The sequence below is a fragment of the Hylobates moloch genome, unplaced genomic scaffold (assembly GCF_009828535.3).
Source record: "Hylobates moloch isolate HMO894 unplaced genomic scaffold, HMol_V3 SCAFFOLD_11, whole genome shotgun sequence".
Lineage (NCBI taxonomy): Eukaryota > Metazoa > Chordata > Mammalia > Primates > Hylobatidae > Hylobates > Hylobates moloch.
Window position 1 is genome coordinate 107,077,848 of NW_026652286.1, and position 133,438 is coordinate 107,211,285.

A 133,438-nucleotide genomic window follows, 5' to 3' on the forward strand; every position below is an offset into this window, starting at 1 on the left:
CAAGAATGCAGTGAGGCCTTAAACTATCTCATATGCTCCAAACTAAAGCTAATCCCTTCACTTGGTCACCTTGTCCCTACACTTTACCTCCTCAAGGGTTTCACAACAGAAATTCTCTACGGTCTGTCCTGCCTCACCAGTTTTGTCTGCTGATCAAGATCACTATCAGCATACAAGCATGCTGTAGTAGAAATGAAAATAGAACCCGGCTCTTGATTCAGTTCCCTCTTCTGCCCCAGTTACCATCCCATTTATGTATTCCCTTTCTTATTTATTTATTTTTGAGATGAAGTTTTGCTCTTGTTGCCCAGGCTATAGTGCAGTAGTGTGATCTCTGCTCACTGCAACCTCTGCCTTCCTGGTTCAAGTGATTCTCCTGCCTCAGCCTCCCAAGTAGCTGGGATTACAGGCACCTGCCACCACGCCTAGCTAATTTTTGTATTTTTAGTAGAGATGGGGTTTCACCATGTTGGCCAGGCTGGTCTTGAACTCCTGACCTCAGGTGATCCACCCGCCTCGGTCTCCTAAATTGCTGGGATTGAAGGTGTAAACTACCGCACCCAGCCTATGTGTCCCCTTTCTAGCCTGTGTTCTGGAATGAGTCGTCTACATTAACGGTCTTAGATTTCTCTTCACCCTCCCTTCCCGATCCCATTCCAGTTGGCTTCCCAAATCCCATGACTCCCAACTCCACTCAAGCTGCCTGTGTCCAGTCACCAACTTTTACCACATACTAAATCCGGGGGTCGATCCTCAGTGTTGCTTTAACCTCACCTGTTGGTGGCGTGGTTCCTCGTCTTGACTCAGTGTTCGGTGTTCCAGAGCTTATCCTCATCCCCTTTCTCGGTCTGCACTTTGTTAATTGCTGCAGGTTCTTGCCTTTAAATACCAACTCTCTGTCAACTCCTAAATTTGTATCTCCATCCCAAACCTCTTTCTGGACCATCAGGATTGATACTCAGCAGCCTGCGGGGTGTCTCCACTCCACTGCAATGCAGCAGGTCCAAGCTGAGCTACTGATGTCCCCCAGAAACTTGCCCCATGACCTTTCCCATCTCAGGTCACAGCGACCAGCACTTCTTGTTTCTCAGGCCCAGCCTGTGGGGGACATTCTTAAACCCCCTTTATTTCTCTCCCCCTACAAACAATCCACGAATTGCAGCCAACCCTCTCGTGTCTGCTTCCCGAATACTTCCAGAAATTCAACACTTCTCACTACCTCCACCACTGTCCCTTGAGCCAGCATTGTCTCCCATATGGATTACTGCATGGCACCAGTGATCCTTCTAAGTTATCATCACCGTGATGTTCAAACGTTCAAACCATGCAGTGGCTCCCATTTCATTCAGAGTCAAAGCCTTGCTCTTAAAGGCCCTGCATGATCAGGCCCCTGTATCTCTCTGTCCTCATCTCCTGCCTTCTTGCCATCACCTCCCACGCTGTCCTCCTAGCCTTTCCTTGGACACCAGGGACACCGGTTCATGCTCCTTCCTGAGGGCCTTGGTACGAGCTGTTCTCTCTGCTTGGACAGTGCTTCCTCCAGGTTCTATCTTGTTCGCTTGCGTGGAGAACTCCCACCGTGTTCCGCTCTTTGTTCAGCTGATGTCTTTCCAGGGAGATCTCCTCTCTGCAGGCCCCTCCCCACTGCATTCCCAGGCCTCCTTCCCTTATTACTTTCTTTTTTCTTTTGAGATGGAGTCTCACTCTGTTGCCCAGGCTGGAGTGCAGTGGAATGATCTTGGCTCACTGCAACTTCCATTTTCAGGGTTCAAGCAATTTCTGGCTAATTTTTGTATTTTTAGTAGAGACGGGGTTTCACCATGTTGGCCAGGCTGGTCTTGAACTCCTGACCTCAAGTGATCTGCCTGTCTCGGCCTCTCAAAGTGCTAGGATTACAGGCGTGAATCACTGGGCCTGGCCCCCTTATTACTTTTTAAATTTTTGCAATGGAGTTTATTGCCTTTGAATATACTCTACAGTTTACTTATTCATTCTGTTAATTTTTGTTGTCTTTCTTCCCTAGCTGGAACAGAAATTTCAAAGAGAAGAGATCTTTGTTTTGTCCACTGATACATCCCAAGCATGTGAAACAGTGTTCAGCATGTTGTTTATGGTCATTACAATTTGTCATTTACTTTTTAATAAATGCAATGTTGCAGAATTAGATCTTTGGCTATTAGGCCTTCAAAGGCTGAGCCTGAAAAATGATAGTTTAGGCCTCCTAAGGCTAAAGATCAAGTTCTGTGCATCCCTATCGGATGTGCACAGGCCCCTTCCACTCCCACTCACATATCTCTGGGGCTGAAAAGCTTTGTCTACTTCCTTTAACTTAAATCTGACTTCTCTTTTCTTTTTCCTAGGCCAAATATCCATTCCAGGACTTTCTATTTTGTTTTGGCTAGGATTGAAATGGCCCTCATTTATTCCCAGGAATTCCCCTTTGCTCTTAATTTCTTTGTTCAAGACCCCTGGCAACTTGACATCATAACTGGACTTTGCTCCTCCTGAGAGGAGGGTGGATGGGGGTTGCTGGACAGAGGTGTCTGTCCATAAGGAGGAGGTGAGGAGGAGAGGGCTATATCTTGATCCAGGGGCCCAAGTGGCTGTACTATCATAGAAGCCACATTTTTCATCTTATTCTCATGACTAAAAGAAATTTTGCCAATGTTTTCCTAAAATTCAGATATACTGTATTTAAAGCGTTAGCAGAGTGCCCTCAAAAATGAGTTACGTGAATGAATAACTGATCTGTAAACCTGTTACTGATTAAAAATAAAAAGTGAAACAGCAAATGAGACTAGTTTGATATGATCGCTTTTTCCCACGTGACTTCACTGTACTGATTCTGAGCGAGCCTGGCTTTTATTCTCCTGTGTGTGCATTTTGTATGTGTTTCTGTTTCCCACTGACTATCTGTGATACAGGAATTTTCAAGGAAGCAACTGTGCCTTCTGGGTCTGTTGGAGCTCTGACTCAGAGCAATGGACATGGCACACCAACAAGATTTAATTTTTTTAAAAAGCATTTCTTATATTTTCTAAACCCTGGACACTAGAAAGAAGGCCTGGGAAGAGGATGATTCCTGTGTACCAGGGATTCATTACCAAGCCAAGCACCTTGCCAGACCACTTTGTTACACCACTCTTATGCCAGTTCATTGTAACTGTAGCTTTTGTTCCCAGGGATTTGAGTATTTTCACTGTCTGCTTTGGGTTAAGATGACTGAACATTCTGGAAAGGAGACACTGAAGGAGTATCTTGCTAATGTTTTAAAAAAAGTCTCAGGCCAGAAATAGTGGCTGACGCCTGTAATCCCAGCACTTTAGGAGGCCGAGGCTGGCGGATTACTTGAGGTCAGGAGTTTGAGACCAGCTTGGCCAACATGGTGAAACCCTGTCTCTACTAAAAATACAAAAATTAGCCGGGCATGGTGGTGGGTGCCTGTAGTCCCAGCTACTCGGGATACTGAGGCAGGAGAATGGCTTGAGTCCTGGGAGGCAGAGGTTTCAGTGAGCTGAGATTGCACCACTGCACTCCAGCCTGGGTAACAGAGTGAGACTCTGTCTCAAAAAAAAAAAAAAAAAAAGTCTCAGCCTATCAGCAAGGCACATCTGGGGTTAGTGCTAACTTCGTAGCATTCTGTGGGATCATTAAACCCAGATGAAGTAAAATTGTTCCTAGACTGCCACCAGTGTGTGTCTCTAGTTCTCAACTTCCCACAAGGTTAAGGGGAAAAAAACACTCAGTTATGTATATTTTTCTCACACAAATAAAAACGAAGGATACAAGGGTGGGCCAAGGAGTTCGTGGTTTTTACAACCCATGTTTTTGCTAACATTTGAAGAAAAATGGAGATGCTGGTATTGCTTAAACCATTTGGGAATTCCCTTATGTTTGATAGATTCTGCTACTGCTCAACATGACCAGAAGTGAGAGGATGAATGTAGGGTGCATGTCTTTCGGATGGTCCCCTGCAGGCAAAGGGGCTAGCCTTCGACAATTTCTCCACACGCTTAGGGGCTAGCTGGTATTCCAATTAAACCAACATGTTTTCATCACAGACTTCATAGCCATCAAGCAATCATAGCCTTACCAAATGGAGAAAAGGAGCGTGCTTGGAGCGCGTCCACGGGAGCGCGCCTCCCTCTGCGCGCCTCTGGGAATGTTTGCGGTGCTGAAGTCAGACCCGGATTGCACCAAGCCCAGCTTATCCTCCCCAGTTCTGCCAGGGTTTTTTTTTCCTCTTCTTTGTTCGTTTCTTTTTCCCTCTCTTTGATTTAACTTTTGCTCCTTGACTAAATATGTGCTTAATGCTAGACAAAGGACACTTCATACCCAAGTCTGTGTCTTTGTTCCAAGATCTGCAATTTCATTTGGTTCCTGTCGGCTTTACAAGTTCAAAACTATGCCCCCGTTTAGGAAATGAATTCAAAGCATGCGGCAAGGGAGACATTCGACAAACCCGGATGCTCTGGAAAACATTGCCCTTCCTCGAGTTTCTTTCAGTAAAATCTGAATTTTGTTCCCGGGAGGAGTTGGGTTTGTGATTCCTGCAGCGTAAGTTGCACCGAAATACTACATCGTGTTCTTTGGGACATACATTCTGTTTCAGAATAAGAATGATATTCTTCCTTTCCTAAAATGTGAGGGTTTTATATGGACCTTTTTAAAATAAAAAATTGGAAGCCCTTGGAGTCAAGGCCAGAGGGAGACTCGCGGAAACCAAAGACAGAAAATATTTGGGCCCCTCGTACTCAGACATGAACCACACTGAAATGTGTCCAGATACAATTCTTCAAAATCCTGGCTTTTCACAGGATGATTATTGAAAAAGTTGTTTGCTTCAGAATCTGAATTGTTTTAAACGATTCTGTTGGTTGCCCCTGCTTTGCAGACGCCTTTTGTACGTTCTTCCTGATACAGCGCTGCGAGGGGCGACTTTACCTCGGCGTTTGACAGGTACGCAGCATTCCCGCACCCGCCTGCGCCTCGCGAGCAGAAAGACGGCGAACTCTGCACCGCTCCACCACACTGGGGACCCGCCCCGGCCAGACCCCTCCCCTACCGAGACCTTGTCCCCGCCCACCAGCCCCGCCCCGCCCCCGGCAGAGGCCCCGCCCCGGCCCCGGCCAGCCCCGCCCCTGCTTGCGCGAGGCCTAGGGCTGAGGGCGCGGAGCCGCGAGCCCCAGCCAATGAGCGCCGGCGGGCCGGTTGCCCAGGCGACCAGCGCGCGGCTCCGCCCCCCGCGCCGAGGCTCCCGCGCGCGGCTGAGTGCGGAGACTGGAGTGGGAACCCGGGTCCCCGCGCTGAGAGAACACGCGATGACCACGTGGAGCCTCCGGCGGAGGCCGGGCCGCACGCTGGGACTCCTGCTGCTGGTCGTCTTGGGCTTCCTGGTGCTCCGCAGGTGAGAGAGAGCTTCGCGCAGCACCTGCCGGACCCCACATTCCCCAGCCCTCCGCACCTCGGGTTCTCTCCTCCCGCGACCCGCGAATCCCGAGTTCCCGGGGGGAGCAGCCCCAGCTGCTTCTTTCTGGGAGCTCCCCAATACCCCCGAGTTCCCCTGCGGCTCCAGGCGCTCTACTCCTGCCTGGCGATCCAGGCCTCTGGGCGACACCTGGCGTGCCCTCGGGACCCGGCGTCTGTGCCCCGAGCCGCCCACCCCGCCGCGCCTGTGATGCCGGGCTCTGCCCCTCGTGGACGCCCGCTGCCCTCCAGGCGTCAGAGCCCTCTCAGACGCACCCCATCGCGGCCCCGTCCCCACTGCTCCGCGGAGAGCTCCCTCTGCTCTCCCCCCAGGCCCCCCTTTTCCTCCCAAGCCTCTGGGAGGCGCCTTATTCCGCAGAGGCCGGCGCTTCAGCCTGGCAGCTATGGTCTAGCCAGCTCGCCTGGCAAGGTCATAAGAACAATGTCCGTGGGCCTCCAAGATCCCGGGCCATGATTTAGTTGCACAGTTCTAGGACGGATAGGTCGTCTCTCTCCACTTTCCCACCATTCACCTGTTACCAGCTCACCCTTTCCTCTCCCCCTTTTACAAAATGTTGTTTATGGCAAATGAGTGGCTTCAGTGATACTGTGATTTACCCACAGCCTGTGAAAAAGTTTTTTTGGTGCCCTAGCTCAGCATTTTTCTAAACTGTCCCTGTTTTAAGGATTCGACAGCCCTGACCCTATCTTTCAGGTCAGCACTTTCCATATTCAAAACCTCCAGTGGGAAGCCGACCGGCAGTATCGAATGAACTGAACGGTTGGAACTGGGGGCAGGCCCTACACCGCTCAGCTTTGTCATTCGCTTCTTTTTTATCCCCCTTCTTAGTTTCTCTGAACTTCCCCTGGGAGATAGGGAAGTTTTTGATGGAGATAAATATCTGGAAGTCTTTTGTGGGCACAAGAACACATTGACAAACTCTATGTTTACATCTTGTCAAGACTTGATTCTTGTTTCTGAGATAGTGGGGACGTCATAATATTGTTTGGGAGCAGGACGGATTTTCTTCTCATTCTGGGGCCCAGAAAACTTCAGGCATTTAATTTCTCCAGTTGTTCCCAAGATGTTTTCTGCCCTGCCTAAGATCTCTCAGCCATTCCTCTCTGAAGATTGGCCCTGGCTCCTGTGGGATGCTCAGCTTTCCTCCCTGTGCAAGGCTTATGCAAACCTCAGAAGAATTACTCAGGGCAGCGGCAGCAGATCCTCCTGCACACAGCAGGGTAGCAAGGCGCCCAAGCTGCCAAGAGAAAGGCTAGCGGCTGCAGGCCTGTTGTTGATCAGGGATACAGGAGTCCGTGCAGGGGACCCAGGCAGGTCACTATTTGGGGCAGCACTGTGGGCTTGAGATGGGCCGAGTGGCACACCCAAAAAGTCCCCAGGAAAAGGTATGCGAAGGAGGCTGAGGGTTTGCTATTGTTTGGTGGGACAGAGGTGAGGTGTCAGGGAGCTGACCTAGCTGGGAAGAAGCCTGAGCTTCCTTGAGGTGAGAGGTAACCGTGTCCCCACCTAGGTGGGGTGGCCACACTGGGAGTCAGTCTTGGGCCATTGGAGCGGTGTGGAATGGCAACAGAGAATAAACAGCTGCGACCAAAGCCTGTGAAAACAGTTTGACATGCCTGGGAAAGATGTTTTTCTTGCCTCTCCATCCTTCTAGCAGGTAGGACAGAAGCTCAAGGAGCTCTGAACCAAGTCCAGGACCGTCTCTTCGGATCCTGCGGAATACGTGTCTTTTTGGCGTCTTTTTGATTTTTTCACCCTCATGGGTACCTTCTGCCAGTTCCTCCTGTCTGACTTGGGCTGGACACCAATGATTATGAGTTGCTGTAATATCTCTGGAGGCAGGAGGAGAACATCCTCTTTGTCTTTCCCTCTTCCTGTCTTGCCCCCGCTTTGACTGGGTCATTAACTGAGTGGGAGGTGGGGCCTCTCCCAGCTGTTACTGGGGAGTGTTGAGGTGGCAGGTGGAATATAGGTCACGTGGAAACTGGCCATCAAGTTCACTCTTTGTGGAGCCGAGCTGTCAGGAGCAGCCCCTTTCCTGTAGCAGAAGGCAGGTATTTGGACAGTGGCTGGCATGGGCTGGGGGATGTTTGGCTGTAGCTTTTCTTTTTTTTTCATCAACTTTTCCTTGGCTGGTTCATGGTCAGTCATAGCTGGTGGGTTACATCATATCAAAAAACTAGGATGACAAGGTTGACTTTTGCGGGGGATTTCAGTCTTAGAATTTTTATTTTTATTTTTATTTTTTTTAAGCTTAAACAGTGGTCTTTCTTAAAAATTACCTTTATTGGAGTTTAATTGTTATGCAACAAACTGCGCATAGTTAACACGTACAATTTGATACGCTTTGACATATACCTAAATCCAGCTGTGAATCTATCACCACAGTTAAGATTGTGAAAACAGCCATCAGCCCCCAAAGTTTCCATGTACCTCTCTGTCATCCCTCCCTCCTACTCCTCCCTGCTCCCCAGCCCCAAGCAACCACTGATCTGTTGCTTTCCAACACGATATATTGGTTTGCATTTTCTAGTGTTTTATAGAATTGTAATCTTAAAGCATGTTCTCTTTTTTGGTCTGGCTTCTTTCACTCAGCGTATTATTTTGAGGTCTGCGATGCATGTATCAGTGTGAACCGTGCCTTTGAGCCAGTTGCCTTTCATTCTCTTTCCTATTCCCACTCCATGAACACAAGAATGCCTGCTTGATATTATCTAAAGGCATGGTTCTCATTCATGATTTTTTCCTTTATATAAATGAATCACCGAGCAAAAATACAGTCAACGCTGCATCTCTCATACCTGAAATTTTAGCTGGGAAAGTTGGGAGAGGGGAAAGCGTTCAGGGGGGCAGCCAGCATCATGCTTCTAAGAGGTAAGTTCATTTCTTCTCTGAGGTCCGTCTCACACACTGCCCTGCCCTGCTGTTTTCTTTACTCCAGACCCCAAATTCTTCCTATAGAAAGGAAAAGGAGGAGATGTATCAAACTCCTTCTCCTGAGCAAGGTGACTAACTTAGCAATGCAGGTTGCCTTTGTTTTGATGTGAATCATGGCCAGTGCTGTCTTCCAAGGGTATGTGGCCAAATCATGCCTCTCCTTGAGCTTCTGGGAGGTAATTGATTTTATGGGCCTTGCCTATTCTAGACTCTTCTCTGCTTAGGGCCTGAGTCATATTTCATGGAATGTTCAAACTCTTTCAACAGTGTTCGTTTCATCTTGTAGTAGTAAAGTTTTCAGCATCGGGGAAGTGTCTCTTTCAGCAGGTGATCAACTGTTGGATACAGGTGGTGAGGGATGTCTGAGCCACCCTGTGCTAGGAAGATCGAGTTGGCTCTGGGATTCTTACAGGACCGTGCTAGCCAGCAGCAGAAGGAGACCAGAGTTGTCTTGGAGCAGCCATAGTATCGGTATAGGTGCGATTCAAGGGAGGGACTGGGCTACCAAGAAGACTGGGGACAAAGAGCCTTGGCTGCAGAAATAGCAGAAAGTTGACCAAAGGGTTCTTCCCACCTTAAGGTAAGGAAGTGGCAAGTGAAATAAAAGCATGTAGTCCTTGATGACGTGATGCAGAGTTCCACGAGGTCATGTCAGACGCCCTTCTGGGAAGAATTCAGGAGATGCTGCAGCTTGCGGAGAAAGATTGAGAACATTTGGACCTGAAAAGGACTCTGGGGACTAGGCACGTCCTCCCTCCCTCCCTCACCACTATCACACAGCAGGGGCAGGGTTTTTTGGTGTCAATGTTGGGATATTTGCTGCTTCCTCTCCACGCAGTTTTAGCTTTTGCTTAATCTATTGCCCTGGGTATTAAAGACCGTATTGAAAAAGAGTTCTCATGGTGTGGATGTCTCCTGGGATAGAAAGGCAGCAGGTGTTTTTAGAGGCTCCTGCTAATGAGGTAGATGTTTCTTGACTGGTGTCTGCCTGTTAGAGACTCCGTGTTGATACAGCTTCTGTTCTTTGACACTCAGCAAAACAGTTAGTGGGCTTGTTCCTTTCAAGCACAGATTGTATTTTTTTCCCTTAAGAAGTTATTTTGTGAGTAGGTAATTTATGAACACGGTAAGTATTCAGAGTGTGAAGGGGAGTACAGTGAAAAGAAACTGCCACTCCTGGCCCCTAGGCTAGGCACCCTTCCCTATCCCCTCTTCATATCAGCCGTTATTACTGATAATGGCTTCTTTCAGAGATATTCTATGCATATACAAGAAGAGAGCTGCACATATTATCCCACGTGTCCATTAGACACATAATTTATTTAAACAGTCTTCTATTGATGGACATCGATTGTTTGCAATCTTTTAGCTACTGTAATCAAAGTTGCTGCAGATACCTGTTGGATGTGTTTCTATAAGTAGAACTGCTGACCGTAGGACAGATTCATTTTAAATCTTGATAGGCATTTCCAAAACAGTGCATTTCATTTCTGTTGGATCAGTGCAAAGGAGATTCTGAGCCTAACTCGACAGGGCCGAGTCGGTGCATCTCTGGTATATCTTCGTAGATAAGTCCTATGTGGTGGATTAAAAAAAAATTTAACACAGTTATGTTTTTCCGTATTTGTGAGATCATTTCATTTAGAGTCTACAAGCATCTCGAAGATCAGGGGCTTGTTGTCAAGAGTAGAGGCCTTGCGTTATCTAACAGAGCTTTCACTTCTCTCTGGGTGAGACACAGTCCTTTTCCTCTTTATGATGCTGTCCACGGTTCCAAACTACTGCAAAAGTACAGAGTCACATAACGTTAGAACACTTTTTGTTGTTGTTGTTGTTGTTATGTGGTTGATTAGAGTGAGGGGTTTTTGTTACTTTACTATTGGATCTCAGGCCGGGCGCGGTGGCTCACGCTTGTAATCCCAGCACTTTGGGAGGCCGAGGCAGGCGGATCATGAGGTCAGGAGATCGAGACCACGGTGAAACCCCGTCTCTACTAAAAATACACACAAAAAAATTAGCCGGGCGTGGTGGCGGGCGCTTGTAGTCCCAGCTACTCGGAGAGGCTGAGGCAGGAGAATGGCGTGAACCCGGGAGGCGGAGCTTGCAGTGAGCCGAGATCGCGCCACTGCACTCCAGCCTGGGCGACAGAGCGAGACTCCGTCTCAAAAAAAAAAAAAAGAAAAAGTACTATTGGATCTCAAGGTTTTGGTCTAGTAAACTCTTCTTCATGTGCTCGCTTCCTACAGTCTTTAGGAAATACTGCTCTCTGAACCACCAATGTTGCTTCTGGGTCAGAGCCTGGATGTGAGGGTTCCTGGCCTACCTGGGAGCCTTTTCAGAGGAAAAAGCAGAGAAGCTAGGATTGCAGGAGTGCTGTGGGCCTCTTGCTGGGGCCGTCACATCTCTGCAAAATGCATATACTTGCCTTGGGAGTGGCAGGCCCAAGCCCTCGGGCGTATTTAATGCCTCTCCCGGCAAACAGGAGTCCAACACCTTGGGCCCAGACCAAGGAGCACATATAGAAAGCTGGGCCAGAAACAGGGACCGACTTCCATTTCCCTGAGGCTGAAGTTCTTGGAGCCCGGGGATTGGTCCAGGAGGCAATATTTTGGAGTAGAGGTGTTAAGGGCACTATCTGGGCCAAAGAGTGAATAGTTCCTTCTTCAGGCCCTCAAATTCTTTTGCCAAGGGTGGAGAGAACATGGCTGAAGGCTGCTGGGACCACAATATCCCCAAACAGACAGTTTAGGGCAGCAGGATGTCCAAGGAATTTGAGCCTCACGGGAGCCTAGAACTGAACCAGAATCTTGAGAGTGATGAATAGAAGTCTGCACTGAAGACAGATCCAAGTGAGGAATTCCCATGTGTTTGATGTCTTTGTGGGCAGCTGAACACACCGTCAGATGGTGGTCTCTGGCATGGCCACTTGGAGGAGGGTGGAGGTGAGTGTTTCCTTGGTCAGGATCTTCATAGGATGCCCTGAATTTGGATTCAGTTGAACCTCTGTTTAGGGAGGCCCTAATAGGGCCACAGTGCACCTAAAAATTGAATTTGTAAGCTGTCATCTCAGATGAACAAGTATGTGAACACGTTATGTTATAGTGTCAAAATAACCACCCTTTGGGGCCGGCAAGGACTTATGTTCTGGGAATTGAAGGACAATGATTGCAGTTTCTGACTCAGATACTAGCTTGCGTATGCCGGTGGCCAGCCTCGGACCGCGTGAGTGCTGCCTGGTCTCTGCCGGCGGTCATTGTACTCCGGATGTTCACGGCGCTGTCTCTACTGTGCCCAGTTGCATGGATCCTGGCCCATCTGTGTGTGGTCATACTCTGCATGGCAGACCAGAAAGAGATGACTGTGACCCCAGTGAGGCCTCCCAGCCCTACCATGACCCCGGTTCCTGATGAGTGTTTGCAGGGATGCAGGGATGCCCGCTGGCATGGCAGGATGCATTTCAAGCCTGGCACACCTCACTCAAGGAGCTCGTTTCTGGTGGTGACAGTATCTGGCTCACCTCCCACCCAGCCACCCTGCAAGATCCCCTCTGAAACTTGACAGCCAGTCCCATTCCAAGAAACAGGTGGTGACCTTGCCACCTGCTCATCTGCCCTCTTCCATCCACTCACGTCCGCGAGCACTTTTTGCTACACCCGGAATCTCCTGCCTGCTGGGGCCTGCCCTGTACCCTTCATCCTCAGGACCCACCTCACCAGTCGACGAGAAATTACTCCAGAGGGCTCTACCTCCCCCTGCTTCCTCACCACGGGGCACAGCAGAACTTGGTACCTATGTCCTCTGCTTCAGGTTTCCATTGCAACCAATGTTTGTGTCTGCAGCTTGCACAGCCTTCAGCACGAATAGTGCGTGCCCCTTTTCCACGTGCCAAAAGGGAATTGGTGAGGATGGCCTGTAGAGGTCTTGTTAGGTTGTGGGAGGCCCCTTCACAAGTCCTGATGTGCCTGCCTTCCTCCAGGAACCTCGCCTTGGACCATGACCACGGCCACCCTCTCCGTCCAGGTGGAGGAGCAGAGCCTGACTCTGAGCAGAGCAGACCGGGGCACTGAGCACTGAATTCAGGCCGGTTGCCAGGGTCTGCTGTCCAGACTCTTCTAAGGCGGAAAAATCACTGTGGATAAATGAAACCAAGATACACAGACAACAGAAATTCTAGGAGAAGATGTTAACATAAGCTCCAGTTCAAAAGAAGGCAGGTGTTCCTGGTTTCATCAAATAAAGATCCATCATGGATGAACTGCTCCCCAAGAAAAGTGACAGAAACACACTGGGCTTCCTCAGGATTTGGTTAGCTGCTTGGTATCAAGCCTAATTTAGGAGTAAAGTCTTGCTGACCTTTAAACCAAGCAACTCTAACCACAGTATTTCCTTTATTTTATTATTACCGAGTTACTCAGGAAATCATGGGGTTATTCTCCATCTTATGATTATTAGTATTAATGATCATTATTAGTGTTAATAACCATTTACATGATGCTTCATTGTTTATGACGCTCTAACTCGCATGATCTCATTTAATTCCTTGGGGGAACCCAACACTTATCATCCTCATTTTCTTGGTGAATTCATCCCTTTTAATAATGTGTTGACAACTTCTCTAGTAACCTACCAGAAAATTCCCATGGAGAAACAGTTGAATTCTCCAGAATTTGGAATTGGATAACAGCTAGATTGTTTTTTGTTCTTGTTGTTTATCTCATTCCTCTTGATATGCACTGAGAAGATGTTTTATTCTAAAAATATAGAAAATGGTGTGTTATAAAGACACTAGCAAAGACAAGCTCTGTCCAGGGAGGGAGTCTACTTAGTGTCCAAGGAGAAGACGCAGATTGGGCTTCTCAAGCTGTAACCTTGGGATTGGTTAGAATGCAGATTTTGATTCAGTAGGTCTCAAGGAAGGCTTCAGGTTTATGCATTTCTGACAAGCTGTGGATGAAGACCTGGAAATCTGGTTGGTGGGTAGAAGTTGTTGAATTGTGATGCCTCTTTCCAGGTGTCTGCACTTTGAGTTGTTGAATTGGGATGCCTCTTTCCAGGTGTCTGCACTTTCCAGGCGGCTGTGACCCTGAGGGAGTTCAGAAGTGTGGTTGTCTGCAGACCACACCTGGAGAAGTCAGCCTAGAGGGAGGTTTCCTGATCCTTAATCATCAACTAATCAAGGGGAGAGGTTAAAGGTGTTGGCTACTAGCAGGAACTGTGTTGGAATGTCGGTCAGAGAGGCTTCTCCAACCCTGCCTACACCTCTGCATTTAGCAGGGTGGGGAGTGGAGGCTCTCGCACCCATAAATAGACGTTAGGATAAGTAACGTGTGCTTTAATAAGAATTGGAGATTGTGCTTTTGAAGTCTGGCTGGAGAGTAAGGTTTGGTTCCTGGTGGAGTGATTGCTAAGTTGTATTGTCACTGTCTTTAAAAACAGTGATATTTTTGTGTGTGTGCATGTGCATGTGTGTGTGTGTATTTTCACCACCAGATTGTCACAATGCCCCTGTTTTTAAGAAAATAATCTGTCCATCCAGTTCTTCCTCATTCTGGCCTGGGGTGAGCCCTGCATGTGCCTCTGAGGGAACCAGGGGGAGAACCTGTGTTGCCGAGGGCAGGTGAGTCTGGTGAGTACCTGAGGCAGGGAGGGCTGAGCAGGTGGCAGGGTGTGTGCTTTGGAGCAGGTGTGGCCTGAGCAGTTGTGAGCCTGTAGCCAAAGCAAAGTGCCTGGTGAGCAGAGCAGGCGGCACCGAAGGAAGGCCCGGACGGTGGCCCAGAGGGGCCGAGGCCTTGTCTTAGCAGTCCAGGGCTTCATCTGCAAGGATGTGGGCCAGCAGAGTTTCTGAGAGAGGGCGGATCACACATATTTTCAGCTTTGCAGGCCACGCAGTCTCTATTGCAAGTACTCAACTGAAAAAGCAGCCGTCGGTAGATGGTGTGGCTGTGTGCCAATACAACGATTTATGAACACTGAAGTTCATATAATTTTTTATGGGTCCCAAAATATTATGCTTTTGATTTTTTTTTCAACCATTTAAAAAGGTGAAAGCTATCCTCAGCTTGCAGGCTCCACAAAGACAGACGGCAGGCTGGATTTGACCTGAGGCCCAAGTTGGCCCACCTCTGGCCTACAGGCTGTGTTGGTCTAATAGGATCTCAGGGTACAGAATCTTTCATTGTCAAATTTTAGAAATTGTCATAAGATGGCTTGGCACAAAGTCTAGCACATAAACTATATACCACCATGGGGAGAATGGAGAAGTTGGGGTTATTCCACATTAGGGACATAAAACCCACCTGTGGCTATTCTCGCTAAAGCTTTCTCTTTGGAGAAAAAAGTGTGGTGAACAGGTTCCCATAGCTCTCTAATATGCAAACACATGCTACAATAAATTGATTTCAGACAGAGATAAGACTCACAGCAGAGAGTGTTGCATTTCTCTGGGACCCTCACAGCAGCCTTTCCGAGCAGTTGGGACAGGCATTAGCCCCGTTTTATAGAGGAAGAAGCCCCTGCCCACAGAACTGGTGTCACTAACTCAAGGCGACAGTTCTACCAAGCTGGGGGCCGGGTTCACATCCGGATCTTCCTATTCCGGCTAGCGTTTTTGTTGTCACTCTCTCATACAGTCTTTTGGAAGAACTGTGTCCTAAAATGTCATTTGCAAGCCATTTACCAGAACCTGGAAGTTTTCTCTTTAGAGAAGGGAAAATGTGGTGAAGAGATTCCCACGTTGCCCAAGATGAGATGACCCTTTCATCTGTAACACAGCAGAACTGTAGTCCTGGAGCTTCAGTGTGAGTTCTAAGGCCCTGGGGCTGTGAGAAGTAGGAAGGAGTAGGTAAAAAAGCAAATTTCTTTGCCTGAGAGTGGCCCCAGACAAAATTCCCAAGAGGCTGGCGATGTCCGAGCTGTTTTCTGTCCTGTGGGCACCCTGCCCCCTCCCCGTCTCTGGCCATCTGGGCCCTCTCTCCCTTGCTCCGTGCCTCAGTGACACTCAGCTGAGGGGGCGTCTCGTGCAGTGGGGCCCGGCTGGCCACCGCCTGCTGGTGTCAGGGCAGGAGCCAGCGCCGGTGAGGACCAAGGCACAGCCAGCACCGGCTCCTGCCCCAGACTCCGCCACGCTCTTGTTTCATGCCTGCAACTTTCATGAACCTCTTGACTTGAACTGTGGGTCTCCCCAGCTTCTCCCACGGCTCTCGGGAGACAGGGTGGGAGGGAGACCCACACCCAGCAGCACCGAGTCGCTGGGACCCAGCCCAGGGGCTCCGTGGGGCCGACCCCGAGAGATGCCGAGCGGAGCTTTCTCACGCACCGAAGCCTTCGACAGCCTTCCCGTGGGGGACTCTGCTCTAGCTGGGTCACCTCTTGGCGGGGGCGCGATCTTCAGAAAATAATTAAGACCCGGAATCGGGCGGATGGATGGACGCCGCTAACGCAGACCCTCTTTCCAGGTCTCTGCTCCTCGAGTCGGGCGGCTGCGACCGTGCCGGGGCTCGGAGGTACTGCGTGAAGTCGCTGCCGCTGTCGCGTTTAGCCGGTGGCCGCAGAGCCGGCCGTGGTGAAGCCCGTGCAGCGCCCGCCCCGCCCCGGCCCCAGCAGCAGCCTCTGCCGTGTCCTCTGTCCTTAGCCCGCGAGCCTTCGTGCCGAGTGCTGTGTGTGTCTTGCTCCTGGCTGCAGCCTCGGCTTGCCCTTCCCCTGCCGCGGGGCCCCGTGCTGGAGACAGACCCCTTCCAAGGTTTGGCGGAGGCGGAGGGGAGCTTTCCCAGCCACCTGCACGCAGGCCCTCTTTAGCAAGAAATGCCGAGGACCCGCGAAGGGGCGAGGAAGCCGATCTCTCTGCACCCTGGGCCCCGCGGCCCGGAGCCTCTAGGCTCCAGAATGCCTGTGTCTTTCCAGGTTGGACTGGAGTACCCTGGTCCCTCTGTGGCTCCGCCATCGACAGCTGGGGCTGCAGGCCAAGGGCTGGAACTTCATGCTGGAGGATTCCACCTTCTGGATCTTCGGGGGCTCCATCCACTATTTCCGTGTGCCCAGGGAGTACTGGAGGGACCGCCTGCTGAAGATGAAGGCCTGTGGCTTGAACACCCTCACCACGTAGGTGCTGCCCCTGTCCCCACGGAGCCTGGTTCCTAAGTAGGGCGCCTGGTGTCTGCATGCGAAAAAATATGAGAGGAACCAGCCCAGGTGCTCTGCCCGGGGCGAGAGAGCCAGGGTCTCCCTCCTCCTCCCCACCACAGAGCTCCTGACTCACGGGCGTGAAGGGACATGAAATGGATGTAGGGTCTAGAGGAAGTGAAGTGGCAATGTCGCACAAGAGAGTCTAGTGAAGGAGGTGAGTGCAGATTGAGGCGGTGATTCAGTGCTAGCGAATCTTTTTGTGTAACAAGCGGTCTTCCCGCTTCCAGTTTACACAGCCAGTGAACGCAGCCTTCTCGAAAAGAGCTGCCGAGAGGCTCTCTGGCCCCAGTTTTCAGCACTCCTCTTGGGCAGTGCTCTTAGAATGCTGTGGTGCCATCCCAGCCTCTTGTGATGACTGGCACATGGTAGGCACGCAATAAAATGCTGAATTTGCAAATCATTTATAAAATGTGCTCAGTTGTGAATAACCTGGATCTTTTCATGGGTTCCCCCCAAATTGCCAACCGATACTTGACTCTAAGTCTATGAAGTGAAGGGGTTGATCAGGCTGGACTATTTCATGTTTAGGCAAAAATATGTGATTACAAATCAAGGAGATGGCTTTTCATGGGTGGTTTATGAACTGATTTTGAAGACAGTTCCTTGAAGACTTACAGAAACGTGCTGAGCCTTGACAACTTCCCAGAAAGGACTCCTGAAGGCTGTGAGGGCACTGCGGGCTCAGCACTCTGACCCGCAGAAGCAGCACCAATGATAACTTGCTGAAAGGCAGAACTCGTGTGTCTGAGTTGGAAGCCAGGCAGTCTCTCCTCCTTCACCTGGGAACATTCTTTGTAGTGGACAGAGGCTCTGCTAAAGCCAGCGATGGGGTGGGGTCGGGAGAAGAGCAGCTGTCATCGCTGTGTCATCCATGGGTTGTCCCTTCCGCCTCTCGAGTTGAGCCTGTCCATGAGCCTGCTCCGTCCCTTGTCCTGTCTTTAGAGTTGGAAGCTTCATTCTGTTGCATGTTTTGGAATTCTGGGGCTTCAGTAAATATAGGATGATCACCGAGCTTTCCTCTTACTCCTTGTAGCTGTTTTTCTGATAAAGTTACATTTTCTTCTCCAGTGGGGCCTGGGCATGGTAAGCTAACTGGGGTCAGAGCACCTGACCTTTTACTCAGCCTGTCTTATGCTTCATCCAAATCTTGTTGATGCAGAGGGAAGAGGGCTTGCCCTCGATTCTGGTCCAGAGATCAGTTCACTTAGTTCTTGGTTCCAGTCCTAAAATCATGAAGAAACATATCTTTAGCCATCATATTGGATTTTTGGGCTAAAGAAGGTAATGTGGGAGGTGAAGTGGAATGAATGACGCGCTCTAGCCTGTAATTATCATTTCTGTTGCAGCTATGTTCCGTGGAACCTGCATGAGCCAGAAAGAGGCAAATTTGACTTCTCTGGGAACCTGGACCTGGAGTACGTGGTGTTGCTGCTTGTGTGACCTGGCCAGGGACAGGGGCAGAGAGGTGGCTACTGGGGGTAGATTAGCAGCCAAAGAGAACCAGGGAGGGACCTGGGTCTGGAGCCCGGTTCTAGGACTGCGAGAGGCCCTGCACCCAGGACCCAGACACTCCCCGCCCATGACCTGTCACCCAGAGGGGCTGCGCCTGCATCCTCTGGGCTCCACCTCTCCATTGCAGCCCAGAGGGGCAGAAGACCCCGGGAGCCGCCCGACTCTGCATGGGGTCCGGCCGCCTGGGCTGGGGCAGGGCGGCCCCTCTAGGCTAGCAAGGCTATTGGGTCAGGTTCACTGTTAAGACCCCTGTGCCCTGGCTATTACCCTTCCTCCTCAGGCCCCCAATGGGGCTGTGCAGAGGCTCTGAGGCTGGGGGCAGCTCAGGCCACCGACCTGGTGTGGGAGTCCCCGCTCTTTGGGGGTGGGGCCGAGTCATCCCTTCACCCCACTGGGCAGCTCCTCCACCCTGTGATGTGTGTGGCCCCCACCCGGCCTCATCCTCGGCCGTCGTGGGAGGGGCTGACGATGTGGACCTCCCTAGGGCCTTCGTCCTGATGGCTGCGGAGATCGGGCTGTGGGTGATTCTGCGTCCAGGCCCCTACATCTGCAGTGAGCTGGACCTCGGGGGCTTGCCCAGGTAAGCGGGGTTGTGAAGGGTCCTGTGTGCTGTTGCAGAAAGCTCACAGACGTAGGTCTAGTTTTGCTTCTGTGTTCCAGTTCCCATTCTGTACTGAATTTCCTTTTTAGGAAAAGCAGCACCCAGAGGGGATTGCTTTCAGTGATGCTGCAGTGAGTGCCCTCACGGAGCCCTGTGTGGGCTGCTTGTGTGACAGGCAGCAGCAGGGCTGGCCCTCCTGGCATGTCATGCTTCAGAACTCTGCTGTGGAGCTGGGAGCCCTGGCAGGTCATTCACCTGCATGTCTGCAGTATGGGAAAAATCAGACCTTCCCTGTCTGTTTCTTTTTTCTGAGACAGAGTCTTGCTCTGGCACCCAGGCTGGAGTGCAGTGGTGTGATCTCGGCTCACTGCAACCTTCGCCTCCCGGGTTCAAGCGATTCTCCTGCCTCAGCCTCCCGAGTAGCTAGGGTTACAAGTGTGTGCCACCACGCCCAGCTAATTTTTGTATTTTTAGTAGAGACAGGGTTTCACCATGTTGGCCAGGCTGGTCTGGAACTCCTGACCTCGTGATCTGCCCACCTCGGCCTCCCAAAGTGCTGGGATTACAGGCGTGAGCCACCGCGCCCGGCCTTCCCTGTCTCTCTTAGGAATGTTACCAAGCATATTTTGAAAAGTCCAAGTATTTTGATAAAGTATAAGAGAAACGAATTCTTGTTACGGTTTTGTCTTCCTATCTCGGCCCACGTGTGTCATCTTCCCAGTGCTAGTCTTGGCTGAGGGTGGTGCTCTGTGGTTGGAGTGGAAATCTGGACAGGAATCAGCTGGGACTTCATTCACTCCTCATCCTCAACACTGTGGCCTTTAAGATGTTCTTGTTAACTGGCGTAACCTTTCTCAGCCTCCCAGTGTACCAGGTGGTTAGGCCCAGACTGCCTCAGGGAAGAGGCTGATCCTTGTCTCCAAGCCCTCTCCCCTCCCCCGGTCTCCCGGTGAGCCCTGGGCTTGTTTTCCTCCTGGTTTCCAGCATGACCTACCCTTCCCTTGGGGGCATAGCTTCTGTCTCCACTACCCAGGGTCACTTCTCAGGCACTGATCCATTCAGCCTGGTAGGCTCGCCCTTGTCACGAACACAGCCGGGGCAGCCTCTCCAGTCCCTGCGGATTAGAAAGCTGTGTGCCACCGTCAGCGATTTCCTCAGCTCAGCCGGGGCCGGGCACAGGAGGACGAAGGGTTTAACAGTCCTAACTTAGAAGCAGTGGGGAGACTCCCCCTTCTCACCCCGCCCCTGTGGCACCTGGCCCATGCATGAGAGGGGCATGTGGGCACACCTGCGGAGGGGGAGTCCGGGCGGGAGTGAGAAAGCTAACCTGTCAGGTGGGGTTAGAATGTGGGGGTGTCGGTCTAGAGGAATCTGCTCTCTCCTCGCCCCTTGTTTTACCCACAGAAATGGGGTGATTTCCTGACCCTGTTTAGGACTTCCAGACCAGGGCAAGAGGAGCCTTAGGGCCTTTTGTTAGAAAATATGTGTCTTCTCAGAACCTGAAGTGAGAAGGAAGAGCCCTGACTCCAGCTTTGGAACCAATCCATGCTGCTGTGTTCCTCTGGGGAGCTTGGGATCACAGCAGCAGGGTGGAGGGAGAATCCAACTCTTACCTGCTGCTCTGGGCTGAGCTCTGCACAGCCTACACCACTGATGCCCAGGCGTTAGCCATGTTGGCAAAGATGGGGGCTGCCCCCGCTCAGTCCCTCGCAGTCTCTGTCAGGCTTGTTTTTTGGGGTGATGCTAGAAGGTTGTGTCTCCTCCTTCCGCAGCCTCAGCGATTCCTAACCCTGTTGGCTTCACTCTTTGTAATGGGATCGTAGAGCAAGTTCTTGAAAACTAGGCCGGGAGTCCTGTGAAAGCCTTTCTCACTGCTGGCAGCCAGGCCCTGCAGCTGTGGAGCTGGAAATGAACTTCCGCCAGGCTGTGTCCTTGGGGAGGGAAGCTGCAGGAGTGTGGGTGGGTGCTCGCCCCAGAATCGGTTTGCATAGTCTCCCCACTTCTGGGCTGAGTGGGGTGGAGGAGGGCACAGGTCATTCTGGAGCGCTGTGGGGACTTCCCTTCTTACGCATCAACAGCCTGCTCACAGCAAACCCACTGTGACACTAACATCCTTCCTTCCCCCCTGTATACTTCAAGCTGGCTACTCCAAGACCCTGGCATGAGGCTGAGGACAACGTACAAGGGCTTCACCGAAGCAGTGGACCTTTATTTTGACCACCTGATGTCCAGGGTGGTGCCGCTCCAGGTACAAGCAAATGGGGTCTTCTTTGATCTTGGCCTGTCTTCCTCTAGGTAGTGGATCATTCTTGGTTAGTTCTCAGACCAAGGGTCCTCCAGTGTTTTTGAACACAGGAACAGGCTCTTCCCCACTGCTTGAGACTGATAACTGAGGGGCTTGCAATAGTTGTCTTTTGAAAGATCTGTGCATTTCAGTGTTGTCTCACTTGGGTGCGTTACTAAAAGGACAGACAGATGTAAGGGCTCACATAGCCACATACGGCACTGGAGAGACAGGGACGCCGTGATAGCCAGGAACACCCATCCATGGGCGCCTCCGTGGTGCCAGAGAGACAGGGATGAGGTGATAGCCGGGAACACCCATCCACTGGCGTCTCCATGGTGCCAGAGAGACAGGGATGAGGTGATAGCCGGGAACACCCATCTACTGGCGCCTCCGTGGTGCCAGAGAGACAGGGATGCCATGATAGCCGGGAAATACCCATCCACTGGTGTCTCTGTGGTGCCAGAGAGACAGGGATGCCATGATAGCTAGGAACACTCATCCACTGGACCCATCTATCTACCAGTGTCCCAGTAGCACTGTGGCTCAGTTCTGCACAGGGTGGAGCACATATGGATTAACCTTTGCCTATAAGACTGCAGGACTTTTTATAAATTATGAAATTCCTGTCACTGACTTTACGAGATACTTCCCTCTGCTACCAAAAAGGTGCTGCATGGTACACACTTACTGTTTAAAACATGCATTAAAGTAAATTTTGGGGGAAGAAGTATCTTAATATTTTATATAATAATTGGAAGCTGTGGAAAGCAGGAATGGGAAAAATCAACCAGTTGCTGTGTAAAACCAGAAAGAATGACACTGAGAAATTAGTACATCAATAAAAAATTAGTTCAAGTCAGTGGTATGGAATACTCACCACACACATAAATCAAAGGGAACTGCCAGATGAAACACAGGATGCTCAGTTATATTTGAGTTTCAGATAAGCAAGGAATAATGTTTTAGTGTAAATAGATTCCAAATATTGCATGGGTCATACTTACACTAAAAAATTATTTGTTGTGAATTCAAATTTAACTTTATGTCCGGTACTTTTGTTTACTAAATCTGGCAGCCTTAACCATGACAGAAGCAAGAACTAGGAAGCCATTCGCCTAGATCTTGCTGGGAAGCTGGGGATCAGCAGGTTGTGGGAGTCGGCTGGGCATCAGGAAGGCGACCGTGGGAGCAGGCTCAGAGGCACTTGCAGACATGCAGTGGGTCACCAACGCATCTTTTTCAAATAAATGATAACATAATTATTCTTATTTAGCATATTTAAATAATGACATAGTTATTTGATTTTTGTGATGATGGTATAGTACACGTAGCGTAAACTTTGCCATTTTTACCATCTTTAGATGTACAGGTCAGAGGCATTGAGCCCACCCACACTGTTGTGTGCTCATCTCCACAGCCTTCGTTCAGGCTGCCACAACCTAACACCTAGACCGAGTGGCTGACAGACAACAGAGATTCATTTCTCCCAGTTTTGGAGAGTGGGAAGTCCAAGATCAAAGCACTGGCAGATTCGGCGTCTGGAAGGGCCCCCTTCCAGGGCATATACGGCCGTCTTCTTGTTGCAGCCTGACATGGCAGAGAGCGTCAGAGAGCTCTCTAGGTCCCTCTTATAAGAGCACTAGCCCTGTTCGCAAGGACTCTACGCTCATGACTAATCACCGCCCAAAAGTCCCACCTCTGAATATGTCACAGTGGGGGTTAGGATTTCAACCTATAAATTCTGGGGGAAGACAGTCTATTGCAACCACAGTCTATCTCCAGACCTTTTCTGTTTTCCCCAACGTAAACTCTGCTGTTAAACCCTCCATTCTTCCCTCTCTCAGCTCCTGACAACCATTCTACTGTCTGTCTCCATGCATTTGATCATTTTAGCTACCAAATATAAGTGAAATCACATAGTACTGTGACTGGATTATTTCACTTAACAGCGCCCTCAAGGTTCATCTGTGTCATAGTGTGCGTTAGAATTTCTTTCCTTTTTAAGACTGAATTATGTTCCACTGCATGTATATAACACGTTTGTTTATCCTTCATCCACTGATGAACGTTTGAGTTGCTTCTGCCTTTTGGCCACTATAAATAAAGCTGCTGTGAGCATGGGTGTACAAGTACCTTTCTGAGCCCCTGCTTTCGCTTCTTTTGGGTATATACCTAGAAGTGAAATAGCTGGATCAACTTGTCATTCTACATTCAGTTTTTTAAGGAATTGCCATACTGTTTTCCACAGAAACGGCACCAAATCACATTCCCACCAGCAACACACGAGCATTCCAATTTCAGCCCAGCCTTGCCAACACTTGTTATCCTGTTTATGTGGTGAGAGCCATCAGTGGGTGTGAGGTGGTCTCTCATGGTGGTTTTGATTTGCATTTCCCTGGTAACGCTGGGCATCTTTTCATGTGCTGATTGGTCATTTGCATATCTTGGAAGAAATGTTTATTCAAGTCTTCCGCTCATGTTTGAATCTAGTTGTTTGTTTTTATGTTGTTGATTATAGGAATTCTTTTTACTTTCTGGATATCAATTCCTTAACAGGACCTGCCAGGACTGGGTCCTTCCCTTCAAGGCAGCAGGTTCCCTTTCGGCTCAGGGTGTGTCTGGAAGTGTCTGGAAGCTACGGCCTGGAACGGGAGCCTCTTGACTCGGCTGGTGCCCTTTCCTACTGTGGCTGAGCTGGATCCAAGATGCAAGACAAAGTCCTCTTTACTCTTTGCTCTCCTCTCCTTAAGCAGAAGGAGGAGGCCACGTTTGCTGCTGTGAGCTGCACTACCTGGGCTTGGGGGAGGGATGTGCAAGAACTCCCTTAGCCATGCCAGCTGGTGGCTCCTTAGGCCATGTGCCATGCTAGTACGCTGGGCAGTTCCTCTCTGGCTAGGGCTGGTCCAAATGCTCCCTCTACATGGATGCCGGCTGAGCCCAGCACGGCTTTATTCTGTGCTGTGATAAGGCAGCACTGAGCTCAATGTAAAGTTCCCCAGTCACTGTGCTCTCCCTTCCGCAAATGCACAAATCCTCTCTCCTCACCACTTGGCTGCCGCTGGGAGATGGGAGAGGGTGGCGTTGGTGGTGTAAGGCTGTCTCTCTTGCCTGCCTTAATGCGTCTTTTGGTGATATGAAGTTAAAACCAGGTACTGTGACTGGTGGCTTGAGTTTCGGTTTTTGTGATGGTGCTTTTCTGTGTGCAGATCATTGTTAAAATTTCGTGTTCCAGCAGGACGGATGAACGGTGCAGGCTTCTATTCCTCCATCTTGCTCCACTGTCTTTTATTTTTAGTTTTTTTTTTTTTTTGTAATGTACAATCAGTGTACAAATATTTCACCTCCTTGATTAAATGTATTCCCAAGTATTTTGTTGTTTTTGATGGTGTCGTAAATGGAATTGTCCCCTGATAGTGGATAAAAACAACGGATTTTTGCGCATTGATTTTTTTTATCCTGCAAGCTTACTGAATTATTAGCTGGATAGTGTTTTTAGGGGTGTGGGGATCTGTACTGTTTTCTGCATTTAAGGTCATGTTGTCTGTGAACAGAGATAACTTCTTCCTTTCCGACTTGGATGCCTTTATTTTTTTCTTGACTAATTGCTCTGGCAGGACTTCTAGTACTATGTTGAATAGAAGTGCTGAAAGCACGAATGCTTGGTTTGTTCCTGATTGTAGAGGAAAAGTTTTCAGTCTTTCACCAGTGAATATGATGTTGACTGGGGGCTTTCTGTATGGCGCCTTTATTATGTTGAGGTAGTTTCCTTCTGTTCCTAGTTGACTGAGTGTTTTTTATCATGAAAGAATGTTGACTTTTGTCACTTTTTTTCTGCATCAATTGAGATCATCATGTGGTTTTTCCTCTTAATTTTGTTAATGTGGCATATTACATTGATTGTTTTTTTCTCTCTCTTTTTTTTTTTTTTTTTGAGATGGAGTTTCCCTCTTGTTGCCCAGGCTGGAGAGCAATGGCGCTATCTCAGCTCACTGCAACCTCCTCCTCCCAGGTTCAAGTGATTCTCCTGCCTCAGCCTCCTGAGTAGCTGGGATTACAAGCACCCACCACCATGCCCAGCTAATTTTGTATTTTCAGTAGAGATGGGGTTTTACCCTGTTGATCAGGTTGGTCTCAAACTTCTGACCTCAGGTGATCCACCTGCCTCAGCCTCCCAAAGTGCTGGGATTATAGACGTGAGCCACCACGCCTGGCCTACACTGATTGCTTTTCACATGGCAAATCATCCTTGCATTACAGGAATAAATCCCATTTGATCATGGTTTATAATTCTTTTAATATGCTGCTGAATTAAGTTGGCTAACATGTTGTTGAGGGTTTTGGCATCAGTATTCATCAGGACTGTTAGTCTGTGTTTTCTTTTCGTATAGTGTCTTTTGTTTGTAATAAAAGAAAAAAGTGTCAACTTTTTTTTGACACTTCTATATCCAGTAAAACTCAAAAATGAGGGAAAAATTAAGAAATTCCCAAAGAAAAGTGAAAAGAGTTTATTACTGTATTCTACCTTATAGAATAAGGTAGGAAGTGTTCCTTCCCTTTCAATTTTTGGGAAGGGTTTGAGGAAGATTGGTGTTAATTTTTCTTTAAATATTTGGTAGAATTCACCAGTGAAGCCATCTGGTCCTGGACTTTTCTTTGTTGGGAGGTTTTTAGTTACTGATTCAGTGTCCTTACTAGTTATAGGTCTGTTCAGATTTTATATTTCTTCATGATTTAGTTTTGGCATATTATATATTTCTAGGAATTTGTGTATTTCATCTAGGTTATTTAATATTTAATTTGTTGGTGTACAATTTGTTCATATTCTTCTGTAATTGTTTTTATTTCTGTAAAATCAACAGTAATAGCCTCATGTTGTTTCTGACTTTAGTTGAGTCATATCTTTTTTGCTTAGTTTAGCTGCAGTTTATCAGTTTTGTCGATCTTTTCAAATAACCAGCTCTTGGTTTCATTAATTTTTATTGTTTTTCTATTCTCTCATTGTCTATCTCTGCTCTAATCTTTATTATTTCCTTCCTTCTGCTGCCTTTTAGTTTGTTTCTCTTTTTCTGGTTCCTTAAGGTATAAAGTTAGGTTGTTGGTTTGAGACCTTTTGTCTTTTAAATGTATTTATAGCTATAAAATTTCCCTCTTTGCACTGCTTTCACTGTAATTCATCATTTTATTTCCATTTTCATTTTTCTCAATATGTTTTCTAATTTCTCTTGTGATCTCCTCTTTGGACTATTGGTGAAGGTTTTACTTCCACACACTTGAATTTTTCAGGATTGTTTTTGGCTGTTGATGTCCAGTTTCATTCCATTGTGATTGGGAAAAATAAAACTTCGTAAGATTTCAATTTTTTAAATTTATTAAAGCTTGAGGCTGGGCGTGGTGGCTCATGCCTGTAATGCTAGCACTTTGGGAGGCCGAGGCAAGTGGAACACTTGAGGTCAGGAGTTAGAGACCAGCTTGGCCAACATGTTGAAACCTGTTCTCTACTAAAAAATATAAAAATTAGCCAGGCTTGGTGACAGGCACCTGTAATCCCAGCTATTTGGGAGGCTGAGGCACAAGAATCACTTGAACCTGGGAGATGGAGGTTGCAGTGAGCCAAGATTGTGCCACTGCACTCCAGCCTGGGTGACAGAGCAAGACTTTTTTTTAAAAAGAAAAATGTATTAAGGCTTGCTTTTTGGCTTACTATATGGTTTATCCTGGAGAGTGTTTTATGTGCCCGTGGGAAAAATGTGTATTGTGCTACTTTTGGATGGAATGTTGTGTATATATATGTTTGGTCCAACTGGTCCATAATATTGTCCAAGTCCTCTATTTGGTTACTAATTTTCTGTCTGGTTATTCTATCCATTATTGATATTCAGATATTGAGTCTCCTACTGTTGTCTTAGAGCTGTCTATTTTTCCCTTTAATTTTGCCAGTGTTTGGCTCATATACTTCGGAATTCTGGCATTCGGTGCATATATGTTTATAATTGTTATATCCTTTTGGTGAACTGACCCTTTTATCATTATATATATTTTATCATGTCTTTCTTTGTCTCTTGTAACAGTTTTTGATATAAAGTCTATTTTGTTTGATGTTAGTAAAGCCACCCCTGCTCTTTTGATTACTGTTTGCATAAAATATCTTTTTCCAGCCTTTCACTTTCAACCAATATATATCCTTAGATCTAAAGTGAGTATCTTGTAGACAGTATAGTTGGATATTGGTTTCTTAAAAATCCATTCTGCCAATGTATGTCTTTTGATTGGGGAGTTTAATATGTTTACATTCAAAGTAATTACTGATAGAGAATCACTTGCTTTTGCCATTTTGTTGTTTTCTGTATGTCTTACAGCTTTTTGTCCCTCATTTCCTTTATGACTCTGCTTCACTTTGTATCTAGTTGATTTTTTATAGTGACACTTTTTTATAGCGATTCCCTTTACCTTGGGATAAGGTAAAGGATATATAATATCCTAAAGTTGTGACATTCTATTTTAAATTGATACCAACCTGACTTCAACTGCACACAAAAACTCTATTCCTTTACAGTTCCACCCCTCCACTTTATTTTGTTGATGTCACAAATTATGTCTTTATATTGGGTGTACCCATTAACTTAGATTTATAATTATTTTATGTCTTTTAAAATCTTGTAGAAAATAAAAAGCCACATTGTAAAGAAAAATTATAATAATATTTTTATTTTTTTTTTGCGTGTCTATCTTTGCTGGAGAACTTTATGTTTTCATATAGCTTCAAATTACTCCCTAGCATTCTTTTTTTTTTTTTTTTTTTTTTGAGACGGAGTCTCACTCTGTCGCCCAGGCTGGAGTGCAGTGGCGCAATCTCGGGTCACTGCAAGCTCCGCCTCCCGGGTTCACGCCATTCTCCTGCCTCAGCCTCTCCAAGTAGCTGGGACTACAGGCGCCCGCCACCACGCCCGGCTAATTTTTTTTTTGTATTTTTAGTAGAGACGGGGTTTCACCGTGGTCTCCATCTCCTGACCTCGTGATCCGCCCGCCTCGGCCTCCCAAAGTGCTGGGATTACAAGCGTGAGCCACCGCGCCCGGCCTCCCTAGCATTTTTTCATTTCAATTTTAAGTGTTTTTTTTTTCTAGGAAAGGTCTAGTGGTAATGAACTCTCTTAGCTTTTCTTTGGGAATTTCTTAATTTTTCCCTCATTTTTGAGTTTTGCTGGATATAGAAGTGTCAAAAAAAAAGTTGACACTTTTTTCTTTCAGCACTTTGACTATATCGTCTCATTGCCTTCTGGCCTGAAAAGTTTCTGGCTGAGGTATCCTTTATAGTCGTATTGAGGATCCCTTGTATGTGACCAAAACTTTTTCTGGCATTCAAGAATCTCTCTTTGTCTTCAATGGTTTGATTATAGTGTGTCCCTGTGTGGTTCTCTGGAATTTTTTGAGCTCCTTGGATTTACATAATCATGTCTTTTCTCAAACTGGAGACGTTTTCAGCTATTATTTTGTAAAAATAATCTCCCTGCCCTTTTATCTCTCTTTTTCTTCCAAGAATCCCATAATTCATATATTATTCTGCGTGAAGATGTTGTGTAAGTCCCTTAGGCTCTGTTCACTTTTCTTTATTCTTTTATCTCCTCTGATAACCTGTGTTTAAGTTTGCTTTTCTTTCTTCTACCTCTTTGAATCTGCTGTTGAACTCCTCTAGTGAATTTTTCAATTTGTATATGGTATATTTCAGCCCCAGAAGTTCCTTTGGTTCTTTTAAAAATAATCTGTTTCTTTGTTGATATTCTCTTTTTCTTCATATATCACTTGCCTGGTTTCCTTTAGCTCCTTGAGCATATTTACAACAGCTGTTACAGATCTCGCTGTACTGAGTCTGGTGTGTGTGTTTCTTCAGATGCTGCTTTTGGAGATTTATTTTGTTCCTTTGATGAGTCATACTTCCCTGTTTCTTTTTATGTTTGTGTTTTTTTGGTTGAACATTGGGCGTTTGAAAAAGCCACACCTATTTCAGTTTTTGCATGTTTTCAGGGGAACCCTCACTAATTAGTGGGCCCGTGAGCCTGGAGATCAGCCCAGCATGAAGACTTAAGAGCTGATCCTTTCTGGGCATGTGTTCTGTCTGTATGTGTGTGTGTGCTTCCCTCCCTCCTCCCTGATCACTTTCGAGTGTCTTTAATTCCCAGAGTCTCACCCCAGCTTCTTCTTGTGGCCTTAGATGCTCTTCATTTTCTTTTGCTGTAATTCCTTTCCCCCAGGCATCCAAGGGTTTATAGTCCTCTGGCAGTTTTCATATGCTGCAGAACCTGCCACTGCCATCTTTAGCTTCCAGCCTGAAGTCCAAACTATGCTGACGATTCCTGTTTGAGCTCCATGTCAGACAAGACAGAAACCAGTACGTTGGGCAGAACAAGTTAGAACACTGTAAACAAGTTAGAACATTATCAACAAGTTCCGTTTTGCTTCTTTCCCATGAGGGACCTGGGAGTTGGGATGCGTCCTCCTGACCACACCACGCTACACTGGGGTGGGGCAAGAACTTGTGAAAACATCATCCAATTTTGTACCATTTTGCGTTTGACTTTTTGTTTTGATTTGGTGGTTGCTTGTTTGGTTAGACACTTGAATGGTTTCCAGAGCTCCTAGTAAGTTATTTTAGTCAGGCTGGAGTTGTTTTTTGATGTTTTCATGGGAGAACAAGGGCCTAGTGCTTCCTCCACTGTCTTATTGATACTAATCTTTTGAGATACTAGTTTTCAAATGGGATATTTTGCTAGTCACTGGTGATGGGCGTGGCAGGGTTGGATACTACGGTTCCCCTGCACACTCAGCTCCTGGTTGTCTGTCTTTTCTCCCCAGTACAAGCGTGGGGGACCTATCATCGCCGTGCAGGTGGAGAATGAATATGGTTCCTATAATAAAGACCCCGCATACATGCCCTACGTCAAGAAGGTAAGAGTCCTCTCGGTGCGTTTCTTTAGATTCCTTCCTCTGGAGTATGCTATGGGCTGTGGTGTGACATGTGGGTCTAATATTTTTCTCATATTAATATATCCTCCAACATCATGTATTAGTGAATTTTCTCTGTTGTTTATTTCAACAGGGTTGTCGCTTATTTACCCTTGACTGAGTTTCGTCTGGAAATTTCAGTACACAGCTGGCATTGCACAAGCTGGGAATAAAGGAATTGGCTTAATTGTGTGGTGATGATTAGGAAGCCTTCCTGGAGAGGCGGCTCCAATTCTAAAGTCTAAAGCAGTGGTTCCCAGCCCAGGCTGCACACTGGCTCTGTCTGGGGAGTTTTAAGAAATCCCTGCACCCAGGCCATGTACCAAGCAAATAAGAATCCTTGGGGTTCTCAGACATCTGGTTTCAGTGTGTAGGGAAGGCTGACAGCCACTGACTCAATGCATGACTGACCAGGGAAGGGCAGAGCCACACTTAAAATAACAGGCTACATTCAGATCTGCTTTCTGTCCCTTAGTAGCTGAGACCTCGAACAAATGCCTTGAGTTTTTTCTAAACCTCCTTTTTCTCTTCTATAAAGTGTGACTAATAAGAGTATTTACCTCTCCAGCTTGTGAGTATGATGTGATATCCCACAGCTCAGTACTGTTCTAGTAAGCTGTCAATAAATGAGACCTTGACGGAATCATTGGCATTTGTTGTGGAGTACCTTGGAGGTCGGCGGTGGTGTGAGCTGAGGAAGTGTAAGTGGCCGCACTGACTCCACCCACCTGAGGGCCGGACGGCTTTGGGCCCTGATGTCTGGGCAGCATCCCTTCTGCTGTGATGTGCAGAGCATTTTCCGTCTGAAAATTAATTCAGTCCCTCCACATGGGAGACCGAGGCTCAAACCCTTCAGCTTGTGGGTTCTTGCGTACTCTTCCTCCTTCTCACCTGCAGAAAGCCCTCTTAGGAGGAAGCAAGGCCGTGTCCAGGAAGGGTGGCACTCCTCAAGCTGGAAAGGGGCAAGGTCCATCCTGATGGCCATGCCCAGCCATGGCCGGGAGTAGGGCACTCCTTCAGCTTCCTACAGAAAGATCCCATCCTGGCACAGGACTTGAAGCGTCTCCTGCTATACCCCATTCCTGCAGACTGTCTCTTGGCCCTGGGGCCTCTCAGCGGTTGTTGACTTAGTTACTCAGCTGCAGAGAAGGAGAGCCCCACAAGAGGAGAGTGCAGCTCCCTCAGGGACGTCCCGCTGCACTCATGCTTCCCTGGTGTCTGGGCGGAGATGCCCATGTGTGACTCAGGTGGGCAAAGAGAAGCAGCAGCGTCCAGCCTCTGTGGTCCTGAAGCTCTTGGGAGAATTCCCCAGCCTCTCTCTGAGGCTGCTGGGAGAGTGGTGTGAGAGCAGGTGCCTGCCCCAGCCTAGCTCTGCGGATCTCTGGTGCCCAGGAAGAAGCAATTCTCCCCTCTGGGGTGGAGTCGGTAAATGAATGCCCAGGAGATGTTAAGTGTGCGTGTATGTGGTAGGGACCTAAGTAAGCGCTTGCTAAATATCCGTGAGTGACAGTGTGAGGTGGTAGATATCGGACTCTTGATAAGTCCCACCTGGGCTCACGGATGGAACTCTGCAGCTCCCTTGTGCCTGAGACAAGAGCCCCCTCTGCTCTTTCCTTCCCAGTGTGTGGGACTGGACATGAGCCTTATTCGCCCAGCAGATGATCTCGCTGCCTATCCACTTCCAAAAGATTTCAGCAGAAATAAACAGTCTTGGCATAATATCTGCAGGGAAGATTACAAGAAGACCCCGCTGCTGGGGTTTCTGATCCAAAAGATCTTAGTGCCTCAGCACAGGGCCTTTGGCTCTGGGTTCAGGCCCGTGTTGCCGTGGGCCCTGTAGCCTGCGATGCTTGCTTCACCCCTCCGAGGCGCGTTTGTACCGTGAAGACATTAACTGCAAGGCCCGCACAGGACAGTCTGTGTATGAGCGGAAGGCCTGGCGCGGCAGTGACTGCTCCGTGGATGTCAGGGGATGCTCTGAGTGGTTATTGTCGTCACTGCCCCACAAGCACAGCGTTTCTTCCACTTCACTCTCTGCTTCACAGCTGGGAGGATGCTTCCTGCTGTTCTGGGCATGGGCAGTGCACCATGGGCACGCGGCGGCATGGTGGGCCCTCCTGGGCCTTGCCATCCCCCAAACCCACGCCGGCCAGTGTGGGGAAGGGACAGGCCTGCTGCTTGTGGTGTGAGTGAAGAGAAGGGTGTAGGTGTCATCCTGGAGGCCTGACCTACTCGCTGGAGCCCAGCAGGCAGTGGCGGGTGACACGCGGCAGCAGGCTTCCCTGAGCCGGCCTCAGTGTGGACTCGCCTAGGCATGCTAGCTGGCCCACCGGGCACCTTCCAGATCCGGAGCAACCCGGGCTGCCCCAGCTTGCCAGCCCTGCCCCTGCTATGATGGAAATTCATGCTGATCAGAGCTGTGCTGAGCATGGCCGCTGCAGATGGCAGGAGACTTTCTGTTTTTGGCAGAGAAATAAACACTTTATTTGGCATCTCTCCCTCCAGCTCTTTGGGCTACCCAACTGCAGCTGTGTGTCACTGCAGAAGCTCTGAGGAGCCAGGGCAGACGAGCGCTGATCTCATTTCCCCCACAGGCACTGGAGGACCGTGGCATCGTGGAACTGCTCCTGACTTCAGACAACAAGGATGGGCTGAGCAAGGGCGTCGTCCAGGGAGGTAACTGCACTTGCGGTGGGCGTGGGGGCTGGCGGCGGCCCTGGGCTGGCTGTGCACGTGCCCCCTGCAGGACTGCAACCCAAGTAGGAGTTTATCTGGTGCCTGTTATTCTCCTGTGCATATGGCACTGGGCTGCAGACACCTTGGGTTCCATGAGTGGGGAGGGTCTGTGTGAGAGACCGTGGTGCGTGGCTGGCTGGGTGGCTGTTCTCCCGCCCTGCTGGGCACTCGGGCTCCAAGGGCACTCTGCAGATGACTGCCTCATGTGCGGGCTTCCTGTTTTCAGAACATCGCAGCTCCATTTTTCCCAGCTGCATGGGCCCCGAACCTGGTAGTGACTGTGAGCTCCTCTCCAGTCCACCTGGCACCTGAACCATTGTTTGCTTTATCTCCCAGTGCTCCTGGAATCCCTACAGGCCTCAGCAGTTGCCTGCTAGCAGCACCCCTGGCCTGCATTGCTGCAGTAGCATTTTCACTGTTGACTCCATAAGGTGTTCTCAGCATATCAGCCTCTGCGTGCCTCTGAAAATGTCATCCAGATTACCCTAACCTGCTGAACGCCAGGCGTCCCTGTCTCACTCAGAGTGAAGTGCAGGTTCTGGGAATGACCTTGAAAGGCCTCTCCACTTGGCCTCCAGGACCCAGCTGAGCTCACCTCCCGCTCCTTCCCTTTGCTCACACCGTTTCACCCTCTTTACTGTTCCTCCAACATCTGGACCCCCAGCACTGGGGGCTTTGCTCTTCCAGAGAGCTACACGGCTGTTCTCCAAAGTTAGCGAGGCTTTCTGTAGCACCACACTTGAAATGGAACTTCCTCCTTCGTGGGGCTCACTCAATCCTTCTCCTGGCTTTCTTTTCACCCTCTCACCTTCGGGGTAGTTTGTTTATGTCACTGATCTGTTTCACCCAGCAGTACTCTTGGCGGGGCTTGGGCTTTGGCTGGTTCAGGCTGTGCTCAAGGGCCCAGGCGTGGTTTTTGCCTTGGTGAGCATAGCGCCCTCCCATCGTTGCAGCGGGGCCCTTCCTGTGGCCTCCTGCACCCGTGCTTGTGTCTGCTCTGGCACATTCCGCGCTTTCTTTTCTTTCTTTTGCATTTCCCTCCACAGACCGAGCTGCTGGAAGATCTCTCTATATCCCTGCAGCAGCGCCTGGCTGGCACCCAGGGAATGAAGGTCCGTGAATGGGGAGGAAAAGGCTTTTGTCCCCAGGCAGAGTGAGTTAGTCAAGGACCCAGACCTTGTGTCTCCGGCATGGGGAGGACCAGCGGTGATTCCCACGGTTTCCACGCGGTGGCACTGTCTCCCCACGGCTGCTTCCAAGGCTGCTCCAGGCTGCGGAGGGCTGTGGCTGTGTAGGGAGATTCCTTTTGATGCTGGAGCACATTTTAGCGCTTGGCAGTCTCCCGGTTTTAGGCCTTGCAAGGAAGCCCGGGAGTCTCCACTGCTTTTCCCTGTGGCCCTGCCACCTCCAGGCACCCACCTGCGTGCCCCTGTTGCCACCTGCTGCCTGGAATAACCTTTTTTTTTTAAGTTAAAAAAATTAAATGGTTTAAAAGTAAAATAATCGAAAATGTTGGCAGAGAAATACAGTGTTGCCTACTCTTCATTACATTCTCCAGAAATGACCATTTTCAACTCTTTGACTTTTTCTTTGGATATTTTCCTTCTTATTTCTAAATACTGTGAACATAGAGCCCTGCATCATTTGCTTTAAAAATTCTGCCTATTGGCCAGGTGCGGTGGCTCAGGCCTATAATCCCTGCACTTTGGGAGGCCAAGGCGGGCAGATCACCTGAGGTCAGGAGTTCGAGACCAGCCGACCGAACATGGCGAACCCATGTCTCTACTAAAAATACAACACATTAGCCGAGGCCGGGCGCGGTGGCTCACGCCTGTAATCCCAGCACTTTGGGAGGCCGAGGCAGGCGGATCATGAGGTCAGGAGATCGAGACCATCCTGGCTAACACGGTGAAACCCTGTCTCTACTGAAAATACAAAAAAATTAGCAGGGCATGGTGGCTGGCGCCTGTAGTCCCAGCTACTTGGGAGGCTGAGGCAGGAGAATGGTGTGAACCCGGGAGGCAGAGTTTGCAGTGAGCCCAGATCACGCTACTGCACTCCAGCCTGGGCGACAGAGTGAGACTCTGTCTCAAAAAGAAAAAGAAAACATTAGCCGAGTGTTGTGGCGGGTGCCTGTAATCCCAGCTACTTGGGAGGCTGAGGCAGGAGAATCGCTTGAATCCCGAGAGGCAGAGGTTGCAGTGAGCCCAGATCGTACCACTGCACTCCAGCCTGGGTGACAAGAGCAAAACTCCATTAAAAAAAAAAAAAATTCTGCCTATTGACTTCTTGTTCCAGTAGGTGATGAGTGTTCTTTCCTGCCAACATGGCTGGTCAGCCCTGATAGGCGCCAGCGTGGGCCTCCGGATGTGTATGACAACGGTTCACTGCAGGCACCTGCCACGTGGGTGATGCCCTGCACAGTATCTGTGAATTCTCAGGGTGCCAGCCGGCTCTCTTTGCAGTGTGCTTAGTTTTCAGTATAATTATTCTGTTTGTTTTTCTTTTCATTTCAATTCTCTTTCCTCCCCTCAACTCCCCTGGTGCTGCTTTCTCTTTTAAACAAATGCTTTGCCAGAGATGTCCCAGATGCCTGTGGCTGGTGTTTCTCAGGTCCTGTACCTGTCCGATTCTGCCTGGGTCTGATACGGCTTGTCTGGAGGCCTCGCTCTCATTGTTCTGGCCTGCATGGTGGGGGGTCTGCTGCTTGGCTGCATCCCGCGTGGAATCCTGCTTCCTGGAGTTCCAGGAAACAGGATGTTTCTTGTTGCTCCATGGCTTCCCCGCACCCGCTGTTGCTGCTTCGGCACAGGACACTCCGGCTTCCCAGCGTTTCCTGGGTCTTCTTCCTCTTTGACCCCTGCCGTGTGTCTCAGGGAGACCGCCCTCCCCTTCACATGCTGCTGTGCATCCTGCGAGCTGGCACAGTTACGCCCACCGTGGTGGGCCGTGTGGGTTTTGCGTGTCTTTGATGTTGTTCCACCCTCTTGTCCTCGGGTCATTCGGGCGTTTGTGTATTGGGTGCCCCTATTGATTGTCTACGTCTTACTATTCTTTATCTCTTTGCCTTTCAGTTCTTCTTTCTGGGTGACTTCCTGAACTTTCATCTTCCAGTCCTCCCGTCATTTCCTGGGTCACATTTTTCTTGAATGTATTTCTCTTCTCATAGCATACTTTAAAACGGATACTGCCTTTCTTATTTCTCTCCGAGGGTAGTTTGCTTTTTACAGAAGCGCTGCTTGTGTTCCCTTCACCAGCGCTGCCCGCGTTCCTTCCCCCCACGCAGCCCGCGTTCCTTCCCCCGCGCTGCCCGCGTTCCTTCCCCGGCGCTGCCCGCGTTCCTTCCCCGGCGCTGCCCGCGTTCCTTCCCCGGCGCTGCCCGCGTTCCTTCCCCCCACGCTGTTCCTTCCCCGGCGCTGCCCGCGTTCCTTTCCCGGCGCTGCCCGCGTTCCCTTCCCCCCACGCTGTTCCTTCCCCGGCGCTGCCCGCGTTCCTTTCCCGGCGCTGCCTGCCTTTTCTTCTGCGGGCTGTTCCCCTCCATCTCCTGCGCGAGGGCATGCTCTGGATCAGCCGCTTCCCAGCAGCTCAGGAAAGAGGCTCTCGGCTGCCACTCCGAGCGCTGGGTGTGGGAGAGGCTGTTGACAGGAGTTCTTCCCCCTGGGATCACTGGGCCGTGGTGGCTTTTTCAAGAAGGGACACCCACTTGTCGGAGTTTGGGGCTATGTCTGCCACTGTTGAGTGTTTCTGGAGAAGCCCTGTGTTCTTGCCGCGGCTGTTCTGGGCCAGGCTGGTGGTGGACAGGAATGTGCTGTGGAGACTGCCTGCCTTCCTCTTCCCGCCCTCCCCTCCACCTGCCACACACACCCAATCCCGCAGCAGCTCGGGCCCAGCTTTCTCAGGCAGGATGGCCCCCGAGGAGGGGATGGGCCCAGGTGGGAATGAGGCTGCAGGCTGAGGACAGGGCATCCTCCCATCTCATGGTGATCAGGGCCTGGGGCTGGGGGTGGGGTGAGGCCTTGGGCTGGAGCTGGAGCCGACTGTCACCCCTTCTGCACTCCTAGACCATTTACCGTCCCTGTGTCCTGCTTCTCAGTGTTGCAGGATTTGCCAATGTCTCTTCTTGTTGCTGTTCCTCGTAGCCGTCTACTGTCCACCCTCCTCTTGTATTTGTGAGAGGTGTCAGGAAGGACAGGACAGAGATGCTTGTGTTCACTTAGCCGTGTGCATCCTGTGGACTTTGAGTTCAGCCTGCTCAGTTTCAGACTGACCTGTCTTCAAAGGGCTTCTGGCTTGAGGGGAGGGGTCTGGGTGGAGGGTCCCACCCAGTGGGCTGCTGGAGGGCAGAGACAGGGCAGGGCTATGGGGTGGTGTCAGGGAGACCCAGGTGTGCAACCCCGCTCTGCCGCTACCTGAGGCCAATTATTGTGACCTAGAGGCAAGTTATTTCACCTCCCCAGAGCCCCAGCTGCCGCTTGCATTTCTTCACTGGCAATCAGAGGCTTTCGTCCTGCAGCAGAGTGTCAGGGTGGCCCGGCTTGCCAGGCTGCCTCAGCCTCTCTTGTGTGTGCCTAGGCGGTGCCTGTGAGCTGACTGTTAGGCAGGCAGGTGAGGGCCCCAGGGTAAGGCTGTGCCACTGGGGTGGGCGCCGGCATCCCGCGTGTCAGCCAAACAGAGCGCACCTTTCATGAGCATATGTTTCACTGATAGAAAGCCACTGAAAATAGCGTTTTAAATTTTAAAAGGAAGACGTTATGGGGTAGAATCCAGAATTAGCCCTTATCAAGAAATCAGAGAGGAATCTTTGTTTACATCATTACCTTGGACCGGATGCTTGGGGTGCCAAGGAAGGATCAGGCTCTGGTTCCTACAAAAGAACAAGGAACAGAGTGCATGCTTGGCTTGTAGAAGTCACAGTTGATCGAGATCAGGTGCCCAGCGAGTGACTGCCTCTCAGCTCTGTGCTGCTGTGCCGGAGTCTCCAAGACAACAAGATAAGTCTCCTGGCGTCCTGGCTGACTTATTTATTTATTTATTTATTTTTGTGAGACACAGTCTCACTCTGTCGCCCAGGCTAGGGTGCAATGGCACAATCTCAGCTCACTGCAACTTCTGCCTCCTGGGTTCAAGTGATCCTCCCACCTCAGCCTCCCAAGTAGTTGGGATTACAGGCATGCACCACCAACCCTGGCAAATTTTTTTGTGTATTTTAGTAGAGAGGGGGTTTCGCCATGCTGGCCAGGCTGGTCTCGGACTCCTGGCCTCAAGTGATCCACCCGCCTTAGCCTCCCAAAGTGTTGGGGTTACAGGTGTGAGCCACCGCGCCTGACTGTGGCTGACTTCTAACTGGAGGTGTGAAATGGTGTCAGGGCCGGTTACTTTATCGTGCTGGTGGATTGAGAAGGGTCTGGGGTCACCTAGAAGGTCCCTGGCTTTGAGACAGTGCTTTGTCTCTCTCTCTCCTCTTCCCTTGAACAGTGTTGGCCACCATCAACTTGCAGTCAACACATGAGCTGCAGCTACTGACCACCTTTCTCTTCAACGTCCAGGTAAGTCCAGTCCCAGGGAAGCTGCGGCCCGCCCTGCTCAGTGGCCCATGGGAATTCCGAATGCCTGTCAGCGTGCTCAGCTTCCTTCCCCAGCGCAGGGAGCTGGACTCAGGGCTATTGGCCTCTCGGCCCCCAGCCCATGCCACTGTGTGCCTGCAAGGCCTGCTGCCCAGAAACAGCTCTGAGGGCTGCTGTGTAGGCTGATGCAGTGTGGATGTCACCCACTGCCCTGAGAGGGGCGCCCTTTTGGTGCACTCCTAGAGGACTCGACTTTTGTGGCCTCAACTAGCTGCAGACTTGCTCCCAGGGATTGAGGGGGGAAGAAAAAACTTCCCTGTCCTATACTACACAGGTATCTGACCTTAACCTGTGAGGCCCCTGCAATCCTAGAAAGATTATTGTCATCAGCAAGGCAGGAAGCCTGGTCCACTCCAGGTGCGGAGAGAGGGAGGAGTTTCCAGATGTCCCTCAGTATCTGTCAAACTGATGGGCATTTACGCCGCACTGCAGTTCTGACTGACCTCTTTCTCGAGCTCGCGTGCCCCTCCAATGCAGGTGGATGGACAGGGCCATGCTGCCGCCCCCTGCAGACCTGAGAGGCCCCAGCTGTCCCCTGGCTCACTGAGGGGCGTGAATGCTCCAGACTGCCCCCGTGCTGCATGGTCACACTGGTCCTGGGCCCAGAGTGGAGCTGTGTTTGGATGGACAGGCATGGATGCCTGTGGAGATGCTGGGCTGCTTTCCATTCCGGCTGATGGTCTTTCAGAGCAGGGGCTGTGTCCTCAGGCACATCTGCGTGGAGCCACCACAGCCGTGTGGGGCTGTGTGTGTGTTTGATGTGACCAGAGTAGGCGAGGAGGCTCCCAAGAGGAGATGGGGGGACTGGCCCCGCTCCCAGGCAGGCTTCTGTGAGGCAGATCAGGCGCGATCCAGCTGGGTCTCTGCCTTCTTTTCTCAGCATTTCCTGAGTGCCTGCCCTTGTGTGCAGTGGAGTGGGGGGTGCCTCTCATTGTTGTGACTGAGATGACAGGGTCTCCTGCCTTGTGCTGTGTGACCTTCGGCAAGTTACTTAACCTCTCTGTGCATCTCTTTCTTCTTCTAAGTGGGGATGATGAGAGTACGTTGCCTTATGGTGTCAACTCACAGGGTTGTTTGAAGATTAAATGAGGTAATATTTGGAAAGTGCCTAGCACAGCAGCTGATACAGCAGAATGCCTTATGTTTAGCCTTCAAGGCCATCCTTAGAGAGGTAGCCATGCCCGAGCTTTCCCCGGCCAGCTGCCCTGCTAACAGAATGGTCCTGCTGAAGGGCTTTATGCGCGCAGCCCAGAGATGTCTGTTTTCCTGAAGGAAGGGGACTTGGACACCTCCCTGTTTAAATCAAGGGCTCTCTGAATGCACAGCACAGGCCCCAGGTGTGCTCCTCGTGGCAACGTCCGATAGCACCTCATTCGTCCTCTGTGTCCATGACCCGTGATGGACAGAGCTATGCAAGTGTTTCTTGAGCACCTCCTACCTGCCAGGGACAGTGTGCTAAGGGTGTTATGTGCACTCTCTCATTTAATTCTCCCAATAGTCATAGGAGCCAGTGAAGGAGACAGCTGTAGAGTGTATAAGGCACCCTGTAAGTAGTGGCTTGGGAACTGCAGCACAGTCTCACTGCAGAGCTCCAGCTCTTAGCCAGCTGTGCAGTGCAGTGTCCTGGCCCATGGGTGGACACCCACTTCCTCAGCTCTGGTACCCCCAAGCCAACAACCTTGCTTCTGGCATGGGAGAGTTCTGACTTGAGAGACTTTGAATCTGCTTCTCCCTTTTTAGTGATTTAAACGTGGTATGTGGTATGTGGTATGTCTCCTTGGAAGGGAGGTGGCTTGTAAAGAAAACCAGCCACCAGTCCTCCTAGAACAATTCTTGTAACTACTTTGGCTTTAACCTGGGTATGGCTGGTACCTTCTACTCAATGGACTGTAAGTTTGTCCCATCCCCCTGGGTCAGATTTTGTTGCTGTGTATGCGGTAACCCTCTAAACATAAGGCCATCGCTGACCTAGAGATACTTGACAAGCTGTCACTGAATGAGTGAGGAAGGCTCGCTCACACAGAGCCTGAAATACTAGCGTATTAGTCTTTACACCTCCCCCAGGCGCTCTGGGCTTCTGCAAACATGGCAGAGTGGAGCATGGTCCCAGGAATGATCTTGACCTCCTTGGGGCAGTCCTATGCCAAAGTCAGGATTCAGAAAGAAGATTTAAGATTTGTTGAGTGGCCCAGCCAAGGTATAAATCCAAACTGTCCGTGCAGAACCTGCACCATGAATAGCTGTGTTATAAGACCCTGATTTTCTGGTTCAGAAAATGCTGCAAACTGCTGTTTAAACTGAGTTGGACCTTGAAGAAGGCCCACTCTGCAGCGTCTGATTATTCTGCTAATGGAGCCAGCACCTGGGGGGTCTGCATCCACAGCATCCCTCTCAGATATGGAGTTGTCCTGGGTAGAACATCCCCCTTCCCTGGGAAAGGACAGGCAAAGCTTGGCTTGATCCAGAACCAGTGTCTTCTTGCTAACACATATGCAACATTAAAACCATCAGGGTTTGCTGTATCGACTCTGGGAGCTTTATCTGCTCTATACCTGCAGGTGTGGAGTCCACATGTGGCAGGAGAACTGGTGTGCAGGCGAATTTGGCCCTCACCTATGCCCCACCTCCAAAGACCTCTAAGGCAGTGGGTATGCAGCCAGGGAAGAGTAGAGAGGGCAGAGATCCTGGGGCTCCCCTCCACGAAGGGCTTCCCTCTTTTTTGGCCAGCCTGCTTGTCTAACTCTCATTTTGTGGTGTCCAGGGGACTCAGCCCAAGATGGTGATGGAGTACTGGACGGGGTGGTTTGACTCGTGGGGAGGCCCTCACAATATCTTGGATTCTTCTGGTGAGTGCTTGCAGTTACTATATCCAGCATGTGTGCTACTTAAGAAGTGAGGATGAGTTTCAGTCACCTGCTAACTAATGTAAGTCAGCCATAGGGGGTGCAAGGCTGCTGGGATTATCTGTGTGCAGAACTTGGCTCTGGATATTCCTGAGTCATTTTTCTTGACACTTTGACGAATGGGAGGGCTTTTAACATTGCTTGTTCGTGTTTTTGTAATTAGAAGGGTAATGCATGCCTATTGCAAACATCCAGAAAATACAGAAAAAGTATAGAGAAGAAATAAAATTCCCAGAGCCCAGATAAAACATTTAGATGTATACCATGCAGGCAGTTCTCTATGTATCTCTGACAGCTCTATACGCACACACAGATAGAGACAGATGCAGTCACACTCTGCTGCATGTCACCTGCTTGTGCCAGTTAATGCACATACGGACAGCTTTCTGTATGACCAAATACAGATTTACATGACTGTTTTTGAGAATGTGAAGAGCCCCATTCTAAACCACACTTTGTGGACACAGTCTCTGGGGTTGTTTCTGGTGGTTCTGTTACGCGCACGCCATCTCGGTGGGCATCCCGGAGCCTGCGCTCTGCGCACCTGGCTTTCCCTGCGATGAGCGGCACAGCTGCTCCTCAGCACCGTGTAGATGCGCGTGCTCACTGCTAAGCCCCCGAAAGACGGCAGCTTCAACCACCGCTGAATGGGTGCACCCATTTCCCACAGACTCAGCAACATTGAGTATTAAAATAACTTTCAGTGTTCGTCTACTCAGTACATCATTGTTTAGTCTGCATTTCTTTGATTTATATTAATAAAGTATATATTTATTAACCGTTTGTTTTTCTCCTTTGCTATGATCTTGTTATGTCGTGGTTCATTTCCTAACAAAGGTAGAAGAGGGGAGGTGTCAGAGTTTTCTCTCTAAGGATGCATCCCATCTTTGTGCATTTGATACACCTGGTCAGGCAGACTCACATGGAGACTGTGCTGGCTGGAAGGCCATGGCCGACCTGGGCTGCAGGTGGTCCACATGGAGCCCAGAGACTTGACCAGGATTTACAGACAACTGGAGGCTCGAGCTCTGGGGCCGTGATTCTGGCCCACACTTTCTCCTCCACCCCTAATCTTCTGTGATTGGGGTTTTAGTGAGAGCTAGAAGGACAGAGTGACAAAGTTGGCCTTGAGATGGGACTGGGAAAGAGGAGAGTCGTGAAGGGACCGGCTCATCTCAGACTTTAACTCACTCTGCACATCCCCTTTCTCCCTCCTCCGGCAGAGGTTTTAAAAACCGTGTCTGCCATTGTGGACGCCGGCTCCTCCATCAACCTCTACATGTTCCACGGAGGCACCAACTTTGGCTTCATGAATGGAGCCATGCACTTCCATGACTACAAGTCAGATGTCACCAGCTATGGCAAGTATTCGTCAGCACTGCTCTCCCTGGTCTGCCCTGCATGGGCGTGGCTGGGGCTTGCTATGGAGAGGCCCTCAGGGTCAACTTCTGGCACCTTCAGTATCTTTGGCAATAGAGTACTTGGAGAAGGTGGGGCTTCGCCTGGAGGGTCATGTTACACCCCCAAAGGAGGGGAGCCTCAAGGCAGGTGGTGTGCCTGTGAGCTGGTCACTCTGCAGAGAGGCCTCTTTGGCAGAGGTTGGCCAGAGGAAGTGGAAGGAGACCGCCCTAGGGGGACAGGGAGGGACGGCGGCCTCCCCTCCCTGCCCAGGCCCTTGAGGAGGTGTAATCCTGCCTCCTTTAGGTTGAGAGTCTCAGAAAGTAGAAATTACACCTGCAGCTAGAAATTTAGGGCCATGCTATGATCATGGACAGTTTGTGTTTTTTTGAATTTGTGAGAGAGTATCACTCTGTCACCCAGGCTGGAGTGCAGTAGTGTGATCATAGCTCACTGCAGTCTCAAATACCTGGGCTCAAGTGATCCTCCTGCTTCGGCCTCCTGAGTAGCTGGGACTACAGGTGTGCACCCCCACCCCTGGCTAATTTTTAAAATTTTTTGTAGAGGTGGGGTCTTGCTATGTTGCCCAGCCTGGTCTGGAACTCCGGCCTCAAGCGATCCTCCTGCCTTGGCCTCCCAAAGTGCTGGGATTGCAGGTGTGAGCCGCTGCACCCGGCCTCATGGACAGTTGTTGTAGTTGCATGGCCTTTCATGTTTACAGCATTTTGACTGAATTCAAAAGTGTCTTGCCTCCCCAATGGCTGAGATGAAGACCTGCGGCCCTTCCGAGCTTCTCCCTCTTCTTCGTGCTGCCACATGTGCTGTGGTGGGGACGGGAATGACCATGACAGGGCCCGGTGTCTTGCAGACTATGACGCTGTGCTGACAGAAGCCGGAGATTACACGGCCAAGTACATGAAGCTTCGAGACTTCTTCGGCTCCATCTCAGGTACCCAGCAGACAGCAGACTCAAGTTCCAACTCAGGCCCTCGCTTCTGCTCTCAGACCCCTAAAGAGTTACTTCCCGACTGTCCCACCTCGACCCCGGTTGATCTGTGTGCAAAAATGTCCTAGACAAGGACAGGGAGGTGTGTGAGGCTGTTTCCGTCTTGTAGCTTCACCTGTTACAGGTGTTAAGGCTCCTTATCTCCCATGGAGGACGGGAGAACGCCCCTGGCTTTCCCCCAGGCCTGGCCTTCCTCCCCTGGCCTCAGCAGGTGCTGAGAGCTGGCCTGTTGTTCCTCTTGGCGTTGGGACGCGGGAGCACATTGGGTCTGCGGATGGGAGCCGGGTGGGGAGCACCAGCAGGCAGTGACATTTGGGTCCGTTGGGGATGACCCTGTTTTCTGTGTGTTGCAGGCATCCCTCTCCCTCCCCCACCTGACCTTCTTCCCAAGATGTCATATGAGCCCATAACACCAGTCTTGTACCTGTCTCTGTGGGACGCCCTCAAGTACATGGGGGAGGTGAGTGCTGGGGGCAATCGTCGGGGCAGCAGGGCCTGGAACCCCTCCAGATAGGGGTGTGGGGGGAGGCAGGCCAGTGCCTGGTGGCTCTGGGGTCTGCTCTCCGGCCTTGGAGCTCAGAGGGACGAGGACAAACTCCTGCTGGAGTGTGAAGGGGGAGAAACAAAGGCCCTGAGGAACAGCAGGTGGCCCCGTGGGCCTTTCCTTCCTCCAGCCTCAGAGAGGAGAGTGAGGGGCAGAGGAACAGGCCGTCCCCCCCCCACGAAGGGGGTGCCTCCTCCAGCGGACCGAGGCTGTGATGTGTGTCCCCTGCCTGCGGACTGCTCTCTGCTGGTGCACACCCATTTGTCCCACCCCTCTTCCCCGTCACCCTGGAGAGTTGTATGTTTAGTGCAATGAGAAGTCAAAACAGAAAACACCCGCCAAACCTCCGCTTCCACCCCACGTGCCAGCCCCCAGGCAGAGTCTGTCTGTGACCCCGCTCCTCCTCAGCCCGCCCGCCCCTCCGTCTCTTCTGTACGCAGCCGATCAAGTCTGAAAAGCCCATCAACATGGAGAACCTGCCGGTCAGCGGGGGAAGTGGGCAGTCCTTCGGGTACATCCTCTATGAGACCAGCATCACCTCGTCTGGCGTCCTCAGTGGCCACGTGCACGATCGGGGGCAGGTAGGAGCTTCTCTTCTAAATTCCCGTGACTTTCTGGTGAGCAGCTCTGCAGCAGGCGTCTCATGCCCTCCCCTGAGAATCAGCTATTACCAGTGTGTGAAAATGGCCCCTTCCGAGTCAACTCTGTGAGCCTTCGTCGGGGCATCATGTCTGCTCTGCCCACTGGCCCCTCATCTGCCCACAGGCACGCAGCGCTGCCCTTCGTGGCCTAGTGGAGGCCCCGCTTACCCTCCTCCTGTTGGTCATGGATGTTCCTGTCTGTTCCCTTTGGCAGGTGTTTGTGAACACGGTATCCATAGGATTCTTGGACTACAAGACAACGAAGATCACTGTCCCCCTGATCCAGGTTCGTTGTTTTTGGGAGCTGGGTGACAGCCCCCGCTGCTTCGAGGAAGTCTGGGGGGAGTCACGGAGGAAGACTGGGAGACCCGTGGCTCCTCACCCACAAGCTGTAGGTGGAGAGGGCGAGCGTGGCTTTCTGCCCAGCTGGGATGTGCACTCCCAACCCCAGAGCGTAGGGAAGAACTGGGGTCCAGAAGCAAATTCTGAGGGGCAGCTGTGGCCTTCTGACGGCCCTGTGTTCCCGGCAGGGTTACACTGTGCTGAGGATCTTGGTGGAGAATCGTGGGCGAGTGAACTATGGGGAGAATATTGATGACCAGCGCAAAGGTGGGTCCCAGAATGTGTGGGAAGGAGAGTGGCCGTGCTGGACACTAGGTGACTACTGCTTCTCTATGCTAGCAGGCCTCTTGCAGGGAGGTGGAGGCTGGTTGTCCCAAACATGAGGCCAGTTCTGAGCGGGCCAGAGAAGCTCCACTGGGCTGTGGCCCCTGTCCCGTTAGCACTGCACGTGTGCGTCGTCTGCGTGCTGGTGATAAACACTGTGAACGCTGAGCTGGCCTCTTGTCTCCCCTGGGCTGCAGTCGGCTTCTGCAAGGATGTCTGCTTGGGGGACGGCAGTGAGGAGCAATGAATGGGATTTCCAGGGATCCAAGGAAAGGCACCTGCCTTCTTGGGCCTCCACACTGAATTTCTCTTCTTGATCCATCTTGGGAAACCCACAGCTTATCTCAGATGTCGGGGGAGGAGGATGGGGGACATACAGCAAACAAAACACCTCTTGACAGCGCACCCCTCTGGGAATAGGCTGCCAGTTTGCTTTGTTTCCTGGCCTACTAAATCTTTTATGCTTTAATTTAGCCCTTTCTTTTTTTTTTTGAGACGGAGTCTTGCTCTGTCACCCAGGCCGGACTGCAGTGGCGCTATCTCAGCTCACTGCAAGCTCCACCTCCCGGGTTCACGCCATTCTCCTGCCTCAGCCTCCCAAGTAGCTGGGACCACAGGCGCCCGCCACCACGCCCAAATTTAGCCCTTCCTTTAAAAAAAAATCTAGCTAAATGTGGGTGGTTTCAGGTAAGTTATAAAAGAAGAACTCAGAAAAAAATGAATGCGACTGTGGTGAGCAACACTGGTGACCTCCCAGCTCTCTCACGGTGTCCGCGTTTGTGATGGAGGAAACTTGAAGGACTCTTACTGGTCCACATTTCATCCGAGAGCCGTCTGGTAGCCTGCCGGGAAAGCGACACTGAGGCCTGGATGCTGCGGATCAGGGCCCTTCTAGATGGGCCTCAAGAGCAGCATCTAGCACCACCCAGGCCCACACTCCTTTACCCTAAACAGCTCCCTCTCTGGGTCTGTCCTCACTTCCGTTGTTCTCCTGGGAGTTGGAAGCAGCACTAGCCTGACCATTGTTCCTAACTTTGCTTCCCTGAGCCCTTGTTGAGGGTCCCCTGGGCCCCATACTGTGGAGTCCTGTCCTCTGGATCACAGTTCAATGTTTATAAGTCACAGACCTCCCTTGAGAAATGTGTGTGCCCACATACACCTGCACCTGCCATTTCAAAGTCTGTAGGCCCCTCGAAGCCTCTCCACAGTCCCTGGCCTCCAACTTCCCAAGCTGGCCACTCAGCAGCTCTGCAATCTGAGACTGGCAGGGCTGGCCCAGCCCCGGGACACTGATGAGTGGCTCCTCAAGGGGACACAGCTCTTCCCTGTTGGATGCCCGAGGGAGTGTGCCATCTGCTCACAGTCCAAACACTCCTAATGCACAGCTTTAACCCGAGGTGGCAGAGGTGACTCTGGCTGAGTTGTTAGGTCTGTGAAACTGGCCCTGCAGCTAGGCCGGAACCCTCTCGGTCATCTGGAACTTCCTTTGGAGAGAGGCCAGAGGCTGTTCTCGCCCTGTAACGCCTCAGCTCTATGTCCTTCCCATGGCAAATCTTAGGGTCTTCCTCCTTCCCATCCCCCATAGAGTTGCTAGGGAGCCTTGCTTGCAAGCGAACAGCTTTTCAGGGAGCGTACACTTCAGCACTCCTCACCCCAGCTTCCTAGAGCTTCCCCTCATGGCCCTGGCCCAGCCGACTCGGCCCCTGCCTTTGGGCTACCCACGTGTCCTGCCTCCCTTCCACAGGCTTAATTGGAAATCTCTATCTGAATGATTCACCCCTGAAAAAATTCAGAATCTACAGCCTGGATATGAAGAAGAGCTTCTTTCAGAGGTGGGTCCCTGCCCAGCACCAGCGCGTGCACTCACAAGTATGGTGCTGTGCGGCGGGGCCCTGGGGTCCTGGTGCACCATGGCCTGGCCCGCACCCAAGTGTGAATGTCCCCAGGGGCCAGATCGGCTGGCCGAGGTGAGGGGTGGCACCCGCACTAGAAGCCACATTTGCAGACTAGGAATTCCCAGCATCCTACCGTGCCGCCATTCTGTGTCCTGGTTAAGAGGTGGGGGGCTCGGATGGGGAATTAGCTGCAGGACTGGGAACAGATCTGAGGAAGGGCCTCCTCCCTCTCCTGCCCTGTGTTCTGTCCTTAGGTTCAGCCTGGACAAATGGAGTTCCCTCCCAGAAACGCCCACATTGCCTGCTTTCTTCTTGGGTAGCTTGTCCATCAGCTCCACCCCTTGTGACACCTTTCTGAAGCTGGAGGTTGGTAACGCCCTTTTCCCTGCCACTTTCTCCCACCTCCCTCCCGCCTTGGCTCTGAGCCAAAGCCGCATGAGCTTGGCGAGAGCCGTTGGTGGCTTCTGTGCCCAGAGGGTCTGAGAGGGCCGCTGGGGCCTCCCTGGGCCAGAGGAGTGGGCTCAGAGCAGAAGAACCACCTCATGCTTCCCACGTGCAGTCTGAGCTTGGAGGCCGTGCCTGGGAGGTGTGGCACTAGGGGGACCGGAAATAGAGCATCCCACCTGCTCACCCTCATGGCTGTCCAGACACAGCTCGCTTTGGTCTCCTGGACCTGAGAGAAACACGCATGTATGTCTCCCTCCACTTTTGCTGTGGCTGTAGTGGTAGATGAACACCCTTCCCACTCTGTTTCAAGGGCTGGGAGAAGGGGGTTGTATTCATCAATGGCCAGAACCTTGGACGTTACTGGAACATTGGACCCCAGAAGACGCTCTACCTCCCAGGTCCCTGGTTGAGCAGCGGAATCAACCAGGTGGGAGCTTCCAGCCCCTTCCTGTTCCCCAAGACGCCCTGCCCACCTGCCCCCCAGGGAGCCTTCGGTCAGGGTGGAGGGGCGTGTCAGCGGGTTCTTCCTCCCTCCTCCTCGCTGCGGATGAGTTGTTGGTCCCTGTCCTTTCCAGCCTGGTTCTCAAACCCTTTCCTTCTGACCCTGCCACCTCTCAGCACCTCCCCCGGCTCCAGGACAGACCTCAGCTGCCCTCCCAGCCGGGCCCTCTCTCCACAGGTCATCGTTTTTGAGGAGACGATGGCAGGCCCTGCATTCCAGTTCACAGAAACCCCCCACCTGGGCAGGAACCAGTACATTAAGTGAGCGGTGGCGCCCCCTCCTGCTGGAGCCCGTGGGAGACTCTGCCGCGTCCTCTTGACCTGAAGCCTGGTGGCTGCTGCCCCACCCCACTCACTGCAGCCTCAGGGACTGGGGGCTACAGGCTGCCCCTGCCTTAGCTCAAAACCCTAAGCCTGCAGGGAAAGGTGGGATGGCTGTGGGCCTGGCTTTGTTGATGATACCTTTCCTACAGCCCTGCTCTTGTGCCGAGGCTGTCGGGCTGTCTCTAGGGTGGGAGCAGCTAATCAGATCGCCCAGCCTTTGGCCCTCAGAAAAAGTGCCGAAACATGCCCCTGCGCCGGATGTCACACGCTGCAAGCATCCGCTGGACTCAGGCGTGCTCTCTGCCGGTTCTTGGGAGGCTTGGCCACATCCCTCATGGCCCCTTTTTATCCCCGAAATCCTGGGTGTGTCACCAGTGTAGAGGGTGGGGACGGGTGTCTCACCTGAGCTGACTTTGTTCTTCCTTCACAACCTTCTGAGCCTTCTCTGGGATTCTGGAAGGAACTCGGCGTGAGAAACATGTGACTTCCCCTTTCCCTTCCCACTCGCTGCATCCCACAGGGTGACAGGCTGGGCCGGAGGAACAGAAATCCTCAGCCCTGTGTCTTCCCGAGTCAGCGAGTGTCTCTGGTGTTCAGTGAGGAGGACACGTGAGTCCTGGCAGAAGCCATGGCCCATATCTGCACATCCAGGGAGGGGGGCAGAAGGCCCAGCTCAGCGGCCCCCGCCCCCCACCCCCACGCCCGAGAAGCAGGGGCGGAGCAGCCCTCCTTCCAGGTGTGTCCACGTCCGAATTTGAACCTTGTTCTGGGGCCCAACACCTGGCTCGGGCTCACTGTCCTGAGTTGCAGTAAAGCTATAGCGTTGAATCACAGCCCCTCTGGTGATAGTCTCTGGTCACGTGTGCCACTCTTGCCAGAGGGGAAGGCTGTCTGAGAGCTTGGTTTTCTCGGTCAGGTTCCCACTGGGCCCCACTTGCCGCCTGGGGATCCAGACGGGGACCGTCCCTGGGGTGGGTGGGCCATGATCCTGGCCTCATACTCCCCTCCTGACCCCGACTTCCCTTCAGATGTCGCTGGATTGGAAGTGCCCTGGAGAAGACAGGTCAAATGCAAATTCATTCTCATGCTGGTGGGCGGGGCTGAGAATCTGCCAGACAGTCAAGGGCGCTACATACGAGTTAACTGCGGGGTTGAGTTTTGCTTCACAAACTACATCTGGCATCTACTGCCAAAACCAAATTATCTCCAGGAAGAGTCAGAAAGTCAAGTAGCGCACACATCCCCTGCACAGCGAGAGCTCTGGGAGCCCGTGAAGGTGGGCTGGGGGATGGGGAGCCGTGGAGCTGAGGCCAGCAGGCTTGCTGCCCGTGTGTGGCTGCCCAGGGGGAGTGCAGGGGACATTTGTGGTGTGCAGCCCAGCAGCTGAGCCGGGTCAAGGGCTTATTGAATGGAGCTTATTAAAGGGAAGTTTGTGGACAGTGGCTTGGGAACAAGATGGGGCAGAGTCCTTGGTTTTGCCCAAACTCACCAGTTCTTCTGGAACTGCCTTGGAATGGCAAGCATGGGGCTAAGATGTGGATGAGACCCAGGCTACTTGGGTGTGGCCTGAGCCACGTGCAGGGTCTTCTGCCCCACTTTACCTGAGTGTGTGCTTCTGCGAAGCCGTGTATGAGCTGGGTTCTGTCAGAAAGCGATGGAACTGGAATGGAAGCCCCTTGGATCACACTTCCACGCAGACCTGAGCAGGACACACTGGTTTCCTAAGGTGAGGTCTTCCTACACCAGCTTCTTATTCTCGCCCTTCTTTTCCGCCAGTTAGTTGCTCAGCTTCTCTATCAAAGTACCTCTTGGCAGAGCTTACTCTCCAGCGTTGACTAAAGATTTTTCCATTATCTTCCACACGGTATGGCCTCATCTAGGTCTCTTTGGAGGATCCCTCTTCATATCCAGCCTCTGAATGCTGGGGGTCTCTGGCCCACTCCTTGGGCTGTTTCTTTCCTCTGTCCACACTCACTGCATAGGGTCTCGCCTGTGCACCTGTGGTTTGCAAACAGGTTCGACACCCGCGCCCGCCGATGCTGCCTGCACCTGAGCTCCAGGTGTGTGGGCCCCTTTTCCTCTGCATGTGTCTAACAGGTACCTGACACAGAGCTCCCTTTCCCCACATTACCCCTCCTGCATGCAGCCCCGTATCTGGAAACGGCAGTGCTGTCCTGTGTCTCGGGCTATTTTGGACCCCTCTCTTTATCTCCCACATCCAACCATGCAGCAGATCCTCCTGGCTCTGCCTCCTAGACTTGGCCAGAATTTGACTGCTTCTCTCTGCCCCAACCCCATGCCCCCACTCAGCCCACTGCATCTTGGCCTGGATGATTGCAGCAGCCACGTCTCCACCTGCCCTTGCCCTCTCCATTTATCCTCCGTACAGGAGCAGGGCAGTTCTTCTGAGAGATGGATAGATTATGTTAGTCCTCCGTACTGGACCGCCTATTGCCCTCTGGTTTCACCTGGTGCCTGGGGACTCCCTTCTCCCATGCCCACCACATCCCTCACTGCTGTTGCCCCCAGCAGCCCCCGCCCAGTCGAGCCAGATGGCCTTCCTGCTGATTTGTGAGCAGGCTGAGCAACACTTGTTCCACCTGGTGGAGAGTTCTTTCTTCTTGGACCCAGGGAGCTGCGTGTCAGGGTGTTGCTGCTTTGCTCAAGTGTCACCTTATCAGGGAGGCCTTTCTGGCCACCCTACAGAGCACTGACCCTTCTCCACTGCTACCTCTGTCTCCCCGACTCAGCCTCATCCTTCATACAACGGATTGCATCTGAAATAACATGCATTCGTTATTGCCTGTCTCCTCACCAGTGGGGTCAGTTCTTTGAAAACGAGAGCCTTGTTTTCTCACTGCTGTGTGTCGGCTCCTAGAATAATGCCTGTTCATAACAGGCACCTGATAAATACTTGTTGGGTAGCTAAATTAATAAATGAGAACAAAATAAGGCAGGGCTGAAGAGGATTAGGACTGTTAAAAACTGTATTTGACTTTTAATTTTGAAAGCAAATTAAATACAGTTAAATTAAAACAGACCAGATGCAGCTGCCTGGGTGCCACCCTCACCCCAGCCTCTGTTCTTGGAACTCCTAGCCCCTGGCCTCACTCCTGTGTGGTGGGGCTTGCCAGTGAGGGGGCAGGGAACAGACTGGGTTTGGAAAACAATCGCCATCATGGACCCATTTCTGATTTATAACAAACTCATTCCCAACAAAGATGAAGGCTGCAGTCCACCAGGGTTATAATTATAAATAAATATACATGCAGCTAAAAGAGGATATTAGGTGAAGACAACTGACCTAGCATCTGCCAAAAGAAGTCCCCATTTTGTTGTTCATTATCAATGTCCTGAAAATGAACCCTGGGTTTTTGGCTAAGAGGCCTCGGACCAGCCACCTGACCTTGGCACTCCGCTGGCTTCTGTGAGACAGTGGAGTGCCCACACATAAGGTCACCCCCTGTGCCCACCTCCTCCCTTCTCTCCCATGCCACCCCACTTGCTTCAAGGGCTTGGTTTCTAAAGTGACATCCAGGGTGTAAGAGGCTGGGGAAAACGTCCTACAAGGTGGCTGAGGGATCTGATTCCATCAGATGGTCTCATGAATACTGCAGGAGATTAAATCTGTCTCAGAATAGGCAACCAATGCTATATTCTGAAGGTTAGGTCTCTGGACTGAGTCCCATCCACCCACCCACGCGGGAGTGGGTTCTGAATGGCCCTCAGACCTGTCCTGGTGAGTCTTAATGGGGTGGGAGGCTGTTAGTTAAAAAATAAACACCTCTTCAGTAGGCTGGGGCCCTTTCCTTTTCCTCCAGTTGGGGGAAAATTGTGCTTCCAACTTGCAGGAGAATGAGCCAGATCACCACGAGAGAGCCCGGCCGGGCCGGGGGGAGTCACAGCCCTTTCTAGCGGGCCAGGGAGGCCTGGGGAGGGCAGTAGTTTGAGGCACACTGTTCTTTCTCCAGGGTGGAAAGTGCACAGCTGGACATGAGGTGGGCTAGCTTTGCATGCTCCTGACTTAGGGAGAAGTAACATTTTCTTTCCCTTTTTTGTGTTTAGAATAATTTCCAAAGCAGTGTGCTCAGGCCTCCCTCCTGCTCAGTGTCCCACCCGCCCCTGCCCCCTTTCCCCAGCCCCTCTGCTACTCCGGAACCCCTCCTCCTCAGACCAGGGGCAGGGGGTAGTTAGGGAATGGCCTTGACCTCCCTCCTCTCTCCAGGCTGCTGGAAGTCCCACCTTGCCCACCACCCACTGCCTTGCCCACTGCCCACCACGGACTCACTCCACCCTGAGGTCTGTGGCTCTGAAGAGCTGCAAGAAAAGGCGCCTTCCCTCCCCAGTCCAGGAGAGGGGCCTAGCAGCCGAGGGGGGCGGTGGGAGGCAGTGTGTGGACAGTGGGGCCGTGGGGTTCTTAGTCCAGGTCAGGCAGTGACCTGTGCTGGCTCTAGAGCCCACCCCTTTGCCAGTGCTGGAGGAGAAGGGGTAAAGGAAGAGGGGCCGGAGGAGGGGACTCTGCTCCCGCCACAGCCTGAGGTACAGGGGGTGCCTATTAGGCCCCGGCTTGCCCCGTGCAGGGCTGGGTGCCTGTTGGGATCAAAGACAGCCTTATGCTCTGTAAACATGAACCAGGAGAGCCACAGAGGTATGTCTGATTTGGGGGCAGCTCTCGGGAAGAGCAGGGGCCCAGGAGAGGAGCAGAGCGCTCATGATGCCCGTGGGCTGCTCTCTGGTCTTCAGAATTTCCTGGCTGGGTGTCCTGTGTGGTCGTGCTGAGGCCAGGGACAGGGAGCCAGGAAGAGCCACATGCTCCACTTGACTGCGGGGTCTTCTCATCTCCCTCCCACCCCACATCACTGCAGGGCCGGTGTGGGTGCCCACTGCACCTGCTCCTGCAGCCCCGTCAGTGCGGAGAGCTCTGGGGAGGCGCGTTGGAGCACCGGCTTGGCTGGTGCTGGACACCCCACCCTGGCCATCAGGTCTCTCGGGCCCTGGTCACGCTGGATGGAGAGAACAACAGGTCTGGGATTTCTGTGCTTAAATTCTCTGTCCTTTGTTCTGGCATCAGGCTGGGCTCTCTCAGAAGCCCCCAGAATAGAAAGGAGGGTGATGGTGATTCCTTAGGAGTCGGCCTTGGAGGGACCGTCAGCCGTGGGGAGAGGATGGAAGGCCAAGAACAGGGTCTGAGGAGGAGGCTCCTGTGAGGGGAGAGGAGGAACGAGTGAGGTGTTGGCTGAGTGTGGGGCCGGGGAGGGAATGGCCAGGCAGGGCCACCAGGACCTCTGCAAAGCCCAGGCCCCCAGGTCCTGTGGGGGCCTTTCTAAGGGGCAGGTGGGGGAGGTGCTTCCAGTGAGGGCAGTGAGGGCAGGAGGCAGAAGTGGGGCTCCGTACAGATGCATTCTAAGTGGCGCTGGCCAAGGTGATTGAGTGACGCCCTGTGGTCCCCTGCGGGCAGGCGGATGCAAACACGATACAGAAGCTGTTGCTTAGCTCCAGGGCAAGGGGACAAATGTCTGTCTCAGGCCTCAACCTCTGTTTGGCATAACCTAGAGTAGGGAGTCAGGACTACCAGCTGCTTTTAAGAGACAGGATAAGATCACAGAAAAGCCCCTGAAAATGCCTGGCTTTGCCAACCACTCAGCACAATTCACTCGTGCCAGTGTGTCACCTTGGAACATTCATTTAGCTTCTCTCAACATCATTTCTTTGCGTCTGAAGTGTAGGTGGATCCTGTGGCCTACTTCCAAAGAGGGCTTTAAAGACTTGAATAAAAACAGCCACACTGATGAGATTTAAGTGCCATGAACTGTTCTAGGTGCCCTCAGCAACCTACTTCACAGATGAAGAAACTGAGGTCCAGGAAAGTCAAGTCAGGTCAAACAGTGAGGAGCAGGGGTCCTGGGAGCTGAGGTGGGCTCTGGGTCTGTGCTGTCACTCTGTGCCACCTCTCACTGTGACAGCCATGGGCTCATTGCTGTGGAGCAGCGAGTCTGTGAGTCCTCGCCATGGCCACGTGGTGAAGGAATCCACAGAGGAAGAGGCAGACTTGGGGGGACAGACCCTGGCCAGCGAGAGTCTGAATGGCAGTGCCTTGTGGGGTGCAGGCGTCACTGCCAGCAGAACAATCAGCAAGGTGTTTGGAAGGTGACGCCTTCTGAAGAGTCCGGTGGCAGAAGGACCCAGCTGCGTGGGTGAAAGTTAATGCCTGGGGACTTTCAGGTGGCCCAGTGGGAAGGGGACTGTGGTGACGCCCTCCACTCCTGCCCACATCTGCCCTGTCCTCCACAGTGAAAGCCCAAGAGGAAAAGCATGAAACAGTTGATTCGGCCCAACCTGGTGCCGCCCTGCCCAGTGTGTGGTCCACCCTCGTCATGCCCATACCTGCATCCTGAGGCTCAGATCTCCACCGAGGGGTCAGTGAAGCCCTTCTTGCCCTCATTCACCAGCACTGGCTTCTCTGTCCGTGTGTGCCACACCAGGATCTGTGTGCCCAGAGATGCAAAACATGATGGGACAGGCCCCTGACCTCTGCTGCCTCCCTGCTCCCTCCCACACTGTGTAAACATTTCTCCTGGCCCTCCTTTTCCTTCGAGAGTTTTTCAATTGTTCCATCAAGATTTTCTCAATTGTTTTTTATTTTTTGTGGCTCTAGACTACCCCCTCATTTTTGCTGTTTGTACATGTGATGCCTTCAGAATACCTGCTGGAAATGGGAAGTCTAGAACTACAGAAAAGAGAAGCCCCAAGACTTCCCAAGTGTGTGTGTGTGTGTGTGTGCGCGCGTGTGTGCATATGTATGCATGTTCATGTGCATGTGTGTGTATGTGCATGTCTGTGTATGTTCATGTGCATATGTGTGTGCATGTGTGTGTGCACCTGCATGTGTGTGTGCACATGTGTGCGTGTGTAGGCATGTGTGTGTGCATGAGTGCTCAGCAGAGAGGTCCTGGAGCACAGCTGTTCTGTGGGAGGTTATAACTCCTCGGTGGCCATTGCTCTCCCTTTCCCTGCCTGTCCGCAGTGTCGCTGCCTTGCAGGTGACAAACTGCCCCTTCCTGGGAGGGGGTTTCAGAAAGCCCAGGCTATTTCGAGGCCTGTTTTCCTTCTCCCGGTCTGTAGGGAGGGTCTGGATGTACTTGCGACATTGTATCACAGCTGTCAGTTCTGCGGAGGGTCTCACCTTGGTGCAGTTGGCTGCCTTGGGCTCCAGGTCGTTGAGGGTGACAAGTTCTCGAAGGAGGCTGCTTTCCTGGTAGCCTCCCTTCACACCTCGCAGCTTGAAGTAGGCCTGGCTTCGCTGCAGAATGAGCCGCAGGTTGACGGCAAATCCAGCCATGTCTATTGCAAATGGCCGGTGGGGGTCAAACACCGTCTTCCAGCCGACCACCTTCCCTGCCCCGTTCACCCGTGGGGCCTCGTACCGCAGGCCACCCACGAAGGCGACGGGCCACACGGACACCCTCCTGGTGCTGCGCATCTACAAGTGGGGGGTCCAGAGTCAGGGCGCCGGCACTGCAGATGAGGACGGACGCGCGTGCCCATGGGAGGCACATCCTTCAGCGACCTCTATGCCCCTGGCCAGCCGAGGCCACCCGGGGGGGCCAGTACAGCCCCGCCCCCAGGGCCCATCCCATGGGTCGGGCACCTGAGAAGAACCTGCCCTGGGCTGCCGGCGAGACCTGACCTCTCAGACGGCCTGGTCTTCACCTTTTCAACATGCCCTGCTGCTGTTTTCGCCCTTGTGTAAAACCTTTCCGTCTCCCCACTTTAGACTGTGAAATGACTCCGCTTCTCCCCCAGACTAACACAGCCCATATCCTCAGGCAAGCTCAAACTATTCCACCTAAGAGGTTTCTGGTAGTCACGTGGAATGACCTACCCGCAGGCCCATTCAGAGGACACCTCTAGGGCCAGGAATATGGTTGGGGCTCCAGAGCCAGCTGCCTGCCCCCTAACTTGTGGGGGATGCTTCAGCCCGCAGTTCCATCCCTTTCCCTGGCTCTCTGCTGCCTGCCCCGCTCCCAGCCCGGCACCTCTTCCCGGTTTCCCCCCGCGCGTGCCTCCACACCCACGACCCCCTCCTCGGGAAGCCCCTCCACTCCCCGCAGCCGGAGGCCCCGCTGCTCACTGTGGGCCTCCCTCACCTCCTCCCTCACCTCCTCCCTCACCTCCTCCCTCCCCGCTGCTCACTGTGGGCCTCCCTCACCTCCTCGAAGAGCTCCAGGCTGTAGGTGTTGTCGTCGTCCGCGAAGTAGACCACGCCAGGCTGGCTGGAGTTGCGCGGGAAGGTCTCTCGCAGCCAGCGCAGGGCCAGGTTGCGCTGCATGGTGCCCCGCGGGATGCGTGGGTCGCGGGCGTCTCCGCGCAGCTTGTAGTTGCGGGGCGTCTCCACGTGCAGGTGCGTGTAGTTGAGGCCGGTGTCGCGCAGCAGGCGCGCGGTCAGCGGCGTCCGGCGTGGCGCATCCTCCACCACCAGCCAGTGGAGGTTGGGCACGTGCAGCAGCGTGTTGGCCATGCGCGTCAGCTCGGCCTTCTGCACCGGGCGGCTGTAGGTGGGCGTCACCACGTGGATGGTGGGCAGCGTGTCGGACCACGGCGGGGGCCGCGTGTACACGTACTCGGTGCGCACCACCTCCACGATGTCGCGGTCGGACATGCAGTACTCCCTGGGGTCGGCGCCGGGCGGCGTTTCGCGTCGGGGGTCACTGCCCTCATCTGCGGAGTTGGGAGAGGACAGCGCTGGCGATGGCCCTAGATTCAGAGCAGGGCGCCACCCGCCCCGCCGGGGCACCCTTGTCCTCCTCCCCCGCAGGGGCTGCTCAGACCCCTGCCTTGCCTGACCTGTCAGCTCCAAGATTGACATCTGCAGCCCTGGAATCCTCTCTGTGAGGGTCCTAGTCCCGATGACACAGAAATAACCTCTCCCCCAGCTTTGCAGCCCTCTAGCTATTTGGGTGCGGTTGCCCACATTCCAGGATGGCATCCTCAGTTCCTGAATGTGCTGATTTCCTGGGAAGAGGCGTCCTCCCCTGCCTGGCCCCGCTCATCTGCAGGGAGCCGGCCACGCTGCTCTGCGCAGGGCTGGGCTAGAAGAGCCGGGCCAGGAGAGCACGTGGCACCGCCCCCCTGTGGTGTGGAGGCCACAAAGCCCCAGGGCCGCACCGCTGCCGCAGCGCAGAGCACACTGTGAGCCTGCAGGAGCCTGAGGCAGCTCCCGGGAGTTCCCAAGCCGTCCAGTCAAGCGGGGCCTCTTCCCTCCTGGCCTTATGTAAGGCATTCTCTGAATCTTGGTGCAGAACTTCCTATTTAACCGCATTTTATTCTTGTGGGTTTTGCCCATAGTTGCCAAGATCTATGTAGATCTAGCAGTCCTAGAATCAGGACCACTGGGATTCTTGTTTTCCACGCGTCCCTTCTCTCCAAATCCTGTCCTTCCATCGGAAGGGCTCGCGCACCAATGCCGGTGTGGCCCTCACTGTCCTAGCTCACCGGCGGGTGGTAAAGGTAAGAAACCCTGATGCCTGGGCTGAGGTCCTGCTCAGTTCTGCCATTACAAACCCTAACCCTCCAGCAAGCTGCTTAGCCTCTGGTGCCTCCGTTTCAGAAACTGTAAAATGGAGCTAATAATAGCATCGAACTTATCGAGTTATTATGTGGATTAATGAGTCGATACATGCCAAGGGCTGAGAGCACCGCCAGGCAGTTTCCTCCCTTGCGGAAGGGCAGTGGCCCACTCTGCTTCCTTCTGGCTTCACGCAATCGGTGGGGACAGAACGAGCAAGTCACACCAAAGGGGAGGACCCTGTGCATCAGCTCTTCTGCTGTCTCCCTCCAGCCACCACTGTCATCGGCAGCATGTGGGGTGTGTGGGATGCTAGCGTGGAGCCCATTTGAACAGACCCAGGAGACCTGCTCTTGGTTCTTCGGGAGTTCTCATGGGCAAATGGCACAAGGCACACAGCAATTGCTGAAGGTCAGGGGAGGCGACCAGCACAGATGCCGCCGCTCAAAGGGGACTGCTTAGAGGAGTTTGGGGTCAAACTGTGAGAAGAGCAAGGTGGAAGAAAGCGGGATGGGTGTCTAGGGTTCTGACCTGGATAGAAGGCCTAATTTATCCTATGGGCAGTAAAGTTTTGGAAACCGAGGCCTTGAGAAGAGGTTTAGAGCCATTTTGTCCACCTCTCTGCCACCCGAATCATCCCAAGCCCGCAGAGGACCTGTGCCCTGGGAAAGTCCCCATACATTAGGGCACGGCTACTGCCTGTGCTCCTGGGCTCTGCCCTTCCAGTTGGCTTCAGGGCGTCTGCAATTTTGGGTCCTAAAGGCCTCCTGGTGACCCTAACTTCACTCAGCTGCAGCTTTCATTCGCTCGCTCTTGGCATGCTCTGGGGAGACAGAATGCCAAGTGCTTAGCAAACAGCCTGACGTCTCCAGCGCTGGAGCTCTGCCAAGAACGCAATCGACACGATATCATGTCGCTCTATATATAGTAGTTTTAACCCCTCTGGAGTGATGCATTTGCAAGATAACAATGATTCTAAACTGACAAGCACTGAGAAGAGGCGCTAGAGTCAGGAGGAGAGGATGATGTCAGGAAGAGAGGCGCCAAGTGCCAGCCACGGGCAGTGGGCTGCCGCAATCTTGAGCTTGGCTCTTCCTCATGGAAGCTTCAGGAACAGCTCGGGGTTTGCAGGACTCGGTATTTGACTGTGAGGAGCAGCATGACTTCAGGCTGTGATTTTTGGACACTGCCTGCATCTTGGGGTACAGGCACTCACCACCTCTCTCTGCATGGGCTTGGTGCCTTCTCGTTTGTCACACTGACAGGTAATATCATGCACACTGCAAACGGAGAACAGCTGCCTGACCCCAGGTGTTGAGTCTGTGCATATAAGTCGGGGAGGGGGCAGAAGAGAGCACGACACAAAGTGCTGAAGAGCTGGGGCGGCCAGCTGTGGGGTGCGTGGCAGGTTTGGGCGTAGAGAGCTCAGTGTGAGAGGGAAAGGCAACCCAGGACCCAGAGCCAGGGGAAGGGAGTTCTACCCCTAGTTCTTCCACTAGTTCTTCATGGGACTTTTCCTCTCTCCAGCCCTATTTCCACCAGGTACAGGAAAAGAAGAGAGGCGAACAATGTACTCTCTGTGAAAGGGTTTAAAGCACACTGCAGGCCAGAAACCCTGTTCCTCCCCCACCATCCACTTCAGAATGCTCGCTTTCCTTGCATGTCATGAGATGGCATGTGAAGCTGTGCATGCGTGTCTTTCTGTGTATGTGTGTGTATTAATGATGTTTGTTTTTTAAGTTTTTCTGTATTTTAAGATGCGTTGACTTCTTGGGGGCCTTGCAGATATGGGGAGGGACTGCCCCTCCCAGGACTAGCTAATTCCTAGTGACAGCATACACCTTGCCTGCAAACACTTTTAATATGCAAACTACGTGATCCAGAGCTCACACCCACCACCACCTTTATGGAGCTCTCCCACCCAAGCCAATCTTCTGCTGCCCTAAACCACCCCAGGGCGATACCAGACAATTAGAAACCACGCCCATATCCTAAACCCACTGACATTCTTCAGACTATGCAATTCTGGGCCAGCTCAGCTGCTGACAGTGCGTCGCCCTTCCCTTCCTATGAAAACCACTTTCCTTCCTACCAAAACCACACTAAAGACTCCCAGTCCCTCCACTTCCCGCCTCCCACTCCCTTTACTTCCCACCTCCGACCTCAGCACTTCCCCAGCGGGCATGGTGTGCCCCCTCCTCTTGGGTGCTGAGAGTAACAAGCTCTTCTTTCAAAGCAGTTGTCTTGGTGTCTGCCAACCTACCATCCTGGACCTCTTAAAACTGTGTGGGTAGCTTCCATTAGCTTCCCATTCCCAAAGGGGTGCAAGACTCACGAAGGGGCCTAGATGATCCCGTGGTTCCTCCTAGCTGCTTAGTGCAAGCAAGAACCTTGCGTGTCAGTTGTGGTCACTGTCACTACCAAGGCCCAGCTGGGCAGGCAGGGCATGCGTGCGTGCTCACCCTTATGCACGGCGAGCAGGGGTGCGAGGGTGCTCTGGTGCCAGACGGTGATGAGCAGAGTCCAGGGCAGCACGATGAGGACGATCGCTAGGATGTCCCGTCTCTTCGGCATCTCCAAGGCTGGCTGCACCCACGGCTCCTCATTACCTGAGTGGCGGTAAGTTCAGGAGAGGGGCGGCCACGGGCGGCGGCAGCACAGGGGAGAAAAGAACAGGCATGGGCCGGGCCGGCCAGGCATGGAGAGGACAGAGCAGCTGAATGTTGGCTAGCAGGTCTTACCAGCACTCACAACCCACCCATTGCGGAAGCAGGTTTGGAGAGTCCGGCCCAACTGGAGTCTGAGAAGGGGTCGCTGTCCAGGGGCGGGGGTCAGGAACCCTGGGGGGTGGACACCTGCAAGAGAGAGCAGAAGCGGATAGCCAGAGACCCAGGTATAGGAATGGATGCCAGCAAGGCCAGGCCCTGCTCTGGGACACACAGCATCAGGGGTTCCACAATGGAGCCTCAACCGTCCATCACCTGAGGACCTCTTTTGTCTGCCTGTTTGAGTGGAATGGGCTCTGTCCTTCCCACAGGCACAGGGCCATGGCGCTGCTCCATTTATGAAAGTCAGTGGGGTGCAGGGGTCAGAAGCACAGACTGCAGAGACACTGTGCCACCCACAGGCTGTAAGACCTTTGCAAGTCATTTCAGTTCTCCATGCCACAGTTTTCCCATCTATAAAATGGGGTACTGTGGATCCCTACCTCATAAGGTCATTCTCAGAATTAAACAGGGTAACTCCCGTGAGCCCTAAAATGCCAGCTACTTATCAAAGCCTGGATAAAGGGGCGAGAGGTTTTTTTTTCTTTCCCTCTCTCTTTTTTTTTTTTTTTACCATATATGTACTATAAGTTATTATATTAAAATAATTTCAACATTTTAGATTTGGGGGCACATGTGCAGGTTTGTTATAGGGGCGTATTGCATGTGATGCTGAGATTTGGAGTATGATGAATCCCGTTGCCCTGGTACGAGCATAGTAGCCAACACGTCGTTTTTCAGCCGTTCTTCCTTTTAGAGTCCCCAGTGTCTATTCTTCTCATGTTTACAGTCGTGAGTACCCAGTGTTTGGCTCTCACTCATAAGTGAGAACGCGCCATATCTGGTTTTCTGTTCCTGTGTTAATTTGCTTAGGATAACAGTCTCCAGCTGCATCCATGCTGCAAAGGCCATGATTTTGTCCTTTTTTATGGCTGTGTAGTATTCCTTGCTGTATATGTACCATGTTTTCTTTATCCAATCCACCACTGAGGGGCACGTAGATTGATTCCATGTCTTTGTTATTGGGAATAGTGCTGCAATGAACATACAGGTGCAGGTGTTTTTTTGTGTGAAACACTTTATTTTCCTTTGGATACATACCCAGTAATGGGATTGCTGGCTAGAATGTTAGCTCTGTTTTAAGTTCTTTGAGAGATCTCCAAATTGCTTTCCATAGTGGCTGAACTAATTTACATTCCCACCAACAGAGTGTTCCCTTTTCTCTGCAGCCTCACCAGCATCTAATATTTTTTGGCTTTTTAGTAATAGCCATTCTGACTGGTGTGAGAGAGTATCTCAAAGTGGTTTCAATTTGCATTTTGGTGACAGTCTTTTGAGGACAAAGAAGAGATGTTTCTGGGACGGGCCCTGGGGGGAAGTACGAGAGTGCCTTCCTCTTCCGTGTCAATAGGACGTCCTTGTGGAGCACCGCGCTGTGCAGGACAGAGCACCAGGTGCTGGGCTGGGCAGCAGCAAAGAGAAGAGGGGTCCCCACAGGGGCTGCCACATTGAGGGGAGACAGTCCTCCAAAATGACAACAGCAGGGGGCCCAAGTGAGGAGAATGAGCCACTGGGATTCCTCAGTCCTGCAGAGGGTCCACTGGTAGCATCCCTGGGAACTGTTCTCTCACATGGCAAGGACACTGGGTGAAGAGACCTCCTGACCACCTTGGAAACTGTCACATCCTCTTCTCCTCCCTTTTCACTTCTGTGCTGAGCACCATGCATGATGCAGCAGGAACCCGTGGGGGTGGTGGGGAGGGCAGGCAGCCTCGGGCAGCCCAGCCGGCCTCGCTGTGCCCACCTGTCCCAGTGCCCAATGTTGGACAGGGACAGTACCTCCCCTGGGGGCCGTGCTGCCTGCTCCTGCCCCAGCTCACGTGTGCTCACCATTGCAGGCAGAGTCGAGCGCTGTGGCTGGGAAGGGTTTTTAGCCCCTGAGTTTCCAAAATAGTGTGTTTTCCTCGCCTCACCGGGTCCTCTCTCCAAATAGTTCTGATGCCTGTGGAAGACGAGGATTTGTCTTCCATTAAGGAGCACTGTGGTTTCCTGGGACGGCCGGCATCCCCTGCCCACACCCTGCCATCAGAGACCCACACTATCCAGAGAATCTCCCCCACCCATTCCCTGCCGAGTGGAAGACCCACTGGGGTTCAACATCACACGCACGTAGGAGATAGTGGACATTCTAGGCTGTGTGTGTCTGTGTCCGCCCCCAAACTCCTCTTTGCTGGCCCAGTGAGGGACAGAGCCTAGAACCCCACATGGGATGCCTGCTGGGTCCTGTGTTCTGAGATGCAAGTGACTTCATGCCACATCCCCCAGATTTAGCCTGTCCCTCCACACCCAGGCCACTGCTCAGGTTGCACGGGGCTGTGTGTCAAGACACGCTTTGGCAAGTGTGATCTTAGGCCACATCTGATGAAGGACGGGGAGGCTGGGCCTGGCTGGGGCTTCAAAAATGTCCAGCAAGATTTCTTCTGTGTTATCAGAGACTCTCGAAGGAGCTTTCTCAAGTGCTCCTGGTTTTGGTGAAGGTTCTAATACCAGGATGGAGAAAGCCAAGGAGAGAAGATGAGTGTCACGCCAGCCCAGTCCCTGTGGCCACTCCTTTCCTTTGGGGCAGCCTCTCAGCCCCCGCCCACTCTGGCACCTGCTCAGCCTCCCTTGTGCCCGCTTGCACTGCTGTTCATACAAACTTTCCTATAGCATGAGAGAGGTCCGAAGATGAGGCTTAGCTCTTCACATGCACCTGCTCCTGCAACGCCAAGCAGCCCTGTGCAGTAGGCAGGCTGTGGTCCCTGTGGGTTCATCGAGGCCAGAGAAGGGGAGTAACTTGCCTGAGGTCAACCGTTAGGAAATGGTGGAGCCGGAATTGAGTCCAGGCCATCCGGCTCTATGCTGTCATCGGGGGCATAGGATAAGAGGTCCCAAGCCCCCAAGCCTCTCGAACCTGGGCCAGGCGCAGGGTGGGTAAGGGGCACACACAGGCCAAAAGCTTCCTCTGGCCTGGACCACAGCCACCCTCCTTTGCAATGGCTGCCCCCACTGCAGGGCCCTCACACCTGCTTGGAGGCTGGAGCAGGAAGGAGGGGCAGGAAGGGAAGAGAGGGGAGGACAGAGCCTGTGAGCAAGGGTGCCGTGGGGTGCTTTCTGCTCCCATCCAGTCTTTTTGGTCAAAACATCTATGAGAGAAAAGGGAGGGGGAAAGAGGGAGAAAAGCTCTAAAAATAAACTCAGCAATAAACCCAGTTGTGCATTAATTACTCTGGAAGCCATTATGGCTTGAAAACCCCATAACTTTAATGGAGGCTATTATAAGCATAGTAGCAAAATCGTGGAGCTAATTACCAGGCGGTTATCAGGCAGAACACAGAGAGCCCCCAGCCTGGAAAAGGCCAGCTGGCCGGCAGGGGGTGGGTCGTGGGACGTGATGCCTGGGCTGGGCAGGGGGCCTGGGGCCAGGCAGCGGGGTGGGCTGCACCTGCCCCCAGCTCTGGGCCCCAGTCTGAGATGGGGCTGCAAGGTTGGCCAGCACTGGTCCCCTCTTGCAGCCTGCTGCTTCTGCCTGGGGCTTGGAGGAGGGCGGTGTTTGTCTGTGGTCGCGGGCTGTCTCCAACAAGGATCCCAGAATGGCTTCTAGGCCCTTGGGTCAGGCAGAAGAATCAGCACAAAGGTGCAGGAATGGCTTGGCCACACCCAGGAGAGCCCGGGAGATGGGGGCAAGCGCGGGGAAGAATGGGGTGCTGGAGGGGGAGATGGGTGGAGGCACAAGGGGGACTTCGTGGAGAAGCAGGACGCGGCGTGGGCAGTGTGTGTGAGTGTAGGGCCCAGGCCTGCCGCGGTCACAACTCCCATCCTGACACTTGCACCATGTCTGTGACCAACCTCATGTCTCAGGCTTCTCAGCAAATAGAGACACAAAAGGCTGTGCCCTGCCCTCCCCGGGTGTCCTCAGAGCCTCAGGTGGAAGCAAGTGCTGCCCTGTGGGAGAGTGGAGGGTGGTTCCCGAGTGGGGAGCAGAAGCTGGGGCAGCGCATGGGAATGGGAGGGTGGTGGCCTGGATGTGTCCGGCAGGTGCTCCACGGGGACCTGGGTCATGTTGATTGCCCTCCTTGACCTCATCTTTATAATAGGGAGGTTGAGCTGAAGTTTCAACAATCCTGCCATTTTAGCAACTGGAGGTTATCATAAGGCTCTGCGAAGATGAAGGGGTGTCCTATGTGAGGAAAGTGTAGCTCAGTGGGCACCTAGGGCCAGAGGTAAGGCAAGAACACCAACAAAACAGCCTCCCGTGGAACTGAGTCCTGACTTAAGGGCCAATATGCCTCTGGAGATCGGCCACGCTGGGGACACCTCTCTGCAGGAATTTGTGGCATTTGGTTTTGTTTTGAGACAGGGTCTCACTCTGTCACCCAGGCTGGAGCACAGTGCCATGATCACAGCTCACTGCAGGCTTGAGTTCCGGAGCTCAAGTGATCCTCCTGCCTTAGCCTCCCAAGTAGCTGGGACCACAGGTACGTGCCACCATGTCCAGCTAATTTAAAATTCTTTTTTGTAGAGACAGGGAGTCACTATGCTATCCAGCTGGTCTCAACCTACTGGGCTCAAGAGATCCTCCTGCTTTGGCTTCCCAAAGTGCTGAGATCACAGGTATGAGCCATGGCACCTCCAGAGAGGAATTTATCTATGGGTTTTAGGGTGTTGTGGGCTGTGAATAAGGACTAGGGGGTGTCTGGGACTCAGATGGGAAGGCTCTGATTGGCCCAGGCTGGGGCAGAACACGTGAGGCTGGAGCATGTGCAAGGTTGGTTCAAGGCTGGCCGATTGTAAATGCATGGAAAGGTTTTCTTCTGAGCCTGCAGGTGTTCAAACGAAGGCCTCAGCAATGCCTCAGTCCCTGAGGAGAGGAGCTTATTTAATTTCACTCAACAAATATTAATTGAGCATCTGTAGCAGGCAAAGCACTGTGTTGGATTCCGTGGGCAATCCAGCAGTATAGGTGGGGAAGCTTTGCTCAGTCTGGAGGGGCAGAGACGACACAGCTCGCTCCAGTGCAGGTGACGTGTGAATGCAAAATGTTCCCAAAGGCCTGTATGCACGTGCGTGGTAGGTTACAAACAAGCTCAGACACTGTCCAAGGTACTCATCTCTGGAGGACGATAAAAGCCTTTTTACCCAGTAAGATTGGGAACAGTAGTTAAGTGGTTAATCAAAAAAGTCCATTAAGGCGAAGAATCTTTCCAAATGATACATACATGCCATACATTTCAATTTAAGTAGCTTGCAGAGCCAGTTGTCCGATAGATGCTGTTTCCCCAGGACTGCACAATGCACGCTAATTTTTCCCAAATCCAAATGACCCATGCTTGCTGGCTCTCAGCACTTCCACTCAGCCAACGCAGGGTCAGGGAGGTCTGTGCTGACCGTCTGACATCGGCCACGTCGCAGCACTCCAGTTTTGATTTCTTTAAAGTGATTCAAGAGCTGAAGAGCACTTGGTGAGCAGTCTGAGTGTAGTACCCTTTAGAATATGACTTTTCCCTACCAGTCTTTACCTAATTTGGAGAACTTTTTTCTGGACTCACCTTATGAAATTTTCATAGAAACAACACATTTACTTCAACACGCTATTTCAACAGTTTACATGACATTCTGTGATGACAATAACAAGCGAGACGGTGAGTGCTGTGAACAGGCTGGGAACCAGCGTCACTGACTCTTGAGGGCGTGGGCTCAGTGGTGACAGCAGAGGGAGCCCCGGGCATCACACAGGCACCAGTCAGTGTGCTGTGCGGACCGGATGCAGAACACCAACCTGCTGGTTAAGACAGCTGCTGTTCATATCATCTCTGTCACCCAGGAACCCGAGTGCCCCCAAAGAGAGGGAAGGACAGGCTTTGTCCCACAGATCTGCAGGTGCCCCTAATGGGATCAGCGGATTAGTATTGATTCTGCAGGCGCTGCTCAGGAAATGCCTGATGCCACAGCTAATATGCTCCCAGCCCAGTCAATCCATACTTCATTAACCTAACCTCGGCCCTCCCGCCCCCACCACCACCCCCTCCCGGGCCCACCACGGCCCTGCTGGGGGGCAGGACACAGGCACTGACGTCACACCATATAGGGGCCACTTTCCCAGGCCCCTGCCCCTCCTTTGCCCTGGCCACCAACTGCAGAGGGTTGGGGAGGGGTCCCATAGCAGATTCCACTCTGAATCTTACATTGAAACAGTAAGACTCCCTTTGTCATAAAGCCCAGTCCCTCAATGTTCAGAGTAGCTATGGCATGAGGCAGACACACAGATCTCGTCCCCATTTTGCATGTGAGGACCCCGAAGCTTAGAGAGCCTGTGTGATCAGCCCAAGGTCACTGCATTAGGTGCCAGCAGAGCTGCTCAAACTCGGGCCTTGGCCTCTGTGTCCAGTGCCACCCGTGCCCACATCACCTCTCCCTGCAGACCCTCCCCTGGCCCACCCTCGTGCCCACCCACTGGGCAACCCTGCTCCAGGGCCAGAGCCCCCTGACCTTTCATCCCCTGCATGGCCTACCCCAGTGGTCAGGCCGAGTGCCCCCCGGAAGGCACTGCTGGTCTCCCCCCAACCCTGCTCTCGCCATGCTCATGGAGGAAGAGTGGCAGGCTCGGGCCCCGGGATGTCTGCACTCTGCTTCCCAGCCTGGGTCACTGAGGGCTCACACTTGGGACCGCTGATGGAAGGGCAGCGTGAATTCCCGATCTCAAACCATCTTGTTCCGTTCTAACTGGGAAAACCCAGCCAAGGACTTGGGCAGAAGGAAGTATTAGTTTTGTTCTGATTTGGTGCAGAGAATACTTTCACACTTTGGTTTTCTTCCAGCATCAGAAATGTAATTCACTGACTTTTTTTTAGGTAGTTCCTTTGTTTTTCTTTTTTTCAGAAATAGTCTTTGGCTTTGATTTTGATTATGATTCAGTAAAAAATGAAAATTGGGGTTTGGCTTAGTATAGTGCTCTGCCAGTGAAAGTCCATTTGGCTAACTGCAGGAATCTGAACTGAGCACACTGTCGGCCCCAGCTGGTGTCACTGAAGTTCCCTGAATCATGTAGCTAGTGGTCTTCAGGCAGCAGTTCATCCACTCACCCCAGAGCCTCCATGCAGGAGGCCCTGAAGCAAGAATTGCGGCTTCATCGTGTGGCGACATCACATGCTGCTGCTCTCTGCTGGGGCACGCCCCTGGGGCGGGTGGGGAAGTGGGGATGGGCACACAGACGCTCTGCAGGGGGACGGAGAGCCGGAGAGGGAGCGGCAGCTGGAGAGAAGGCTGGCTGAAGGAAACAAACCTGATAAAGGATTGTGGGACGCTGGACAGTGGTGAGCCAGGCCTGTGGAAGACCCCAGAGAGGAGCCATCCCACAGCAGGTCATGATGGTGATGGGGGTGGGGGCGCTCCTGCCTGGCCGAGTGGAGGAAGGCGTTCGGCAGGAATGTGCTATAACCATGACCAGACGATGGTGCACAGAGCACCACTTGGCCACTTGGCCCCTGCCTGCGTGATAGGGATTCCTGAGGCTCATGCTAACTTTGGGATTTGTGGGACTGGCAAGTAGTCCTTGTAAAGAACCCTGGAGCCCAGCCTGGGACTGGGGGAGAAGTCTGGTATTGAAAGGTGCTTGCAGTCTGGTATTGAAAGGTGCTTGCAGTCTGGTATTGAAAGGTGCTTGCAGTCTGGTATTGAAAGGTGCTTGAAAGGTGCTTGCAGTCTGGTATTGAAAGGTGCTTGCAGTCTGGTATTGAAAGGTGCTCGCTCCCCAACCTCCTTTGCCCTCCTTTCTTGCTACCTTTCCATCCTTGCCCTAGGCCCATTCTAAAAGCCAGGCCCACTTTTGGAAGGAAATGTCCCCACTCCCAAGACAAGTGTGTTCATTTCCTATCCTATTGCTGTCTAACCAATTCCCACACACTTGGCAGAGGACAGCCCCCACTGGCTCTCTTCAGTTCCTACGGGTCAGGAGTCCAGGGTCTCAGAAGGCTGTGAAGTACCGGCAGGGCCGTGTTCTCATCTGGAGGCTGACTGAGGAAGACTCTGCTTCCAGGCTCACTCGGTGGTGGGACTGCGGGCCGTGGCTTCCTGCTGGCTGTCGGCTGGGACTGCCCTCGGCTCCCAGAGGCTGCTTGCAGATCCTGCCACGTCGGCTTCTGCAACGTGGCCACTTACTTCGTCAAACCAGCAAGGAAGGGTGAGCCAATCTGCTAGCAGACGGAATCTTACGGAGCACAGCGTGATCCTGGGAGTGACGGCCCACTGCTTTTGCACAGTCCGCTGGCTAGGGGCTGGTCACGAATGCCATCCACACCAAAGGTGAGGACTGCACGAAGGCATGAGCACCGGGGGGTGGGGCTTCCAAGGATACCCAAGACTCTGTCCCCCACACCAAGGCAGATGGGCCATGTCTGGCCCTCAGCTCCTCAGACCCTGCCTAGTCCCATAGCTACTGAGGGTGACGGCAGATCCCAGCCACAGTCATAGCCTTCTGCCACCTCCCTGCCACCACCTCTTTGCTCTCCTCTGTCCTGGAAGAGCTGTGCATGGAGGGGCCGTGCGATGCAGAAAGTTTCTGAACCCCGCAGCCAGACGACCCTGTGCACCTGCCAGCCTCTTTCCTCCTCTGCTATGGGATTCTGGTGAGGTAACCTCTCTGGGCCTTCATTTTCCCATCTGTAAAATGGGAATAAAAACACCGCTCCTACCACTAGGCTGTCAGGATAACTAGAAAAAAAAAATCAGGCAAACTATCTGCCACATAGTTGGGCCAATAAAGAGCAGCTGCTGTCACTGCTGACCTTGCAGCCTGGAAGGGGCAGGGAACGGGTCTGCTCGGCCTGGCTTCCCGCTGCCTCCTTCCAGCTGAACTCCGGCTGCTTGCTGGAGGGCAGATGGAGGCCACGGACCTGAAAGCCCCACGTCGCCTCCAAAGAAGCGGCAGGTGGAGAGGAGGGTCTGGGGTCGCCAGAGGAGAAAACACCAGCACGAGGCTCCTGACGACATCCTTCGATTTCCCTCGGCCTCAGCTTCCCCATCTCTCGCACGGAGCTGCTATACCCCTCTTGTTGCCTGGCATGTCCATTGTGACCCAACACACAACCTCAGATCCAACCACCATCTTTCCTCTGGAAGCAGCTCTCATCCAAGCCCCCTTCTTTCTGTCATGGTCCTGGCATGAAAACCTCAGGGCTGCCCTTGGCTCCACCTTCTCCCTGCATCGGCTGGGCCTCAGCTCCTTCCACTGCTGCCCCGGCCTAGGGCTCCATCCCCTGATCCTGGGCCAGGTCAAGTTTTTACCCGCAATGGTCCTTATGGTGATCTCTCTGACGCCTGCCTTTCCTCCTCAATTCAGAGTCCACACACTGTCAGACCCTCCAACCCCACCCTGCGGCCTGCTCAGATCCTCCTGTGCCACTCCCGACTGCAACGTACCCGGCCTGGCATTCAGGGAAGCCTGCCCTGGGCCCGCCCCACCACTCCCACCACGTCCCTCCTGTTCCCTGGCCACCTGTGCTCCCCGAGCTTCCATCCCTGAAATTCCAACATGACACCCTTTTCCTCGTCCTGTGGCGAGAGGCACCACGGCCCATGCCAGAGGGCAGTGCCCCATTCCCACCCAGAGCCGCGGGGGGGCCAGAGCCAGGGAGAGGGTTCTTAAGTTGAGTCAAGAGGCCCAAGCGCAAACCAGGCCCGGCCATTGCAAACCAGCATCCGTCTCGTTTCCTTCCAGCTGTCAGCTGCTCCCGTGCCCGGGCCTCCATGCCCTGCCTGCTCCTCTCTGCCAGACCTCAGCCAGGGTCCAGCACGTGTGGGGGTGTACCCGGGCCCGAGTGGCAGTTAGGGGGCCCCGCAGTGAGGAACAGCAAGCATGGGTTTGGTCCCGGCGTCCCCTCCCCCGTGCCCAGCACTCTCGCGAGGCTGATGATTTGGGGAGACGCCAGTCTGGCCACGGTGACTCAGGTGCCTGCTCCCTGTGCTCCTCGATATGTTGCTTGGAATTCGACTCAAGAAAACCACTGGGGTTGAGTATTCTGCTCCGACAGGTCATCGCGGCTGCGATTGCCACCACAGAACTGCCCGCCCGAGTGACTTCACAGGGCAGCTGGCCTGCTGCTTGACACCCATGTGCATGCATGTGTGCATGTGTGCTCATGGCCGGCACCCCGTGAGTGAGCACACGTGTGTTCACAGGCACGTGTCTGCACGCTCTTAGCTGGGTTTCGGTGTTGCTCTGTGCCCTGCTGACAAATCCACAATTGGGTCCCTGTTCAAATAAAAGAGTAGCTCATGTGCCTGCCCTTGGCACCCAATGGCTTCGGATGCTGGAACATAGATGGGGTGATGCCAAGAGGCCAATTCACTTTCGCTGCAGCACTGGGGTTTGCGGGGCCCACTGCTCCTAAAAACTACGAAACACAGCAGCTCACACTCAGTGATTTGTGGCTTCCAAAATGATTGCACATTGTTATCTCAGTTAGTGGTTAAACCCGTGTAATCCCAAAGATTTGTTCATGTTTTACAGATGAAGAAACTGAGGCATGAGGGGGTTGAGTGACTGTCTCAAGTGTCCCAGGTCCAGATAGAAAGCAGCCATCTCCTTGCACTCCTCTGGGCAGCAGTGGCTAGGCAGGGGTCCTTGCCGTGCCTCTGTGCCATCTCTCCTGGCCCTGGGTCCACTGCTGGCTCCCTCCCGGGCCCTCTCCTGCCTATGGCCAGCTGGCCCCTGCCTCTGGGGACATACGGGTTTCTTCCTAGCTGTGTGCCCCAGGCAGGCCTCTGTGCTGCAGCTGCACACCTGGCTGGCAGCTGAGACTTCCCTGCCCTTGTTCATCAGAGCTAGTGTGACCTTATACTTCCTTATCCAAACCAGGATGCTTTTGAAAATGTGATGAGCTGATATAATAATGGATCAACAGCAGGTCTGTTCTGGGTGCAGCGGGTGGTGGGTTCTCTAACCAGAGCCCACTGCTACCTGTGTGCAGGCACTGGCTGTGGGAGCCAGTGCCCTGTGCAGACTGGATGGTTTCTCTGCTTTGCTCCCTCCCTGGGGGGCCTCACTGTAGCCTTCATGAGCTGGTGACCCCAGAATGGCTCCTCTCACCTGCATGACGGGAGCAAAGGGGTTCTCACTTGCTCCTGTTCAGCGGTTTCCCCACATCCCTGCCCGCCTCCAGCCTCACCTCACCCGTCAGAGACAGGTGGGGTAGAATCAGCCGTACACATCATTCCAGCACTATGAAGACACCACGCCAGGATTTGGGTCCTGCCCCTGGACCCTGGTTCCAGCAAAATGCTCTTAACACACCAACCAACCTGCTTCTGTTCTGAGAGGTTCCCCAGCCAGCCAGCAATGTATGCACCCTAGGAGAGGCCTGTGGTTTGCTCAGGACACCCATGGGTGGAGTGCTGCCTCCAGTGGGCGCACACCCATCACAGGGCGCCTGCTCAGTGGGGGCCAGGCCCGTAGGGCCCCAGAGCGTGAGGCACATTCTGCTACCCAATGAATGGCAGGGCCCGGGGGCAAGCCGTCGAAGCTGCTGCTGCTAACAGCACTGACCTCCCCTTTTGCCAGGCTGCCCAGCAGTGGCAGAGGGCAGTCCAGAACCCAGAAAGGCTGGGATGCCCTAGAATCCTGGACCCTGGAAGCTAGGAGGGCTGTGAGCCTCGCCTCATCTGACTCTCTCTACAGAGGAGGCCCAGCCCAAGGTTGTGCTGCTTGGGATCTGGGTGCTGGTTGCAGCAAGGGTCTCTCCTGATGGGCTGGACGAGCGTGTCCGTCCGCAGCATGGAGCCTGGCACAGGTCATGGTGACTGACTTGGTACCTGCTGGAGCCCAGCACGGCCTGGACATAAGCAAGCCAGGTGACCAGGTGAGTTCGGCCCTAGAACTGAGTGTCCGAGGCTTGGGTTAGCTGACAGCCCTGCAGAACCTCTCAGGCTGTGAGCAAGGTGGGGACATCCCAGAGGGAGGATGTGAGCAGCCAGCTGCCCCACAGTGCTGCCTTCCTGCTGTCATGCTGCCCTAGGCTGCTCAGTTTCCCTTGGTGCTGTTGTCTCTGCGGTTCTGGGTGAGGTGCTGGCGAGGGGAGACTCTCCTGGGCTCTGTGCCTTTGGCATTCCCTCTCCCACTCTGAAGCCTTCCCTGGCCCTGCCCCTGCCCTGGTCTGCTCACTCAAGGTGCCCACACCATGGGGCTTCCCGCTCCGGGTCCTGCCTTTTGCCTGCGGCTTTCACATTTGCACCCTAGCCCCGGGCCAGGAGCTCCTTTGGGGGCGCCTGGCCTTACTCACCTCTGCATTCCCACACCAGGGCCCAGAGCCCAACCCAAAGCAGAGCTACACCAATATCCCTGTGACTCAGTTTCCTCACCTTTAACTCTCACAGGGCTACTTTGAGATCAAACGAGGGAATCCATGGAAGACACCTAGCATAAGGCCTGGCACACAATTGGCACTATGAATGTTAGATCATGTAGAACACAGTGGTAAATACAAACACCACCACCACCACCTTGTTTTAAGATTCAGCGGATGGCTAGCCACGTGCAGAAGAATGAAACTGGACCCCTGCCTCTCGCCATATGTGAAAATTAACTCAAGATGGACCAAAGATTTAAATGTTGTAAGACTTCAAGAATCCCAGAAGAAAACCTAAGGAACACCATTTCGGACGTCAGCCTTGGGAAAATTCTTACAGCTAAGTCCTCAAAAGCAACTGCAAAATACAAGCAAAAATCGACAAGTAGGACCTAATTAAACTAGCTTCTGTGCAGCAAAAGAAGCTCTTAACAGAGCAAATGGACAACCTACAGATTAGCATTCAACAAAGGTCTAATATCCAGAACCTATAAGGAATTTAGACAATTTAAATGCAAAGAACAAATACCAGCATTAAAAAGTTGGCAAAACACATGAACAGACACTTCTCAGAAGAAGACGTACAAGTGGCCAACAAATATGAAAAAATCTCAACATCACTGATCATTAGAGAGATGCAATCAAAATCACAGGACACCATCTCACACCAGTCCAAATGGCTATTATTAAAAAACCAAAAAACAACAGATGCTGGCCAGGCTGTGGAGAAAAGGGAACACTTATACATTGTTGGTGGGAATGTAGATTAGTTCAGCCACTGTGGAATACAGTTTGGAGATTTCTCAAAGAACTTAAACATCTGACCCAGCAATCCCATTATTGAGTGTCTACCCAAAGGAATATAAGTCGTTTTACTGTGAAGACACATACACTCATATGTTTATCGCAGCACTATTCATAATAGGGAACTGATGGACTCAACCTTGGTGCCCAGCAGCAGTAGACTGGATGAAGAAGACCTGGTACACATACACCACAGAATACTACGTAGCCATAAAGAAGAATTAAACAATGTTTTTTTCTGCAGCAACATGGTTGCAGGTGGAGGCCATTATCCTAAGTGAAGTAACACAGGAACAGAAAACCAAATACTGCTCACTTATAAATGGCAGCTAAACATCGGGTACTCTTGGACATAGAGATGAGAACGATAGACACTGTGGAGTCCCAGAGGGAGGAAGAAGGGAGAGGGGTAGGGTTGAAAAACTACCTATTGGTTACTATGCTCAGTACCTGGGTAAGAGGATCAGTCATGCCTCAAATCTCAGCATCACACAATATACCCGGGTAACAAACCTGCACATGTACCACTGAATCTAAAATAAATGCTGAAATTATAAAAAATAAAAAAAAAGTAAAACTCAGCTGAATCCAAGTGCCTGGGAGAGGAAGGGCAAAGGAAGGAGGCACCTTGGCTCCTTCCTCATGGCTTAGTGGCGACCAGCCTTCGGACACATCCCTCTCTCCCCAGCCCGAGGCGGTGCTGTGGCTTGGGCTCAGTGGAAACTGGGCACACCAGCATGCAGTTGTGACGAAAGGGTGTGGCCTGCGGAGGGCAGCCTGACCACTGTTGGGAGGCGGTGTCCCTGGAACCTGGTGCCGTGGCCCCGGCTCCCTCTGTTCCTGCTTGGAGCACGCACCCCTGCACAAGCGGGCCAGGCGACAAGGCACTTTCTTTTTTCTTTCTTTTTTTTTTTTTTTTTTTGAGACAGAGTCTGGCTCTGTCACCCAGGCTGGAGTGCAGTGGCGCGATCTCGGCTCACTGCAAGCTCCGCCTCCCGGGTTCACGCCATTCTCCTGCCTCAGCCTCTCCGAGTAGCTGGGACTACAGGCGCCCGCCACCACGCCCGGCTAATTTTTTGTATTTTTAGTAGAGACGGGGTTTCACCGTGGTCATTTCACCGTGGTCTCGATCTCCTGACCTCGTGATCCGCCCGCCTCGGCCTCCCAAAGTGCTGGGATTACAAGCGTGAGCCACCACGCCCGGCCTAACGACAAGGCACTTTCTCATGCATTTTCCTGCTGTAGCCTCGGTGCAGCCACCTGAGATGAGGTGGGCACCCATCCCCTCACCCTGCTTTTTCAGGTGGGGAGACTGAGGTTTGGAACTGACACACTGAGCTAGCGTCAAGTCGCGGGGATGCCCCAGTGCATGGCTGCTGTTTCCCTCCCATCACCCTGCCCAGTCTGGTCCTGTGTCTCTGCCCAGCTTCCCAGAAAGACACTCAGGAAGGACGAGTGATTTCAGAGATTCCCCAACCCTTGTCTCTTCTCCTGCCTCCAGAGCTGTCAGAGAACTGACTTGTTGGTGGGGGTCTAGGGCCATCACTCCCTGCCCCGTCTCCCCAGGATGCAGGCTCAGGCTCCCAGAGAACTTTACTTTCACCACCTCCCACTTCCAGGGCTCCCCCACCTCCCTCTATTACACCTGTCCTGCCCCTAAGGTCCCTCCCTCCTCTGGAGTGTCAGCTAAACCCACTGCCTGGAGAAGAAACAATTAACATAAAATGTTGAACTGGGCCAGGCACAGTGACTCATGCCTGTAACCCCAGAACTTTGGGAGGCTGAGGCGGGTGGATCACTTGAGGTCAGGAGTTCGAGACCAGCCTGGCCAACATGGTGAAACCCTGTCTCTACTAAAAATACAAAAATTAGCCAGGTGTGGTGGCACAGGCCTGTAATCCCAGCTACTGGAGAGGCTGAGGCAGGAGAATAACTTGAGCCCGGGAGGTGGAGTTTGCAGTGAGCCACGACCATACCACTGCACTCCAGCCTGGGCAACAGAGAGAGACTCTGCTTAAAAAAAAAAAAAAGTCGAAGGGGCTTGGGTAGGGGACTTGCCCCGAGCACATGTGTGAACCAGAGTGGGCAGTGTGTGCCCTCCACAGCAGAGGAGGTGTGGGTGCAATGGTCCCACGGTCCTCAGTCTCAGTGCCCCCGACAGTAGAGTGTGCTGATCCTATCTCTGGGTTTCCTAGGCCACACATCACACAGTGAGCACCAGGGCGGCTACGGATCCACGGTCCACCACGGACATGGAGCCCAAGGCACAGGCTCAAGACAGGCCTCCACATACCTGGGGGAGGGGGTCTCCAGGCTCTCCCGGGCTCCTGTCCCCAGGAGACTCTAGGAGTACCCAGCCCATTTCTTTCTCGGGGTCCCGGGAAGGCAGGAGGGATGAGAGCAGGAGGCAGGCATCCCTTCACACTGGTACGTTTGCCTGGGACATGCTTCCCTCCCTCACTGTCCCTCCACTTGCTGAGCTGCTTAGCCCCCAGGACCAGGCCAGGTGCACTCAGCCCAGGGGCTTCACACTCAGGGCTGGGCACCACAGGGTGTCTGGGCAGCCCTGGATGCAGGAAGGGAGCCCCAGAGGCCAGACCAGATGCCAGGTAGGATGGGGTGCCTTCCTTCTTGATGCTCCCATGACACTGTGACATGCCTCCCTCTGGGCAGAAGTATTTGCTGGGTGGCCCCTCTGCTGAGACATCTCCTGAGTGGGAAGGGCAAGTGGGGAGAATTTGCCATTTATTGAGCTTTTGCTCCATAGCCTGGCATCAAATAACCTGTCAACCAGATGACTGGATAAATAAAATAAAGAAAATGTGGAGTACACATGCGATGGAATATTATTCAGCCTTAAAAAGGGAGAACATTTTAACACATGCCCTGACATGGACGAATCTTGAGGACACTACGCTAAGTGAAATAAGGCAGTCTTAAAGGGACAAATTTCACGCAATTCAATTTCTATGAGGTATCCAGAGTAGTAAAATTCACAGACACAGAAACTAGGATGGTGGCTTGTGGGGGCTGGGACGTTGTGGAGAATGGGAGTCATTTAATGGGTATGGAGTTAATTTTTTTATATATATGTACATATTTATTATACTTTAAGTTCTAGGGTACATGTGCATAACGTGCAGGTTTGTTACATATGTATATATGTGCCATGTTGGTGTGCTGCACCCGTTAACTCGTCATTTACATTAGGTATATCTCCTAATGCTGTCCCTCCCCCCTCCTCCCACCCCACAACAGGCCCGGGAGTGTGATGTTCCCCTTCCTGTGTCCATGAGTTCTCATTGTTCAATTCCCACCTATGAGTGAGAACATGCGGTGTTTGGTTTTTTATCCTTGCGATAGTTTGCTGAGAATGATGGTTTCCAGAATGGGTACAGAGTTTCCAATGGCCAAGATGAGACAGACCTGGAGATCTGTTTCACAATGTAAATATACTCAGCACTACTGAACTGTGCACTTGAAAATGGTTAAGATGGTAAGTTTTATGTTATGTGTTTTTTTTAAATCACAATGAAAACGAGTCTGTCATTCATCCAGAACATCTGTTTAGACATAGTCAAGGACGGCACACCCCTCGGGGCCTGCACCCTGGGCTTCAGTGAGCATTCACGGCTGGGTTGGGTGTCTGTGTGTGATCTCAAGCATGCACCTTCCTGGGAATCACGGTGACAGGCACCAGGCATGCCTGCGGGAGGCCCCCCTCCAAGGCCCCAGGTATGCCACTTGGAAGAGTGTGCGTGTCCCACTGACGGCCTGCAACTTTCTCGCTGCTGCAGAGACACAGCGCTGGAGCACTTGTTCTGAGGGAGAGATTTATGTGTGGGAGAAGAAGCTAATATGGACAGGCGATGAGTTAGGAGAGTGATACTTCAGTTCCGTGCAGAAACTCTCTGACCATGAGGAAAGCAGCTCGCCCAGAGGCTGTACTTCAGCCCAGGCAGGCTGGCAGAGCTGGGCCGGGCCTGTGTCGGTCAGTTGCAGTGCGGGTGCGACTGGCCGGTCCCTGGGCCGCTCTGGGCTCAGTGTCCTCCCCATGCCACGAGCGGCCGTCTCTCCCACTCTGTGGTCTGTGGATGAGGGAAGAGGAGGGAAGGAGAAGGGCTGGGGCAGGCAAGCAGGGTTGGGGGGTGTTGATACTGTTGATATGCACCTACAGCCTGCCAGCAACACCATGGAGGTGGCATTTGCCACAGCCCTGCCTCAGAGGGACTCAGCACCAGCACTCCTTGGGGGTCAGGACTTATCTTCAAGGGTGTCAGAGCAGTGGTGACCTCCTTAGCTTGGGAAGACGCCCCCAAGGGGACCCCCCATCAGCCACGGGGACCCAGAGGGCTTCATGTCCGGGCTAGGTAGGCACCAGGCAGCCCCAAACCCAGGTCTGAAGCCACGGAGGGCCCGCCGATGGTCACCCGCCTGGTGAGGTCCTTTGGTGAGGGTGCGTGCACACACTCTGGCAGGCTAGCGATTCACGGGTTTCATTAGTTTGTATTTTTAATTTGCTGCCTGTGGCCTGAAGGAGCTGACCTTCCCCAGGGCTGTCAGGGATAGTTGAGGTTGGCTTTCCTGGACCCAGCCGTCTGAGGGAGAAGAGAGGAGGTGAGGGGCCCTGGGAGTCTCAGTGTTGTGCCCCAACCCCGGGGGAGGCAGCCCCCAGCCCCCACACATCTGCCTGCCAACAGTACCAACAATCTGCCCGGGAGGGCACTGAGGCACGCAGCCTCTGCCTTGTGTGAAATTGCTCTGTGGCCCGAGACAGGAGCAGGGCTGCTCTGGCTGTCTGTCCCCTCATCTGTGAAAAGAAGGGAGTAGCCCAGGGTTGCAGAATCCTACTTCTCGGAGAAGGCTGGCGGCCAGGTAGCCTGGGGTGTCCAGCTCCTGCCCCTCAGGCCCGCCCTCACCTTCCACCCCGGTGGTTTGGCAGGCAGGTTCCCTCCCTCTGGCCTCCGGCTCGGGTCGCTGTGTGGAAGTGATTTTTCCAGGTGAGGAAACGCTCATGCGGCCCTGCCCCTTGTCTTAGATGAGGAAACTGAGGCCCCACCAGTGTCTGTGGCACAGTGAGTTGCAGACGCAGCTGGGACCGGCACCCGGGGGGCTCCTGGCAGCACAGTTGGCCTCTGAGACCTGCAGGTTCTGCTCCCGCCACTTCCCTCCACTGAGCCCGCAGCAGCCTCTGGGCTCTCTTGCCCTCCAGACCAGGGAGGGGTGAACCCAGGCAGGGGCCCCTCACATCCCTTCCTCCATCCCTGCTCGGCATGGTGCTGGCTGGTGGCAGCTAACCATGCCTCCTTTGCTGCTCTTATTCTGAAAGTACGGGGGCTTAGCAGACGCTTTTTAGTGACAAAACAGAATTTCAGTTGCACTCACCTCCAAAAAGCGTCAGCCTCTCGATCTGGCTGCATCTGCATAAAGCGAGGATGCTTTTCTCATCTCATTCTAGCCCCCAGGGGTGTGTGGTCAGGAATAATCCCATCCTAGGGGAGGAGGTGGAGGCTCAGGAAGGGTCAGGAGGCAGCAAGGACTTGTGTTGATTGGGTGGGTGGGGGGGGGCGGCCTGGCAGAGTGGGCTTTTCAATAAGCCTTTAAGTGAATTGTTAAATAAATGAATAATAAAAACGGCTTTCTATTTTCAAATAAAAAAGCTCTTGCTATTGCATGCTCTGAGTGATTAGCATGATTAACTGTAATGACTCATTTCCTCCTCAGAAACATCCTATTACCCTCATTTTAAAAGCGAGAAGTCTGAGGCACAGAGAGGTTAAGCAACATCCTGGGGCCACACAGCTACTAAGTGGCAGAACTAGGATATGAATCCAGCCAGCAGGACCTTGCACTTAGCCACCCTGCCAAAACACCTGTTCAGGCTCAGGTCCACAACACTCTGTCCACTAGAACTTTCCGTGCTGGCGGGAACGTTCTGTATCTGTGCCGCCCAAGCTGGCAGCCTCTAGCCACATGTGGCTGCTGCGCACTTGAAATGTGGCTGGTGTGACTGAGGAGCTGCTCAGGGTGCTCAGGAGCTGCTCAGGATGCAGCCCCCCGTGCCCAGTGTTGGGCTCTAATAGTTTCTGAACAATGGCCAAATGAGTAGCCCAGAGTTCAACGAGAGACTCATGGCCTCAGAGGCCAGATTGCCCACCTGCCATAGACAGAGGAAGCAAGACGGGCAGAGGGGAAGGAGAGGACCCCGGCCCACACAGCCAGCCAGAAAGGACGGGCAGAGCCAGGCCTCCAACTACAGTGCCACTGGCACTCCCCACACCGCGCCTTCATGTCTCCACTCCCCCGTCCCTCTCGGCCTTCCTCCTGTGAGCAGAGAGCTGGCTCACATTTCCCACATATGAGAGGAGACAGCTCCTGCCATCCATGGCTCAGAAGACTGAGCCGTGGAATCCACAGCCCCCTGGGCAAGGTTAGTCCTCAAATCCAGTCAACTCTTGATCCAGACTCATACTCTCCACTTTCGGGCTTATCAGTGGCAAAGCCTTAATCCCTGCCAGGCACTTGGCGCGGAGGCTGCCTCCTGCCCTGCTGTCAGCTGGTGTGTGCGCAGGGAGCACAGACTCATTTTAATATTGGCTGGAGCTAAACCTCATTAGAAAAGTAAATTTGCTGTAGCTGCAAAAAAAAAAAAAAAAAAAAAAAGCAACCCACATAACCCTTCCAAAGCTAAACAGAAAACATTAGATTTGGATTTTTGGATTATTTGATGTTTCACGTTCCCAGCACCTGGTGCAGAGCCTCCAACACCGTCGGTGCTTGGTCAGTGTTGGTGCAAGTGAACTGAATTTTGGGGGCTCCCTGACCACCCTGTCACCTTTCAGCGTGGATAAGAAGGGCTCACAGATCTGAAATTTTTGTGTCACGATTTTTTTTTTAGACGACCATTTGCTGATAAATTGTTACATTTAACAATAATTAGACAAGAAAGTATTATTTTGTGTTTGGCAAAAGGACAAACTCTGAGCCAAGGCAGGCTCTGGGTTCTTTGGGTCGGGATAAGGAAGGGAGGGTCCAGCCCAGAGTCTGGAGGTGTGATGACTCAAGTGGGTGAGGAGGGAGGTGGGACAGCCTGCACCGATTCCAGTGGGATTGGCTCCAGGGCTGGCCTGACACTGCTACTCCAAATTCTAGAGCCATCCTCATCCTGGAAGAAAGGGGGTGAGGGTGTATAAAATAAACGATTAAATTAAAATTCATCTAGTATTTCTTCTAAAAACTGGTGGGATGACGGTTTCCCAATTTATAGACTGTCAGGAAGCCGGGGCTTAGAGAGCTCTGTTTTTTTCAAAGTCTACTTGGCTAGCCACAGATGGAGCTGAGACTGGACCTCAGACAGCCTGGCCAAGGGCCTGTCCCCACTGCACTTCTTCCATGTCCCCTGGCTAGTCTTCAGTAGGGTCCCCAAAGGTCTTTTTGCCTGGAGGTCTGGGGAGGGGGTGCATGACTTCTCTTCTTTTCCTGAGTGCCAGGTTTCCCCAGACCCCACATCCTTCCTCACTGCCCTGCATTCCAGGCCCAGGAGGGCTGGGGCAGGGGCCAGAAGATGGAGAGGAACCCTCAGCACTGCGAGATGCTCAGGGTCGAAGGGTGTCCCTGAAAGTCCCTGCAAGCTCTTGATGTGCTTGACCTGCAAGATGTGCTTGACCTCATAGCCTGTCCTCCCTCTGCCTTTGGGCTTGCGTCTAAAAGACCCTTACATTCATCAGAGCCACAGGAAAGACCTTCCTCAGTAGAATGTCCAGCTGCTCCAGTGGGGGGCCTCCTGCAGGGGTGGACAATTGCTGAGGTCGATGTAGGGGAACAGGGGGAGGACCCCAGCCCGCCCCAACTCACCACTCGGCCCGCCCTGACTTCTGCCTGTGGGCCTCCCTCTGCCGTCCGCCAGTGCGCCTCCGTGCCTTTGTCTCTGGTCTCACTGCCTCTTTCTCTGCCTGAGTCAGGCTCTCTCTCAGATTCCTCCTCCTCCTCAGCCCCTTCCTCTCCTCCTCTCCATTCTCATCAGAGAGGAACACTCATCCCTCTCTTCCAGACACAATGGAGCATCGTGCTCCTGTCCGCTCAGCCTTTCAGTCAGGGCATCCTCTTCCCCATCTCACACTCCCAGCTCCCGGCCTGCCTCATCACGCTGTGCTCCACAACTAGGAAAGTACATCTGACTTGGTCCCCTTATCCCTGAGAAACCACTAAGAGAACCTTCAGGTCTCCCCCGAAGCCTAAGCTGGGGAACTGGGCTTGCCCCAGGGCATCCTCCCGTGAAGCTCCTTGGCCTCTGCCACAGGCTCCAATCCTGCTGCTGGAGCTGATCCCCTCAGTGATTCACCTGCCCCCTGCTTCTGGCGGAACAGTGAGTACCTGCCCAGTCTGAAACCTACACACACATATTCAACACAGCACCTGCCAGCTTCCAGCTCACCTGGACCTGGAGTGATCCCCAAGCATCCTGGGGTCAGGCACAGAAACGGGAACAGCGAGCTCCTGGCTCCAGTGCTGAATGGGGCACAGATGCATTAACTCTCCCAGTCCCATTAACCTTAGCAAGTATTTCTCCTTCCATCAAAAGGGGAAGAGGGAAAATGTCTCTCAGCTCTGGAACCTTTGGCAGTGCTGGGCATGGACTGGGCAGAGTGAGAAGTCTGTTTGAAGACCCTGGGAAAGGGTCTTCACTCCACTGGAAGAAAGGGAAGGCTTGATGTTTGGTCCAGTAAGGCCATTAATGGTCACCAACTGAGCAGACTCTGGGAGGAAATGTCTCAATCTCTGTCGTGGCTACCAGCAGAGGTAGGGAGACATAATGACAGAAGACAAATCTTAGAAAACCCTAGAACAACAGTCCTATGCAGCCACATGCCCCACAGCCCTAGTAACTTAGGGAGTGATGTACCTCCCATTTCCACACAAACACATCTAGGCATTGCACAGTGCTAGGCCCTACGACGTCCGTACCCCAACATTCTCAACAGTGCATGCTACACAGCCCAAGCTCTAGGCCCCATTGGGCACCCCACCCACGCTGGTGCCCATGCACTGGGCTAGCAACTGTCAGGAAAGGTCCCCTTTCTATAGGTCTGGAGTCCTTCAGCTCCAGCTTCTACAAGAATCCATGCAGCTAGGCCTGGCTGGGGGAGGAAGGGGACAGGGAGGTGGGCCAAGGCTCCCCATGTGTGCATGTGGGGGTGGTTCTTGACATTAGCTGCTTGGTAAGGGGCTGTCACCTCCTTTCCCTGGCACTGTCGGACCCGGTGGCTTCCTTCCCTATTTCCTGCCTCAACTCTCAGCCTCCTTTTTCTGGAAGTTGTGTGCTCTGACTTTGGAGGGACTGGGACCTCAGACCTGAGCCCAGGCGCAGATGGGAGGGTGGTGAACTGGTCGCGCCTCCTTCCTCCTTGCTACACCGAAGGTCCCAAGGGCTCTGTGCCACCCTTGCAACCCCTGGGTCCCTCAGCATGCCCCGCAGAGCTCGGGCCCCCTCAAGAGAGTTAACTTGGCAGTGCCCAGGAGCCAGAGAGCGATCCAGAGAGGGCTGTTGGGCAGCAGGGGTGGGGAGGTGGGGGACGACTGACCCCTGACTCCTCATCCGGCCACCAGAAACCACCTGCTGAGGGGGCCAGGAACTGACGGCTGAGAGCCCGGGCCAATTGTTAGAACCTGCTGAGAACCAGCTCTTCCCCTAATCCCGGTCGACGAGGGCAGGTGGTGCCGGGTTTCGTTTCGCAGCCCCTCGGCAGCAGCGCCTCCCGGCCCGAGCTCGGTTCTCGGCCCCCTTTCCGGCTGCCCCCAGCGCGCGCGGCGCACACAGACACACACCCCAGCGCGCGCCCGGGAGGACATGGCGTGGGCACCGATGGGGACGCAGAAAGGGGCTCTGTGCGCGGCGGGGCACCCGCGGGGGCGCGGGGAGCACTGACCTGCGGCGACGAGTCCGGAGCGTCTCTGGTGCGGTCCATGGCGGGCGACGGCCCCTACGCCCCGGCCCCGGCGCCCCTAGACTGCTGCCCTGGGCGGCGTGCGGCTCCCTCCCCGGGGACTCTCGGGCTCCGGGCCCCCGGGGGCCACTTCATAGCCGCGGGGTCCGCGCACCCGCCCGCCCGCCCGCCCGCAGCCCCGCCCGGCCCCGCCGCCCCGGCCCGGCTCGTTCTGGGCTCAGCGAGGCGGCGGCCGAAGGCTGGGAGCGCGCGGGAGGGAGGGCGCGGGAGGGGGGCGGGAGCGGGGAGGGGAGCGGGGAGGGCGCCGCGGGGAGCAGGCGAGGGGGCGAGAAGGGCGAGCGGGGCGCGCGGCCACAGCCGAGCCGACCGGGCCGGCGCAGAGTCCCCCAGGTGGCGGCGGATGTGTCGGTGCCGCCGCTGCTCCGCCGGCGCCTCCCGCCCCGCCCCCACCCGCTCTCCGCCCCCGCCCCGCCCCCGCCCCGAGCCCGCGCCAGCGCCGGCGGGACCCGAGCTGCTCATGGTCGGTACCAACCTCGCCAGCCTAGGCGGGGGCGCGAGGAGGGAGGCCGGCGAGGGGACCCCCCCGGGGGTTGGTATCACCTCCCCTCCGCCCCCCACCCTCCCCCGGCACCGTCCCCCGCGGAGGCGGCTCCCGCTGCGGGCGCCGGAGCAGGGGGGGCGGGCAGGGGCCGAACGCACCCCCAGGTCTCGGCTCTCGAGAGTTAAAGCTCGGCCCCCGCCTGCACCCCCGTTCCACCCCGCCTCCATCCTGGCTGCTCCTGGCGCCCAGCTTGGCAGCCTCTCTCAAAGGGTGATTGTTTCCGGCCGGGCTGCTGCAGGAGGGTGGGGGGACGGCTCTCTGGGACCAGGAGGCCGAGCTGGGGAGCCGGTGGGGGATGCAGCTCCCTCCTTGGCTTCAGGCACCCCGGATGGGAGGTGGCTGGTGGGGGCGGACGGTGCCGTGCCAGGATGCGGGGTGCCGGTGTGGGGTGGTCGCGGGGGTCCTCAGGAGGCGGCCATAGGGCGGCCCCACCTGTGGGCTCTGCTGCGCCGTGGAAGGGCCCCTCGAGCTGCCGCGCGTCAGCCTCACCCCAACCTCCCCTAACGGGCCAGTGCACCGGGCATTCCAGAGAGAGGGCCTGGAGGCCTGCGTGGGCGGACAGGCGCGGGGAGGCCGGGGGCAGCGGGATCTCCAGGAATTTCCCGGGCCTCTGCCGCGGTGTGTTGGTGGGCGGGGGACGGAGGCCAGTGGGTGGGCGCGCTCTTGGACGTCTGTGGGTGCACTGGTAGGGTGGCTTGAAGCCCTCCATGGAGCTATATGTTCCAGGTACTCCTTCAGCTTGTCGGAGACTTTGAAGCCATCCTTGCACGCATTTTAGAGGTTGGCATCTCCCGGTGCTCTTGGACACCTGTATTCAGGCCACACCCGCTGTGTCCTCTTCACAGCCCCAGAAGGCCAACTCCCGTGGCGGGGTTCGCGGCGGGACCAGGGACTGTCGGTACTTTCTTTAGGGTCTCCCTCCTTCCCTGGAAACCAGTTCCAGCCCCACTGCTAGGCACTGCTTAACCAGAGCTGTGCCCCCGTACTATGGGCTGGGGCTGAGGACCACGGGCCTCTTTTCCTTCAGCTTTTCTGCCCTGTTAGGACCAAGCCGGGCCCTGCTCTCCCCACTGAGGATGTGCAGGTGGGGAGGGGGCAGAGGCTCCAGAATCAGCCACTTTGGTCAAGACCTTGAGCGGAGGAAGGCACCTCACCGTCCATATCATGCCACAGACATGTGAAAGTGTCCTTAATGACTATCCCTAGGGATAACTGCCCCTCCTTGTCATGCGCTCTTTCATTGTTGTGCTTAACAGCCCTCTTTGCCGGCAAGAAACTTCCTCTGAGTCTAACCTGAGTACCTCCTGCTGCAGTTCAGGAGCGTTTCTCCCTTCTCTTAACGCGTGGGATTCCAGCCAGCCCTGCTCCACCTGCTTCTGCCCCTATTACAACCCTCTCTTCTAGGCTCTGCTAAGAGGCCTTTCCTAAGTCTGTGTTGTCTGGTATTTTACTAGTCTCCATACTCTGCTTCTCCTTAGACTCCACACCAGCTGAAGGGAGGGGAAGGGCAGGTGCAGAAGCAGGATGGGCAGGGGCACCAGAGAGCACTGAGGAGGGGCCAGGCCATCCCGGAGGGCACGTTGCCTCCCTCCTCTGCTAAGCCAGCCAGCCGCAGTCACACAATCACCAAATGGGAGGACAGAAATGACCATGAAGACTGTCTCGTTCCAGACCCTCATTTTACCAACAGGGAAACACTCCCATGAGGGGTGAGCTCAAGAGAGCTCAGGGACATGGCGACGAGGAGGCCTGGGTTTCAGGCCAGTTCCGAAGGCGCTAGCAAAAGACTTCCCCTCAGGGCTAGTTTCAGTAATGAAACAGGGGGTTGGACTAAGTGGGCTGCGGTCCGACTGGTCCTGCTGGGCTGTGGCTCGGAGATGCTGTCTGCAGGGGTTCTCGGCTTTACCTCAGCATTCTGGCAGGAACAACTGTGATAATGAAGCTGCTTTCTAGGGACCTGTCTCGCGTCTTAGTCCCAGGCTCTGTTTACAGAATTTTTAATATTAATTTTTAGAGCCAATTTAAAACAATAATAGGAGATTAAAATTAGCATGATAAGGCTCAGTGAAGAGACAACAGCCTGCCATTCGTTTTGGTGGGAAGTTTTGGCAACATCCCAAGTGTATGGACACACACAAATGTACTGACATCTACGCAGGCACAAAACATGCACACAGAGGCAGCTACACATGCAAATTCACCCACATGAACACACACACACACACACACACTCTGAAATATGTCATGTGCACATATAAATGCTTGCACACGGATGTACCTGAAGCACCTGCACCCACACAGACACACGTGTACACATGCCATCCTCCCAGGTCAGCCACATTCCCACCCCTGTCTTCCTGCTTGGCCTCTGCAGGTCTGTGGAAATCCTTCCCTTCCATGTCTGGACTTGGTGCATCCCCACAGCTTGCCGCTTGCTGCAAACATCTGGAGCACCTCTAAGGTCTCCCTGAATGATTGATCTTCCCCTCCCCCTGCCTTCCCTGCCAGTAGTGAGCCCCTCTTCTCAGAGACCCCCAAAGCCTAGCACCAGCATGTTTAGTATGCAAAGCCCGGGTTTGTCCTCTGGGACAAACCGTTATGTGTTTATTGTGTAGTTAAGCAGGACGGGAGCCCTGCCCCCGCTCTGATCCTGGCCCACTTCCCATAATCTGAATCCCAGAAGAGTCCTGTAAAACCGTCATCTGCAATGCAAAACCCGCAAAACATCTGGGAGGGTCTGTAGGTTTTCTCCAAATCACCTGTGCCCTAATTTAATATGAATAACAATTAGTTTACTCTTATCAGTTAATTGTTCCCCTCGTGGGTTCTGTCTGCCCTGGCCGCTCTTTCAGCAGGAGTTTTGGTCTGCTCCAGACTCCTAATGATACTGCCTTTTCAGCCGAGCCGTCCTTCTTAGCTACCACCCAAGAGAAACAACGCAGCTGTGCTGCTTGCCGCCCTGGCCTGCGGGGCCCAGGCCCTCACCCCACCCATCTTAGCCAGTCTGATTGTTGGGAGCCATCCAATCTCCCCTTGCCTTCACCAGGAATCTATAGCAGTGATTTTGCTGATGTGAGTGGAAAGGTCCCAGTGGGATTCTTCAGTGAGGAGCCCCACCCCACACAGTGCCCGTCCTCTCCCGTCATTGCCCTGGCAAGGATGACAGCACATGCACACATGTGGGCTCACCAAGATGCCGCCAGAGAGCGAGGGGAGTGAGAGGAAGAAGAGCTGCCTTCTGCCTCGGCAGGCAGGGTGGGCTCCCCAGGGACACAGCCATGCTATCGGGCATGTCTGAAATGTTCCCACAGTGGCTCCTGGATGGATGTGTGTGGATGTGCTGTTTTGGGTGGTGGAGTTCACGGCCCAGATGGAGAAAGAGGAGGAGACCTTTTAACTCTTCCCTTTCATTAGGTTTCTGGTCTGAGCTTCGAATCTTGAACACCCTTGTTTGTCCATAAAAAATTGAAAATGGTCATGTGGTCAACAGGTTTCCCTCTGCCCTCCCCTCTTCTCAGAAGCCAGGTCGGCATCTTTCCTGAGCTGGTGCAAAAAGGCTGACTCCTGCTTCTCTCCAGTCTCTGCCTCCAGGGAAAGGGTGCAGTTACATGGCTTTAGAACACTTCGGTCATGTCATTTTGTTTTGCATCCTTTCCTCTGTGGCTGAGGGAGGGATGAGAGGTGATAGGAGCAGAGCCCTCAGACTTAGGGGAGCACCTCCGAGGCTAACCTGGGACTGTTCTTTGTCCTCTTGCAGAATTGAAAATAACCCAGATTGCCCTTTGACCTCCCCACTCTCCCCAAACTACTCTGCAGAGCCCACACCTCCAAAGTCTCACTGAAGCCTTTCCCAACCTGAGCTCTGTGTCTTGTGCTGTCTCCTGCAGCCCTCCTGACCCTCAGGCACCTCTGGCTGTGAACTGCTCTTCCTCTCAGTCCCATAGCACTTTATCCAGACACGTCTGGAGGCTCTTACCCATCTTTGCATGCTTTCCTGTGTTCAACTGATATTTACAGAGCTCCAGTCATATGCCAGGCACTGTGCTGGGCACCAGAGACATAGCAGTAAACAACAGCAATTAGGAGTGTTAACTTCAATTAGGCCATTTATATGTATGCACCAGGTTAGGTTCCAAGTCTTCATGCACGTTAGCTAATTTCATATGTAAGGTGTTATTTACAAGGTACTGTTGTGACAAGTTTCGATTATAGTTTCCATTTATAGGTCAGGAATCTGGGGCATAGTATTTAGGTAATTTAATTAAGGTCACATGCCTAGTAAGTGACATAGCCAGCATTTGAGGCAGGCAGCCTACTTCCAGGACTCAGGCTCAGCATCAGAGCACAACGCAGGGATTATATGCTAGTGTCCATAGATGGACAAATGCACAGAACAAACAGAGGTGGAGGAGATACAGGAAGGGAAGAAATAGGGTCAAGAGCTAGAGAGAGTCCTGGGAGGGCAAGATCAGGGAGAGGCTCTTTGAAGAGGCCATGTCTGAGCCAAAACCCGGGGGAATATGGGCCAAGCAAGGAGGACAGCAATAGGCGACCTGAGGGGTTTGCAGGAGGCTTGGTGCGCTTGAGGAACATGCACAGCAAGTGAGGCTGGAGAGTGGAGAGCAAGGAGAGAGCCATGGGGAGTCGAAAGGACACTCTCTGCTTGGAGTTTGAGGATTCGTGTGCATGAGTGACCTCCTGCACTAGCATCTTCTGGAGAGTAGCTGTTCAATAAATAAGATGGATGGAGTCGTCTAATTTCCTGCCCAAACTCCCCTCCACGGCTTGGGTGATGGGCAAACATCCTAGACCTTTGGGTATTAGTAGAGCGTCTGCAGAAAGGACTCCTTACCCTTTCCCTTTGGGATTTGGAAGAAAGAAAAAAGGTGCTAGGGGTCCTGCCGCATGGATGTGTTGATTCCATTCATTCATTCGTCCAAATTCTGAGCAACTCCTATGGCCAGGAATTTTGAGAGGTGTGGGAAAGACAGAAATGAAGGGCCAGCTCCTGCTTATGGTCCCATGGTTTTCTCCAGCCTGAGGTTTCAGTGTTTCACTTTTACTGTCTGCCCTTCCCCCTGTGCCTACCATGGATTTTTCTGCAGGGGAGAAGAGTTGGGCAGAAGGCTGAATTATTGAGGAGCCATACTGGGACCTGGGCAGGGGCTGCTGCAAATGCCAAAAACTGGGAGAGGCGGAGGGGTCTCCTGTGTGCAGCAGCCTTCGGAACCTTTTTGTGATCACCCAAGGGGTTGGGTTACAGTGGCTTTTCGGATGGAAGAGGAAGAGAAGACCATAGCACTTGTTGGTGAATTCAGACTTACAACAGTGGTTTTTGTTCAGGCACATTCTGAAAGAAAGGCTGCACACTGAAAGGTCTGAGAAGCATAATCCAACATATTGGAAGATCTTGCTCCTCCATTCGAAGATGACTCAGGCCAGTGACTTTCTTTTTGTTCCCCTGGAGCCAAGAGGGTGGCAGAGTTGGGAAGAAAGACGCGTGGAATTACTGGACATTGATGTCCTTTGCCCAATGTGCGTGTGGTCTGAACTATGTGTCAGAGAGCGAGGGGAGTGAGAGGAAGAAGAGCTGCCCTCTGTCTTCTTCCCCTCATGGGTTCTGTCTGCTGGGTTCTGTAGGAGTGTGGATGCCTTCGCCTGCAGGCTTCCTTCTAACTTGAGGGTGTAAGATTTTTAAATTCTGACTCTGCCATTGCCTCAGTTTCCTCCAGGGCGGAAGGGAGCCAGAACTCATGCCCACTGGTCATCTTCGCTGGTTTTGAGATGGCATCACCAAGCATGGATGCCATTGTGGGAGGGCAGAGTACAGCAGAGGAGAGGGACAGGCCCCACAGATCTGATGCCAGATAGGAAAAGAGAGAACTCACATCAAATACTTCCTGGCAGATTCCTGGCTGGTTGTGGGAAGCTGGCGGGACTGAAGAACAGTTCCCTGTTGGCCTTATGAGACAATCAAGAGTCTGGCAGGATTTCTGGGAAATGAGAAAGAGGAAATATGGACCTGTGAATAGAAAGCATGTTGAGTGTTAGGGACAAAGCTCCTCCCTCCTTAGATATTGAGAAAACGTGATGGAGCTAGGCCACTGGAAACCCTGGGCACTGCTCTCATCGAAACATGAAACGGTTGGTCCTTCACTGAGATCCCAAAGATCGAAGTCCTGGGCCTACTGCCCAGACAATCAGCTCCCAAGCCTCTGTGGCTGCACCCATGCCTGGAGCTGGAAAAACTGCTTTTTATCTGATTACGACTTCCTGGCTGAAAACACTCAGGGGCTCTGTAGGGAACTGGTGATCTGTCCTCCCATAGCCTAGTGATAGATTAAGGGTCTAGGGAGTTAGGGAGAGCTTTAATAGGGCCCCCTGGGTTTGAGCACACATCTGACAGTTCTAATTCTCCAGCTATGTTTTCTGCAAACGGATGGTCATTTTGGGCTTTCTGGTCTCTAATCCCTCATTCAGCAAAGCAAACACCCTAAATCCTCAATAATGCAGGTTTTACAGGCTCATATAGACATATCCATGTTTCAGCACCGAGGCCAGCTCCACTCATGAGCGGCATATGTTCCTGCATCTGGATGTAAGCGGTATCAGGACTCTGGAAGCTGAACTTGGGTTTGGCAGGAAGCCGTCGCATTGTGGAAGCCAGGTGACAGGTGACGTCTACACGGAGCCCTTTTCCAGGCCTTGTCATCGTGTTTCTTTGAAAGAGGCAGGACCTTCTTTAAAGTGACAGCTAGATAAGTCATGTGAGTGGAAACAGGGTGTTATTTGGGGAAGGACTGGAGAAGGTTAAGAGGACTCATGTTTCCAAGGAGGGGGCTGAGCTGGATCTGGGATGGCAAATCAGTTCTATCTTGGATGCAGATTTCAGTAAACTAGTTGTAGATGGGTGAAATGTACTGAAGCTACATCTGTGGTAAGCAGCACAGGGCACCATGACGAATTAGTGATGTCTGCCTTGAGTGGGTGGCAAGGTAATCACACACACACACACACACACACACACACACACACACACACACACACACACACACACACACACACACACACACACACACACACACACACACACAGAGAGAGAGTGAGTGAGCAGGGGGGCCATTTCTGGTTGCTAGGTGATATTTAAGATCCTTTTAATTTGTAGTATTATATATCTGTGAAAATCAATAGTTCTATATGTTCTCATCTTTCAGTTCCTCCATTTTTTGTTTGCTCACTTAACCACCATTTACTGGGTGCCTGCTAGATGCTTGTTACTGGGCAGTACATCTTACTTACCCTTGATGAGCTTACGGTCTAATAGGGAGAAGGGACGATGGAAGAGTTACAGTGCAGGGGGAGGAAGACAGTGTTCTGTGGGGCTGATGGCAAGTTCCTGGTGTAGAGAAGGTATGACGGAGTCCTGGTTCCTGGTCTTCAAATCAAGGTGCAGTTGTCTCTGTGTGGTGGTGGCCCAACTGGCAGAACTGAAAGCTGATTTCCATGAGTTAGTTCTGATGTGCAGTGAAGAGGTCCCTGGCTCCAGGCCACCAGTTGTTTGATAAACCTATGCAAGGCTTTGTTAAGTGACATTTGCCCGTTGATGTAGCTGGAACAATCACACAGTCCTCTCCTAGGCCTGGCCTGGTGTGGCCAGCCACAGACCACCTGGAGATGTCCACACTTGCTGGGTAGGAAGGCCCAGCAGAGCCTCAGTGTGAAACCACCTTGAGAGCTGCAGTGTTGTTTTGCCAGGGACTGGAATGTCTACACTCTAGACTAAGGATTAGGGGCAGGATGGGAGTGTCCCGGCAGTGAAAGCACCTGGGAAGACCACTAGAGATGCTTCTGGAGACCTAGTGTGGGTGACTTCTAGGAGTCTCCAGGAAAACTCACTTCTAATGACCTGTAAAACCACCATTATTGTAAGTCTCAGCAGATTGATTTGAGATAAACCAGGCTTGAGAAACCTTAGGCAGTGGGAAAGTAGATATTTTAACTTTACAACTGGACACATTGAGGCTCCCAGAGGAATGAAAGTGGCCGGGCCACATCTTAGGGCCTAGCCCTCCAGCTCCTTCCTCCACAGGCCTGAGAGCCAGGACATGGCAGCATCAGGGGGCCTCCCAAGGCTGACACTGAAACCCCATCCATTCAAGCCGGTGGTGAATGGTGAATCTCTCTGCCTCTTTTGAAGATCTCACAATTAAACAGGCAGAGGAATGTATTTCATAAAATATGCATATGTTTGCTTTGTACAAAAGCATTTTAATGTCTCTTAGCTCGTAGCCAAGATGAGCAACAGGAGGAACAATCTTTCACTGCACATGAAGATCAGCCACCAGGCAGTGGTGCCTTTGTGGAGGAATGTCCATTATCACCACCGTCATCCCCACCGCCATCCTCACCATCATCATTCTTACTTTTTATGGTCAGGGCATAGTTTCACTTCAGTTCCTTGGACGTTCAGACTGTGTCTTGTTCATTAGATTGGCTGCTTTGCCTGGCACAATGTCTGCCACGTGCCTGATGCCTAATGAACATCAGCTATTGTAAATGTTTATTAAAAGTCAATGAATTATGTTCTTTTTTGTCACGGAGTACAATCCCATGAGATGAGGAGCAGCAGGTGCCGTCATCTCCCAATCGCGTATAAGGAATCGGAGACAGACAGGTGTATTGTATACACTGGTGCACTCACAGGTGCATTGACACGGGCCCTGTCTTGTGGTCTGACTTGGTAGAGATATATTATCCTGCTCTGGTCACATTAGCCCCCAGCAGCAGAATCTGGTCCTTGTCCTCCCTTCCTCTCCCTCTGGTGCTGGCCTGGGTGCCTCTCCACTGTGCGGCTCCTGTGTTCTATCAGACCAACCTCACTCCCATGGATAATGGCCCTCACCAGTGCGAGAGCCAGAGGAGCAAATTCTTCATTATTGCATGGAGCTGACATGCAAGAACAATTGGACTAAATTGATTGTATTTTCCAAATCATCACCCGGCTTCTAATTCTATCTGTGAGATGGACTAATTTGAACGAGAATTCGCTTCTAAATTGAGAATCCAGGCCCTTGACCAGGAAGGGAGAAAGGGCCCTCCTGCAGTCCAAAAGGAATGAGGTTTCCAGCCCTGTAGTAGACGCAGAGGCCTTTTTTGGAAATGGTCTCTGTGTGACAAGGGAATAATGTCGTCCCTGCGGGGCCTGTCACTCTCCTCTGCCGTACTCTGCCCTCCCACAATGGCATCCATGCTTGGTGATGCCATCTCAAAACTAGCGAAGATGACCAGTGGGCATGAGTTCTGGCTCCCTTCCGCCCTGGAGGAAACTGAGGCAATGGCAGAGTCAGAATTTAAAAATCTTATACTCTCGCGTTAGAAGGAAGCCTGCAGGCGAAGGCATCCACACTCCTACAGAATACTCTGTTCTGTACGACGTCCTTGAAGAGTGGCCATTCTGCTTCTGCTTGAACTCGATGGCAGAGGTCCTTACTGCCTTCTAGACAACCCATCCCATGTTTGGTCTGCTCTTTTTGGTGAAAAGTTCTTTCTCTCTTTCAAAACTGAAACCTGCCTCCCTTTGACACTTTGGGCTGTGTCCTCTTGAGCAGTGCCTCTCAAACTGTAAAGCACTTAGGAATCTTCTGATTCTGACTAGAGTCTGAATAAAGTGTAGATTCTGATTCTGGAGGCCCCGGAGGCTGCATTTCTGAAGAGTGCTCGGGTCCACAAAGCTCACTTGGAGTGACCAAGGTTCCTGGGTGCCAGACAGGATTTAAGTGTGAAAGCAGCATCATGTCCACCTTTTGATTTCTCTTTACCAAGATAAGAGTTCTACATTCCATTAAGTTCATAGTAAAGAAGTCGTATAAATTCACTGGATGTCAATTCTGGGTGAAATCTTCTCCAGAAGGAATCTTGTCTGTAATTTGATTTATTTTACAGCAGAGGAAATGCAGGCCCAAGAAGTCCCAGAGAGTTGCCTAAGGTCATGAAGCTGGTAGAGCTGAGAATAGCTAGAGTTAGGGTTTGCTGACCTAGGATCTTCTCTTAAACAGTGCCACCTTTGGATATTGGAAGCAGGAGCAGCTGAAGGGAGAGTGATTGACTGCAGTCCCCCTGCTGCTGTGTGAGGCAGGAGCACAGCAGGGCGGTCCTCTCCTGCCAGGGAAACGGGGATGGAGTCAGACAGATGGGTGAGAGGAAGGGGAGAGTGGGATGCCCATGGGGAGCGGGACAGGGAAGATGCAAGGCTACTGGGGACTCCTGCTGAACAGGAAGAGTAAACGAAACTTCAGGGAGGAAAGTAGGGGTTGGATCCTTCACATGAATCAGAGGGGATGGGCAGCTATCCCTTCCATCCCCACAGTACTTGGCCCTTATCCCTGTCTACAACTGGCCCTGTGTGCAGAATTCCCTGCTGAGTTCCATATTTTCATACCTGCATACAATAAGCATCTTGAGGGCCATGTTTTGTTCACCACTGTTTCCCAAGCACCTAACCCAGGGCCTGGCATTCAGTAGGTACTTAATACATATTTGTTGAGTGCATGAGTGCCTAAATAAATCATTAGAAGTAGGCAGTCAAAATCCAGGACTGTAGAGCCTAATTAAGACAATCTGATTACTGTATACATAGCAAATACCTTAATGGGAAAATGTGGTAATTAGACCTGGGATAACCAAGACTTGGGTTTTGGATGTGCATGGTGAGGGAAGTCAAGGACTCAAGGGAAAGGCCTAGGTTTGTGCACTGGAGAAGGAGGGGAATAGTGGGAGGAATAATCAGATTCCCTAGGAAAACCCAGGGGTTCTGTTTTGGATGTTAAGTTTGATATGAATATTAGCTAATTCGGGGAAGATTCTAAGTAACAGTTGGATACAACTGGTCTCCCTGGACCCAGAGAAGCTACGGGAGGTGCTATGGGTGGGCTGAATCCCTCCCCACCGCCGAAGCTGAGAGAATGCTGCGGAGGCTACCAAGGGATAGAAGCAGAGTGGCTTCGTCCTGGAGTCCCTGTGGAGGGCGGGTGGCTTCCCACGAGGACTCACAGCAATCACAGTTTGCTGCTCCTCGAGGGAACTCAACAGCCTGCCAGGGCCCACAAGGTAAACGTGGGCCAACTAAGGAAAATAAAACACAGCTATGGGGACCTTCAGAAGCAGAGAGGAGAGCAGCTGGAACGCCAGAGTAGGTGGCTCTACTCGAGGACACAGAGAGCAAACTCTGACTATAGTGATTATGAAACTAGAGCACGAGGGAGGTTAAACCACAGCACAGTGAAGACTTTCTGGAAGACAAAGTCCTGCTTTCCAAGTTGGAAAATTCAGTAACTACGTTAAGGGAGATGGCAAGTACAGAGAAGTAAATCAGTGCCTTAGAAGATCACGTGGAAGACAAATCTCAAATATGCAGCAAAAATGAAGAGTTGGAAATTAGAAGGAGAAATAAGGTACTTGGAGGACAGATTCTGGAGGTTTCATATGTAAATAGTAGGCGTTCCAGAAGGAGAAAAGTGAACAGATGGAGAAGCAATAAATAAAGAAATAATACAGGAAAATCTTTTTGGGTTTGCCAAATACTTGTGTCTGAAGGTTGAGAAAGCTCACTGAGTTCTAGGTGAGACTGACATAAACATACCGCAGAGGCCCAGATTGGGAAATGCACAAAGCATGCCTTCATCCTCTCTGGTCTCCCTATATCCCGGAGATGAGTGTCTTTATCTAGGTATGTCAAAACTCTTAATACCGGCTGGAGAGGAGCTTGGGGAGAGGTTCCACGGGTCCCATCACTGGGGTGATGGGATGATGGGGGAGAGGAGGGGCTTCAGACCACAGGCTGCCAGGATTGACTGGATGCAGGTTGATATCCATCCATCTGTCCACAGAAACACACAAAAAGCCAAATCTCAGATGCACGTTGGAGAGGAAGATGTGTTAGGAGCCAGTGTCTCAGTTCAAGCTTAGACTCAGAGGACTGGGAGCCATGGGCTTATTCCAGACACCTGGGCCTCTTCAGCAGAGGACAAACTTGCTTCCAGGTGCATGGCTGCCAGTGGTCCTGAGTGGCCCAGTAACACATCACAGCACTGCGGGCAACCAGGTTTAAGATCTGAGCCAGGATGCCATGTGCCAGCCCATCGCGGTTAATGTGTCAGGACAGAGATGCCACAGCATCAGTTTGTGTCCTTCCTAATATCAAGGTGCCAGGCAGAGTTCTTCGAAACAAAATACGTGGGGACCACAACAAATTTATCAGACAGAGCAGGGCCTTTACCAAAAGCTGTAGTACTGCGGACATCCTGAGAGTGATGTAGCTGCTGACTACCCGGGATCGATGTGTTCCTGCAGCCCAGAATGATTAACGGTATTCAGGAGCAGGAGTGCAATGTTAACAGGGGACAGATAGAGTTAGGTGCTACAGTGAAAGGATCCCTTGGCTGGGCATTCAGAAGTATCACTGTGGTCTCTCCAGCAGGAAGACTTGGGTCGACCCAAGGGTGGCCTTCTGTTGTGCTTTTCACTGAGCTGAGAGCATCAGGGCAGGTCGGGTGAGTAAATGAATATCGACACGCAGTAGTGTGCAATCTGGCCACATAACACAAACTTGGAGAGCCTGACAGAACAGAGAGGTCATCTGGTCTACCACCCTCCTCCACCTCTTGGACTCACGTATAGGGGTCACAGGCATGTTGGCTAATGTACATATCAGCCCCTACAGTTTAGAAATCACTATCAAGAACATTATCCATTACATCCTTGCAATACTTCCATGAGAGAGTAGGGGTGGGGATTACTGTGCACCCATTTTATAGATAGGATAATTGGGAATTGAGAATCTTTTGCTGATAAAGGAAATAAGAAATTGTAAGGATCAGTGGGCCCCAGTTCTTCACTCCTCTGTGTGTTGATCCACATCCTTTGAGCCTGTGACTGACTGTGCAACTTCCTTTGGACATTGCATGGGTGGAAGTGACCACGAGCCTGTTCTAACATCAGGCCTCAAGGCCTCCTGGGTTTCCACATTGTCTTCCTCCACCTTTGCTGTGGGAAGAGTTGTTGTGCCCTCAGCCCGGGACCCAGAAAAAATACATGTGGAGCAGCCCCCAGCCTCCTGGCAATCCAGGGTCTACAGCTGGAAACTGAGCTGCCTCTGCTTCCCTGCTGATCTGTGAGAACAAACGACTGTTGTTTTACACTATTGAGAGTTTGCGAGTTTATTTTTGTTATGCAGAATTATTATAGCAATAGCTAACTGAGGCTCTTAGAGGCAACATGTCACCTCACCCCTTGTGTGCAAAGGAATCACCTGAGTTTCCTACTAAAACACTGACTCATTGGGCCCTAGTGGATTCTGATTGCTAACTCTGGAGAGGGATCTGGAATCCTATTTTGTGTTGCTCATATCTGTGGTTCTTTGAGGTTGTTTGCCTCCCACACTCAAGGGGAAGACCTATGTTATTTGTCTCACATTCACCAGTGGCTGGTGGGTATGTGGCGCACTTTCAAGAACAAGACATTTGGCAGTCAGAGTCCAAATATTTCCCCCTGTGGCCAGGCTGCAACAGGTGGAGAATGAGTGTGGTGGGTGATTGCGAGTGGGTATAGCCTGAGTATTGAAACTTGGGGCCCTCCTCTGTGTGCTGTGAATGGCATAGCTCTAATCTCACAGATTGTTCCAAGAACTTGGTTGATGCTGTTCTCTCAACTGCTTGCAGCTGCCGCTTCCTGGAGTGTGCCACCCCTCCCTGCACACACACACGCCCGCTCGCTCATGCATACACACACATGCAAGATGGCACTTTTCTTTCTGCAAAGATCAAATTGGCCTCCTTGTTGCCGGCTCAAAGCAGCTGTTTATTTGTTGTTTTCGTGTTTTCAACTGTTGTGATGAGGTTTGCTTCCTTCTCCTTTAACTGAATTACGTGTCATTTAGCTCTTCAGCGCAAGCCACAGATTGAGCTGGAACCTTCTGTCATGTGGGGCTTCAGATTTCTCCTCCTCCTACAACCCAATTAGACCAGCACAGCCATCAGGCACTGGGGCCCTGAGGCTCCTCACATGGTGTTTCTTTGGCTAGGACTGTTGTCCTCCCTCCTCCCTGGGAGCTCAGCTTTGCAGGGAGGACAAGGCAGGAAGCTGAGGTTGCTGACAGAAGCATATTCTCTCTCTCAAACTTGTCCTCAGACCCACAGTCTGTGGGTGGTGAGGAATTCAAGAACCTAGATCTGATTTGCCTTAGTTTATAGGTCCATTGGTGACATTGAGTTGGACCATGTTAGTGTTTAGTTGGGTAAGTGAGAAAGAGAATAGAAACAGGATTGCCAAAGACATGGTGAGGACACAGACATGGCTGGAGGCAGCGACATGGACCAAATGTTTTCAGAACCTTTCTTTTACGTCTTGGGACCCAAGTTCCATTAACACTAACTTGGAGGGGCCAGAGAAGCTAGCCATTGGCACGTGTTCATTTTCCTGCTGCTGAGCCCTGGACTTCACACCTGCCATTGCGTCCTGTTTCTGTCTCTCAGCAGGACTATACCTAGATCATCAGTTGGGTGAGGAGAAATCAATATTGCTTTTGTGAGTGATTGGCTTGCTGTGTGACCACTGGCAATCATTACCCCTCTGAGCTGGAATCTTTTTAACTCTGAAATGAGGTGGGTGGGCTGGATGAGCTAGGTCTAAGATTCTTGCTGCCTCTAAATGCCTGTGGTTTGCATGCATGGCTGTGTCTAAACTTAGTTACTTCTTAGTAATTCTGCAGTGAACTAGTTTAGCATCACTGTGATAAAGAACCTTGATCCTAAGGTAAATGAGGCATAGTGCTGGGCTTGATAACATTCAAAGGGAACTGGGCAGACTCTGGAACCAACATCCTTAGACCTCAGGTTTATTTGGCAGCTGGTGTGCCTGGGGACGGTGGGGTCGGGAGACTGAGAATTGCAGGAAGGTCATCAGGGCAGGTTTCAGCAGCAGAGAAGCTAGCCAGATGGATTGCCAATGCTGGGGAAAGTTGGGGTAGGCTAAAATCTTGGCAGGTGGGGACTGCTTGGTACAGAGGCACCCAGGAGAAGGTCAGCCTGGCAGGCAGCGGTTGCAGGAAGGCCAGGCAGCTGTGAAACAGGACTTGCCATAGGGACTGAAGTTTCCTAGTATGTAGAAAGGTCACAGAAAACGCGAGGAAGTGAGTGCTGAGCAGCCAACAGAGACAGGGCCCCCCGTGGGAGGATGAGCATGAGCTGCCGCAGGTCCACAGGGTCCATAGCGTATTGGGCCTGCAGGTCCCCCTATCCCCACTATCCCAGCCTCTCATGAGGCGAGAGCATCTTTAGGTGTGGGGACCTACACTCTCCAAGGCAAACATTCTGAGGGCAAGGCCCAGGCACCTTCCCTTTCCTGGGTGTCTGTCAGCCTGGGGTGCTGCTGGGCGAGGCAGGGCTGGTCCTCCCCAGCATGCTGGGTCAGGTCTGCAGGGGCAGTGGGCATTCCCCTCCCTGGCCTCCCCTGCACCCAGCACTTCAGCAGGGACAGGGAAGTGTCCTGCTAGGTGCCAGAAGCTCACTGCACTCTCCTGAGCCCCTCGTTGGTAAATTGCAGCTCCTCACTGCAGGATTAACTGATGCAGGAAGATCATATACTTTTCCTTCTTAATTAAAACTCTATGAAGAAATAAACCCCAAACAATTCTGAATAGAGCAGTGTTATTTCTTAGAAGCAGGAAGCCAGTGCTTTCTCTTTGTAGCAGGAAAGGAAGGAGGCACATCCAGGCAGCTGTCCGTGGTGCCCCTCCATTCCCTGGGTCTCATGTGGAGCTCAAATGCTCAGGGCAGCCTCTCCGAGGGCCTTCGGTGGGTCAAACTCATGTCCAGCCAACTGAGAGGGACCTGAGGGAGATGAAAAAGCAAATTTCTTCTCTCTGTGGAGCCCCTGGGGCACTGGGAAGGGGCTGCGAAGGAGCCTGGAGCCCTTCTGGCCCACTGCTGCGGGGTGGGGTCGCACGGGTAGACCCCAACTGGTGGTGAGGACCTGGGGTTCCTCGCGGGATGTTAACCTGCGACACTTTATCAGTTTTGCTGAGGGTCGCTTTACAGCCCGAATCAGAGCAGCAGGAAGTTCGCTGTCTGCCTCCCCGGCTCCATGGAGATGCCTTTTCCTCTTGGTGGAGCTACATGTGCTACATTTATAAGGCTCTGTTGATTTCTCACGATTGTATTCATTTCAATAAAATGGATCCCTTAAACAGGACACCATTTTCCAAATTTGGTCTAGAAAACATGGTCACCATAAGTAAAACTCAAAATTCAGGAATTTTCTGGCCCAAGCAGGGCCTTGGCCCTCCCAAGGTGAGGTGGGTGCCCCTAGGTTCGCCCCTCCTGCTCCCCGCTGCTCCCTCCTGCTCCGTTTTCACTCCCAAAGCGAGTCCCAGCCACTCTACCTAGGTCCTCAGCACATGGGCATCCAGTGGAGCTTGGGTTTGCTGGAATTTGTTTTCAACTGAGTGCCTACTATGAGCCAGGCAATGGAGGCCCAAACAGAAGCAAGATTCAGTCCCTGCCCCCCAGAAGCTCACTGTCATGTACAGAAGAGGACTAGAAATGGAGAGACCACGCAATGTGGCAAATTTGCAGAGAGGCTTCTTAGCACCTGGAACTGAGTCTTCAAGGAGCAGCTATACAGGAGGGGGCCTGGGCACAGGAGTCCTATACAGGGGGAATGACAGATGCAAGACCCATAGACCCAAGGGGCATGTCACCTACATTTAACTTTTTTTTTCAGAGACTCAGGGAGTGCATCTTCCACCTCTGATCCTATTTTCCTAGAAAATAACATTGCAGTGAAAAAAAACCATCCCACAAGAGTCCCCTGGTTCCAGCCCAGAGGCGGCTGCCCAGCTGTGAGAGGCAAAGCCAAACCAGAAAATAGCTCGTCTGCCCGCTGCCCAGTGATGGAGAGCACCCCGGGGAAGGTTAGCACAGGAGGATCATCATTAGATCAGCAGACAGTGGCTCCGCTCCCAGGCCCAGGCAGCCTGCTGGATCCGCTCTAATGATGGGAATGGGCAACTAATTACCATGAAGTCACCCCGCATGCAGCCATGCAGCCACACAGCAACTGCAGGCTCCGTGGAATCAGTAGGCAGGTTCTCCTCTCCTCCGTTCTCTAACAATGAGAGTCTTCGCTTGCCTTTTCACGACACTTTGCAGTTGATAAAGAACGTTCACGACCACCGATTTCTTATTTGCTGTGGGTGTTATTTTTCTCATTCACTGGTGAAGAAAGGAAGGTTCAAGAGAGGATCAAATTTACATTGTTATGAGGTGGGGGAGCTGGGATTCGACGTTGTTTTTGGACCACATCTCTTTCTGGTTTATCGCGTGTCTGGCTTGGGAAAAAAGAAAGGAAGAAAATAACACGTATTGACTACCTTCCATGCGTGAGGCACTTTACCTCTGCGAACTCATGTAATTGATAATACCCATTGTGTAAGTGAAGAAACTGAGGCTCAGGGAAGACAAACGATGTGCCCAGTGTTGCCCAGCTGGTGAGTGGTGAGTGGAGACCGGGCTTCAGGGCTGACTGCGCCTTTCCTCTTCCTATGACATCTCCCCAGGCTCTCCGCCTGTGGGTTGAGATTCTATGGAGCTCTCTTAGGTCTGTGCAATTGAGCCTTGCAGAGGGGTCTGTGATTTCATTTCCTCCCTCCAGCACCATACTTGGTGGGCCCTCTGCAATGTCTTGTCTGCTTGGGTGCATGGGGGTCTCAGAATTAGGATTCACCTCTGCAGCAGTGAGGACCCTTTTTCCAGACGTCCCTGTGGGTCTGCTGCTAGGCTTTGTCAGGGTGTGCAGGCTCACCTGAAAGGCCACCGGCCTCCCTGCAGTGTCCATGGCCAGGGCGCTTGTTATTCAGCCTTGATCCCAAAGACCCGTAGCCAGCAGGAGACCCCTTAGACTCCCCCCTCTTTCTCCAGCTTGTACTTCAGTATTGGGAAAAAGCACCAGGAAGCCAATTCAATGTCTTAACAGGTGTCTCATCTCCTGCAAGTCCGGGATATTCGGTTTGACCTTAGAGCCACAGATAGTAATGCAGAACTCAGATTGTATATTATATAATTGGAGTTATACAATTGGGCTAGTAAATGAGGCCTCCCAGAATTTGTTAGTCAGTAAGCAAATGCAGACATGATAGTTTGCAAATTGGCTGGTAAAAACCCAGAGAAAAAAGGAATTTCAGTACCACCTGGTTTAAACTCTTCACTTGACAAATGCGAAACTGAGGCCTGGAGAGGGGAGGGGTTGCTTCTGGATATGCCAGTGACACACAGGCAGGCTGAGATTAGGGTTCATGTGTATGAGTGTCTTTCTTTCTTTATTTGAAAAAATTATGCCATAATGTTGCTACTCTCTACGTCTTCCTTCTCATCTTCATTTTGGCCCAATTTACCAAATTAATTCAGATCAAAATGTTCATTCGGATTGTAAATTAGCTGAATAATTGCTGTATGGATCTCATCCTCGCAGCTCTGTCAGAGAACCCCACAGCTTCAGAGAGCCCTCAAAGCCAGCATGAGCATACTCTGCCTCCAGGGGTAAAAGCCCTGCTGGGAAGGAAAGGCCAAGTGCTCCCCCATTACCCACATGTCCCACCCAAACACCACCCAGCACACGCAGGGAGAGCCTGAATGACAGCAGGAAAGGAGAAAACTGGAGATCGTGAAGACGTTGATTCTTCCAACATTAACTTAGAAGTTTAACTTTTCCTTAAACTGTTTTTTTTTTAGGAGGACAAAAAGACTTGAAAAAATAAATTTTAAGTTTATCTAAAAAATATATAGGTGAAAATAGCTAAGAATTATGACAGAGGAGTTGAATGAGGGGGCTTTCTTAAACATATGTCAGAACATATCATAAATCATTACTGACCATGACAGTGTGGCTGTTCAGAGAGGTGAGAGATCTATTGAGGGTCACCTAAATAACCACCCTTTATACAGGCAGAATGGTAGCTCAGTGGGAGGGAGGGGCCCCTGAATACCTACCACTGGGAAAAATGGCTTTTTCTTTGTGAATAGAAAATTTTAGGACCCAGATTCATACCACAAAGCAAAAGGGACATAGGGGAGAAAAAACATATTAAAATTAGAAGTGAGAATTTAAGTCAGTGCTTGCCTCTAGGTGTAAAGGACATTCTAAGCACGAAAGTGGTGGAATTAGTGATGGTGAGCATATTTTCATATGCTTGTTGGCTGTGTGTATGGCTTCTTTTGAGAAGTGTCTGTTCATGTCCTTTGCCCATTTTCTAATGGGGTTGCTTGTTTTTTGCTTGTTAATTTGTTTAAGTTCCTTATGGCTTCTGGATATTTATTTACAACAGATTTGGCTATATATTTTTTAAAAACATCAGTACATCAAAAGGACCCTACAATGAAAAGGCAAAGGTTACAACTGTCAAAGACAATAATAAATTATGTGAAGGGTTCTTACTTATATTCATAAGAAAAACATTAAGGGCCTGCTATAGTTTGGGTGTTTGACTGCTCCAAATCTCATGTTGAAATTTAATCTGTATTGTGGTGGTCTTGGGAGGTGGGGCCCAGTGAAAGGTGCTTGAGTCAGGAGGGCAGATTCCTCATAAATAGATTATAGCCCTCTCTGGGTCAAGTGAGTCATCCCTCTGTTAGTTCCTAGCAGAGCTGGTTGTTAAGAAGAGCCTGGTACCTTTCCTGTCTCTTTTGCCTTCTCTCTCTCCATGTGATCCGTGCACTCCAGTTCCCCTTCACCTCTGCCATGAGTGGAAGCAGCCTGAGGCCCTCTTTAGATGCCCGATCTTCCAGCCAGCAGAATCCTAAGCCAAATAAGCCTATTGTATTTTCAAGTTACCCAGTCTCAGGTATTCCTTTATAGCAACAAAAATGAACTAGGACAGACCTCAATAGGAACATGGACAGAAGGTTATATATATACAATTTGAAATGCCAAGGACTAAGGAACATAGTAAAAATGTTAATTCTTTCCAGAAACAAATGTGTTAAAAATGAGAAACTATTTTTACGTATAATATTAGCAAAGATTTAAAAGATGTGCTTTTAATTGGTTTCAAAGTGTTGAGGACTACTAGTAGTCTTCTCAAATGGCAATTGCTGATGGAAGAATAAATCACTGCCTTTAACTGAAACATTATGAATACACATGTTGAAGCTTTTATACATGTTCAATTTGATTAAATAATTCTCCTTTCTTGATTCATCCGCAAGAATGTTTATCACAGGGTTATTTATAATGGCCATATGTTGAAAACGATCCAAATGTTCATGCCTTCTTTAAATCATTCATTAAATAAATACCAAGATCTGTTCTGTTCTAAACACTGCATTAGATGTTGGGGACACACTGGTGAATAAAATGTATGTGGTTCCTGCTCTTTGTGGAATTCATCGTTTAGTGGGAAATACAAGCAACAAATGAATTAACAAACAAGAATTGTCCAAAAATTATGGTTGAACAATGGTATTATTGTTCAGTATGTTCCATCATGTTATATCCTTCTAATAAAATACTATGGGACCATTAAAAGTGATGTCCATAAAGAATGACATCTATCCATCCATCTCTCCCTTCGTCCATCCAACAAATGTTTATTGAATACTTAATATGCACCAAGAACTAGGGCAGGCATAGAGGATGCAATTGTCAAAACAAACACAGCCCTCACATAAGCAGGAAATCATGATCCTGTTGCTAAGGACTGTGATGGAAGTGACAGATTTAATCCAAGAAAAAACTAACTCTGTGGTCACAGTCCCAGGTGTCCTAAAATTTGGCTCTCGTTGACCTTGTCCTCTTCTGGAATATGCTCCCCTTTCCACAGGTTACTCCTTATGACCTCCCCTTCTTCATGTAGTCTTTCCTGATCACCCCAATTCAAACAGGCATTCTTCTCCAAATTTTCTGGCATTTACCATCAGAAACACTCATTTGACATTTATCACATTTTGTCCTTTATGGCCAGTTATTTGTTACTGTGCTTGCAATGTCCCTGCCAATGTGATGATAATACTATCCTCTTTCCGTAGAACACTCTCTTCTCCCCTTTCCAGCTGTCCAACTCCTACTGAACACTCCCAGGTGCAGCTCAGTAGTCACGCCCTTCCCTGGGCACCCACAATGGCTTTTTGTGCATCATAATTTGAGTCAATCAAGCAGAATGTATTCCCTATAAGGCTAGAAAATCTATCTGCCTTGTCTTAGCATCTCTGGAGGTGTCTAGCTCAGTGCTGGGGACAAATAGGTGAGGCCATCAAATGTGGAGTGAATGAGTGAATAAGGAATGAATTGAGGGCATTTTGAGGATGGCTTTAATGTGTTATAGATTATAGGTTGGCAGTGTTATGCTTTTTTTCATATTTCATACAGAGTACTATGCACATAGCAGGTGCCTAATAAATATAAATTGTTTTATTAATTGTGATATATGTAATGATAACTTTGTTATTAACATTATTGTTCAATACTGCCATCCCTGCAAGGAATCTGTCACAAAGAAGCAGGGGCTTGGTCCATTTCCCTCTCACCCTTAGGGAGGAGAACTTCCTTCTGGGGCCATGTCTGTCCAGAGAAGACCCTTGTCTGCATCTGGGGGCAGGGCCCGTGACTTTTGTGCAGACTCGGTCCCCAGGCGGGTGCGTTCATGACACGCCTCACAGGAGGCATGACTCCCACCCAGGGTGTCACTCCGTGTGGCGGCCGCAGGTGGCAGGGGCAGACACCTGAGTCTTCCTGCAGTCTGTGCACCTGGATGGCACATGTACCTGTAGAGACATTGGAGCAGCAGTCAAATACCTGAATAGTCCTAGAGGGTGGAGAGCCCGTTACTAATGGAGAATGCCTATTTTCCCACCCGACTTACCTGCTAAGACAGGAGTCTGAGCTCAGGGCCTAGTATCAACCTAGGTGGTTTCTGCCGACTCTTTAGCAGGAAGCAACAGCCCCTGCTTCCCTCCTCCTGCAGAGCGGTGCTGTCTGCACCCCACAGTACCTCCTCCAAGCATCTCAGCAAGGAGAAAAAAAAGGCACAACAAAACAAAACCCAAATATCCAGTTTAGCAGAGCCGCGCTGTCCAACTGGCTGTATATATCCTGACAATTTCAGTCCCTGGTCTTTTCCCCTTGAGTAAAGCTGTTCTTTTGATCCCAGCAACTCTGAGAGCAGCACGGCACTGAGAAAACTTTTTATAAAAGTTGCTGGCGCATCATAGCCACGGAGAGGTCGAGCCTCTAAGACAGCGATCCTGCTGAGAGAACGTCTCCAAGGCTTTCTCTTCCATCCTTGGTGCATGGGGCTTGGCTCTTGTGCCTGGTCAGAGGCAGTGTGTGAGGTGGGTACAGGTGCCCAGAGTTCCCAGGGTGGTCCCTGGGTGGGACCTGGCTCGTGGTCTTAGCTCCTGGGAAGGGTTTGGGTCATGCCATTGTGATGTAAAAAAATCCTGGCGGTTGGGGGTGTGGGGCGGGCATGGTGGCTCATACCTCTAATCCCAGCACTTTGGGAGGCCAAGGTGGGTGGATCACCTGAGGTCAGGAGTTTGAAACCAGCCTGGCCAACATGGCAAAGCCCCATCTCTACTAAAAATACAAAAATTAGCCGGGCACGGTGGTGGGTGCCTGTAATCCCAGCTACTTGGGAGGATGAGGCAGGAGAATCACTTGAACCCAGGAGGTGGAGGTTGCAGTGGGCCGAGATTGCACCATTGCACTCCAGCCCAGGTGACAGAGCAAGACTCTGTCTCAAAAACAACAACAACAACAACAACAACAGCAAAAAACAAGACAAAAAAACCCCTGGGGATATATCTGGGGGCCACCAGAAAGGGGCTCAGGGTAAAGGGATGAGGAGACGGAGTGGGAGATGGCAGTGCCTGGGTGATGGGAGAGAGCAGGGGAGGGCGAGTCGGGGGAACAGCTGCTGATTTCATAGGGAAGCAGCTGGGATGGGGCAGTGGAGCAAGAACTAGGATTGTCCCACATACAATACAACTGCATATTGGACATACAACCCAGACAATTCCTTCTTCTATCAAATCCACCACCCTGGAGAGTGAAGCTGAAAAGCTGATGACATAAAGTCCGTCTGGGGTCAGGCATGATTCTGGGTGCCCAAATGGAGCACAGATCCCTTCCTTCCCAGGGTGCCAGGCTGGCTCCTCAGCCAGGCTCATGGTGTAGGGAGCTGGGCGGAATTCTGGAGCCTAACTCTTTGGGATCCCTTTGGCTACATCCTCTATTCATGGGCCATGCCCTTCCTTCAAAGGCTTCAACCTCACACAGATCTGGGCTAGAACACGGGCTTGCCCATATGTCTTGACAGCTCACCGAAACTTCTGAGCTTTTATTCTCTTACCTATTTAATCAGAGTGGTGTGTGAGGGTCCGCCAGGTAATCTGAGTGAAGCCTCTCGCTGCCTCTGTCCCCTGTGGGTCATTCTGCCCAAAGGGGTACATAGCCTCAGGACCACCAACTCCTCCCAGAGCACTGAGGTCCCTGCTGCCCAGTTAGTGGGTCCCAGGGAAGCCACGTGGCATTTGGAGTGGCATTCCCATCTTGCACTTTCAGGGCCCCCTCTGTGGTTCTGAGAGGAGGAAACAGCTCTAACCTTGGTGATCCCGACTGTGCTGGGCCCTGGGTTGTGAGGCAAATGAGTGCAGAGGCCCTGGGGAAGGACACGTCCCTCGCCACAGTCACTCCCCGGTGCAGCAGTCAGGGGATTTCCCAGGGTGCACTGGGCCAAGGGGCCAGATCTGAAGTCCACGGGGTTAAGGTCTCCATGCCAGCCAGGTGACGGCAGCCTCCTTGCCTCGCCCAGACAAGAAAGCCTCGATCCAATCTCACTCTGAACTTTTCCCAAGGCTTTTGCTGTGCTTTGCTGTAGCTCCAAAGCCGCATTAGTGAGCGCCACGCTCCTTTATAAATGGTCTGTGACCCCAGAGGTCTGCTCGCTGACGGAGCTGTCTATTTTGGGGATTGTGGGTGGAGGGGGCATCTCAGAGGCTTCTGGAAAATTCCTGAAGGGATTGTGCCTGTGTTCTGTCTCAAGCCTCCAATCAACAGATCAGACAGCTTGTACTCACAGGCCAAGGACACGTGGAAACAGACTCAGTTTTCTAGATGGATGGTAACAGCCATGACCTTCTGTCCTCCGGGTCCCCACAAGCCTGGATGAACTCAAGATCTGACTCAGTGGCACAGTGAAGAGACCTTTGAGGCCTCAGTGACCATCCTTGGACTTCACCTCTCATGGCTTTCAGGCAGAGAGGCCCTCCCATGCCCACAACAGGCCAAGCGCAGCCTTCCTCGGGGTTTGCCTCCAGGCCTGACTTTTACTTCCCTTTCGAAGTGGTAAGTAGCTTGGTGATGGTGGATGAGAAAGAAACAGAGAAAAACCATGCCTCACAGGCAGAGCTGCCATAGTTCTCAAAAGACCAAAGTCACAAGGGCCTGTGGGTGTCTGCACGGCTGCCCAGAGGGAGGGTGACGCCAGCCACAGGCCCATTGCCTTTGTAGGCCAGGGTCCTGCAGTGCTGGCCCGCAGTGCTGGAAGGGAGGGGGTGGCTCTGTCCACGTGTGAAAAGCCCAGGGTGGCTGTAGCTTGCAGCGGACGGCAATTCTCAGTTTGCCCGTCATTCCCCGGACAAATCTCCCTCTGGCCCCTTTTCCTTTCTGTCTTCAGTGGGGGTCGGGAGGCGGCAGCTGCAAAGACTTCTCCTCAGCACCTTGTCTTTTCCATGGAGGTTCCCATGCAACACTTGTCCCTATCCCTGAAATTCAGACTTCTTTCCACTGCGCAAAGCCTCGGGCCTTGAGAAACTGCAGTGAGCAAGGTGAACCCCACCCCCAAGCTAAGGCAAGAGTGCTGGCTCTTCCATCGCTCCTAAGTTTGGGGCTGACCTCTTCCTCCAACTCAACATATTCAAAATGAAACCCAGCGTCTTTAGCCCACCCTCCTTCCCCGCTGCCCCTGCCAGGGCCATAGCCACACTGACCCAGGTCCCCCGGTCACACCTCCAAGCCTGGCAATAATACTGCCTGGACTCCTTGAGAACTGCAACCAGATTAATCGTCCCAGAGCTCTGCTTTTATAATATCATTTTTATAGACACATAAAAGGAAGCATTTAGGTGTTAGTCATGCTGAATCTTAACCATCTTTACAGATTTTTTAGTGCAGCCCATCAAAATTGTCACCAGTCCTGAAGGTCCCACATTTACGGTGTCCATGATAACACCTCCTATGCCAAAGGCACCACCACTTGGAGATGGTGCAGAGCTGGCACTGCAGGCCTGATCTCACAGCCAGGGCTGCTTCTCCTGGTTCCGCACAAAGCCCGTGGTCCCCTCCTGCACCTCCCACTCCAGAGGCGTTAATGTGCAGTCTCTCTGGGCACCATCAGCACTCCTCTGCGAGGTGACAGATCACAGTTTTAAAGATGTTGGGCCATTGGGCATTACCTTTCCAGTCGCTGGGTGCGAGGGGGCCTGGGAGTCCTTGGCAGGGGCTGGCATGGGCAGGCTGGTCGGGCTTCAGCAGCAGCTGTGGGCCAAACAGCATGGGAGCAGTTGTGCCAAGGCAGAAACTGGACTAGAGGGGAACAGGAAGCAGGACCAACAGTTTTGATTCACGGGCGTTGCGTTACAGGTGGTTGTTTTGTGTGAAAGCCCCATTGATGTCACAGTGATGTATAGTAATAATTAAAAAGACAGCACTTGTAAAGACATAGAGGCAGTGATGAGCTTTGTGGAGCTGGACTCCCTGAGTTCAAAACCCGGCTTCCACACTTACTGGCTGTATGACCACCCGACCTCATCTCCATTTCCCCGGGAAGCCTTCCCTGCCTGCCTTAGTGTGCTGTCAGCTCGGTGTCTTCTGGTCTCCTAGGACTGACCTATTGGGCCATGTACTTGGTGTTCTGCGTATGGTTTCTGTGGTTGTGTATACACTCACGTGCATAAGACGTGTTTTCCCAACTAGTTTGTAATCTCTGAGCGCACAGACTTGATTTAAATTTCTTCTTGACCCTGCAGTGCTCCGGGAATGCTAATTGTTGCGATTTTACTCCTGTGGCCTGTGCTAGCTGCCTGGTTGGCCGTTGGGACTGAAGGGTTGCTCATCCACTTGGCACACTGACCGCAAGCCTGGCACGGGCCCTGCCTTTGTTCTCCCATGAGTCCTCTTGAAGGCAGCCCACTCGTGGTGGGAGGGCGTAGAGTCCAGCAGGGCTCTTGCCCCTTTTGCCCTCCTGAATCATGGAGGAAGAGCTCAGTTCCTCATCCATACAGAGAGAAAAACAAATGAGCAGTTCCCTTGGGCAGAGTCCGCAGTCCAGCCTGCTTGGCTGCCAGGGGGAGGTGCCGACTGCAGAAGGCATGGGCCCTTCCAGGTGTGGACTCGGCTCCTGGGCAGTGTGACCTGTGGCCTCCTTACCAATGAAGAGGAGTAGAAAAGAGGCTCTCTCTGCTGCTCATGGCAGCCTCAGCCCACACAGGCTGCTGGCATTTCTGTGCTATTAAATAATTAACTTGGTACTACATGGAGTGAAACACGCATTGGTCTGGTAAAAGGCCTCAATTAATTGCTTTCACGTTAGCTGTGTACTGTGTCTCCAGGAGGAGATAAGAGGTGGGAACATGGGTTTTGAAGCCAAGCTGAGAGACACCCTCACAAAAGGTGACAAGTACCCCTCTTCCCATGCAGTTGGGTCTGTTCAGTGACGCAGTGCAGAGGTGGCAGCTGCCGCCAGTTTTGGATCTGGTTGTCTTTGCGGGAGTAGGGAGGGGGACATGGGACCCAACTCCCTGCTGATGGGTGGTGTGTGACTGGCTGCCTCGGATGGGCCGACCCAGGCTGTGACAGGTGGTGGCAACATTGGGCTGCTTTTCCGCCACTGCTCTTGGAAAACACTCTGAGTCATCACACACCTGCCTTCCGCACCTTCCAGAGGCGGCCTCTGCTGACTGCATGTGGCTGTCAAGGCTGGGGACGTTCATGGCGCCTGCAACGCCACCTAACACACGCAGTGACCGGGAGGCGTTGTCTCATGGTAGCTTGCACTGTGTGGATTGGTGCCCACCCCACCATGCTGCCCTCATGTGGTGTAGTGTCCACCTCCCCACAGGATGTCCTGTCCTCAAGGGCAGAGACTGCTTGATTCTTGTGTTTCCCGCCCCAGCTCCGGGTCCAGGGCCCCTGCCGCTCGCCAGGACCGTGCTGAGCTCCTGCAGGTGGGGATGCAGCGGCCCTCAGAGTAGGCGCTTAACAATGATTTCAAATAAATGATGGACGTCCTCAGATGTGCCTGAGTGCCCCTTTGGTTTTAGGGACCGTTGTGGGCAGTGAAGTTACAGTTAGACCAAGACAGACCAAAGCTCCCTCACAGAGCTTAGATTTTGGTGAGAGGAGCTGTGCAGTAAACAAATACGAAAGGAAGAGATGCAGGATCCTGGGTGGTGATCAGGAAAGGACAATGGAACCACAGGGCGTGGGGGATGGGAAGGAGCTGCCATTTCTTTTTAATATTTAATTTGTGTGGGTACATAGTAGGTTTAGATATTTACGGGGTGTGTGGGGTATTTTGATACTGGCATACAATGGGTAATAATCACATCAGGGTGAGGGTGGGTGTCCATCCCCCCCAAGCATCTATCACGTATGGACTGATAGATGGATGGATCTCTCTATGCATCCATCCATCCATCCATCCATCCATCCATCCATCCATCCTTCCTTCCTTCCAGTATTTACTGAGCCCCCACTACATGCCAGGATGTGTTCTTAACACCAGGGACACAGCCTTGAACAATGCAGGTATAGTTTCTGTTCTCAAGGGGGTAGCATTCTAGTGATTTCGATCCAGTGATATGAACCAGAATTTAAGTTAAATATTTTGGATGTTGATTACCTCAGAAAAGAAAATATCAAGTCTACAAGGAGCCTTAAAGATCATTTAGTAAAACCCCTTCGCTTTACAAGTGAGGACTCTGAGGGCAGAAAAGAAACACTGGGTGGCCAGGGTTCCCCTGGCTGGACAGCGGCTCAAACAAGTTGCAGCCCAAGTCTCTGACTGGAGCTTTTCCCATCATGTGGGGCAGCCCCCACAACCTGTGATTTCCAGGTTTACACTTGGCATCTGTGGGTGGGTGCTTTATAAGGCTGATGTGTACACGCTGAGGTCACAGTTGGAAAAGGGAATACAGAGACATTTCAGGTGACTGAAATATGGGTGAGAGGGAGCACTTCTAAAATAGAAATCCTGTATATGGGAGGGACACGTGGTCATGTCTCAGGGAGGGGTGTCTGCAAAAGCCTGGGAGGATTGCCCCAAGGGGGAAGAGCAGATAGGTGCACACAACTGGCTCTGCATCGTTCACCTGGATTGCATTTGAACCCCCAATCCAGGCTCCCAGGCAAGGCCAACAAACCCTACATGCCTCTGTCCCCACCCAGGCCTGCTGGCTTACGCCGCCCATGACTGTGCCTCAGGGTCGTGCCCCTGCAGCCCCCTGCTTTTCCCGCAGTGCGGCTCCCACCTGGGGGGCTGCTTCTCACACTCAGGCTCTCCTGGGAAGGCTGTTGAATCGCAGCTACCCTGGCTCTGCCCTGGCTCTGGCTCTACACATCATCTTTTATTCATTTCTATCTGATTCCACAGATCTTCCCAAGCTTGCTGCTTTTTCATGTCATGGCATGTACAGAAAATAATATTCGAGGGTTGCACTGGAGCAAAGTGGAGGGGACTTGGGGTTCTGTGTGGGACCTGGTCAAAATATTCATTACATTTTTTTACATTACTTAAGGTTGTTGAAAAATGTTAAAGCACACGGTTTAAAAAAGATACTAAAAATAAATTCGTGTGAGAGTTCTAGAAATCTATAAAATTATTTAAATGAGAAAATTGAGGGCTTTCCTGAGTGTAATTTTTTCATGTATCAATTTTGATGCTTAAAAAATGCCTGCAATGCAATTTATGCCTCAGACTTAGTGATAATTTGTTCAATTTCCTGATAGGCACCACTGACTAGAAACTTTGCTCACACAAGTAGGTGATAAAAGTTTTGAAACCATTTTTTTAAACAACCATTCAGAGATTTATGACAGTTGAATTTATATTTACGGTCTCAAACAGTTCTTCCTTTTCTTTTGCCGACAAAAGTTATGTAGAAATTTCTTGTAATGGATTTCTTATTGGACTTTTTTATATCAAGTATTTTGAAATAATGAATGCATGTGCACTGTGAGGGCAGTTAGTGTGCTCCCTGCTGCCAGCTCAGACACACCAAAGGGCACATCAGACAGACACAAGCAGGCAGATGGACCCAGGGCGTGGGTAGGAGACTACGGCCTCTGTGTACAGCTGCACCTGCCAGAAGCCCCTGTCAGCCCCGCTCACAGGCTGGGCCCTTGGGTGCTGGCACAGACTCCTCCTGTGTTGACCTGGAGCTCAGCTGCTGGAGAGGTGTGGTGGCAGCGGGGCACCCCCTTGGCCGCACATATCGTGCTGGTGGTCCCGTTGTGCCGCAGTGTGCTGAGCCACCCTGAGATGCCACAGTGCGGCCGCTAGAACTGCAGGTGCTGACCAGCTCCTCTGTCCTCAGGGCTGGTGGCTGACAGTGCCCTGGCCCTCTGATCTGCCCCAGCTCTCAGCTGGGAAGCTCTCCTTAGCATATTGCTCACAGGGGTCTCCACAGCCTCCTGATGTTGCTGACCCCTCCAGCACTTCCCCCACCTGCTGCATCTTTGAGCAGATGACATTTTTCTCCTAGTCATCTGCAAAAGTTGAGATTATTCAGTAGAACCTCCATTTCTCTTCTTTTATATCTCAAATTCTCTATTCCTCACTTCCCTCCCCTCTCTTTCTTTCCTTCCATTTTCATTTGCAGGTATTTGCCCACCACCCTATATTTGGTGGTGGGTGTGGGTGTTGTGGACGAAGAACAGGACAGATCTCTTCTGCTGGGGACTGCCCAGCCTGCTGTGGGAGGCAGCTGGGACTCAGCAGACTCCCCTTATGTAGGTCCTCTCTCTCCAGCACCTCCCACACATCACTCCCCCACATCTCCCCTCTGACACACTCCCCGGGTTCCCGTTGTCTATACAATCTCTGTTGCCCCCTTTTATTACTTTGCTGCTGCTCCCTCTAATTCACTGCCTGGGTTCCTAGTGCTCCCTGTGGTCCTCCTTGCCCACTCAGCCTTCAACTTTTCACCATCTGGATCCCGCACTCCCCACAAAACAGTAATTGCCTTCTCAAAGGTCACCAGAGACAGAAACACCAAGTCTACTGCATGCCATCGGCCCTCCTCTCCCTCAGCCTCTCTGTGTGATCGCACCCTGATGGTGGCCTTTATTCTTGCCATCTTCCTCCCTGTCTTGGGGATATCACCTTCTGCTGGCATCCTCCTGCCTCGCTGGAGTTTCTTTTCATTACTGTGGGAGAGACAGGCCTTGAGAAGCAAAGGTCACTGTGGTAGGAGCGCAGACCTGGGCCAGGGGAAAGGCAGGTGCCAAGCCTTCCACGTACCAGGATTGCGAGACTTCTGTGAGTCACTGTCAATATTTGAGTTCCCTTTTGGTTTTCACCACTCACCATTACTGGTAGTGAGCACCCTCAGGCAGCAGAGATGTGCTTCATGTTTGTTTAAGAAGCAGTAGGGAACAGGTGAGGGGCCAGATCCTGTTTTCCGGGTCAGTCATTTGGATCAAATTCGAATCTCCAGAGGCAGCTCACAGCATGGGCTGTCCCTAGAGTCTCCAAGGTAGAGAAGCCACACTCTGTCTGGCACTCCGAGGCCTTCTTGGAACAGGCCTTGTCTGCACCAGAGCAATCCTCTCTCTCCCTCCTGATAAAGCGGGCTGAGCAGAGCCTCTCTCTTCTGCCCTCTGCTCCCTCTCTGACATCCCCCCATCCCAATGGCTTGAGCCTTCTCTTCTCTGCAGTTGGAATCCTAATCTGTAACACTCTAGTCCTTGTCTTACCTAGGTTTTTCCCAAAAAGGGCCCAAGAGACGGGCTTGGCAACAATCCATTTATTTGGACACTGAGACCAAGCAACTGGAGTGAGGGCCAGGGCAGTGGCCGGGCAAGGAGAGCTTCTGCATGGGGACATCGCTGAGCTAGCCATTCTCAGGGCCTCTGTGTAGGGTGCATCAGAAAGCCCCCTAAAGAATAGGGTAGAGAAGTCCAGAAATGCCCCATGGGCATTAGTATGCTCCCCGACTGATTAGAGGGTGTATTAGTCCGTTTTCATGCTACTGATAAAGACATATCTGAGACTGGGCAATTTACAAAAGAAAGAGATTTATTGGACTTACAGCTCCACGTGGCTGGAGAAGCCTCACAACCATGGCAGAAGGCGAAAAGCACTTCTTACATGGCAGGGGCAAGAGACAGAATGAGAGCCAAGGGAAGCGGGTTTCCCTTATCAAACCACCAGATCTCGTGAGACTTATTCACTCCCATGAGAGCAGCACGGAGGAAACCTCCCCTATGACAACCCGCCAGATCTCGCGAGACTTATTCACTACCACGAGAGCAGCAAGGGGGAAACCTCCCCTATGACAACCCACCAGATCTCGCGAGACTTATTCACCACCACGAGAGCAGCATGGGGGAAACCTCCCCCATGACAACCCACCAAATCTCGCGAGACTTATTCACTACCACGAGAGCAGCATGGGGGAAACCTCCCCTATGACAAACCACCAGATCTCGCGAGACTTGTTCACTACCACGAGAGCAGCATGGGGGAAACCTCCTCCATGACAACCCACCAAATCTCGCGAGACTTATTCACTACCACGAGAGCAGCATGGGGGAAACCTCCCCCATGACAACCCACCAGATCTTGCCAGACTTGTTCACTACCATGAGAGCAGCAGGGGGGAAACCTCCCCCATGACAACCCACCAGATCTCGCGAGACTTATTCACTACCACGAGAGCAGCATGGGGGAAACCTCCCCCATGACAAACCACCAGATCTCGCGAGACTTACTCAGTACCATGAGAGCAGCAGGGGGGAAACCTCCCCCATGATTCAGTGATCTCCCACTGGGTACCTCCCACAACACTGGGAATTATGGCAGTACAATACAAGATGAGATTTGGGTGGGGACACAGAGCCAAACCCTATCAGAGGGTCAGGACTTTGAGCCCCTGTGAAGGGAAGCCAGCCTGGAGACTCATCTTGGTAAAAACATTTTTTTTTTCCTTTTTGAGACATTGTTTCATTCTTGTTGCCCAGGCTGGAGTGCAGTGGCCTGGTCTGGGCTCACTGCAACCTCTGCCTTCTAGGTTCAAGCGATTATCCTGCCTCAGCCTCCCGAGTACCTGGGATTACAGGTGCCTGCCACCATGCCTGGATAATTTTTTTGTATTTTTAGTAGAGACAGGGTTTCACTATGTTGGCCAGGTTGGGCTTGAACTCCTGGCCTCAGGTGATTTGCCCACTTCGACCTCCTGATTACAGGCGTGAGCCTTGGCGCCTGGCCTCATCTCGGTAAAAACTTGAGCAACACGGTTAGATGAGCTCGCAGGCTGCTGAGCTCCCAGGCTGCTGACCATGTGCAGGTGCTGGAGAGGGGCACCCAGAGAGCGTGCAGCAATGTGTGTCCCCCCCACCCCCACACCTTGTGCACCTCTGCATCTGGCTTCTCTTCTGTAGCCTTTGTAATTGTGAACCAATATTCAGTCTGTATAATCAACTGGCAAACCTAAATAAAATGTTTCTCCAAGTCTGTGAGCCGTCCTAGCAAATGATCAGACCCATCAGGGGGTTGTGGGGTCCCTGATTTATAGTGGGTTGGTCAGACACACAGGTCCCAGCCTGGCACTTGCAAGTGGCATCTGAAGTGGGGCAAACCCCGTGTGACTTAGACGGAAACCTGTGGGATCTGATGCTATCTCCGGATGACAGTGTCGGGATTGAATTATTAGACACCCAGCTGGTGCCCACTGCAGAATTGCTTGGCATGCAGGGAAAACCACAAACACATCTGGTCACAGAAGCATTCTATGTTGAGTGTGGGAGAGTTCGTTTTTCCCTTTTCACAAAGTGACTTGCCCAAGAACCCATTTCAGTAGCCCAATCCTGTCTCCTACTCTGGAACTCAGTGGGTGAGACAGGGCCAGCAGTTGGGAGAGAAAGGGCTGGTGGTGGTGGTGGGTGGGGGGTCATACCAAGGGTCAGCAGGACCCCTGGTGGGAGGACACCCAGGTACACATTCAGTGAGCTAGGTTCAGAGAGACAAAAGCGGCTGCACTTGCAGAAGGTGGGAAGGCGAGCCGAGCCGTTGACAGGTGTCGGCGGGTAAAACCATGGTATCAGCAGCTGTACTTTGAGTCTGCACGAGTGAAGGTGGAGGGGAGGGTGGCATCCCAGCATCGTGCAGTCCACCTGGGTCTCCAGAAGAGGTCCAGATGGGATCAGAGACGATGCTGCCAAACACAGGGCTTGAGAGGGTGTTCGGTAAATATCAAAGAAACATTCTACGTAGTCTTCTTAGTGAGGAAGAACTGGAGCTGGCACCACAACCATACGGTGTCTTTATAGTCACTGCATGTCACCCTGTGGGAGAAACTGTGTATTTCCCATTACAGAATGTAGCCTCAGATATTTTCCAGAAACCCTTTTGCTATCTCCCTAAAGTCTTGAGTTCAACAGCCCCTCTAGTTATTATGATCCATAGACCTCTGGGCTCCAGACCCTACTGGATAATGAGTCAGGGGAAAAATACTGAGAATTTTTTTTTTTTTTTTGAGATGGAGTCTTGCTCTGTTGCCTAGGCTGGAGTGCAGTGGCATGATCTCGGCTCACTGCAACCTCCGCCTCCCGGGTTCAAGCAATTCTCCTGCCTCAGCCTCCCAAGTAGCTGGAATTACAGGCATGCACCACCATGCCCAGCTAATTTTTGCATTTTTAGTAGAGACAGGGTTTCACCACGTTGGCCAGGCTGGTCTCGAACTCGTGATCTGCCCGCCTTAGCCTCCCAAAGTGCTAGGATTACAGGCCTGATCCATCGGACCCAGCCAAATACTCAGAATTTTAAAGTAAAACTGTCATTTGTAAGGACTGCATTTGAAGAAGGGAGAAGTATCCTCTCCAATCAGACTCTGAGGACCAACGCATACCAGCTTCTGAACGCAAGATGATTACAGGCTTTTGCTCATACAGAAGTTCAGTTTGAGACCCCTGCAGGCATTCCCTGCAGTCAGCTGTCGTGAGAGGACTTGTGACACTCAGGCTGGAGAGGAGATGACCTGTGATACTCATCAGGTGAAAGGGAACTACATTGTCATTAGCACGTTTTTAAAGGGCCACTTGAAAGGCTTTTTGAAAGATATAATATTTGTCTAGTAACATCTTTGAGGCTGATAATGATTTCATAGTGTTTATCCAGGGGAACAAAACATTCATACCCTTTTTGTTAGTTGAGAATTTGACTTTCTCTCTCTCCTACTGGTGTGAAGCCCTGCCTCATTCAGGGAGGTATGTGTGCCAAGTTCCTCATCAAAGGATTCCTACGCCCAGAAGAGGAGAAGCAGAAGCAGTCTTCAGGTTCCCCGTGTGCGAGGCTGACGCAGCTTGTTTTGGGCCAGGTGTGCTGGATGCGCCCTCGCTTCCCTGCATGGGGCCCTGGTGTCAGAGCCCTAGCGCAGCCATCTCACAGTTAGAGATGCCCGCGCGGGGCGCTCACTGCCTCAGACTCGGCCCTTCTGCTGCGGGGCCCTGCTGTCTCAGGTTCCCCCAACAGTTTTGGGTAGGATTATCAGAACTCTTCCCAGGAGCGTGCTTGGAGCGCTGTGGTCACTATCCTCTCCTAGCACAGGTGGCGCGGTGGCTTGGGCAGGCCAGCTTGGGCCACTTGCTCGCTTCATTCCCTGGCTGTTGGACACCAGGGCAAGCTGCTTCACTCCTCTGCTCCTTCTCATCGCACCTGCGAGATGGGCACGATGGCAGCACACCCTCAATATGTTTGTTGTGTGGGTTAAATGTGGTCATGTGTGTAGGGCTTTAGGCCAGTGACCACCACATGACAATACCTCAGTAAACACTTGGTATAAATGTGTTTCCTTGGTTTGGAATACTCATTTCCTTCCCGAATTTTAATACCTTTGCAATAAGAACATGCCACCACTCCTCACAGTGGCTTCATCTAGGTGTTGGCCATGAAGAGTGCCCACTGCTGGCACTTGAGTAAACATCACAGGCTCCAGGCCCAAAACTTGCAGAATGGGTGTCAGTGGCCTAGAAAACCACCCAGAGGACAATACAGGTGGATTTTCTAGGCCCTAGCAATCAGACAGCTGTGGGTGATAGTGAATTAGGCATGCTTAGCACTATTCCCAAAGCAAGAGTGAAAAGTAGGCTAGCTCTTCATAATTGCAAAATCCACTTAAGTGCTCCCAGGGGCTTCTAGTTCTCATATTGTTTCCTATAAAACATGGCACCAGCCAGACTTGTGATGCAGAGACAACATTGAGTGGAAAGATCTGAACATCACCGGCTCTGAATGCAAAAGTGGCACAGCAGACTTTGATTCTGAATGTGAACTTTTTTTTTTTTTTGGTTGCTTCCAGATTTATTTATTTATTTATTATTATTATTATACTTTAAGTTTTAGGGTACATGTGCACAATGTGCAGGTTTGCTACATATGTATCCATGTGCCATGTTGTTTTGCTGCACCCATTAACTCATCATTTAGCATTAGGTATATCTCCTAATGCTGTCCCTCCCCCCTCACCCCACCCCACAACAGTCCCCAGAGTGTGATGTTCCCCTTCCTGTGTCCATGTGTTCTCATTGTTCAATTCCCACCTATGAGTGAGAACATGTGGTATTTGGTTTTTTGTCCTTGAGATAGTTTACTAAGAATGATGGTTTCCAGTTTCATCCATGTCCCTATAAAGGACATGAACTCATCCTTTTTTATGGCTGCATGGTATTCCATGGTGTATATGTGCCACATTTTCTTAATCCAGTCTATCGTTGTTGGACATTTGGGTTGGTTCCAAGTCTTTGCTATTGTGAATAGTGCCGCAATAAACATACGTGTGCATGTGTCTTTATAGCAGCATGATTTATAGTCCTTTGGGTATATACCCAGTAATGGGATGGCTGGGTCAAATGGTATTTCTAGTTCTAGATCCCTGAGGAATCACCACACTGACTTCCACAATGGTTGAACTAGTTTACAGTCCCACCAACAGTGTAAAAGTGTTCCTATTTCTCCACATCCTCTCCAGCACCTGTTGTTTCCTGACTTTTTAATGATGGCCGTTCTAACTGGTGTGAGATGGTATCTCATTGTGGTTTTGGTTTGCATTTATCTGATGGCCAGTGATGATGAGCATTTTTTCATGTGTTTTTTGGCTGCATAAATGTCTTCTTTTGAGAAGTGTCTGTTCATGTCCTTCGCCCACTTTTTGATGGGGTTGTTTGGCATGGGCAAGGACTTCATGTCTAAAACACCAAAAGCAATGGCAACAAAAGCCAAAATTGACAAATGGGATCTAATTAAATGAAAGAGCTTCTGCACAGCAAAAGAAACTACCATCAGAGTGAACAGGCAACCTACAAAATGGGAGAAAATTTTCGCAACCTACTCATCTGACAAAGGGCGAATATCCAGAATCTACAATGAACTCAAACAAATTTACAAGAGAAAAACTGAATGTGAACTTTTAAGAATATCTTACCTTACTTTACAGATATTTTTTCCTTTTACCTACGTAGAAGAGTATATATAAGAAAAAGTTGGCTCACGCCTGTAATCCTAGCACTTTGGGAGGCCGAGGTGGGCAGATCACGAGGTCAGGAGATCGAGCCCATCCTGGCTAACATGGTGAAACCCCGTCTCTACTAAAAATACAAAAAATTAGCCAGGCGTGGTGGCGGGCGCCTGTAGTCCCAGCTACTCGGCAGTCTGAGGCCGGAGAATGGCGTGAACCCGGGAGGCGGAGGTTGCAGTGAGCTGAGATCGCGCCACTGCACTCCAGCCTGGGCGACAGAGCAAGAGTCCATCTCAAAAAAAAAAAAAAAAAAAAAAAAGAAAAAGAAAAAGAAAAAGAAAGAGCATTACCCAAATAAGCCCAAACAACTCTTTGAATAAATATAAAATAAAAATTGTCATAAGAATGCCTCATGTCCTACTTTAATTGGCAATCTCTTTTAAAATAAATAACATGTAAAACAATACAATACATTTGTAAGTGTCTTACAAAAATAATTCAGGCTGATATGCTAACGTTTCTTTGAGAGTTTCTTGTGTCAGCTCGGCGAGGCTATGGTGCATGCTGTTTGGTCAAACACTGGTCTGGATATTGCAGTTGGATATTGTAGTTGTGATTAACATTGACAATCAGTGGTCTGTGAAGAAATAAAACAGATTACCTTCCATAATGTGGGGTGGGGGACCTCATCCAGTCAGTTGAAGGCCTTAGGAACAAAACCTAGGGTTTCTTGAAGAAGGAGGGATTCAACGCTTACCTAAATTTCCAGCCTGCTGGCCTGCCCTATGGATCTCAGACTTACAACCCCCTATAATTGCTTGAGCCTACTCCTTAAAACAGTTCTGTTTCTCGGGAAACCTCTAATATAATCTTTTTAAATAGGTTGGTTAGAATTGAGCAGTATGACCCATGTAAAACAAAGTTATATTTAGAGATAACTTGCTTTTCTTAATGCAGACTATCTTTTCACCAGCTTTCTAGGTGGCTGGTTGCCACCTGCCTGGTGACTCTCACTGTCAACTCAGCCTTTTCCCTGTGCTCACGTGACTGGCTTTTGCAGTCCCATGTGCAGGACCTTATATCCACCCCAAGCAATTTCCTTTTCACGAAATTTGATTGATTACTTTGGCCATCCTTCACTTCTCAGGGGTACATCCTCTGGCACCACCTTCCTGTCTGTGGCAACAGTGGTACCTGGAAGGACCCAGGTATGTGCCCCTGCAGGTTCAAGTGAGGTGGTGCCACTGACATCATCACTACCAGGCATGGAGCAGTCACCTCGGGTCCTTGCAGTGCAGCCCAGGGTCTCCGGAGTCAGTGGCTCTGGGCCTGGGCCGCACATGGGCAGCGACGAATGAGCAGTATTAATAGTTCTTCCAGCACAATCCATCATCCCTCAACAATGCATTTCTGGCAATTAATTAGAAGCCACACTGTGGAATAACGAACACCATGTTTAGAATTACAGTCTATCGCTAAACAGATCAGACAGCCCATGGCTGCCCATAACCCTGGATGTCTTGAGTGTCTGCCCCCAGTGCCTGTTGAACCCTCTTTAGTGACTAACCTGCAGAGTGGTTCTGGATGGCTTAATTGCTTCTGAGGCTGGGATGCTACCTGGGCAGGGGCAGGAGCTAAAGGAAGGAGGAAGCGGACTCAGCACCTGGAGAAGGGAAACTGCTGGTTCCTAGGGCAGCAAACCAGTGTCTTTCCCTGGTAGCCAACGCTCTGACAGGAAGCCTTCTGCCGCGTTCTTGTTTGAGGGCGAACCAGGTTCGCTGTGTTTACTCCCACAATGGGACACCCTCAGGGCCTCTCTGTACCCCGAGGTGGCTCCCGGGGAGACTCCAAGATTAGAACCCAGCTGCACAGCATGGATTCACCCTGGCTCCTACTCACTGTGGGAAATTCAGCTTCCTCATCTGTGAGAGGGGCAGAAACCACTGCATATTTCTTTGATTGCTAGAAGGGATAAATAATGTAATCATTTAAAGTCCTTGAATAATTGCATAAAGTATCCTGTCTTACACACAGTAAGTGATCAGTAAATTTGTCCTGTGTGTGTGTGTGTGAGAGAGAGAGAGTGAGAGAAAGAGAGAGAGAGAGACAGAAAGAGAAAGACACACACACACACACAGTGCACTTTTGTGGTCACTCTTTTTTTTTTTTTTTTTGAGACAGAGTCTCGCTGTCACCCAGGCTGGAGGGCAGTGGCACGATCTCTGCTCACTGCAAGCTCCGCCTCCCGGGTTCACGCCATTCTCCTGCCTCAGCCTCCTGAGCAGCTGGGACTACAGGCACCTGCCACCACGTCCGGCTAATTTTTTGTATTTTTAGTAGAGACGGGGTTTCACCGTGTTAGCCAAGACGGTCTCGATCTCCTGACCTTGTGATCCACCCGCCTCAGCCTCCCAAAGTGCTGGGATTACAGGCATGAGCCACTGCGCCCGGCCAGTCACTTACTTTTATCTGCAGTTTCCCCACCACAGGCGGGAGCTGCATACTTGGGGGACAGGGCACCTTCCTTTCATGCCTTGGGGGTGGGTTGGACATGTTTCCAGATTCTATTCTAGTGGATGAGCTCTTTGCTAGCCTGACAGTATGTCTCTAAATAAGTTTAAGAATAGGTAAGAGAAAACCAGAGTTTATTTTATTCTAACCACTCAGGCTTGGGAGCAGGGTTGCAGGGAGGGCCGTGGTATGCTGATAAATGCTTATAACCCGGCAGGGAAGGAAAGCCTTGGTGAGAGATGCTGGTTTCAGTGGTGTAAATACTCTCACCATGGCTAACGCTGAGATCTTGGAGTTGGGATGGGCACGAGCAGCTCTTCTGAGTGGGTCTGAGTCTGCTCCTGACACCCTGGGGAGGGTGGATGCAGGATAAGTGGGGTCTGGGCTGCATGGCTGGCTGAGTTTCCCCTTATGAGTTTCCTCCTGCCCCACGCCATGCCAGGCTGTCAGGCCATCTGGAAGCTAAGGATGGCTCCTCCTCCAGTTGTTGCCTAAGGCCCCTGGACAGGTCTGCTTGATAGGCCCATGCTGCAGCCCCAGAGTCTCAGAGCCTGCCTGGCTTAGCCTGCACGAGATCCCCTGCCGGATGGCATTTTACCCACCTTTGTAACCACATTCCCAACCCTCCCACCCTCTTCCAGCCTGCAGCCTGGCATGGTGTAGGCGTTTTGTGAATGCCTGTTCAGTGCAGACGTTTTCAATCACGAGGCACACGTGGGCACAGGCGAGGAGAATTAAAGGCCCTTTGAAGCTTCCCTTTGCCTGAGTCCTGGAGTGGTCTGAGGGCCTTTGTCTATCAGCATTTGTGGGGTTCTCACTCAGTGGCTGTGCTTGTTCCTCTCTGTATCTAATAAAAGTGTGCAACTCAGAATCTCTCTGCTCATAGGCAAGCTGAGTATAGAGTGGTTCTGCCAGACTCACCACATTCCCTGTTAGTGGAGGGAAGGATTCACAGGCCCTTCCCAATTCACCAGACCAGGGCCTGACCCAGAGAAGCCTGCTGAGTGGACGGGGCTCCGTTCCCAGCTCTCGGCTCTGCCAGGCAGGAGGAAGACACACTTGGATGATTCACAGTTGCAATGCCTTGCTGCGACTTTATGAATAAATTGGGTGCTTTGCAGAGAGATCACTGTATCTGCGATGCAAATCCCCACAAGACAATAAATATAGATTCCTTTGTCGTAATCACAGCAGCATCTTGATCTGCCTGCGGTGATTAAAGTGTAACCAAACTGCCATTTAATTTCATTCCAGGCCATTTCAAATTGTGTTGTGTTAAGCTATCCTGTTGCAGAAATACTCCCTGCAGCTCTGGCCCTGTGTGAGACTCCAAGCTGAAGATCGTGGCTTCTGCTGAGGAATATGCTTAGGTTGTAGGTGAAGGTCAACAACCTCCATCTCCTGTCTTTGGCTCTCTCCACAGAGGCCATTTTTGGTCTATGGTTTGGAAGCCATCTCCATCCGTCTATCTAGGGATGAGGAAGTTCAAACATCAGTTCAGAGAAGCTCAAGCCCTCGCCAGGTCTGCTGAGAGCCTGCTCAGGAACTGTTTTTAGGAAGGTCCCATGGCTTTGCCCCCAGTGGGAAAGGCATTGAACAGGGCCCATGAGCACAGCTGTTTCTGGGACGGCTGAGCTTCTGCAGAGACTGCTTCAGCACCGTGGGTCTTATCCACGCCAGAGGGAAAAAGGCAGAGGCCTCTTGGCAAAAGGGAATTTTAGGCTTGAACTAGGAGGGATGCAGAAAGGAAAGCAGGAGAGGAGGCTACCAGAGTGGCTGGTGAAGGTGAGCCCGTGACCTCTTCCAGCAAATTGGTGGGGCTGGCCTGTGGGCGCTGCTGTAGCTGCAGTGGCAGCCAAGCAGATTAATCTGATTTCCTGGCAGTGACGCATCCAAAGTCACGAGGCCCCAGCTGCACGGCGGCTCTGGCCAGCCCTGTGCCAGGGGGCGTTGGGAAGGGGGCCCCAGTTAAATTGTGTGTGTCTACAGGTTGACTGGACATAATTGTGAGCTCCCAGGAACATCTTTCCACCCTGTTGGCACTGAGAGGAGACGGAAATGTGACTGTGGTCTAGGTGGCAGGAGAGTGCGATGGGCTGGGAGGTGGGGGTGGGCTGGGGTACTCCTGGGCTGTTACAAACTTCTGCTTGTCCATTCAGAAGAGGTTGCTTTTGATTACGCAAGGTCCTTACATATCTGCGATCCCATTATTTTTAGCCTGGGCCCCGAGGCTTCCAAAATAGGGAGCAAGGAAAGAGGGTGGTTAATAAACAGGGAAGCAAGTCTTATGAAGTTGCTATGTGTTTTAGAGGAGAAACTGTCCCTGCTTCTGCTGCTGCTGCTGCTGCTGCTGTGTGTGTGTGTGTGTGTGTGTGTGTGTGTGAGAGACAGCATGCACACAACTAGGTGTGAGCACTCTAATGGAGACAGCAGGGACAAGAGCTTGGTTGCCCGGGTCCAGGATGCTGGGAGGGTTCCATTCCAGAGTTGCCACCTGCAGTCCAGGACTGAAGGGAGGTCTTACGGGAACTCTGGGCATCTTATTTATGCAGCTGCAGCACCTTCCCTATTCCTAACTGCCTTCTTTCAGGGCTCACCAGCAAGGCATGGAAGTTCACTTACAGCAAGACCAGGCTACACCAGGCTACACGGGAAGGCTGTGGAATGGCCCTGGACCCAGGACCACCAGGATCCAATGGCAGGGAGGCAGCCACCCAGGCTGCGGAGCTGAGGTCAGTGTGGCAGGGAGAGCAGGTTCAAGGCTGGCTTCCTACTAGCTGGGCAGTCCTGAGCGACTGTATCTTCTAGCCTCTCTGCAAAGCACCAGCTCAGGGAAGGGCACATGGAGCTGCTCAGCATGTGCTGGTTGAGTGGACAGAGATCCAGACCACAGGTCAGGTAAATAACATGTTGGAACCTAAATGTATGTTCCTTCCTATCTTGGCGAACAGCTCTGCTCTGTACCTGATCACCAAGGGCGTCCTTTTACTCCTCTCCCACCACACCCAATAGATTCCTGATATCTACTGATTTGACATCCTGAATGTTCCACAAATCCTTCACTGCTCCCATCCCTAGCATTGTCACTCTGGCTCCAGCCACCACTATTCCTTGCCTGTTTGTCACAGCAGCCTCCTAATAGGTATCTGTCATTCTCCCACCCCTTCTCTGTGTTGCATTTTTGGTACCTTTAAGTTTGTGGATCTGCTCATGTCATCCATTCGCTCTAGCTCCTTTCATGGCTTCACATTGTCCACAGGATAAAGGCCAAGGCAAAAACCTCTGGGTCTGTCATGACCTGATATCCAACATCATTTCCCTCTCTCCACTGCCCAGGCCTCCAGCCAAGTTAAACTCCTTGCAGTTCCTGGAAGTGCTGCCCTCTCTTTTGTGCACGGACATTTGCGTCTTTTGTTCCGTCTGCCTGTCATCCCTTGAATCTCGCCTTGGCTAACTCCTCGCCTTTCAAGCCTCCCTTAGACATCAGCTTCCCCTGACAACTGCACTGGTGTCCCTTCTGGGTGCTCCTAAAGACTCTGTGCATCTCCCCTCCAGCCCTTCCACGTAGCTCGTGAACACCCCACCTGCTCACAGTCTCTTCCATTGGCCTGTGAGCATCCTGAGGGCAAGAACCGCCCTGGTTCTGTCACAGACATTTGAACCACAGCAACTCCATCTTGAGTAGGGCCTTGCTGAGACCTGCTGGGCTGCACTGACATAGGTTAGGCATTCTAAGTCACAGGATGAGATAGGAGGTCAGCGCAAGATACAGGTCATACAGGCCTTGCTGGTAAAATGGGTTGCAGTAAAGAAGCTGGCCCAAACCCACCAAAACCAAGAAGGCAATGAGAGCAATCTCTAGTCATCCTCACTGCTACACTCCTACCAGCACCATGACAGCTTACAGATGCCATGGCAACGTCAGGAAGTTAGCCTATCTGGTCTAACAAAGGGCAGAACACCCAGTTCCAGGAATTGCCCACCCCTTTCCAGAAAACTCATGAATAATCCACCCCTTGTTTAGCATATAATCAAGACATAACCATTAAAATGGGCAAAACTAGCAGTCCTTGGGACTGCTCTTCCCATGGAGTAACCATTCTTTATTACTTTACTTTTTAAATAAACTTGCTTTCACTTTATGGACTCACCCCAATTTCTTTCTTGCACGAGATCCAAGAACCCTCTCTTGGGGTCTGGATTGGGACCGCTTTTCAGCAACAGTTCTGATGCCTCACACAGTGCCTAGCCCAGAGCAGACACTCAAATGCTGCACTGTGTTTTCTTGCTTCTAAGGAAATTCCATACTGTAAGACATTCCATCTACCTGCATTTTAGGAGGAAACAGAGGTGCCCCATTAAATATATGCCAAATTTTTTTAAACAGTGAAATCCTGCGCATGTATTTAGGCCAATGCATGTCTTTTTTTCAGAAAGGGTTGAGATGAGTGGCTGGATCTTCCTTCTCTGCACTTGGGGTGGGTGCTTCTCCAGGGGCTGCAGCAGCAGTTCTGCAGAGCCTCAGATGGCCACTGCGTTCCTCTGGGCATGCTTGACAGGGACTCCTAGAGCACTCGAGGATTGCCAAAGTAATTTCAAGCGTATTGAAAAATGCCATGATTTCTTCTGCTTTTGCCGCTTGATTAAACTTAGTTTTTCATTTTTTACCTATATTGACTTATATTGCTAGAAGTAAAACAGAATCTCAGGAATCAGTGTGATGCGTTTGACAGATGCTGTTCTGCTCCTGAGTGATAGTCCCATGAGACCTGTGCAGTTTCCCCCTTCCAACCTCCCTCTCCTACCACCATGCTGTCTCCAGGCTCAGGAAGGGGTTCTGTGGTCTTTATCAGGAATGGAGGTACTGCAAGGTCTGATTTTCTAGCCTGATGCTCCATTAACTACCAAGAGTGACCACAGCCTCATCCTGTCGCTTAATTCCATCTTCTCCCATTGAGTTTCTTCCACTTTTGAGGAGCTCAAGCTCTGTGGGCCATGCGAGCTCTCCTCCTTTGCGAGCACACATGTTCCCTCATTTGTCAATATCCACTTAGAGAGGTGAGAGGGGTGTTTGTCTTTAGAAGACAATGCTGGCAGGTGGGAGGAGTGGGGGTTCAGAGGCCCTTCTGTTAGTGCGTGTGGGAAGGGGCAACATTCTTTGCAGTGTGAGAGGTTTGTATTCTTGTCTGTTACAAATCTTATCTCTCTCCCACCGTGATCATAAATGTAGCCCTTGCATAGCCTTCCCTTCTGTTTCTCTTCTACCCATCTCTAGTTGGTCTATTTTCAAGGGATTCCAGGACACGAAAAGGCCTCAGTGAGTTGTAATGTCTAGGAGTGCAGTGTGACCTAAGGGACAGAAAAATCACTTAAGGGATAACCTGCTTGAAAAACAAAATAAAGCTAAGCAAAAAACCAAAACCACTGCTTCACTGTGACTCAAACCTTGGCTTTAAATGGCTGTCTTTCCTCCTAAGACCTTTCATAAGTGTGCTGTCACACCACCCTTGCCTAAGGCCTCTTTCTCTGTGCTGTCACACCATCCTTGCCTGAGACTTCTGTCTCTGTGCTGTCACACCATCCTTGCCTAAGGCCTCTGTCACTGTGGTATCACACCATCCTTGCCTAAGGCCTCTGTCTCTGTGCTGTCACACCATCCTAGCCTAAGGCCTCTGTCTCTGTGCTGTCACAGCACCCTTGCCTAAGGCCTCTGTCTCTGTGGTGTCACTGTATTTTTGCTGCTGGAAAACACAGGGAGAGAACTTGTAAAGATAACTTCAATAATAGTACACACTTTGGCTGGGTGCAGTGGCTCATGCCTGTGAACCCAGCACTTTGGGAGGCTGAGTCGAGTGGATCACAAGGTCATGGGTTCGAGACCAGCCTGGCCAATATGGTGAAACCCTGTCTCTACTAAAAATGCAAAAATTAGCTGGGAGTGGTGGCACATGCCTGTAGTCCCAGCTGCTTGGGAGGCTGAGGCAGGACAATCACCTGAACCTGGGAGGTGGAGGTTGTAGTGAGCCGAGATCACGCCACTGCAGTCCAGCTTGGGCAACAAAGCGAGCCTCCGTCTCAAAATTAAAAAAGAAAAAATAGTACACACTTGAATAATTATTTTCAGATTGCAAACCACTATTATTCATTGTATAATAACTGTTCCTCACATCAACCCATTCACTGTAATTCTCTTTTTACAGGCCTGGATTTGGTAAGTTATGTTGATTTATTCATTTAGGTATGTATTCATTCATCTATCCCAAATACATTCCCTGAGTCTATAATATGTACGTATTATTGAGCTGAATTATATGAAGGATGCCCTCTAAGAGCACGTAAACTTGTGGTATTAATATTAATAATGCAATAATTAGCAATATTATATGAATAATATTTCATATTAACATAATAATACAAAAATGTAAAACTAAAAATAGTGTAGCATAAGAAGTGTCGAGGTGGAGTTTGCTGTGGGATCACACAAGAAGGGGAATGAAATCGGGTGGGAACTGTGAGAACTGTTTATGGGGTGTAGGACTTAGTACTGGGTTTGGGACCTAGGGTTGTTCAAGGATGGGCTGATGAGGCTAAAATGTTCTGTGGGAACTGCGAGGGAGCAGGTTTTGAAGTGCCAGGCTCGGCATGTGTCATACGGGCTTGGAGGATGCTTCAGGGGAAGCCAGGGCCTGACCCCCTGGGGCAGCGTGGGAGAAGTAGGAAGTGAGGGTGGCCTGGTGAGCCGGCAGCCCCTGGTCAGCTGGTGCTGGGTGAACATGGAAGCACAGAGTGTGTGCTTCTTTCCTCTGACCACAGCTACCTTGTTCTTGGAAAGGTCCTGTTTTATAAGCAGGGACATGGAGGCATGGGAAAGTTGCGAAGCTCCCACCATCGCCCTGGGCTTGGCAGCAGTGAGACGTGGCCAGCGGCCGCCCTGTGCTCTGGCCTGAATGCCCAGCCTGGGCAGACGTGCAGCGGTAGTGCAGGGTCAGTGCCCTCTCATGGCCCCTCACAGGAGGCTGCTTGCTGAGTGGTGCCAGCTCAGCCAAGTGTTCTCCGGGTCTTTGCTCAGGCTCCGCTTTCTCAGAGGGCTGGAGGAGGTGGATGATGCAGAGAGCTTCCCTGTGGCTCCCCGGCCTCCTCAGGGCCTGCCTGGGCAGGGAGGTGACAGCATTCCCTGACAGATCCCACCCTTCTCCCACACAAAGTGGGCCAGGGGTGAGGGAAGGGGTCCCTCCAGCCCTTACCTCTGAGTACTTGCCCTGCAGAGCTGCTGCTATTATCTGTCAAGGCTGATTTCTCTGAGGTGACAGCTTTGACTTCAGATCTCCTTCTTTAATTGAGTCTTTGTCACTCCATTGATGGTAATTTACACATCCAATAACTATTGCTAATGTAGGATGGAGGTGTAGGGATGTTGACTGGGGCGAGGGAGCTGCTGAGGCTGAGACCCGGTGGGAGGAGTCTTGGAAGCTGGGCTGCTGCAGGCTGTGCTGCCCCAGGCTCAGGCTAGGGTGCTGCACGGTTCTGTCTCTCATTTGCCAAACATTTTCTGAGCTCAAACTCAGTGTAAGGAGGGCGAGGATATAAGAATGAATGATAGAAGGTCCTTGTTTTTGAGGACTTTCCAGTCCCATGAGAGAAAGAGACATACACAAATAACTAGATTGGAGACTGCATGGGTGGTCAGTCACAGGCGTGTCTGCACGCTGGGGTCTGGGAGCCGAACAGCCACCTGCAATTCAACTATATTCAATTTAATTGAACCATCTGTTCTGGGTACCTATTTCTGGGTGAGCCCAGTGGAGTGATGGGCTGGGGGTGGGGAGGAACAAAGGCACAAAGACTGATGCTGCTTTCCTCCCTGCTCTCTCTTGCTCTCTGTCTCCCCACCCCCCACTCATTCTCATCACTCTCTCCCTGTCTTCCCTCCTGCTCTCTATCTGTGGTGTGCACTCTACTCTCAGCTCTGTGCTTGTCGCTGGGGCCGGAATGTTGACCTGAGACATTCTCTTTCCTTGTCCTTGTGGAACTTACTGAAGTGTGTGGGCGACGCAACCATTCATCAAATAAGCACCCGTGTATGTAATGGGGAGCTGTGCTCAGGAGGGACTCAGGGAGCTCTCAGCATGGCCCACGGGACCCAGGCTCATCTGTGGGCCTCAGGGAGCTGGGCATGCACCACCCAACTGTGGAGCAACTGAAGGCCTCTTGTTTCTTACTGCAGGTATAACTGTTATATTTATACATTGGTATACATATACTTTAAATATATTTATATAAATTAAATTGTAACCTACAGAATAGGACTTCTGGCAATGAGAATGTATCTGCTCAAAAAGCTGAACAGCCATAGAAAATGGAAATTCACTCTCAAAGGTTTTACATATTCGAAGGAGTCCAGAAAAATACTGAAGAAAACATGAATGAATATTTGTATAATCTTTGGTGGCTAAGGCCTTCCAAAAGCACGAAGGAAGATAGATCATTCTGATCACATAGATTTGTAAAGCTTTAGAAAACCACAAACAAAGGCGAAAGACCACTGAGAACCTGGAAGCCTTCTTCCTCACATGTGGCATGCTGGAGGTGATGCCAGGCCGGTGAGGGCTGCACAGCTGGTCTTTGAGTTAAAACACCATAGCCCCCACCACACCAGCTGGCAGACAGCTGCCTGTCTGAGTCTCCCAAGGCTGTGGAGCCTGCCACTGACTTCCCTGGGACCAGCTCTACCTTTTCCCACATTCAGGAATTTATAGATTAATGTCTGCTCTGGTTTGAATGTGTCCCCCAAGGTTCGTGTGTCAGAAACTTAATCCCCAAAGCACACTTTTGAGGGATGGGATCTTTAAGAGGTGATTAGGTCATGAGGGCTGAGTCCTCATGAATGGGTTAATGCCATCAACTTGGGAGTGGGTTAGTTATCCTGGGAGTCAGTTACAATCTCGGGAGTGGGTTAGTTATCCTGGGAGTGAGTTACTTGTCTCAGGAGTGAGTTAACTATCCTGGGAGTGACTTACTTGTCTCAAGAGTGGCTTAGTTATCCTGGGAGTGAGTTACTTGTCTCAGGAGTGGGTTAGTTATCCTGGGAGTGAGTTTACTCATCTCAGGAGCATGTTAGTTATCATGGGAGTGAGTTACTCATGTTGAGAGTGGGTTACTTATTGTGGGAGTCAGTTACTCATCTTGGGAGTGGGTTAGTTATGATGGGAGTCAGTTACTTATCTTGGGAGTGGGTTAGTTATTGTGGGAGTGAGTTACTCATCTTGGGAATGGGTTAGTTATCATGGGAGTCAGGTACTTATCTTGGGAGTGAGTTAGTTATTGTGGGAGTCAGTTACTCATCTTGGGAATGGGTTGGTTATCATGGGAGTGAGTTACTCATGTTGGGAGTGGGTTAGTTATCA

At 51.8% G+C, this 133,438-nt stretch overlaps 2 protein-coding genes across 7 annotated transcripts; one reads left to right on the forward strand and one right to left on the reverse strand.

Annotated features, from left to right (window-relative positions):
- The first annotated feature begins 5,245 nt into the window (after positions 1-5,245).
- GLB1L2 (galactosidase beta 1 like 2) lies at positions 5,246-49,343 on the forward strand. 4 transcript variants are annotated; one of them, XM_058446654.1, is made up of 19 exons: positions 16,017-16,163; positions 16,325-16,522; positions 17,953-18,021; positions 18,603-18,698; positions 20,859-20,967; positions 29,854-29,946; positions 32,598-32,679; positions 38,215-38,285; positions 41,125-41,209; positions 42,490-42,627; positions 43,533-43,613; positions 44,024-44,130; positions 44,655-44,795; positions 45,070-45,141; positions 45,386-45,464; positions 47,266-47,353; positions 47,671-47,782; positions 48,174-48,290; positions 48,543-49,343. In XM_058446654.1, the coding sequence occupies exons 2-19, from the start codon at positions 16,401-16,403 to the stop codon at positions 48,627-48,629; spliced, it is 1,749 nt and encodes a 582-aa protein (XP_058302637.1). In that variant the 5' UTR covers positions 16,017-16,163; positions 16,325-16,400; the 3' UTR covers positions 48,630-49,343. The 4 variants fall into 4 exon arrangements, with proteins under 4 accessions (XP_032023842.1, XP_032023843.1, XP_058302637.1 ...); XM_058446652.1 differs by lacking the exon at positions 16,017-16,163 and adding an exon at positions 40,922-41,011 and having other exon boundaries at positions 16,315-16,522; XM_032167951.2 differs by lacking the exons at positions 16,017-16,163; positions 38,215-38,285; positions 41,125-41,209; ... (8 more) ...; positions 48,174-48,290; positions 48,543-49,343 and adding exons at positions 5,246-5,407; positions 33,786-34,249.
- Positions 49,344-51,657: 2,314 nt separating this feature from the next.
- B3GAT1 (beta-1,3-glucuronyltransferase 1) lies at positions 51,658-84,570 on the reverse strand. 3 transcript variants are annotated; one of them, XM_032167954.2, is made up of 8 exons: positions 84,129-84,459; positions 79,588-79,694; positions 61,012-61,108; positions 60,716-60,862; positions 56,898-57,406; positions 55,872-56,168; positions 55,073-55,173; positions 51,658-53,889 (listed from the first exon to the last, which is right to left on the reverse strand). In XM_032167954.2, the coding sequence occupies exons 3-7, from the start codon at positions 61,013-61,015 to the stop codon at positions 55,087-55,089; spliced, it is 1,044 nt and encodes a 347-aa protein (XP_032023845.1). In that variant the 5' UTR covers positions 61,016-61,108; positions 79,588-79,694; positions 84,129-84,459; the 3' UTR covers positions 51,658-53,889; positions 55,073-55,086. The 3 variants fall into 3 exon arrangements, with proteins under 3 accessions (XP_032023845.1, XP_032023844.1, XP_032023846.1); XM_032167953.2 differs by lacking the exon at positions 79,588-79,694 and having other exon boundaries at positions 84,129-84,570; XM_032167955.2 differs by lacking the exon at positions 79,588-79,694 and having other exon boundaries at positions 60,995-61,108.
- Positions 84,571-133,438: the final 48,868 nt, after the last annotated feature.

What these genes read in the sequence shown, in the direction of transcription:
- GLB1L2 (XM_058446652.1), top strand. Translation starts at nt 16,401, where the DNA reads ATGCTGGAGGATTCCACCTTCTGGATCTTCGGGGGCTCCATCCACTAT. An exon ending in GACCTCGGGGGCTTGCCCAG is followed by an intron (nt 18,699 to 20,858) that starts GTAAGCGGGGTT and finishes GTATACTTCAAG; the next exon opens with CTGGCTACTCCAAGACCCTG. An exon ending in AAGAAGAGCTTCTTTCAGAG is followed by an intron (nt 47,354 to 47,670) that starts GTGGGTCCCTGC and finishes TTCTGTCCTTAG; the next exon opens with GTTCAGCCTGGACAAATGGA.
- B3GAT1 (XM_032167953.2), bottom strand. An exon ending in CCTGCTCGCCGTGCATAAGG is followed by an intron (nt 57,407 to 60,715) that starts GTGAGCACGCAC and finishes CCAACTCCGCAG; the next exon opens with ATGAGGGCAGTGACCCCCGA. An exon ending in AGGCAGCCAACTGCACCAAG is followed by an intron (nt 55,174 to 55,871) that starts GTGAGACCCTCC and finishes CTGGGCACACAG; the next exon opens with ATCCTGGTGTGGCACACACG.